The sequence below is a fragment of the Acanthopagrus latus genome, chromosome 22, assembly GCF_904848185.1.
Source record: "Acanthopagrus latus isolate v.2019 chromosome 22, fAcaLat1.1, whole genome shotgun sequence".
NCBI classification, from domain to species: Eukaryota; Metazoa; Chordata; class Actinopteri; order Spariformes; family Sparidae; genus Acanthopagrus; species Acanthopagrus latus.
In genome coordinates, this window is record NC_051060.1 from 16,930,518 (window position 1) to 17,071,992 (window position 141,475).

Genomic DNA, 141,475 nt, shown 5'->3' on the forward strand with positions numbered 1-141,475 from the left:
TGTTGTCCTTTTGATGTGGCAGGGTCAGACTACAGCTTACAGTCCCTAAGGATGACACCGGATCGATGAGCTCTACACATACTGTACTCCTCTCGGTGTGATTGCACTGACTCTTCATTAGCAGGCCGCTGGGCTTTAATGGCCCTACACACTTCTGTCGGCCGTAAATCTCCAGACTCCACCCAGGTTTGCTCCCCTGTCTCATCAAAGGGCTGTGAAGAATGAAGTCAGCGTGATGAAAAAAAGAACGAGATTTATCTCCTCCCTCCTCCTCTTCTATGCACTAAGACGAGCGCGTGAGCACAGAAAAATGACAAAGTGGGACCTCGCCAAAGGTACGCCCACAAATGTGATGATACTGCTGGATGTGTTTGAGATGCTGATGAGCCTTCTGGCCAAAGAGAGTGACATCAGTGAGTCTCTCTGTCACATCTCAGGGTGGTTCCTGGATGTTAAGTGAGAGGCAGAGTGAGAGAAGATAAAAGTGAGGTTTGTTTTGTGTTGCAGACAAGCACAAAAGGAACTAGGCAAACAGGCAGAGAAAGAGAAAGAGAATACGGCTGGAGTTCAATGAATTATGTTTTAAGATGTCATATGTATTGATTCGAAACAAGATTTTAGCTTGTGGCTCCGAGTGCTTTCTCAGTGATGAAACAGCCTCGAAAAATTTGTGCTTAAAGTCAAAATGTAGAGACTAAATTGACTGCCCCTTAAACTCATTAGCAATCAAACAATATGCTGATGACACCCTGACTAAAATCAAAGGTGATAACAATATCATTCAGACTAAAAAAGATTAAAAGCATTGCTATTTGACTTTTCAGGTCATGTAACAGATGTCTATGTACTGTGTTGTGTTGGCATGCATGCTAACTAGCTAGCACCGGCCCATCATGTCTCACTGACTCCCTCGCCTCCCAAGGTAGTTAGCTTGTAACTAAAATCTAACACCATTTCCTTACTGTATGATCAGCTTGATTTTTAATGCTCCACATCAAAGTGTTCTAACTGGTGGCTAGCAAAGCAGAACTGCGCTGCGAGTTAGCAACATTGGACAAGAAAGTCAATGATTCATGAAGTTGAAATCTGTTTGAATCCGACTGCTCACATGAATCATTATGATTTTCTGGTGTTTTGGGGAAACAGAGACCAGAATTGTATTTCTAAATCTTGCCCACTACGCTCTTTTCAGAGGGGCTAATTGTCAGAAAATGTTGTTTGACAGTTGGATGATGTCATGGTCTGACCAGCGAGTGTGGCGCAGCTGAGAGTGAAGACATGTTGCTGCGTCCCATTCATCCTGCAGTTCCAGGTCAAGAAATTTAGGTCAGAGAACAATACACTCTCTCTGTTAGACCGTAGCGGGGTGCCAAAACCCTTCTCATGCTCCCCACAGACCCTCATCCCAAGCCTTCACATCCAACCACTCAACGCAACGTTACACTTAGCACACACCAACACTACCAGTGGATGTAAGGATTTATGGTGGGAGAGCTACCTTTAAAAAAGGAGGGTAGGGAGTCATCTTGTGGTTAGATATCACAATTACACTTGATATATCTATACTCACACTGTCACTGTCCTATTTTGTTTGGGGGGTTTAGGGAGACTGGGAGGACAGTTACAAGTTATGAATAAAAAAACCTATATATATAACCTATATAACCTATATAACCTATATATCTAACCCTAACCTATATATATAATTTTAAAATGTTTAGGTTGCTACATAAGCAGATAAAGGATTTAAAACATTTCTTCTGACAAACTTTGGTTCCTGGCAGTGTGACGAAAGCTCGGAAACAACATTAATTTGGCCCATTTAAATCATATAAATCTTAGGCCAACAGGAAATGTAATTGTACAGTTAACTGTTGATGACCACAGCTGAATAGATCGAATATGACTTTTTCTATATAGGGGTGCCTACTTTGGTTACATTGTCAGCACACAGTTAATCTGCATTATTTAAAAATAAATAAATAAATAAAAAAAAAAATTAAAGATTTAATTGGGGCACTATGAAGTTTTTTTAAAAGAAGAAATTCAAGAGAATGTTTATATTTACAATATTAATGAGGTAATGATACAAACTCATGTGTATTTATTTTTTCCCACAACTGAATCAACAAGTTGTTATCAGAGGACAATAAGGTCCCCAGAACACTGTTTGAAGGGTGGCAGGGTCCAGCACAAATAAAAAAGTAAAAACAGTATGTGATTACGTTGTCCTTGTTTGTTTATTTAGTTGATTCAGTCATGACAACAATTGGCATGTCAATTTAATTTTATTATGCTTATTTATTGAACTAATTTAACTTATGATTTTGTTTTGTGTCCGAAATAAATTTGCATTCATCATTCAACAAAGAGAGTTTGTTCATTCAGGATGTTTAGGCATTAAAAAAACAGTAATTCAATGAAGATCTTTCCCTCATGATTAAAATGTCCTCAAACTCTAAACTGCACCTTTAAAGATCAACAAAAACAAATCTGATTAGTGATCAGATCACATATTTTGAAGTTTTAGCAGTGGGAGTAAACCAGGTCAGTCTTCATTTCCGCCGCTAGAGGTCACTGCTGGCTCTTAGTGATGACGTCAGGTTCGTCCAAGTCAAAAGTCCTATGAGCATCTCCGATGGTCGCCGGGTGCGGTGGCGCGCGCCTGTAATCCAAGCTACCGGGAGGCTGAGGCTGGCGGATCGTTTGAGCTCAGGAGATCTGAGCTGCAGCGGACTATGCCGATCGGGTGTCCGCACTAAGTTCGGTATCGATATGGTGCTCCTGGGGGAGCCCGGGACCACCAGGTCGTCTAAGGAGGGGTGCACCGGCCCAGGTCGGAAACGGAGCAGGCCAAAGCCCCCGTGCCGCTCAGTAGTGGGATCGCGCCTGTGAATAGACGCTGTAGTGCAGCCTGAGTAATACAGCGGGACCCAGTCTTTTTATACTGCCCGGGACACCGCTGTCACAACACACACACACTCACACATCACTTCTGTACAGCACACAGCGGATTCGTCATCTTCTTATCCCCGCTGAGACCTCCACTCACCTGCTGCTCCGAGGGTCCTACACCGCCTCCACCTGGAGGACACCTGCAACTACACCAGCCACACTCAACATATCTGTGCAAGGTGTTGGAGAAAAGTGACACATTTCTGAATGACTGTGATGTTCACATTAAAATATATCTGCATAGCTCTGCTCTACCAGTGTAATGTGACGCAGATGCAGTGACGTCAGGTTGTAGTTTTAGATGTCAAGAAGAGAGAAGCCATGTTAGCTGTTCAGGATATTTATGAATCATCTGGATGTGAAGCCTGTTAACTTTTTTGGCTCACTGCTGCTGTCTAGTGTCCCTCCTCCTGCCCAGAGTGTTTGACATCGTGCTGAAATTCACTGACCACTATGAACAAATAATTATACATTGTTGGGCATGAAGAACTGTTTAATTATAGTGCGCAACCTCTTTTATTTTACTAATGTGTGTAAGGTAAGTAGGTAATCATATTTGATGATGAACCACTGGTGCAAGTCATAGTGAGATAGAACATTACTTGGGGTCCCTTGATACACTGCTATTTTTTTTATTATCTTTATTGTTGTTATTATCACTGGATGTTACTGTTAAACCTGATACGAATTAAATGCTGGTCTCATTTAAATTAAAGCTTATTTTTACACTGCCTACTTTATATGAAGTAGAATGACACAACAGACTGAATGCAGTGGTGTAAACTGTATAGATGTATATTTGGATACAACTGCAGGTCAGTCAACTAGCAGCACCACCACATCCAGGACGCCACCTACCTCCAGCAAAATGCAGCCTGAAGCAGGTGAGTTCTGTTAATTGTAAGCACTGCCTGCAAATCAAAACATTACAGTCTCACAGCTGTATTAAGGTGTAGGGAACTTTCCCAGAAGAAGTACTAAGTACAACCAGCAATAAAAGACACTGCGTCAATCATTTATTTTTAATTTATTTGTTAATTACACTAGTTAAAGTTCATGGTCTTCTGGGTGGTAAAGTTCGCTCATCAGTCGGTAGATGTACGACGGTGCATGTCCTCCGATGTTAGAGATGAAAAGTGTGATGAGCTCAGGTGGGACATAGTCGAACACCGGACAGTGCACGTTCACCTTTGAGAGAATCTCACCTGAAATACAAATAATCAATGGTGAATCCAACAGATATTAAACTTTAAAGAGAAACGTTTACTTAAAAGCTGATGTTCAAAATGAAAATAAAGTTGACGGTCAGCTTGTCAGGAGTTTACCCTCAGTGAAAGGAAGAACCTCATGTGGAGAGACAAACTTATGGAACGTGTCTTCTTCATTTGGGAACTGAGGACATAAAAATATTTTCATTAGTTTGTTATCAGCAGAAACGATAGAAATCTGACAGCAAAGAGAGTCTTCTTACCTGAGGTGAGAGCTTGAACATAGGAGCACAAACGATCAGAGGAGTCGAGTGGTGTTTGGCTGCGAGGGCGAGAGTGTGTGTCCCATTGACGGCCCTCAGTCCTCCGTTTGCCAGAACCGTTTGCGTACCGATGATGACCTGAGCAGAGAGATCACCCCACAGTTTAAAAAACATACTTTGAAGTGACCGTGTCAAGGTCATCTGTGGTGCTGCATACCTTATTAACACGAGACATCACTGCAAATATGGCGGCGTCAGTGATCACGGTTGTTTCGATGCCGGCTTTTGACAGACTGGTTGCCATCTCATGTCCCTGGTGGAAGGAAGAAGATAAGTATTATAACTATATCTTATCTAGTAAGAGCACATTTTCTTGTTTTATCTCCATGAGCACAGAATTTCTCGTATATTGATGTGTTTGAGGTACCTGGCAAAAGGGGGCACACTCCGCCACGATGACATGGAACTTGCGTTTGCGCGCAGCATCTTTGAGGAAGGCCTCCACGGTGCGAGAGCGACCGATAGTCATGATGACTTCATTAGAGTGAATGTGTTCCAGGGCCTGCATCGCAATGTTATCAGTTGTTCCCTCTGAAAAAGGAAACAACAGGTGAACAAAACCAGAACAAAACAGAATACATACAGACTTTAATGAATATCTAATACCAGCTAATGAAAATGGGGAAAAAACTAAAACATACCCAGCTCTGTCAGCAACTCATTGATGGCCTCAATGACGTTGGGTTTGAGGGCGGCGAAAGGCTGTCTGAAGTTCTCATCACTGACTCCTCCAGATGTCAGAAGCTTGTGGAGGGATTCCTGCTGGTCGGCCTCTTCACTGCTACCTCGGGATCTGCAGAACACCACAAAGCAAACAAGCTCGTGAAAAAGAGGAACTGTGCGTTTTTGTTTTTTTTTGCAGAAATTCATCACCAAGTTTCATAAACGCAGCGTGAATAAGAAGGCATAACACAAGTAGAGCTCCATTTACAATTCAGATTTTGTCCACAAATAAAACAAGTAGCACTGCAACAATTACGCATGTACAAAACAGACACATAGAGGAAACAATAGGCAACAAGTGTTTAAAAGAATCATAAAAAGAAAAACTGAAGGTACCAAATTTGCAATTTTGAGAATGATTATATGCCTGGATTTAAAATTGTGCTGTTCAAAATTAGTAACAAAATACATAGTTCTCTCCAGGAAACCTTCTTGTAAATCATTAGGAAATTATGGAGCACAATTAGAAACAGAAAACTCCCCCAACACAGCTTTTCCAAGAGGCATTATTGTTGGCGCTGCTGTCACAAAGACAACCAGGTGGTTTCCTCGTTTTTATTCTGTCTAGTATCTGAGGCCTCCTCACCTTGCATACTCCTCTCTGATGATCTTCAGCACCCGTCTGATCATGTTGCCAACAGTGGTCTCTGACGGCTGGGCGGCAGTCATCCTCCTCCCTTCATTCCGGATTATTTCCATCAGATCGCCTGAGACAGAGAGCATTTAGGTGGAAGTAAGTATGTGTAAATGCTAAAACTAGTGAAAATGTATCACATATCTTACATACAGCTTGTATATAAATTGTATAAATGTAGTACACTGAGCATTATTTGTCGTCTTATTTGTGTGACATCACATATAAATTCTCATAAATAAAATCTCATCACACCTCATATTGAAAACAAGTGCACTGTTAATTAGAAACTCGTTCCCTTGAACAACACATCCCTCTGTAAGAGTCATTATTAGTTACCACAGCTCTGACAGCTGCTTCAGCAGCCACAACACTGATGTCCACACTGTTCAGCTACACTGACAGCTCTCATCCTACTCACCCGCAACCTTGTAAAGTCTAGGTTACACTGTTTTGTTTTTTTAAGTTATAAAGTGTCATGCGGTACCTGCGCTGCTCCACCGTGCCTGGGCTGTAATTCTGCGGAGCAGGGCTGTTGTTTCTCGGGCTGTCTCCGCCGAGCCCCGCAGCGGTCCCGCCCCGCTTCCCCCACGGTTCAGGTCGAACAGAAACGCCTCTATTCTCTCCGACAGATCTGTTTCCTTGTCTGGACCCGGCATAGCTCTTATAAAAATGTCTTAATGTCAAAGTACAAAACTAGGCAGCGCAGTGTTTCTACCATGAAACTGTTTTGACACGGAAGTACTTCAGGAGTACATCCGGGTGATTATGACGGTTCTTCCTTCTGATTGGTGGAACGTCTCACGAGCTATTGCATCAAGTTTGCAGTGTGTTAGCAAACACCTAACGCATAGACTTATATAGGACAGCTAACTGTTAGTTTCAAATCGTTTAACGAGCGCCTTGGACGAGCCACGCTTCTGTTAAATTACCGGGAAGGATGTCACTGCTGTGACTTTCATCTGTCGAGTATTTTTACAAAGACGTGCAACACAACCAGGCCATAACTGGAGACAGGTGTAGTGCCAGACCGTGTGTCCCCTTTAGATTCTGTTCCATTAGCTGGCCGGAAATTGCCTGAAAATCATCTTTTAATCACCTTAACCTATTTAAATGAACTGACAAAACATATTTCTGACCACAGTTACACATTTCTCGTACCGTTTTTTTGTTAATTTACTGTCTGAAATGTTCTATGGAAGTTTTAAGTGTTTGTGTGTGGTGGAGAGGGTTATCCGTCTTCCCCAGTTTCCAGTGATAGAAATTTGTCAGCCTGACTCTGTTTACTGGTGGGTCAACCACTTAGTCGAAGTAGTGAGTTATATTTATCCTGTGTTGAGGTTCGAGGTTTGGTGGATCACTTAATGTAAATGTTCGCTTCCTGGTCAATGATGAGAAAAGCTCATGATAGGATTCAGTAGAAGTTCTGAAATACTGATGTAACAAGTAAACGGATGGGATTCTACAGTAGCTGTAGACCCAGTTATATCTATTTTATATCTAACAAAACAATTATTTAAGTATTAACTTATTAACCTTCTGTTGAGTTTCTTTGATAACTTAGGAGGACTATATTGAGCTCCTGGATTATAACACAAGCACAGTAAATGCTTTTTGGTGTTTGGGAGGGATGTGTTCAATTTTTGATGACTGCTAGCTCTTGTTGCGATGGAGTTTAAATGCACTTACTGGAAGTTGCTTGGGAGGAAAGCCTCTGCCAAATGAATGTATGACTCCATCTGCTCTTCAAAGTACACCGAGGATGTAAACAGCTGAGGTCACGTGACCATTTACACCAAGCAGATGAAACTGCTGAAATATTTTTGTCAGACAAGCCGATTTTAAATTACACATGAACTTTGTACTTATATACGTCAGTGTTTCCTCTGTAATTGTTTTGTAGCAGTGGTCATTTCCTGTTGGTCTTACTTTTGGTTGTAGTTCCGTAAGGGATTGCACAATTGCTTATATTTAGTGATTTGTACATGGTTAAAGGTCAGTGGGCCTTATGCCTGTTTTTCTTAAGTAATCTAGATTATAATACTCAATTTCCAATTGTGTCTTGCCATGGTCATGTTCTTACTGTGGTAGTTCACTACTTCTGCCCACTGCATATAGTCAGATGACATTTTCATTGGTCACGATTGTGTCCAGCAGAGCATTCAATGCTTTACGTCAATTGAACATTAAAAATGTACAATTAATTTGAATACTTGTGAACCTTTACCCATAGTATTATACCATATACCATCATCTCAATAAAAGGGATATTAGAACTGCAAGTTGGAAATAAAATATTAGACTACAGTATAACTAATGTAAATCCATCCAATATTTTATTGAATAAAAGCCCAACACAAATTTACAAAATTTATCAGTCAACATAAAAATCATTGATTGCGCACAATGCGCATTTGTTAAAAATGTATCCATGACCGATGCCTCAATTAATCCCTGTCAAAAACAATCTGAATATTTGCAACCACCCACATTCTTATGTAACCCAAGACTCATAAGTATTTCTAACAAAAAGAAGCACGCTGGATGGATCCGCAAGTACTGTAATTGGGAAGTGATATTCTGAAAATTACAAAAAGGACAGCTGAATTAAACAGTAAGTGAAGAAAGAAGTTGTATGACTGAAAGGAAATTTCACAATGTTTGGATAGAATACTTTACATTTCCCCTGAAAACCTCTGTCCACTGCACTCCGACAAGAGAAACTTGCACAAGTATATATGAACCGTATCACAGAAGTCAGGTGGTTAAATTACTTAATAAACACGGTTTTTGGTTCTGGCTACCTTTGATTGGTGACAAACTAATATTCAGGTGTTTCAAAAACAAAAACGTGCAAGAGCTCATAGAAGTGACCTAATTTATAACTAGCAGAATATTACTCTGACAACTCACAACGCCCCACCCCAGAAAATATACCTGTTGAAGCAACTAAGTAGCATTTACAATATGAAAACAAACTAAAGACACGGTTAAATTTAGCTACCAAACATGTATGCAAATTAAGTGACATAACACAGAGGTTAAGTGGTTGCCAATTTTCTCGTCAAAGTAACAACAAACCACTTTTCAAATAGCCTTCACTTGATAAAAGGGAACCAAGGATCTAGTTTGCTTGGCATGGCAAATAATGTGTATATCAACAGAAGGGCAAAAGACATTCGCTCATGGCACATCCATTCAAACAGAGCTCAAAATCAAACATCACTGTTCAACTGATTGAAGGAACAAGTTCTTATTCAGTAAGCTGCAACATTCAAAACAGTGCAGACAGAAACGTGAAGGACCATGAGATGGACGTATCTCACTAATGCAGTGACATACGCCTCCCATGTCTCACAGTGCATTTCTCCCTACAGCGCTTTTCATGTTTTAAATCACTAAATAAGCAGGTGAATCACTTTTCAGAGGACAGCCCTGGTACTCTTTCTCTTACAGCTGTGAAAACTAGAATTTGAGCCCCTCGACCCCACTTGCTGTTGTTTGCTGAAGCTAGTCCAAAGAGGGTGGATGTTGGGATGTGGTGGCTGACTGGCAGGCAGCTTCCCCCGAGGTAAGGAGCTAGGCGATCGCTTTACTCGATCAGCTTCTTTGCCTTGAAGAAGCGCCGCAAGTAGAAGACCTGCCATGTGGCCAGGCCGATGAGACAGCACATGGAGAATATGCTGAAGTACAGCACACGTGTGTTGGTGGACTCTGGAGGGGGGGAAAGAAAGAAGGCCAGTTATGTTGTTGGTCAGTGACTTCTTCTCAATACTACAAACAAACCAACAAAATCTTTACTCTTATTTCCGTAGGCAGTGTTGTAACCAGTATTTCAGTAAACTGCGTTGTTTTCTTACCGTTGGTGTCCCGCATCTCCTCCTCTCTCTTCTTCATGTATGCAAAGTCATTGACGATGGATTCTGACAGGTCCTCCAGTCGCCTCAGCTCGACCTCAAGGGGCTTCAACTTCTCCACTTTGGCAATCTGGGAGGTACAAAACAGGTATTAATACTACAGCCATGTAAAAGTGATGCCTTCCTTTGAAGCCACAGTTAGGGTAGGGTAGACACAAGTACTCCTTCGGAAGTATATACTTTGTCCAGCAGGTGTCACTCTTAGGCTGTGCACAAACTGCTCCGTGTTTAAAACAAATTGTGTTTGGCCATTTCATCTTGTTAATTTCGGCTATTGAAACAGCTGCCATTTGAACTCTGGTGTGAAGTGTACAGGTGCACTGCCTGAGAAAGTGGTCTTTATCCTGAACAAACATCTGGTCCACCCACAGGTTGTTGTGAAATAAGTGACATGCAAATTTAACAGCCAAAGTGAACAAGTTAACGAGATTAATCTGATGATTGAGGCGTCTAGTTGACGCTATGGTGTTGTGTTGGTGTAATTGTGCTGTTGGTTCTAGAGCTGCAACAAATACTTGATCAAACAATTAGTCAATCAAACCTTTTCAGACCATCAACGCATGGTTTCTGTCATTTTTGTCAGTTTTTCATGTACAACAATGGCTGGTTTCAGCTTCTTACATGTGAGGACTGACATTTATGGACAGAAATGTAGTTATCTTTGGGTTTTGGACTGTTGGTCACACAAAAACGTAATTGATTCAACATTAAAATAACTGATTAATCAATAATGAAAATAATCATTTGATGCAGCCCTAATCGGTTCACTTGTCTTAAGTCAGTGTGACAACAAAATAGATATATATCTGACTCTCTCTTTAGTCTGGACCAAATAAGCCAACTACAGCCTTAAATAGTGCAGCAGCCCCTGTCGCAGAGATTTGCCCATTAGGGACTTGCACAGTAAAACCAGCCTGTGATAAAGTGTGCGTAATGGCATCAAATAAGCAGATAACAAAGAATCACTGAATAGAGCAGCTTGCATCTGCCAAGTACACATTTCTGAAACATTGTAAAAGCAAATAGGGACTCTTTCCAGCCTTTCTTACCAATTACTAATACATCATCTACTAAACAACATGCAAATTTGTTCTAAGAAACACACCCATCTATCTACGTAAGTGAATACATGTGTAAATTCAGCTCCACCCTCCTGCCAATAGACAGGCATGCCCACTCGAGCTCTCCCTGAACATCCACCTACACAATCGCTCTGCAGAACAGAACGTCATGTTCATGCAGCAGCATGTGTGGGAAGGAGGGTGATTCTCAGCTCACAGGGCTTTATCACTTCTGTACTTATTTTTAAGTGTTGCCGGAGGCAACCAAGTGCTATCCATTCACAGAAGGGCTAGTAAGTAATGGATGTGATGATGCACAATGATGTGTCCCTATATAGGAAGATATTAAATGTTGTGGAGGCAAAGAACCTCCCCCCTCGATTTCCCTGTTTTGTATAATAGGACATTGTGACGCAATTATCATGTTTTGTCAATGGACACTTGGCAATGTCACTGATGCAACACAAGGCATAGACGCAAGTACTTTAAGTATTTAAATGTTGCATAAATGTAAATGGTGTTCCACAGCTCAACTTAATTTATCCATCTTTATCCAACTGCAATATTGTGCAACTGTTACAGGGAGAGGACCACATGTCTCTTGCATCTCTTGAACCTGTATTTACTTCCTCTCTCACATAGTTTGATAAATGAGGGCCTGAGGAGTACAAAACCAGCTTCTAAAAGAGGAACCTTGACTTAAACTGTAGGTTATATTTAGGACATTTAGCCCCTTTTAACACATTTACCAGGCTCAGGCTGGCAATCAAATGACAAATGCATTTGATACCACTGATCATGATATGCACCTGCAGAGGCTACGTTATACTGGCTTTGATTCTGAATGTAAATGATCTCCAGGGTGACCTGTGTTAGACGCAGCCATGTGTGATTTGCGGAAATGATAATTACTGTTTTATTTAATTTAATTTTTTTTTTACACCACTTTTGAAAGGGGTCTGCTAGGTAAATTTATTTACCTCCTACATAACAAATTGAACACCCATCTTTATGAAGACATTACAATTCTGCACTGCTCTGCTAATACTGCACATTCTGCCACTGAAATCCTACAGCAAGCCATTGACAATTTGCAAGATGCATTTTCAAATTAGAAGTGAGTCCTGAATACAAAAAAGTCTAAATACAGGCAGTTCTCTAGAGCCAGACATATTGTTGGATTATATGTATCATAGTATCTGGTTGGGTGTCTGCAAGCTAGGACAAAAAATGCTTAGACTGAGCTAAGTAAGGAAGTAGATCATTGGGGACTGATATTTGTCTGTCTTGAATTATGGTAGTAACCGTTTTGTTGTTGCTTGTTTATCATTTTTGTCTACTGTCTTAAATGTACTTTCAACATAATTCAAAATGAGGGCGTGCCCTCAGTGATTCTAAAATATTTCTATACAGGCCGTATGAAACAATGAAAAATGAACCTGTGGGTTCAGAGTTTTTCAAACCATTTAATTTGAAAACCCTGCTAAAAAACAGAGACCCACAACCACTGACCTAGTCTGCAAATTGCAGACAGACTTTAATCTGCATCATTCTACAAAAGGAAGCAAACACTTTGGGGTCCAACACTTACCTCTTCATAGTTTTTGGCTTCCACACCATGCTTCATGTCCAGATTGACCAGCTGGTCAGGCACTCTTCCAGTCCCTGATCAAAAGGAGCACAGTTTTTAGTATTATATGCAATTACCTGTGTTATTTACTCACTGAGCTACATAAATCTCATCTAGTTTCAGAATCAAGAAACCTTCATTGACAACCCAAAAAACTTAACCATATTTCAACTCATCATTTATTTGTGTGAATCATTAGGAGTTTCCAGTCATTGCTTTATTTAACTAATCTACATACATTTGCATCCCTCATTAAATTTGTTAATATTAATATGCAAAATGTCCACTATCTTTGCTCGTGCAGATGGTTAACACACATTAATTGTCTTCAAATTAATCTGTCTAACAAAAAATTACACTGCATCTGGTGCGTGTCTGAAAAAAGGGGATTAACACACTTACCCATGGGTGATTTGCTCTCGAAGCACACCTCAAACATGTCATAGTCCTCAGTGGTGAAGGCAAACTTTCCTTTTGTTGCATCTTCCTTGGAGTAAAGAGTGTGGCTGGATGAATCTGTGATCTGCAGAATTAACAAAGCAAATATGTACATATTAACAATATTTCAATATTGGCTGGTCTCAGCATCTCAAATATGAAGACTTGCTACATAAAATAACCAATTAAAGAATTTCAGCTTCCTTGAACTCTGGTGGGATTTTGTCATGCCTGTTAATAATGTGTAATTTTCTAGATTACACTATTATTGACAACACTCAAACAGCTCAAATAATGTTATTCAACCAAAATTTGCATTCATCCCAAATAGACTGCATTAACATCTTAAATACCAGTATGCCATCAATATCAGCTTCAACTGAGCAGCTGTTAAAGCATGGAGACTGTTTTACAAAAAAATGTATAGAATATTTTTTATGAATATTCAAATACTTAACAAGTTGCGAGGGTACAGGTCCCTGTGAGATTAATTAAGACAACAAAATACCCTATTTATTGAAATAACACTGCATAAAGCTGACGTTGACATGTATCATCAGTGGCTAATATGCTAGTGTTGCTAGCTTGACGCTGCCAGTTGAATAGAAGGTAAGACTGACGTGTAACAGCAGCAGAGCCGAGCCGATGATACACACGCGTTTACTTGACACAATACAACACACAATACTTGTGAAATCAACACCAGCATTCGTTCGAACATGTTATGTACATTAGTGTCAGGCTAATGTGAGTTTATGTCAGAATACATAAATATGATGTTACCAAGCGCTGACGTTAGCCAGCTAGCCAATTAGCCAAAACCAGGAAGACGAGTCTTTCGGGGCCTAGGTTAGCTACAGTGCTAACAACAGTTGTCACAAATTTCAGCCACACTCCACTAATAGTTCAGGCTATATTTAATACAAGCTGTGAATTTCTCGCGTAGCAGCTAGTGTACGTCAACATAGATGTTACCGGCCACTTCGGCCTCAACACAAGCTTGGCTGCGTTAGCTTTGTAGCTAGCCGCAGGTCGGTGCTCACCTTCAGGTTAGTTTTGGTGTTCGCCTGTTCGCTTATTTCATACTCCCCCGTGACGAGGACGTCTTTGTGGATCTCCTCTCGTAAGCACTTTCTTGAGTTGACCGGTAAAAAGAAAGAAATGGAAAATACAGATTCAATGAGAACCGGCAACAGCAGTAGCGCAGCGAGTCGAGCCATGGCTACCCTCAACCGACCGACCAACCAGCCCGTGCCAGGCAGCCGACACCAGCTTAACACCGAGTTCCAACTCACACTGCCGGCTTGAGCGGAGCCTCCAGCGCCGCCCCCGACCTGGAGGTGGAACTACACTCCTTCTGCAACTTCATTCTGAGTTCAATGAGAATGAAAAATATAATGATAAGAGAAGTTTGGGGTTTTTTTTTCTTTCTTTCTTTCTTTTTTTCTTTTTCTTTCTTTCTTTTTTTTTTTTTTACCTTGGATTGGAACACCTTTCAACCATATCTCACTGTTTCCTCAGCAAATACACTTTGTACACAATAAGAGCTGCAACAATGATATCTCTATCTTCTTACATATAAATTCTTATATAGATATTTCCTGGTTTCATGACAGTAAATTGAACATTTTTTTTCTGACATTTTATACACCAAATAACTAATCAAAGGAAATGATCATCCATGCCACAAGTGGCACTCAATGCCCAAAGTTAATGGGAACACCACACGAATTAGTGTCTATAAGACCAGAACAGACACTGCTCACTCAACGGGGACCACCGGAGGCATCCAAGTGGGACTCCGATACCAGGCTGTTACAGATTTCTGCTGGTACACCCTGAAGCGTGGACCCGGGGGAAAACAGAAGTGGAGCACGCCACATACGTAACAGCTGTTGGGGACACTACACAAATGCATCAACAAGGACAACATTTAAATCCAACATCAGCAACCTTAACCAAACAAAGGAGTTACAATCCATCCATCCCCATGTATCCATATAACACATGACCAAAGCTGCACATGTGACGACACCTGACCTTGCTGAAAGCTCCTGTTCAGACCTTTGAGCTTACTTTATTACAAATAGTGACATTCTTTGTAGTCTTGAACTTTGCAGCTTGTTGTTGTATTAAGGTACCACACTGCAGTGTTTACACACTTAATGTGACTTATCAGACCATTAAATAGGCATTATCATCACCTATCTGCCCCAAATATATTGTCTGGTAATGACCTACTACAGATGAGATAACAACGCTGGCTCGCTGGTCTGATAGCAGCAAATCAGGTGGTTTACACCAGGTGTACTTCTAGACACAAGCAGATCATTTTACAAAACAACTGAACCAAAGACACAAGACCCCACTGAGACAACCAGAGATTCTGGTTTTGAGAATATCTGAGTGGGGCCATCACTGAGACTACACTACATTTATGACCTGGGGCCCCCTAGTGGGTCAAAAAGGCCATATTCCTAAGTTGCAGAGGATGAGTATTCATGTGCAACGTCCATGGCAGTGAAAACCGAAAAGGAAAGATCATGGTCTCTTGTTTATTAAAAAAAAAGACAAATACTTTGAAACCAGTTAAATCAAGTATAGTATAAAATACTGACATCATTTTGCTAGATTTTGTGAAATGTCATCTTACAAGAATTTTGTAAAAGCTTATTTATCTCTCAGTCAGAAATGTTCCTTCCCCATCAGTTTTAAACAGGGAAATCCTGACAGCCAGGCTACAAAAACTAAGTTGAAAAACTCAAAATTAAGACAAACAAGTCGTTTGGGTCATCCTATTGGGTCTCAAGTAATTTACTTTCTTCATCAAAATCAAATCTGTGACGTTACTCATTACAACTATTACAGTTCACATCTTTTCCACCAAACTGACTCCGGTCATTCATCTAGATCCGTTCAGGATTCTTTGAGACTTCATGCTAGCGAACCAGCTGCCAGTCTGGAACGTAACTACTGGAATCACTGATGTGTCATTAATGGAGGGAGATGTACCTGCAAACTTCTGTTCTTTTATTACAGATCTTTGTTTTTTATTCCAACAAACAAACAAACAAAAAAAAAAAACAAGCAAGTTTGATATCTTGCAAATCTCATAAAAAGCACTTCATAAATACTACAACTGTGTGACAAAACAAATATCACAGTATGTTTGACCAAATACCTGGATATCAGTATTTTAGGGATGGCTATTGGTGCTTAAAACAAAATAATAACACAACAAGATGTTTGATACATAATCATCAGTAATGTGGACAAAAATGACTAAGTGAGTAAAGATGAGTCTTAAAAGCAAGTACAAGTCTGGTAAGTTCAGAAAATGACATTGCTTTACAGTAAAGCAGCCTTATAAACAGGGAAAGATATCATCACATTGCCTATAGTTACTGTTTCATAGTCTAAAATCAGAGTTGGTCTCTGTAATGAAGATGGTTGTATGACCCAGTTTCACATCATACAGACTCTTGTGGTCACATGCTTTAGCTGACTGAACAATGATTGATAGACCTCTTTTGATAAACATGAAAGGAGAGGGATATTTGGACTACAGCTATAAGAATACACATCATCTCCTTTCTTCTTGCTACAGACCTACACTTAAAATGTCTTTAATATTACAGTATCTGCACAGTAATCCATCCTGTATGCGATTGGTGAATCGGGGTTACGAAACAGCCATATCACGCTCAGTGTTGGCTGGGGTATTTTGAAAAATCCCAAAAGCTATTATTTTTCTGTCAGCGGCTCAGGGATTACCCAATTACATATGATAGAGCTGTCCAGTTTCCAGGGAAACATCCTTGTTACTGATCCCACGAGACGAGACGAGGACACGCTGCTGTGTGGGGAGTCTGGCACTAAGTGAACAGTAATTATTGGATAGAGAAATCCCTGCAGTATTGTAGCTTAGTGCGTCAAATAACCTCTAAGAATAGCATGTCACACACTCCTCCGTGCTACACAGCTTTTTAGGGCAGAAATGAAATCCACAACTTTTAGCATTATATACCTGAGACTTATCTGCATTTTTTTTTTTACATGTTTTAGTAGCCATTTTCTGCCATTTCCTTTTTTCATCTTTGAACAGTATTCAGTGTGGACTGACATGAAAGGCTGCTGCGATAATCTCACTATTGGTTGACTAACTTTTGTATCACTTCTGGGCACTGGTTCAGCATTGTAAGTCACCACGAAAGCTCTACCTTTCACAGTAAGAGTACTTCCTTAAATGTGCATGCATGCTGACGCAAGTGTCTACACACCCTTCACCTAATTGCTGTCATTCTTTGAGTTGCGTTTGTTATCACCTCTAGACATGGAAAAATACAAAGGAAAGGCAGACACACGCAGATAAGAGCACAGAATCTCAAATTAAATTAGATTTGTCACACTCCTACAGATGAAACACACAGACTGTGTCATAGAAATGCCATTTTATGGAATATCTGCAGTGTGTCACACTCAAAGCACTACAACAAATATGTCAAGAAACAGGTCAAATGTGTGATTTGGTCTCGTATCACTCAGACACCTGTCTACAAAGGGTAAGACACTGAATGATTTCTGTATCCTCTCTCGACAGATGGAAGGTATCAGGGGAAGGATTCCTCTGAATGTGGAGCCGAGCCAAACTGAGCTCTTGCTGTCGTGGCACGGAGGCGAACTCGGCTGTTTCATCATCGCGGTGCTCACAATTACACCCAGGCAGGGATCTCTGTCTGCCTCCCTCGCTGCTGTCCTCATGCACTCATCATTTTCTCCTATCCTCTTCCTCCCCTCTCCTCGCTCTCACTTTCCTCCTCTTTTTCTAATCGGGCGTACGCTGCCTGGTTCCTCCCATGGGTTGCAGCACCGACGCAGGTTGGCGTCATAGTGGTCTAATTTTACTGCTGTTGATGCTGATGTTAAAAGAAGCAATAGGCACCTGCTATTTCTGCCGCTACCCCAGCTCCCTGGGGCCGACAAAGAGGTATTAATAGATGGAGTTATTAGGTGCTGCATGGTCGCACACGAAGGCTTTATTGAGGGAAAAGGAGGCTCATCTTAAGTGGAAAGGAAAACAGATAGGTACTCAGAATTCAGCTGTTATGCAACAGCACAGCGCTGACAAAACAAGAGGCTTTGTAGAAAAAAAAAGAAAAAAAAAGAAGCACACTTTCAATCCAAGAAATTTTCCTCAAGCAGGAAACTCAGAAAGAAGTGTTGTGCTTCTGCAACTTTCTCTGATTCTTTTGATTTGCTCCATACCGTGGAGGAGCAGGCCTGACAACTGCTCGTATATTGGCTGTGTTGAACAAAAGGGTGTGTCCACACTGGAAAGGACTCAAGCGTCAGGGCAAGTTGGTTATTGTGCGACGGTAGACTTCCACCCCGCACGTCCCTTACGCGCACACACCACGCACTTCCTGTGCAGAGCCGTTGAGCAATCCCGCTTCCGATGATTCTTGACGTGATGCAACATTGATAAAAGGGTCAAATGAGCAAGCGAGGTGAAAGAATGACAAGTAGAAGGGAGTGGTAGGGAAGGTTTGATGACCAACTGCGTGACAATAAGGTGTTGCACTAACAACAAAGGCTTCAGTGGAAATTAAATAGTAACACTGATGAATTTACTGTCTCCAGGTTTATATATTTGCCTTCTAAATTCGAATTTTCTGTTTTGAAAAATTGGGAGAGACAGAACTGATGGCCGTACGTCCCAGAATCCACATTTGATGCACCAGGACCACGAAGCTATTTGTGGCCAAATTAAAGAATGAATTCACCCAAAAAAATAAGGAAATTGAGTCGTTATCTACTTACCACCATGCTGATTTAAAGGCAAGTGAAGATTTTCAATCCACAAGACAATTCTGGAGCTTCACAACAAAACAGCGTGGCAGCATACTCTTAAAACAACTGAGGCAGATGGGGACTATTTCAGGGTTGTTCAAGTCTCCGCTGAGCCCTGAGACCCCTAATTGATTATAAAAGATGTTATTTACAGCATGTCCACCCACTTCAGACAGGGTGCTCACTAACGCTTTTAGATCAGCAGCTACAGCGACGATTTGGGCTTTAAAAGTTTGGGATCTCGGGGCTTTCAGAGACTTCACTTTTATATATATATATATATATATATATATATATATATATATATATATATATATATATATATATATATATATATATACACATATACATATATATATATATTTTTTTTAAAAACAAGTCCCCATCGACCTCAGTTGTTTAGGAGAAAGCTGTTTTGCTGTGGGTGGGCAACGACTGAAGTTTTTAAAATTTTAGGTGAACCTATTCTTTAAGTTTCAGTTTTGGTAAAAAAGGTCTATTTCTTGAAATCATGTTTTATGTCTCTGGAAAAAAACGTCACCTAAGGTTTATCAGTTATTCTTAAACGGAAAGAAAACCTACACTAGGTCTGTTTTGCCTGCAGCTCACCAGTTTTTAATCTTAACTGTATTCACTGATGGAAACAGATATTTTGTTAATCACCATGTTCCAGATTAGGTTTCTTACATGTGACCTACTTGTCATTCAAGACATTTTGATGTTTGATGCTGGCACACTGGTGTTAATCTTGGCCCTCGCTCCCAGAAAATGGGTTTCTGGTGTCTGTCTGGGAAAAGACTTGGCAGACAGCCACTTTACACCTATCTGTCTGCACGCCACGGTCCATTTGCATGACTACTTTCTGTGTCTTCATGAATTATTTCTGAGGACCCTTCTCCTGCATTGTGCTGTAACTCGCATGTGTCTGTCTCTGACTGTGGGAGGTGATATTTTGGCGACTTCAAAACCTGCCGAGAGAACAGAATAAATTAGAGACCGACGCAGTTCGCGGTCAAAACGTTGCTTTCGGATCCTCTTGCGAATTTCTGTTGTATAACCAAGCCCGCGTGCAGCGAGAGCAAACACGTCGGCTCGATTGGGGAAGCACTTTTTTCACGTCTGTTTCTATTCCGCTATATCAGCAGCGAGGTTGCACTGTTTTGTAAAAAGAACAACATAGCCTACAAAATCATTACATGTGTGTATTTTAACGCGAGAAATAAAGGGGGTCTGACCGAAGAGTCGACCTGTTTTCCTCCTGCTGAGAGACAGAAGCAGAGACGAGTCGTCGAAGCGTTGGGCACGGAAGTGCAACGTCATCGCGCTACGCTTGCAAATTGAAAAAAAAAATGGAAAGAACGCACTGACGTCAGAGCCCTGACGTATAGTTAACCTTGGCAACAGACGGAACAATAAATAGAGCCAGTGGAGGTGCAGGAAAAATACTGCTATCCCTTATGGAGGCTAATTTTAGACGTCATTATAATTGGATGCCACTGGAGTCGCCATGCCATCTCCCTGCTCGTTATAGGAAGTGTGAATATGTGCGCATGTGATAAGCACAAAAGCCACAGACGAGGGTAATTGAATTGAAATATCACTATCTTTTTTTTTTTTATTATTGTTTATACATCTTACAAACAACTTTCATCTTTTGCTCTCTCTGTAAAAAAATAAACATTTCATAAATTAAAACCACTGGTGTTTTCACAGAAAACTTTTCATACCGAAGATAAGGACCACTCAGACCATGGTTAGGACAAAGCACATCAGTTTTTTTTGTTTGTTTTGTTTTTGTAAGTTTCACAAAAAAAAAGAAGTTCACAATTACTCTCACTTTCCATCAACCAGAAAACAAACTGGATCAATAATAACTATTGCTCTGAAACACACATCAACACTACGACAAGTTTTTTTTTGTTATCTAGCACCATTAAAATCATATATTATGAACTCATACAACGACTAGGTGGTATTAGTTAAAACATGCTTTTTAACTTGCTACATTGGTGTAATAGGCAAGTATAGATAAAGGCAAATAAAATCATAAATAATTTGCTTCCTGGTACAAGTCCGCTCCATAGCCCTGTGGTCTGCACATCTCATATGTCAAGAAAATGTGCTAATAGGAAGTGTTTTTGCTTTTTTTTTTTTAATGGAAGAGTCTTTAAAGGGCCAGCAGGGTGGGCGAGCTGAGCGAATCAGAGGACTGGTCATTGCTGTTGCTTCCTCTCCTGTGGGCGACGCCACAGGTGGGGAAGGTCTCCGCCTCTGGGAAGGTAAACACGAAAGAAGACGTGAAGGTGGTGCAGGCCGGTGTGCAGGTCACCACGGGCGTGCACAGGGGCTCGAAGTCGGCGGCGGTGGCCGTGGTGTGAAGGGCCTCCCAGTCCTGAGTTGTGTAGAGGGAGTTGGACAGGTCAACCTCCGGCACTGACCGCGCTGTCTCCATCTCAGTCTTTGTGAGCAGATCCAGAGACTCCTCCAGAACGGAGGAGTCCAGGTCTGTCATCTTGACTGTGCTGTTGGAGATGGTGGCGGTGGAGAAGATGGAGTTGGAGGTGGAGGTGGAAGTGGAGGTGAAGGTTGGCTGGCTGGAAGTGATAGTGGATGCCTGGGGGATGGTGGCCTGTGGCTGGGTGGACACACCGGTTGTGAGACAGGCTGGAGACATTGAGATGACAGAGAAGTCTGAGTCCAGCTCGGAGGGGATTTTGCAGATGGGTTGGTGGGCAGCAAGAATGAACTCGAGCCTCTCCTTTTCCTTCAGAAGATTAGCAATATCATTCTGCAGGCTGGACTTTTCATCCTCAAGCTGGTCAGTTTCCTGCGAGGGAGAGAGAAATGGAGAAAGGGGCATTAACTCGGCTGTTGGGTAACACTATTAGCTGTGGCGAGAAATGCTCTGATTAATGATGGTAAATCTGTGGGATACTTACAGCTTGCAGAGTGTCTGTGAGCTCTCGCCTCCTGTTGCGGCATTTTGCTGCTGCCTGCTTGTTCCTCTCTCTGCGAACTCTCTTCTTCTCTTCCTCCTCAGGTGTCACCTGCACATGATAAATGATTAAAAAAAAGTTAAGCCTCCAGCTCTACACTGTACCATGAAAGTTACCACTTGTTATGCAACACTTGAATTATTATTTAGGTCAGATGGTAATTACCTGCTCCACTCTGCCCCTCTTGCCGTGAGCCTTGGATGCTGCAGACCTCATGGCCGGTCTGGAGTAGGCGGGGCTGGGGCTGTAGGGGTGAGCTCTGTGAGATGGGGCCACCGAGGAGATCAAAGGCTGTACCATCCACTGCAGATCCGGGCTTGTCGAAATGGCTGTGACAGTGGGGATGAAGGAGGCACTTGATGCTGTCAGGTCAGTGAAATCCTGTGGGGAATGAGGCAAAAAGGATCATCAGTACATTTACTTTCAGGAGTGTGTGGGGGGGGGGGCAGCAGTGCAGGATGTCTATGAATGAAGAAGGGGGTCTATAAAAAGCTGGATGGTTTAAAAATACCCTCATGATGTCAGCTATGACGTTACACTCCCTCTGAGGGGTTTCCAGGTGAATGAATGAAGCTCGCCTTGCACTTTGTGCAGTACGGGTCAATGGGTTTTTACTATTTCTAAGCCAGACTATATTTATTATTTAGAAACTTAAAAGCTTTTTAAGAAATAATGTAGTTTTTCATTGCAAGCAAACAAACACATTTTTAAAAATCATATAGCCTACAGTTGTAATCAAAGTGTAATAATATTTGACAGGACATACCTGAGACTGTGGTGATTCTATGCTGGAGTAAGATCCGGCTGGGGAAGGATAGTAGCCCAGCTGCTCCCCGGACGGGGAAGCGGTGCTGCAGCGGGAGGAAGAGTCGCACTCCGTGTTGAAACCGGTAAACATCATGATTACCCGAAAAAAAGCAAGTAGAAGGATCCAAACAAAGTCTTCCGAGAAGGAATGTAACCTTGAGTTGAGGAAATCCTTTGGAGTAGGTTGGTGAGAAACTCTAGTGCTGCTCCCGATGTCTTTCCTCTGCTCGTCGCTCTGAAAGTTTGACTGCCAACTCTGTCCGCTCGGAGCCTTTTAAAAGCCTGGTTGGTGACGTAGGCAGAGGAGCGCTCCGTCTCCGACAGCGCGAGGGAAAAAAAAACACTAAAACACGGACGTAGCAACGCGGCAATAACGCCACAAACCGCTTCTCCGTCGTTTAATTCGCTTATTGTGCACCATAAAATGCCTGATGAGATGCCTGTGATATTTAAAGCTAAAAAAGTAGCGTTTAGACATTTTCTTTTACGCTCACCCTCCATAAATGGAATATTCCTGACCGGGATCCCCAGTACGTCATTTTCCATATATGGTGCATCCTGTAAAACGGGGCGGCGCCTGATGGGAAATACACCATTCGAGATTGGACGACAGCGACATGACGTTATGCAAGTCAACAAACACAGAGGCTGTTGTGAAAACTAAAGAACTGGGATAATGGTCAGTAAAAGTACACCCCACACGGCAAAGTACACAAAAGGTAAATTTGAACATGCAGATGTGTCTGTTCTGTTCTGAGTGGGTCAAACAAACACATCAAAACACATTGCTGGTATAATTTAACATGGTGCCTTTACTTCATCAATAATACAATATAATTATTGTATATTGTACAAGAGCTTTTTTTAATTTATTTTTTTACCTTTCATATTAAGATAGCCTTCACTGCTTTTTTTCATTTTCATAATTTAAATCAGGTATGGTGCTCCAGTTTGAGACACTCTCTATAGACAGGCTTTTGAGTGTTTTAACAGGGGGAACCAACCTGAAATGGCTCAAACGGATCTTTGAGGCAATCATTTTATTGAAATAATTGACCCATAACACTATACAGCATGGAGGCAAAACAAAAACCAGACTATGTTCCAAGTAGCTAATTCAACAAATGTCCAAAATGTGTCCACCAGGTGAGGTCCTCCATGAGTAGATGGTCAACTTCAACAGCACAGACAAGTTAAGGTGTGACTGGCCCTGAAGAACTTGGTTATAATTAGAATCTCCTATTGTGGTCTCTTTCATCCATCAGGGTTAACACAAGGCAACATTTCAATCCTTTCTCATGTTGGCATGACAACTGATACTACAAATAACTAAAACAAGTTTCCTCACAGAATAATGTTGTTTTTTCAAGCAGTGTTTAATCCCACATCAGTTTATTTTAAAACTCCCACAGAGAAACATGTCCAAACATGCAAACTATATTGTACAGTATGATTTAAAGAGACAGCTTCAAAGCACTGCGTTGAGTGTCTGCAAAGCAAGTTTAAAGGGTTTCAAGACAAACATTAGTAACAGGGAGGTCCTTGTTTCATGCATTCAAATCCTATTTGCTATAGTTCAAACTTTCCTACTTACTTTCTTATAACCTTTACCGTAATCTAAACCCGTAGGTGCCATGCATTTTAGATCTATATGCAAAAAACAATAGTAGTGTTAAAGTGGCAGAAGTGGATGAAAAACATGATGTGTGCAAATATATCTGTGTTTGTTGGCTATCTGCAAAAAGCTGAAACTGGTCCTCTAAGCTGAGATGCAAAGAACTTTGTGTCTAAAGCCTGTAGCCTATAATTTACGTGGAATCAAAATTAACTGTAAACACTGAAAAGGGAACACGTCAGGGCAGGAGCAGTTACATGTGTAGTACGCCCTCAGGCAGTGCTTGTACCGTTTGTTTGAAATCCAGGCTAGGGTGTGTTTAGTTGCACGGTAAGCAGATAACCGGTTTGTCATGTGTACTTTTCCACGAGAGCAGTTTGCTCTTCTCATGGGTGTCAAGCTTGATAATACAGGTCTTCCCCTGCGTCTGCGAGAGGGAATCCTTTGCGATTTACATAAGGAGCTATCAGTCACTCAAACAAAGGTTTGACATTGCACCAATGGCCATTATCTGTAATATATGAGGATTTCTATATTACCTTACAACATATTTCTTTCACATGAGCACCCTATTTAAGGCTATCTAACACCCGTGTCCTGTAAATTTGCCCATAATTTAGAAGTAGGCCTAAAGAATTGGTTAAAAACAAAACAAAACAAAAAACCACAAATACTCTACCATAATCATATAAAAAGAAAGAGCATGAGGCAAAAACTCAGATTATAATAGTCATTCTTACATTCACAATAATTATGTTAGGATTTCCTATTTTTCTTTGTATTCCTAGAGGTCTTCTAGGAAATGCCCCTCTTAACTGCCTGTCTTCAAACAATGCCCAAGGTTCAGACTAGGCTGTTGTTAAAAAAAAACAAAAAACAAAAATACATTTAAAAGCGTTGGAATTCCATTAAAACCATGTATAAATATATTATAATAGCGTTAGTGTGTAAAAGTGCAGCAATTCAGGCTAAAGGAGTTGTGTTTTGCTTCCCGCGCTTGTGTTTTGTTGAACATTCCTGGTTGGCATGGCAACACTCCACCCCTTCGCGTCAGTGACGTCCTCGTTTTGCATAGCAACAACGATCGTTTGTGCTGTGACGACAGCTCACTCCGGGAAGAAAAAAAAAAGCCGACTCTTCCTCGTCGCTCTGTTGAGAGGCAGCACGGTTTGTTTGTTTTCATAGGAGCCGGAATATCTGGTTCCAGGAAACGGTGTCGGAGTGTGAGCTCTGTCTGTGTCGCGGCTCTCAGACAGTGGTGTCTTGCGGAGCAGCGGAATGAAACGGGACACCAAACAACCCGTTTATCTTGTGGATTGTTTGAGTGGCCTGTTTGTTTGACTTGTTGGCAAGAACCGCATCCAGATCAAAGAGTGCTGACCCAGACATTTTTGTTCCGGACAAGGTTTTGCACTTCTTTTGTGATAAGAGTAGGCAAGATGTGATCGTAGAAATAATGCTAATTATAACGTGAGTTGCCTTTTCATAATAATATAGTTGGTATCCATAATAATAGTCTTGTGCACAAGTTATAAAAAGTAAATAAATGAGTCTGCAGCTACACAAAGGAGATGATGATTAAACGATGAATGACATCATCTTCAAACAACCTTAACTTTCAGAAAAGTGTTTTTTGCAACATACTAATGTAATAGCCTATTCGTTTATTACGTTTTATAAATAATCGCTGGATATATAATTTATTAATAAGTCTCGTCGCTTAACAGCAGTGGTGTTAGTCACATGAACTAAGTAAACTTAAATGATGTATTCACCTAATTTACATGAACTCTAACAGCTGATGTCACGGAGTCTAAAAATAAACTTCTACACTCACGCACATTCACGCTCCACCTGCTCTGATGAAAACAAGCCTGTGAGCTGTAGTGAGAGGTGTCTGTAGTTATGTCCGACCTTTGAACCCGTCTAGTCTTGAGCCGCCACCGGCTGAATAGGCTCAAGCCGACCACCTAATGATATGCCGGTAAATAAGCCCGGAGGGGGGCTGGCTCTGCCGGGAAGCAGCCGGGAGCGCAGCCCCATCAGAGAAGGGGAGAGGCCCCCCTCTCTATTCACCATCTATCGCTCTCACTTGAGGGGTGAGGCCATGGGAAACCTAAATATAGCCTATATACAATCCCTTTTCATACAGGAGCTTGATGAGCGGGAATGACGCTTACATAATTGGTGCCAATAAACTGCATCAGCAGAGCTCATTAGTATGTGTGAAAGTGGGAGAACAAAAGCAGGAAATCAGCCACCAAATCAATACATTTCTCCTGGAAAAGAGGATGATTAAACATGTTTAAGTGTCTGCGGTAACTCATCAGTGTGATGTCAGAATGTATGATGCACTCACAAGGTTTAAATCTACGCACAGAAAAAAAAGCTGTCTGCAGTCTATTCTTGTGGTTCAAGTGCAGGGGTCTACCCTCCTCTGCGTGTCCTGAAAGCAGCCCAGCGCCTCTGCGGTCAGTCAAGTCGCAGCTAATGACGCTGTTATCGGGTAGCCCACAATTCATGACGGCCGAGCCTTTTAGCGCATGTTTCACTTTTTGTTTTGTGTCTCTGAGTGAGTGGGCCACACACACACACACACACACACACACACGGGTCCGTCTGCATGCGCGCTCTCCGTGCGCCACACAGGCGCGCCCCCTGCTCGCCGGAAGCGCCATATATGGCTCGCCCGGTTCACTCCGCGATTGGCTGCTGTACTCCAGCGACAATTTCTGTTGCTGGAGCTCTATTCATATGCAGAGACAGGTGAAAGGCACTGTGATGTATGGTCGACACTTGATTTAGCAGCTCATAAATAATGAGGCAGTGTGCTGGAAGCCGCGCGCGTTAATGAAATCATGCCGGTTTTCACAATATTGGTGATAAATAAATGAACTGTGATTTGGGGCAGTTTGTTGCCGCTCCATCAGCATTGTTCTGATCTAAGCGATTCTGAGGGGACACACAGTAGTGAAACATCACAAAATTATCATTGATATTCTTCACCAACTCCATTCTTTCTACGTTTGTGTTGATATAAGTGGAATTAAAACCAGTACATATGTAGACATAAAGGGAACATGATGTATATCATGCAGATGCTGCATACGTGAACTGACGTAGTTCATTCATGGCGATGGGCACCTCTTGCAGACGGGGGTCGTCACTTCGCACATACCGGTTATTTTATATTTTGAGTATCTGAGTGGATAAGATAAATGAAAATGAAAACGCCTCTCGCGTTTCTGTTCGGACATTTGCAGGATTTCATTGTTACATTGGAAAACATCTGCTCGCTTTTTTCCCCCTCACTCACCTCTCCCTCTGTCAGATGGTTCGGTCTCACCACACAGATTTCATTCATAAAATTCCAGCTCACTATAAAAGGCGGGCCTCTCCACTATCTGCACAGTTACCATTTATGAACCCGGCAAATGGAATATAGAAAGACGTTAAGGCGTCAGTTTTCTACATAGACTTAGATAGACTCTTCTATCTTTTTTTAAATTTTGTTATTTTTTTTTGTATGCAGTAATTGTTAGACGAGAACATGCATCCAGACTCCAGCTCTGAGTTCGACTCATCGTCCAGCTGTAGCACAGCATCGCCTGGCGGGGACACCCCTGGGTGCAGCCAGCATCCTCCTGACTCGCTTTCATCATCAGTGGACGGCGCCAAGGTAGAAGATCATCAAAAAAATACGATTCACATTTAATGAAATCTTGCAAGATCATTCATGCATACGGCTAAAACTGGGTTGCAAAAGGCTCTCATGTGGACAACAGGGACAAAATGTTCACACGTATCCAAGTAGACAGACTGTCCCGGGCTTTACATTGATTCTATACAAACACATAGGCGATCTATGCAGTCTCAGTGCATGTGAGGGAAGTGTCGTTTCAGGGGAAAAAGGTTTGTAATGTACCTCACACAGACATGTCTTGGTCGTGACCTTTCATTCCAGAGTGATGGTGATGATGAAAATGCGTGATAAGGATGTGATGACAGAGCATGCAGATGATTTTGATGGATACGTAGACAATATTGATTCAGCCTTTATTTATTTATTTTTTAATTTTTTTTTCTGACATTCCTCATCCCAAATGATTGATGTACCATTTTAGTACACCCAAAGGTTAGATTCCTCCCTCATCAGATAAGCTAAATTAATCTTTGACTGCACATGCATAATACGTCTCTATCATGTTTTTTTTTTTTTTTTCTTCCAGCAGGATATTGAGACCAGTGTAGCAGACTCCTTTGTTCCGACTGTGACTGCAATCTCAACCTCGCCGGGTCTGAGGTGGATGGTGCAGCCGGTGCAGACAGTCATCACATCTGGCTCACCGTCGTCCGGACGCGCCAAGAGCAAAACTCACGGCGGGAGCCAGTCGTCTTCCCCGGCAGCCGCGAGCAAGGCGAAGCCCTCCAACAGGAAGGGGCTGAAAGACAAGGTATGCAGGGGAGCAAGGTGGGGCGGGGGGTAGGGTAATGAAATGTCACTTTAATTAGGTACGTCTATCAATCAAACAATCATGGAGTCCATATTGTCTTATCCCTTCCCACGACTCTTTTCCACTGATTCCCGTCAATAAGAAAATTGACTTATCGCGATATTTTCAACAGGACGTGAAAGTAGATTTATTTCTTTATTTTGTTTTATTTTTTTTTACTGTTTAAGTAAAATTAACATACCGAGCTGTGCATATGAATGACCGCAGGGACACAGTAGATTGGATTATATCTAATTGGTGTTGCGCGTAATTACTCCTGGAGTAACGGGAGCGCACCACTGTTTATGAATGGAATGGCAAATTGCATTTAAAAAAAAAAAAAGAAAGAAAAAGTGCGCGTTCACGTGCTCGACCAGACCGTGCCAGTGGTGCAGCATTTTAACGCCTGAACTGAAAAGAGAGTCTGCACCGCCACCGAGCAGATCAGTATTCCCAGCATACACTGCAAGGAAGAATTTTTTTTTTTGTCGCCCCCCCCATCTTTCTGTCTCTCCCTTTTGGCAAGAGGAATGGTGCTGAAGAGCCAACTGCTGATATGGCAAAAGTTAGCAGGATGCGCATTTAAAATTGGCTTTTTTTTCTGATTGATTTTCAGCCCTCCAAAGAGGAAGAAGAGAGGAGGAGGATCAGGAGGGAGAGGAACAAGATTGCTGCAGCCAAGTGTCGTAACAGACGGAGGGAGCTGATAGACACACTGCAAGCTGTAAGTATGAGAACAGACAGCACATGCACTGTATGTTCCTGGATGACATGTACAGATAACAGGAGCCCAGCGGGGATGACTGCAGAGCACCACAGTGCAGCAGTGTTTTCATACTCCCCATCTCACGCCGAGTCTTCTATTTTTTCTGATTCTGTCCCTCCTCACCTCAGGAAACCGACCAGCTCGAAGACGAGAAGTCTGCCCTCCAGACAGAGATAAAGGACCTGCTGAAAGAGAAGGAGAGACTGGAACAGGTCTTAGCCTCCCACAAACCATCCTGCAAGCTCGACGGCCACGATGAGAAAGAGGAGGAGGAGGAGGAGGAGGATAATGGTGATGATGTTAACACAATGCTGCAGGATCCTCCGGCCTCCCCAGAGCTGCTGTCCATCTTGGAGAATGGAAAGACCCCAGAGAGCGCCACAGAAGCTCCTATATGTCAAGAGATGGACAGTGAACCCTGCATCCCTGCTGCAGCCATCTTGGGGAACTCCAACATCCTCCTGTGTTCGAGCGCAGAGGAGGAGGCTCTGGAGGACTTAAAAGGAGATGACCTGGACGACTTGGTGCCCAGCCTTGAGATGACAGTGTCTCCTGAGATGGCCGCGTCGGTCCCAGACATAGACCTGAGCGGCCCCTTCTGCCTCTCAGACTGGGAGACCCTGTACAAGTCTGTGGCGAACGACCTTGAATCTCTGAGCACACCAGTCATGTCTTCCAGCCCCACTTGTAGCAACTACCGCACAGTGTTCTCCTTTAATTACTCTGAGATTGATTCCTTGGCTGAGGGCTTGGAGAGCCTCAAAGGCAGCCTTGGTGCATCTGAGCTAATGAAAGATAGTCTTAACTCTCCGACACTTCTGGCTTTGTGAATGCAAAGAAGATTATGCAATGCAATGATACTGTAATTGTATTCCAACCAGCCAGCAAGCAAGCTATGATCCCTCTCTCAAATAATCTTTTGTAGTGTGAGTTTTGATGTTGTGTAAACCCTAAACATCAAAGGTTGTGTTGACGACATGTTCTTGTGGCTGTGCAAGGGTTGACTTCTTCCATACAGCTGGTGCAATCCTGCGAGATAAGACTTTGTGCTGGTAACAAAAATGCATGCAAATACGAGTCATCCGTAATCAAAGAAGAGGTGGTATCTTGTGTTTCTTAAAAAAAAAAATCCCTAAATGTGATGTGAAGTTAGATCATGCTCAGTAGCCTAATGTGTGTGTAATACTGTTGACAAAGTTGTGTTGTAACAAGTGAAACTAACAGGGTTACTAACGTGTAGTGTGTAGGTGTAACATCTTGCTGTAAGGTGTCCCCTAACTTGACATTTTGCTCTCGAGTGTTTCCATGAAAATAAAAGATCACGTCATGTATTTTATCAAGATGTATTTTATGACATAGTTTATTTTTTTACTTTCGAAAAACGATCAGATGCAAAAAGTTGTATAACGCTGGAAATAAAATAAGACAAGCGCAAAAGATTTCTTGCCTTTGTCGTCATTCATTCGGGGATATTAATTTGTAGCATTCACACCAGAGGGTTCATTGCTCCGCAGATTACAATTAGCTATGGATCGGCCAATGTTATTAGCCGATATTGGCGTATTACAAATATATTGGCATGCTGTCTTTGTCTTTTACATAGAATGTAATGTACAAAAAGGTGCACATGAAGTTTCAGACTGATGTCATTATGGACATTAACAGTATATAAAATTATAAAATATCCTGCCAGCATTATATGTTCATATATTTGTCGCAAGTGTTTGATAACAACATTTTTAGGGATCATTGCAAAATATGTGAGATGATGTATATAATGTGGTTGTGCATAAGAATATTGGCCGATATAGCAAATATCTATATTTACCAACTCCACCCATGTTGTGTGGACTGCAGATGTTCAAATGACATTTTTCTTCAATCAAAGGTCTATACAGCTTCTCAACTGCTCTTTGTCTGCTGAGGAAGATCATGTAATATGTTTGAAAGCTCCAAAACAGTTACTTAATGGACCTTGTAGTCAGAGATTTCCTCAACTGTGTTTTTTCAAGGTGGGAACCTCAACTTTTAAGCCAACATGCAACAGAGGACGTAAAGTGTCCACGAAGAAAAAGAAACTTGATAATCTACATTTTCGAGCATCTTTTAAAGAGGATCATGAGATTTGATCAAAAGCTCCTGCATAGCAACATAATGGATGTCGTGATGAGATGTTAAATTTTTCCTGACCATTTCTCATCTTCTCTGAGTCTCTTCATCTGGTTTATGGGCATCATCTGATGTGAGTGAAAGCTCCTGAACAGCTGGACCCCCCAAGAATGAGCATTGACCCCCAGGTTTTAAAGGGGCTCTATGAAATTTTTGTATTGGGGGGGGGGGGGGGGGGGGGGTAAATTTTTAGTTTTATTAGTGGACTCCACCTCCACTTCTAAGCTAACGTTAGCTACTGCTGCTGTCTGTTAGCGGAGCAGGAAGAGGCAGTCGAGAATGTGAATGAGGTCACATCCTTTGGACCATTGAGGAAAAGCTGACCCAAGTCTTTCATAAAAATTTAAAATAAATCAACTAAGACACAGCTCACTGCACCTTACAATCTGTTCACACATCAAATAGTGATTAATACATCAAAATTTTTATACATTGTTACACAGGGGCTCTTTCAGCAAAACATAGATGAGAAGGGTGAAAAAAATGACTAAAACTCACCTTGAAACCTTCAATGCCAAGAGAACAGTTTAAAATACAGCTGCAGATAAAGTTAACCCTGTCCTGTGCTAACGTAGCTGTAGCAAACATGCTAAATTGAACCCAAAAAGAGGGTCAAAAAAATGACCCTTGAACCTATTTTCAGCTCTCCCTCTGTCTGTAAAGATGTCAGTGTGCCTATTTTTGGACCCTGTATTACATAAAGCTGCGCCACCGGGGAGTGAGTCGTGTTAAAAACGAGCGCGAACAGCAGAAAGCAGCAGGTTAATTATTTATTCACAGCCCGTTCTCGGCTCCACTGTTGTCACGGTCAAGGGAATCCGATTCTACAGCAGCAGAGAAAAGTACGTGCTGTGCGTGACGTCAACACGCGATCGCCGTGTCGTCACACTTCCCCCTTGACCATGTTTGGGTAATTGCAGTTGTTTTGTTTCCATGGCTACGGGTGTCATGTTTCGGGGCCGGGTTGGGATGTTACCGGAAAAAGTCGAAGCAGGAGCGAGCACAAGCGCTGCTGAGCGTAAACAGACGAGACTATCAAATCTATTATTAACGAGCGAGCATCACGTGCACGACGATAATTGGTCTAATAAGTAATTTAACGGTGCCAAGGCCTTTTTCTCGGAAGAGGGAACGCGGATTTAATGACCTACAGGCTGTTTGGTTTCGGTCATCAACGAGCAAATGTTTCACGACAGCGATAACACCGCAGTGGATGCACTTAATGTAACCACGTCAAGCCCGGACGATTATATTCATACAGCTGTGCCAAAAAAAAGCATTTGTTGAACGTTTTACAACATCTGCCGTGTCTCCTCTGTCTCTGTGCAGTGCTTCTTTACGTCAGTAGGGGGAGCTAAACCAAACTATATGAGCTTCTCCATAATGTTACTGTGTGTTTGTACCTGGCTATTTTAAAGTGATGATGGACAGACCTGTCAGCAGCTCTGATGTCTTCTGACTCACTCTCTGTCCACTTGTTCCATCCAAACTACGTGTGTCCATCAGTGTGATGCTTCTCAACCTGTCCTCAACCTCAGTTGTAAAAAGTCACATAGCTGAAGTTCATCACAGCAAACCATCAAACCACAGCCTCAGCCCGCTGTATGGGGAGAGGTTAAGAAGTGATTTTTGTTTGCTGTTTTTTTTTCCTTTTTTTTTTTTTTTCTTTCTAATTTTCAGGTTGGGATTGAGGCCATTACCCCCTTATACTCAATAAAATATCATTACCAATTAGTTGAAATCATTTCCCAAAAGTACAAGTCATGCATTCAAGATTTTACGCAACTTAAAAGTTAAATGTTATAAGTATTAGCATCAAAATACTCTTGAGCAAAGGGTCTGCCGAAACAAAAGGTAAAGTAAAACAGTATGAAATTGTGTTGTCCTTTAAGATTAGTTTGTTTAAGCACAAAATAGTTCAGTCAGTGAAGATCTTTCTCTTCTGATTGCAATTTCTTCCCCAAAAACTACACAGTGCACCTTTAATTAGAACCATGATCCATTTCTGAATCACGTATATATAATATTGGATGATAATTAAAATTGGATACATCACTTTAATGTTGCAGCTAGCAAATGTGGAGCGGATTTCAACTACTTTATACAGCCTAATCTTTAATAATACATCACAAATGATTATATTTTGAATCAATAATGTGAATTTAGTAACAAATAGTAGGTAACTAAAGCTTTAGAATAAATATAGTAAAAAGTACAATATTTCTTGTTGTTTTGCCTCTGGGACCATTTGCATACCATTGTTCCCTGTCTCTCAGTGGTGGAGGAAGCATTTATTCCTCTTACTTTGACCAAAATGATGTAACTTTCATGAAAAGTACAACCCTCAAAATGCTGAGGTCATGGGTATTATCAGCATTGTGGGCTATCAAACAGGAATGAAAACAAAAATGACTGCATGCAGCAGGATGCCCCCTGTCAGCATTATGTTATTGTTTTATGAATTATTTCATTGTGTATGATATGTTCTGATGTATAAGCAGCTTTCAAATATTGTCTCCTTCAGCTGATTTCTGCATGTAAAGCCTTAGCTTGCAAACTAACCGCTAACTATAGCTGTCAAAATAAGGAAGTCAAATAAAAAGTCCATTATTTCGCCAAGTTTCAAATATCTCTTGTTATTGTGCCAAAGACAGTTATAGTTCCAGTGCATTGTTATGTGAGTGGTCATTGATTATTTTATGTACATTGATGGATATAAAGTATTGAATAAAAATAGATCAAATAAAAATCAACAAAGACACAATACACTAAGTAAAAGAGAAATGTAATCACTCTTTATTTAACATAAGGAATATAACTGATGTGAGGGCACTTGAGCAACTTTGATTTCTGCCTTTATATTCTTTCCAACTTCCAATATTTCACTGTCAAGTGCAATAAAGAAGAAGTTTAAAGTTTTATTAAAAGCTCAAGTAAAGTTCGAGCGCCTCAGTATTGTACTTACAGGCCTTACACACCCATCTCACAAGCACAATTGCTTTTAATTATTTCATGATTATTTCATGGGACAACTTTCACCTTCACGTTTATCACTCATTCTTTAAAATTTGGTGACCTTGCATAACCCCTAACCATAACCTCAGAGGTCTAATTAGCCACATGGTTGAAAACACATGGGTGTGGGTGTGCCGGCCCTTTAAGTAGGCCGACATTTTAAACTTGTCATGGCAGGAGAAGCTCAGGTGAGACTGATAATATTAAGGATGGCTTTGTTGTGTTCAGGCGTCTCAGTCAGTCATGACAGTGTGACAGTGAGTGACACGTACAATACCAGGAACCTAGGCTTTATTTGTGAATGTATATCAAACCTTCATGTAAAAGCATAATAATAATGAGAAAGGCACTTTTAAGATTTACCGTAGTTTTATTTTTGGGCAAGTTAGTAGTATGTAGCTGGTAGTAGTATCACCAGGGTCTCTACACATGAACACGAGCATTGCGAATATTGTGTACACAGAGTTTACTAAAAAGAAGGTTTTTGAACAACTCACATTAGCAGCTGTGTCTTCGATGCGCCACATGGCAGACAAAAAGTGTCGATCCCCGAGTGCAACCTAACAGGAAGGATTTAGGAGCAGTCCACCATTACTCTCCTTCCTGTTAGGATAACAGGAAGGAGAGGGACACTTTTTGTCTGCCATGACGGCGGTGCGCCGAAGATACAGCTACTACCGTGAGTACGAGCGTAGCGTACAAGTGCCCCAGCACTCCATTGAAAATTAGCTTGCCCGAAAACAAAACTATGGTAAATCTTAAAAGTGCCTCTTTGCATTTACACAAAGGTTTGACTCATATACATTCACAAATAAAGCCTCGGTTGCTTTTTGGCGAGAGTTTCACTTCAATGGAACAAGATGGAATTCAGCCATCATCCATTTTCCAATGGTAGGTGGTGCTTGTATATATTGAGGTGTAAACCGCTTTTGAAATGAGGAAATAGCCTTTTAAGGTTTACTTATTTAGTGATATGATGATGATATGCTTGTTAGATGTGTCCATTTGCCAGTGCTTTTGTCTTTTGAAATGGGTTTGTGCAGATTTATGTACTGGCATTCTGTGTACATCTGGCTTATAAGTGTCTGTATGTATCTAATACAAACTGTACAATGTAAAGTATTAACCTGACTTATTTATAATATACACAACTTGGTGCCATTTGCTTCCTGCAGTAGTATTTCAGGATGAGCTTACTCCCAGAAGCACCAGCACTCTGCACGATGTCTCACATCGCCTGCTTACGGATCTCTATCTTTCTATTATCTGTTGTGTACTCACTGTTTCCACCCCTTGTTATCTCACCCTCATACACCTCCTGACCGCTCCGTTTCCTGCTTACTGTGAATATTCCCAGGGAAGTGCTATATTTACAGGGATAAATCAATGTCATACGGGTTTGGGAAGACTTCGTCACCTGACATGAGTAACGCCATGAGCGAGCAATGCTATTGCAGAACCAAAGATGTACATGAGCTCCAACAACACCACAAGTTTCCAACCGGAGATCTTCAATGATACAATAGGAAAGAAAAACACCTCGTGCTGATTTATCTTGAGATGACTGGCCTTGTTTTAATGACTAATTGACTGTTAAACTAGCCCTGGCATGTGTAAAACTGCAAAAGGTTTCATTTGTTTGTGCTTGAATGTGCTTTTTATGGGCTCGGGGTACAACATGATACAGTGGATAAACATCAATCCACGTCTCACTTCACTAATAACACTGGGAGCTTTTACTCAAATGGAAACAGGATCAGTGGGGGTGGAGGGGAGGAGGAGGAGGAGTGCTGCTGGCATGACGGCTGACAGCCTGCGGTTGTGAGAGGGAGATGAAGATGAAGAGGGGGTTTAAATTCAGCGTCGGCACGCAAACTGGCGTTCTAAGTGATTGGTCTGATTTCTGTGAATGGAGACGATGCGAGTCTGCTACAGCATCACAATTCATTCCAATAAGAAGGACATGCAGCGTCTCTGTGTTGGCTCCATGCTGTCATGTTCATGTATATGATTAGAAAGGAGGATGTTTCAGTTGGGACACTATGGAAGCTTTTTCTTTGCTAGTTAGGACAAAAACAAATGGATGAAAAGCTTTTGTCATAAATCTCCTAATTTCACATTTTTATTTAATAAAGTTGACTTTGTCTCATAATTCTGACTTATCATCTTGTAATTTTGACTTCTCTTTTTATAATTATGACTTTCTATTTCATAATTCCCACTTTAATCTTCTAAATATGATTTTCTGTTTTTGACTTTTAACTTATGAGATAAAGTCAAAATAATTGTTCTCATAAATATAGCAATTTATCTCATTTCACCCTATTCAAAAGAGCAGTATTCATGTAGTGTATGAATGCATTACAGTAGTGCAAGCAGAATTTTGGCATTCATTCAGAATCATAGTTTCCGTTCACTCCTAAACCATTGTTGTCTGAAGAAGGAACTATCGTTCTTGAGTAATACAGCACTTCCAGATTTGACTCTCAAAATGTTACATACAGTTTTAGATAACTGAATGAACATTCTGCATCTTTACGAGTTGCCAGACATGATTTGACGTGGACTACAACTGTCTGAGATTATTTTGAAAGAGAAAAAGGAAGGAAGGAAGGATATTAAATGGAGCATTGATAAAAATAAAGTTTGTCTGCAGTGCGGTGCATGATGAGTCAGGATTATGTCTAGAGGTGTCTGGTTTGCTGGGTATTTCCCAAAGATGTGGAGCTGGATAATATTACGACAAAACATTTCAACTTAATCTACAGATTTGAATCAGGTTGATCCTTTTTTAAAGAACATGAGAAAAATATGACTGACTTCTTTACATTTTGTTCCACCAGGGATGCATGCTGTTTTGGAATCAAATGTTAGTTAAGATATGTGTAATTGTCTAAGAATTAATAAATAAATAGTCAGAAAAACAGAAGTTGTGTGGGCGTCAGGAGTTTTTTAACCTCCTGGCGCCCACACAACCAGCGCTCTGCACATGGAGCTCTGCACAACTCCAAACTGAACCCCCTCTCCATTCATCACAGGGCAGCTGTTGGAAAGTGCACCCAAGATTATTTTTTAATGCGGAGACCCTCTGGAAGGTTGGAACAGACAAGAATAAAGATATGGTTGCACTTCTGTCATGATCATATCCTGACCTGAACCTTGATTTTTCTATGACGGCAGCGTCTCTCCAGCTTCTGTTTTATTCTTACATGTTCACAACTTGACTTGAAAGAAAAAAAAAACAAAAAATGAATTTCATCATAAACAAATTAGCATGCTTTGCATACTAGCTCTGCGTATTCCTACTGGTATAGTGTTTCAGAGTGTCATTATCAAGGCTTATTGTTCTCGGCCCAGGACAATGGCCTCTTAAAGGCTTAAAGTGCCAAATGGGCCTGCACCATGTGTGTTCGTGCACTGAGTGACATCTCTGGCTGCCTTCCTGCAGCTCGGCTGAAAGTCTGCACCTGTGAAGGGAAAACCCCTTGAAATGCCTTTAACTAAAGACGTCCAGGACCCTCCTGTTTTATGAAATCTGCAAATGCTCGGTTCAGTTCTGCTTTATTAACCCCAAATGCCTCCCTTGAAATTTGTCATCCATGTCAAGAGCGACTGTGACGCACAGTCCCCCCCCCCCCCCGAACCCCCTCCCCGACCTCTACTCAGATGCGAGACATAAATCACAGCAGAACCAAATTAGAATCTAAAAAAAGGAACAGAGTGGGGTATTTTGGTGAGCCTCTAATAACTCAGCTGCTTGTTCTGGGGGGGAACAGTTGAGGTGGCATTGTGTAAAACCCTAGTGAGCCACGGATAATTGTAATGATGGAAGCTGAGATGTAATTAAAGGTGCACAGGAGAATGGGTTGTTCTTGAATAAGATGATGCTAAAACACTATGTCATTGCAATTTAAGGATACAGCTTTAACTGTCTCGATATTATACTGCCTCTCATTTGTGATATGATCTAAAATCTGCAGAATAACCCTTTAAGATTTTAGCATTATTTATATAGTTATATCAGAGCAAACCTTGCGTTCCAGACAACTTCAGACATTAAAATGAAAAGGCAAAGGTTGTTTTACTACTTTTATAACTTCATGTTTTTATAATGTGCATCAATAAATTGGCAATTTTCAGTTTTTCAAGACCAGTCCACTGGGATGTAGTTACAACTGTCCACACTAGGGGGAAGCAGCAGGAAGAGGCATTTAAATGTAGCTGTATCCTTTTTCTGGAACTTTCTGGAACCTCCATCAGGAATAAGACACGATTTTTAGCATGTGTGTTTTTTTATGTGTCATGAATCAAGTCACATTTTTATTAAGGAGAGGAAATAAAGTTAGATTTTTGTGGCAGCTAACGTTACACGTGGAAAGACCCTGCAAGATTTACTGCTTTACTTAGGCATCAAACTTCCTCTGCCACCTGTAATAATAGAGTTAAGCTCTCTGTGAATTTTTGTCTGAGAAAAGCAACGCCGGGTGTCACGTTCAACTGCTCAGACAGGTGTGACGGTCACATTGGGAGTACATCTCAATGCAACCTTGTGAGTCAAATGACTTTTAGGTGAAGGATGAAAAACTTTGCAATAAAGGCAACGAAAGTGTGTCATTAACTGCTGTCATAAGATTTAATAATCAAAGAAGCAATCTGTCTTTCTACTCAAATGGTAGATAGCCATTTAAACAGGAAGTGATGACTCCCCCTCGTCACTGGAAAATGAGACCACAACGTGCTGTTGCATAAACATGTTTGATTTGGAACTGAACACTAAGTGTTAAATTAGTTTATTTTTGTCACTTGTAGGCTGCGAGTTTTATGTCAGTACTTGAAATAGTCGTTTGATGTCAGGAACTGTCGTGGGCTGTTGACAAGCTCCTTGTAAAACTTCCTTGTAAGAGCTTGAACGGCTAATTGACTTATTTCCAAGGTTTCACTGAAACACATTTAACTGAAAGTAATCATTGGCTGTTTTAGAAGGGATTTACATGTTATTAACTCTCACAGAGGAGAAAAATAAAAGCATGTGCTGCAGGCTGATGTGTCCCAAATGTTCCCAGCATGGGGATCAGGACCCCTTTAACAATGATGGAACGTAAATAACTACGTACATTTACTCCACTACTTGGGTAGTTTGATGGCAAATGCTAAACTTTTTCCTCACTACATTGATTTGATAACTTTAGTTACTATTTACTTTGCAGTTTGCATGCTGCATCAGAGCCAAAGCACATTTCAAAATTAATAGATTATATCAGTTGTTTGACAAAATGATCCAGATTCCTATAACCTGAAAAATGTGGACTATCTTGATCCGATCGCCCAGGGTGATAATCAGTCAACCTGTAGTATATGGGTATATTTGTATTATTTACTTTTACATGTAATTTTGATAGTTGAGTACATTTATTGCACGAAAATTACTTTTGATATTTAAGTACATTTAATATCACATACTTCATGTACAGTTTGTGATAATCTAAAGAAGAACTGGCCTCCTGTCATGTTCAGACAAAGAGAGTAGCATGTCTACCTAGCTAAGTGCTTTGGCTACTGTTAATCATGCAGCTCAGTTGGCCATGCAGTTAGCAGGCATAGTGCTGGTGTTGTCCACACCACAAGCATGGGAGCTTTTGATTGTCAGTAGGAGGGATTGACCACAGGGTTATGTAAGACCTCCCTAAGAGATCATGAAATAAGAAAATAATAACAAACATGGTTTTTCATTTTTTGCTTCTTGCTTGTGAAATAGGATACATTCGGGTAATCTTGGACATTCTATAGCAATTTTGACTTCTGTGACTCATCACATTATCTAGCCACTCTACACACACACGTTAAGAAACCCCCAAGATGTTTTCAAACTACTCCAGAAGAAGGAATGTAGATTTCATACCCTGAGGACACATGCCACACCTATCAATGCTCTTTGTGCAAAAAATAAAATTCCGCCAAAATTTTGATCTGTGACACTTGTAATTAGGCTTATTTCGTACATGCCAAACTCAGTGTCACTGTCCTGAATTTCTAACCTTAAAATTGAGGAAGTTAAAATCCCTTCTGGGTCGAACTACCCCCCAAATGTTCTCTCATTTCTCACACCTAGTTTTTGGAGAAGACATTGAAACTTAGTTTTAATATTTACAATGTTAAACTCGGAAACATTTAGTTTTTACCATAATTGAATTAACAGGCTGTTCTCAGAGGGAAAATAAGGTCCCCAGAACACTGTTTGAAGCTTGGAAAAAGGGGGCAGTATCCGCCTCACACAAACAACGTAAAGTATAGTAGTAGAATGAAATTGTGTGGCCTCTTTGTTTTTATTTTTAAATCTTATATGGTCAGTTTGTTTTATTCAGTCATGAAAACAGTTTATTTAGTTTGAGGGATGATACAAAAAAAAGTAAATGGGTTAGGATTAATGTCAATGGCTTTCTCATCTGAATAAAATGTTGTCCCATAAACTACACAATGCACATTTTTAATGCTGGTAACGTTTATTAATGTACGTTTTATAAATAAGTTGTATTTTTATTGGTGGTTAGAACTCCATTATCTCACCCCTACCTTTTGTCATGTAATAAAACACCTGCAGCTAAGACTGTGTGTGTGTGTTTACAGCAGTAACTGTATTCCTTGACGCGTTCACGGCCCTGAGGCGTGTGTTTCACATGTCTATCTGTCTATCAGCTGAAACTTTCCTCTCCTCCTGCCTGTGTGTATTGTGTTTTTGTGGTTGCTAGGGGTGGAGCAAACAAACCTCTGTGTCTCCGGCCGTCCTCTTACATTATTTTCATCCGTGCTTACGTATGGGGAGGGCAGTTCCGCATTCCGGAGCCCTCACGGAGAAGAGCAGTATTTAAACGGGCTGATGCAACGACTCCACTTAGTCCCCAAACCTACATCCGACTCGTAACTCCCGCACTGGCCCATCATTACTGCGGATTTTGGACGCACAACAGGTAGGACTGCGTGTGAGCCGTCGAGCTGTGCTGCTGTCTTCTGATTTCCTCCTCTCTTTTTGTATTTGTGCTAGATGTTAGCTAAATGTCCCCGCACGCTTTACGTTGTGTGTGTGTTTTTTATTTTTTTGCATCTTCTTAACACTTTTCGCACCACGTTGTAGACGTTGTAGCTCAACACACCGATATCTGTTCGCTAACTTGTATGAGTTTTTTTTTAATGTGGCGTTTGTTTCAGTTAATGCCAGCGCGCGAGGATTTGTTTTTAGCGAACTACTGCATTTTAGGTTTTAATAGTTGTAAAGTTTTCCGTGCTCTCGCCGCAGAAGTCGATTTGTTGCTGCCACAGCCGTTAACTACGTTGTTGTTACAACTGTTGTAGCAACTGTCGCTTTACAGCTCGTTATTTACAGACCCGCTTGCTAAATTACACACCACCCTGTGTCCCAGTGAAGGTATTTTCATCTCGGCAGTCTTAATTTCAGTGTTGCTAAACAGGAGAAGTGTCGGTTGGCCCTGTGAAGACAGTTATGTAACGCTATACGCGCCACACGCTGTGGGGTTTTGAGTAACTGCTAGCTAAGCTAGTCTAGTGCACCGAACTACGCGGAGCCGGCAAAGGATTTAAAATTTCACATCGCAGGAACATGTGAATTAAACTTTGTCACTGCTGCATTGTCATGCCATGTGTTCATCCGGTTGTAAAATTTAAATCGGCTGGTACTTCAAGTTCAAACTCTCAAACTACTTTCACTATCACTACTTGAAAGTTACGCCTGGCATGCAGCTGTAAGATAGGTAAGCTAAGAATAACGTTACCAGATTTGCAAAATGACTGATAACTGTGTGTCTTCTGGTATTGGTTGAGACACCATTATAAGGGCTGCATCTTATTTTAAATTTATTATCAATTAATGTATCGTTTAATGGTTGAGTCCCATTTCTCGAGCCCAAGGTAATAATAGTAATTATTAAAGTGTATTTAGCACAGTTCATGCATAAAATGCAACACAAAGTGCTTTACAGTTAAGCAGATTGCATTAGTTATGACATGAAACAGTAAAGATAACAGCAAGCTGGGACTAGATTAAACAGCCATTATCTTAATTATTATCATTAAAACACTTGAAATGAAACCAATTAAAGAGAGAAAGTCTTTGAATAGTTTGATTTGACAGACCCTCTTCAAATATATTCAGTTTACCTGAAATGAAACAAAAAAAGGATCCAGTATGATATTCACTCTCACCTAACCCATTTTCAAAATAGTTTTCAGTTAGTTTTCGGATTATCAGTCTGGGGCTTCGACTAATGATTATTTTCATCCCCCAATAATTTGTGGACTATTTTCTCTATTAATTGAATAGTCGATGGTCTCAAAAATCATGGCCTCAATTTTCTTTTTTTTGAGATATTTGATTTACTGTCATAGAGTAAAGAAACTGGAATCAGAATTGAATTAAATTACTTATCTCTTAATCCCTTAATCGATTTATCAAAATAGTTGATTATAAATTTTACAGTTGATAACTAATGGATTAATCATTCCAGCTCTAGACTGATCAGTCAGCCATACCTTTCAGCTCTCAAAATGAAACATCTAATTTGAATACTAATCCATACCTTGTTCTCTTTTCTACAGCGTCCAAACACAGTTGCATCATTGACAGAAGACGACTGACAAGTTTTCTCTGAGTAAGTATTGTGCATTTGAAACTGTTGTAGATTGAATCAATGAGGGATGCTCTCTTGAGTATCACCTCCTGCTGCACAAAAAACAACCTATTCTTGGCTTAGCCACTTCACCTTGAAACATAAGTGATGTAAATGAAGTGTGAAGTGTATTTGGCAGCATGTGAGTACAGCCAAGAATGTGTGTGCTCAGTTTGGCTCATATTTCTAATCTTTGCTTTGGCCCATCATAGTGCACATGCTCTGTATGTTTAACTGTACGTTTTCTGCATTGGATAAGAGAAGTTGTACGTGTGTTTGGTGTGCAGGCTTCACATTGGAATTTTCATACTGCATGTTAAATATGACGCTTCCCCTTGATCACCACACCAACTCCTTGTTTTCCCTGTGCTGTTAGGACGAGTCCACTGAATGTCTTCCTCTTATCCACATCAGGCTTGTTGAAGAGATTTACACTTTACTGTGTAAAAGTAACTCTATCTAGACCAGAGGTAGCTTTAGTTATTTGCCCCTGCTGGTCTGAAGGTTAAAGGCCAATCATAGAATGGGAAATGTCGTGGAGAGCGGTGCCTCATGTGCATGTGTCGGTTTGTGACTTGCAAGTTCATAGGTTCAGCATTTTCCTATATAGTGAATGCTGCATGCACCTAAGCTGGTGCAGTGCTGGCTCAGACAACTACATGCCATGCAGGGGAAACTATTTGTGTGTCTTTTATTTATATACATATATACGTTGTGTGTGTGTGTTTCCTTTGTGTCTTTATCTTTGTTTGCGTGTGTCTAAGTGACAGAGCGTGTGTTGCAGGGGGTTTAAATGCCCCAGTGCCTGCCCGGGCACATCCGTAGGATGGTTTCTGCATAAATGGAACGCTGCAGTGGATTAATGGGGAAGGGCTGGCGAGCCGACAAGCAGCGCAGGGCCGACAGGGCTGAGAGGCTGGACGTGGGCGCACAGGGTTTATTTTAAGTAGAAATGCCTTCCAGTGCGTCTCTGGAGAGCTGGAATTGCCAAGCTGCACCCCAGTATGCTGAATAGACAGCAGACGCATTGCAGGCTAGTGAGCCAACTATGCAACAGCTAGGCTCAATGATACTAATACTAATGCTGGGGGAGCAGCTATTCACTGCTGTACGTATCACATTATCAGTATCACATTGTAGTCCCCATAAGCCTTTCCACATGGTTTGTAAAAACAGTGTGTCAGGACTGACTAGACGTGCTCAATGGAAGAAAACACCCAAATGTCCAAAGGTGTAACCGCGAGAAGAGACATTTACAGCCAGTGTTTTTTCTTTTTCTTTTTTTTTCCCTCAGAAAAGAGCACAGTAAAAGGCTCTTTTTAACAAAGTTATGATTTCCAGATTTCCTGAATGTATCCCAGACTGGAAGCTAGTTTTCTGTTTGCATAAAAACTAGTTTTGTCACTAAATGTCAGCCTAAACATTGACCTTAAGCCTTTGAGAGCAACAAAAGGATTGAACACACAGTGCACAGCAGACACTGGGGCTTGTTTAATCAGAGCAAGCATCTGCTTGACGTGAGGCAGATGAGGAAATCAGAGGACAAAGTATGAACTGGCATTAAAGTGACAACCACATGTTACACAACAAGGGTGATTGCCTCAACAGGCAGCATTAAATCTGATTTTCTGGACATGGTTGGCCAACATCTCGCTGTCAGGGATTGTGCACAACTTGCCTTGGATTTGTCATAGACGTGAACTCCATATATTTGAAATGGCTTTTGTCTGCATTTTGTATTTTGATTCGTTTAATCCATGTCTGAGCCCAGCCAAAGCACAGTGCCATGCGAAGTCTAATCCTGACTTACAATGGGGGGAGAAATAGTAACATTCTAATAATTCAACCAGGACCACCCAGATGCAGAATATAAATGTGTGACTGTATGAATGGCACGAAGCGGGCCAAGCAGGAATCCAGCCAATGATCACATTGTAATGTTTGAATGAAGGCAGCCACAGTGCTCATGACTTGTGCATATCTGCAGGTGCTTTGTCTTTCCATTTGCTTGGGAAACTTTTCATTCTTCAGCTGAAGTCTACAATAAAATGCAACAGTTAAACTTCCTGCTCTCTTGTGTAATTTCATTGTGAACAAAAGATAGCCCCTGCATGCACTCACTGCTTAGGCATCCAAACTGTGATTGTGAGAGGAAATGTAAGACTGCTCATTACTGCTGCAGCCCAGGGTCTCATCGTCACTGACAGTGTTGCAATGTTTAAATGTTCATAATTGCATTGAATTGCTTTGGGAAGGTTTATTCAACTTCACAAGAGGTATTTTGAAAGGTTTCCACAAGCTGCGGCAGCTTTTAAGCCCAAGCGAGAAATGAAAGCTGAAATGAAAGGAGATGATCTTTTCTGTTGTGATAATCACTTCCACTCCCACACACTATCACCCTTGAGTTTAATGGCCAGAGATGAGTGCGGCGTGATCAGAACAACAGCCATTACTATGGCGTCTCCCTCCCCTCCTCGTTTCTTGTCCCTCCAATGAAAATAATGAGGGGCTGAAGGAATGCTGATAATGTATACTTGGACTGTCCTGTCCTGGAGGAAAGTCTGTCCAAATTCCCTGGTTTCCTCAGAGGATTGCGAAAGGCTGTAACTCAACACACAGACTGACTGAGTGCAGACGGTAATGATGATCGCTCAGACCTTGGCCCTGGACGATGAGAGTGTGCGTTGGCCTGAACCTTTTGCGCTCATTGTTCATTTTCAGAGCTTGTGTAGAGCTGTAGAAGCGGTTTGCAAGAGTTTTGCAAGTTGCTGGCACGTGGGCCTTGCAGTCCCTTATTAGTCCAGAAGTAGACTTAAAAAAGTAAGATGGTCAGACTTTAGTACCTTGATTAGTGCACGTCTGCAATCCAGTGATTTAAAATTGAGTCATCTGGCAGCAAAAAGAGTCTCAGGCAAAGATTAATTAGCAAGCAACTACTTTTGACTCCTGCTGTCAGTCCACAAAAAATGCTGCGCTCCTAGAGGTTAGCTGTTTTTTAAAAGTATGTGAAGGTAATGAGTCGCCTTTTGAAAAGCCCCTCTAACCCCCCCACACCCCTCTCCTTCAGCGTCTCTATAGGGGACGAGGATAATAGGGCCTCCAGTTGTGCTGCTAGCTATTGGTAAGGGGCTGAATTCCTCAGTGCTGCTAATTGCTCTCAGGAATGACTCAGGAAATGGACACATTTGGTCGAGCTGAAGACTGTGTGTGTGTGTATGTGTGTGTGCGCGCGCGCAGAAAACCAGCGGATTGTAAATGTATATGGGGCACACTTCACATATAGCAACCCTCACTGTCTTCACACACACCTCCAGCTATCTATGGCTCACATGCATTCAGATTAGTCTTGGGCCGAAGCCAGAACCAGCGTTGGGTCCGCTCCTATATTTCATAACTAATACATGACATTTCCTCTCCCCGCCCTTGGCTTCGGCTCGTCTCCTCTCAGTGAAGCCTGAGAGGCAGCGGTGCTGGTGCTGTGTAGGTGTCTTTGTTTGAGGCGAGTGTGGGCCTTAAAGCTGTGGCACTGGCTGTTCTGCTCCACTGCAAAAGCACAGCGACGGCGTTGCATCATCAAACACTGACCACTAATCCTCGGCTGCAGGCTGCTGCCGACAGAAAAAAAAGAGAAATACCCTCGCTTTAAGAAAAAAATTAAAATCACTTTGAGTCATGCTTTTGGGTGAATTTACGCCCTTTGAGACACGTATCAGCAAACTTTCCCTGTGTTGTACAGATGAGTCTTCTTCAGAGTTTCATGTCTCAGGGCTTGATGGGGTGTCGGATTTGCGAGGGGGATTTTCTTGTGTGGCATGTTGAAAGAGACGGAACAGATACTCAACTTAAAAGTTATGTTTAAGTCAGAAGCGATCCGTGTCAGGAGTCTGTTATGTGTTTTGAGTTCACAAAAGCACAATAAATCGTCTGGAATGGCGTGTAACTCACTTTTATGTCTCAATTGATAGGCATCTCACTTCAGACATCATTTCACCCTTCAAGGGAACTGGCAAAAATAACTTTTGATTCGTTCGTACTGATGTCATGCAGACAAATATGAGTTTTACGGGTTGATTGTGTATCTCTGCATGTGTGGCTGGTGGGGTCTGCATGTTTCGACAAGCCCTAGTGAGGAATGGGGGCTTTCCTTGCAATATGTCTGACTGAGCAGTGTTTCATTACAGTCTACTTTTATACAAACCAGTCTAATAGATATAAAATGGTTATTCATGAACTAACTTCAGAGTCAATTGCAACTGAAAAATTGTGCATGTCGGACAGATCCTAATCGGAGTCTGTACACCGGTCCTGAGTGTCTGGCCAACTTGGATATCGGACTCCATTTTGGCTCTACAAGTGATTTGCTCAGTCATTCCTAATGGGCGCTTCAGTTCCTGTGGCTGTTCTCTTGGCGCAGGGGTTAGTTTGGATTGCATCTTTTGAATTCCTGCACAGTTATTGGTCGCCGATGAGCATTGTAAGAAAAACATGACATACTCGTTAGTCACATGTTGGGGGATTTCTGCATGGTGTTAGTAAAACACACAGATGTGCAGATGCAGGCAGGGCGACTTCACAGATCTGATGTCTAACACGACTCGACTGAATCATCTCCCTATCCAAGACTGTAAAGTAAATGCAGCGGTTGAGTCAATCCAGCCCGACAATTTGTACAATTGTCTGGCTTGTTTAAAGAGCTCGCTCTCTCATTCATCCCTGGATTAGCTGCCATATGGTTTACCTTGTTCTTAGACAGCCTCTCTGCAGAAAAAGAAGGCCTTGGCACCTTCCATTCCTCTGCCTCTCCCGGGACGGAGAGAGAGAGAGAGAGAGGGAGAATTTTGTCTGAGTGAGATTTTTTACCAGGGCCGTCTTGTTCTTTTCCTCTCCAGCAAAAACAACAGGCGGCTGCCAAGTGCAGCGTAAATGGGAGTATACATACAGTGGGAGAGAGAGAAGGAGGAAGGGAGGGGGCAGTCGGGATTTAAATAATAAAATGCCTCATTGGACACTGGCTCCACACACCAACTTGTCCTTGGAGCGAATAAATCACACAGAGTGAAAGCGGTAAAGAACAGGTCAGAAGAAGTGTGGAGATTAGCTGAAAAACTGACTAAATAGGTATTGGTATTTTTTTTTCTCATAATGCAGACAAGAAGGTAGAAAAAATGCATTTGAAGCTATGAGTCATTCATTCTGGCAGATGAGCAAACTGATTTGTTCTTCAAAGTGAGCAGATTTGGTTTCCCCCACGTTCGACTGTAAACTCCGCTCTAACTGTAAAAACACTTTGAGACCAGCCCATAAGCAGGGTGGAGTGCATTAGAATAGAGTTACATAACCTTGTTTTTTTTCATTACCTTCTCCACAGCCTTTGTAATAGAGCAAGTCTTTCAGCTTTGCAAAAAAAAAAAAAAAAAGTAGCAAAGAAAGAAAAACTTGGTTTAACTTGCAATACAGTCAGCCTGTCAGCTAGTCACCCACCAGCAAAGTCAGCTGTTTCCGCAGCACCTCACAATACATGTCTTTGTTGGTTCCATATGAGAGGGGCTTTGTTCTGTCTGTGCCCAACCTGTAGAGGTTCAGCTTCAGCTGAATATCCAGTGAGTTGAGTTCTCAGTGTCGGAGTCAAACTGATTTCATCAAACCCCTCGTAGCTGAGATTTTGTCTGCGTGTCATATTGAAGTATCAGTTGTTCAGCTGCATCAGTCAGGCACAGGTTTTGTTTTTTTTCTTCATTCATGCAGTGATTCTGTTTCTATTTTGTGTTACATTTCATCAGCATTGTTTTCCTTTTTACCTACCAGACTTCTTGTGTTTTTAAGTATTTATTTTTTTGCATAAATACTGAGCAGTAAGAGGAACAATTTCTGGTCAGACTTTCCTCAAATCCACTGCTTTCGCTCTGCCTCTCCTCAGAGATTGCAGGGATGGGCAGGGTACAGTCGGCTCATGTTACACTGTTCCCATCTGTAACATTTGTTTTTTATTTGGCCATCAGAAGTTTTCCAACTCTCAGTCTTACAGTAATTAGAGAGACGTCTTAATTCTCCAGCCACTTCCTTTAGTCCTGCGCAAGTTCTCCTTCTTTTCCCATTCCTCCCTGATTACATTAAAAAAGTGCTGCGGTCAAACCCTCGCAACTACCCCGAAATGTCGAAAGAGGGGTGGTGGCGGAACGCACGAGTGTTAGCTGCTGTTTTGACATGAAAGCTTTTGATATTCTTTGAATCCTCTTAATGAAAACCTAACGAACATTCAAGTTAAAAAAAGAAAAACACAAAATTAGTGGATGAGTGCAGGAGATAGCCCTCAGTCACTTGATCAGGGTTTCAGGTCTTCCTTCTGCATGTGAAACTACAGAGATGAGTGTTTAGCCGCTGACAGTGTGAAGTTTGTTTTTTTGTCGGCTGCTGACTAAGAAGATAACACAGCTGTCAAAGCTGTCAACGTTTGAATGCATTCTTGGAAATAGCAACCGGCTTTTAGAAAGAGGATTGATGACAACGACAGAAGACAGTCAATTTATCATCTGTGGATAGAATGCCACTAGTACCAGATCATAATAAAAGATGCAAGACACTGTCAGCTGGCTGCAATATGATAGTGGAGGAAGGCTGTGAATGTATGGCTGACATTACCGCCAGACAGAGGGATGAAGACAAAATGATAACATTTAAGTTTCAGCACAAAATGCATGAACCAGAAAGTCTATTCTTTCTTTCGGTTTTCGGACTTCAGGAACCAGGCTGTCACACATTTGTTTTTACCATGTTTTGCGGTAGAAAATGATTTTAGTCACAGTCAAAAAGTTTTCATTCTCTCGTCTTAATTGTTTCTTCTCTTCCTTGTCTGTCTCTCCCCACAGCGGCGGTGGTGGCCGGGTCGGACATGATGCCGGGACAGATCCCTGACCCTTCGCTGGCGGCGGGCTCCCTGCCCAGTCTGGGCCCGCTGGCGGGCATCTCGGCCACCACACTCACTGATCAACTCAAGCTGGCTGACTTCCGCCAGCTGGGCACCATGTTGTCCCCGCTGCATTTCCTGGGGAGGCTGGGGAAGAGGCCGCTTGCCATCAAGACAGAGGTGAGGACGAAAGAGGAAATGGTGCAGAAGTAGGGTGTGGGAAAGATGTACAAGTTGGACAGTAAAAAACAAGGAAGAGAGGGTGTTAGATTTAGGATGTGTTACAGCCCTTCGCTAAGGCAGGTTTTTTACATTTTCTTTAAAAAAAGTGACATCACTTTTGTCAGCAAAGAACCAAGATGTTCATTTAAGTGTCACATACAAGCCATTCTTATTAATATTTGTTATCTGAAGTGATATACAGCATAAAAAGAGGTGCTGTTAAAATTGCTCCCCTGATCTGGTTCTGGGACACTGTAGTTTTACATTTTAGGGCAGTTGTGATAAGTATTCATACTTTATATACAGCACGTTGGCATGATGAGTTGATTCATTTTGAAAGTGGAATTTTGCCCCCTCTAGTGCCTACAACAAGAACTTAGAGGTTGCACAACACTGTTTTTCAGCCTAGGTGATCACTTCTGTTGGTTGTAGGTTTTATGTAATTTAGTCAGCCATTATTCAATTTTCGCACAAAGAACCGTCATATAAATCCTTTTTATCGTACTTTTTTCTCAGATGGATGAAGACGAAGAAAGGAGGAAACGGAGACGAGAGAAAAATAAGGTAGCGGCAGCACGATGCCGAAACAAAAAGAAGGAACGGACTGACTTCCTTCAAAGGGTGAGTTCATGACACAGCACTGCATACTGATTAGCAGCGCAGGGTGGTGTCCAAGAATAACCTGACTTCAGTTAACCTGAACAGCTGCTTCATGTTTAAGCCTCCAGCCCAAGTCATAGCTAACGTGATCGGGCTAATACTTATTGCTTTAAGTTGTGAGGTCATTCTTTGAAAGTGATAAAAACTGAAAACTCTGAAGTGATTTTGTCCAGTGGAGTCTAATAATTCAACATCGGTTTCCAGGAATCGGAGCGTCTGGAGATGGTGAACTCAGACCTGAAGGCCCAGATCGAGGAGCTCCGTCTGGAGAGGCAGCAGCTAATGGTGATGCTCAATCTCCACCGGCCCACCTGCATCGTGAGGACCGACAGTGTCAAAACACCGGAGAGCGAGGCCAACCCCTTGCTGGAGCAGCTGTCCACCGACGCCAAGTGAAAACCAGGAAACCAGGGACGCGGAGTCCCTAAAGCCCAGACTAGCACCACCGTGGCAGCCATTAAAATGAAAACATTACTGGCAATACATTTCTAACCAAGCACTTGAGCTCCAAGCCGATGACTTTTGGAGACTCTGCCCAAAGACCTGAGGTTGTACGGCTTCCTTAGTACTGCTACATGAGCTGGCTCTGTCCATTGGAAGACTGGAAATACCCAGTTTCATCTCTGCATTAAGTGTTGTTGTTGACACCCACTGTGCCTAGTTGTTACTTCAACCATCTCTACGTAAAGGGACCAATGGAAACCATAGAGTACGACTGGAAACAACGCATGAGGAAACACACTAATATCAATATGGTGCTCTGTTACAAAAGCCCTGAGTAGATTGTGTGGCATTGATTCAATGCAGAGGCCCACAAAGGCTTAATGTTCTGCAGTTTTCCTTTGTATTCTAGCCGAAATATACAGGTGTAGAGTTTTTAGTATACAGTACTCAATACATATACACCAGATGGAGTAGAGTTTCTTTTGTTTTTGTTTTTTTAATGTTGATTTCTATACCCTGCCTCGACGATGGCAGTCAACCGGTTGATCCGATTTGTGGTGACGCTGGCGTCATGAAAAGCACATATACACAAAATGTTTACACCCTTGTTTTTTGGACTTGTCCATTATTGTACTTGTTTTATACTGCTTTGTATACATAAACATATATGAAATGCTTGTTAATCACTTGATGTGATTTTGTCTTTTCGATCTTTCCAGTCCTTGTCTCGTCATGTTGCGCTGTCAAACAGCTGTGAAAACAAGCAGAAATCTTTTCAGCTGAGCAGTATTTCAATGTCTGTTCTGGACCTGTATCTGCTATGTATGACTCTGGTACCCTGAATAGATTAAATTTTATTTTCTAACTACAAGAAAGTGCATGACTCTTTTTTATTTAACTCCATGAGACGTGCAACATATCTTGTATGTTTCAGTGAAATGAATCCCGGTCCTTGTGCTTTTATTCTCCTTGTCATGACACCAGAACTGTTAAGTGACAGAAGTTGTGTAATCGCATTACGGTAACCTGCACAGAAAAGGTCATTCATGCTCGATTATTGCAGCTCCCCTTGTGCTGGGCTCAGCAGGAGAAATATCTGTTATCTGCAGGCTGAACAGGAAGCTGCTGAACATGTGACACTTCAGCTCTTGCCGCTCTTGTTGCAAAACTTGGAAGAGCTCTTATGATTTGTATTTATTCACTTTATAGCTGCCATTTAAAGAAAGACCCCCTAATTGTTGCAATAATAACTGCGTTTGTTTCACCTTATTAACCCCCTATCAGTCTTCATCTTGGATATTAGCCTTGCTGGATTTCTCACATGCACACCTACTGGTTGGATGTAGAGGGAACAAAATCACTCTTGCTGGATCCCGATATTAGTCTTGTAATGAATACATTCAGTTAATATTATGACAACATGATGAATACATTGACTTTCAGACACGGGGTTCCTCCCTAAACTCACTTACATGAGTGATAAGGTAAGTGAATGAGCCCTCTGAGGTTGAGGCGAGTGCCTGGACTTCCACTGCGGTCAACAGCCCCACCTAGTGGCGTTTTTGTGAACCGACAACTGCAGTGGACCCAATAAATCGAACCAGCTTCACGTTATGTTGAAATTAAATACTGCTCGATGTATAAAGCCGGGCATCAGAAATGTTTTTTTTTCCGCCCAAATATATTTTTCTTTTCCATTCTTCCATTTTATTTTTGTCGACCTCCATCAACCTCATTTGTACTCCCTAGCAACAACAATTGTCGTCCTGCGGTTCAACATAAATATTTACGATAATATTTTTTTTTACAGACTTTCTCATAAAGTGACAGAGCTTACTCAGGTAGGCAGTTTTTCATGTGACATTTAACATAAAGCGATAGACAGGAAATAAAATAATGCTTTCTGTTGTTGTTTAAATAATTAACCAAATTCGTCTTATTCTGGTCGTCCAGTCCAGTTTCAAGGACAAAACCTTGAAACTGGACGTTGGTCCGCTGTAATTGACGCCATTTTAATGAAAACGGCAAGAAAAAAAAAATCAAGCTAGCAAATATAACTTTTTGAAATTGTCGTTGATACTTGTGAGAAATGGAAGTTTGTTATAGCCTTAACTGTCACATAACTAACTTGGGCTTCAATAACACATTAACTAGCCACAGTGTGTAAATAAATTGGTCTACATTTTGGTAGAAGATAACATAGCTAAGCTAACGGTAAGTGTCAAAAACCTGCTCCATGCTGCATGTAGTGCCAAAACCATTGTTTAGAAATACTCTTACAAGTAACAATCATGCATTAAAATAATATGAATGTGATTTTGCAGAACCCTCCACTTCAAACTACTGTATTGTATTATTGTAATATAGTTATTGATTAATTAATGTGTACATCACTTAAGCTAGCTAAATGTTGACACCAGCTAAAGGTTGTGGTTAAACTTAACTCCTTTATTTACTCTCTCTGCTGGGTAGTTTGAGAATTTCTTCAGGGATCAATACAATGTGATCCTAATATGTAATATTACATCATTAAGTATTTGTTGAATATATAAGATTATTATTTAAATGAATCTGCAAACTAATATGTAATATTACATCTTTAAGTATTTGTTGAATATATAAGATTATTATTCATCTGAATCTGCAAAGTAACTACCACCTCAAGTTATCCAATAAAGATAGGGGAGTAAAAGAAAATGAATTAAAAGCAAGTCTTAGCTCTTCTGGTTATTCTTTCCACAATTAAGAGACATGAAACAGTGTCACATTTTAGTTTCTAACCCTGAGATCAACTAGTAATCCAGAACCAGCCGACCTCAGAGGTCTGTAAGGTTCGTACTGTGTCAAAAGGTCTGACAACTATCCAGGACGCGTTCAGTGATGTATGGACAAGTTATAATATTTTGAAGTTGATTCAGATAAACCAGTAGCCAATGCTGGAGCTGGGGTTTTATGCGGAGCATTTAATGTTCATGTTACAACCCCCTCGATCTGCTGGAGCTGTCTGATAGCGGATAAGGCTGGTGTGGTATGATGGATCAGTGCGAGGAGGACCGTGTAGTTCTCCAGTCGGTACAACCCACGGAAAGCATGGATCAGGCAGAGGACAAGGAGCAGCCAACTCAAAGCCAGAAGGGCGATGGTGGTGATGAATGGGATACTGATCTTGAAACAGACAGTAAGTTGCAGGGACCAGTTCAGTGATAATACATACATAGTATGTCAACTCCCTCAACTCTCTCCCTTCTGTTTCCCTTATTTGTCCCATTCAATTTCAGATGCCACCAATCGGATACAGTCTCGTGCAGAGCAGTACCTGAAGGCCTGTCGAAAGATCGGGGTCACTCCCATTTCTTCCTTCCTCCGCAACTCAAGTGAAGCGAATCTCAACCTGAACCACTACGGTGTGGGACCTCTGGGGGCCAAAGCTCTGGCCATAGCTCTGCAAGTAGGGACCTTAAATCCCATCATCTAGATACTTAATTTCGAGAAAAACACTAGCACCAAAAAAGTATTCATTTCTGTATTCTGTTTTTTTTTTTCATGTTTTAGAATGACAATGTCGTCACCAACCTTGAACTGGAGGACAACGCACTTCAGGCAGAGGGGACCCGCTATCTGACAGAGATGCTTCAGACAAACATCAACATTCAAAGCCTAGTAATTATTCATCAACTATCATGTTGAATACATCAGCTTGGAAAAATCCGCCTGGTGTTTACAAGTGGTACAACACGTATTTTCAGCAATTTAGAATAGGCCAATGCTTTTTTGTTTAAAAAACGATTAAACTTCATGATGGTTTTACAAACTGAAAAGATCTTTGCCTTCTCTAAACCGAGGTGCTTTTGTTGCCTAAACTTAACCACAAACTCGATGTTCCGTACTATGTTTTTATTTCAGAATCTCTCCAACAACCAGCTGCACCTTGAAGGAGCAGACGTCATCTACAAAATGATGCTAGACAATTGCTACGTCAAATCCATCAAACTCTCAGGTGATCAACTCACCTCTCAAGATATTTCTCATATGCACCTCTGTATAACTATAATACAGTGGAAATTATAGGACAAGTGAGCTCTTCTGGATTTGTAACTAATTTGATACAACCTTCCTCTCCTAGGAAATGGTTTTGATGACACTGCTGCTAAATACTTTGCAGAGGCTTTAAAGGTAAGTATTGACTCTTATAATCCATGTGACAAGAAAGTGTAACATCTAGCTGCATTGAGCATCAATCCAACATTTTGTTTTTCCTCAGGATGACTGTGTGGTCACAGAGCTTGACCTCAGTCACAACAATTTCTGTGAATCAGGAGGAGAACTCCTGGGTGATATGTTAGGTACGGATGTTCTTCTCTGACAGTACTCATTGTGGGTTAAAGTTTCAAACATATTGCAAACTATTAAATCTGTCTCCTCTCTCTCAAAGCCAAAAATCTGGGTATTGAAGTCCTGAATCTGAGCTGGAATTCTCTTTGTATGCGTGGTGTGGCAGCTTTGTGTGCTGGGCTGAAGGTGACTGAGATAACACAGTCAAGCACATACCTGCAGTGTAGAGTACACGGCCCACAGTCTGTTTCCACTTGCAGCAGTTTGTCACTCATATTCTTTTCCTCAGTTAAACTCGACTCTGAAGCAGCTCCAGCTGTCGTGGAACCGTTTGGGCCACATCGAGGCAGAGTCGCTGGGTCAGGTCCTGAAACAAAACAACAAACTGAAGGTGCTGGATCTCAGCAGTAACCTTATAAACGATAGGGCTGTGACACTGCTCTGCCAGGGCCTGGCCACCAACAGCAGCCTCAGGGTCCTCAAGGTAAGCGGACAAAAGAGTGAAACCTGGAGCACTGACATTTTATGTGCTGTTTAATCCTTTTCATGGTGATTTGAAACACTAACTGTAGATTAACTGATGTTTAATGTGAAGCATGGTGTGTGATTGTTTTTCTCAGCTCTCCCATAACCCCCTAACAAATAACGGAGCTCTGACACTGCTCAAAACAGTAGTAAACAATAATAAATCAGCAGTAGAGGAGCTTGATATTTCTGTAAGTACAGCACTAACAATTATCACCTACTTAGGTGTAAATATGGGATGATTATATATGACTACTTTGACTTCTATCATACATATGTGAGTGCAGACAGTGTTTGTGAACGAGGCCTTTATGGAGTTGTTGGAAGAAACCCGTCAGAGGCGTCCTGCTCTGGATGTTCAGTACAGCTTCATGAGCTACACTGCAAGGAACGTAAATGCTCTCAGCATCTTAAATGTCAGTGGTAACACATTAACAAAATATTTAATGTTTATGCTCACCCTTACAAAAAAATTCTCCCTAGCATCTAAAGAAATATTTACCATTTCCAAAACTGATTGAACATGATTTGACACTCCCACAGAAATTTCTTGATGAGCGAAATGAGAGCATCATGGACTTCTTCAAGGCTTTGGACAAAGACGGAACCATGACAGTCTCCACAGCTGACTTCAGGAAGGCTGTTAAGGTCAGACTAGCAACTTGTACCCAAAACAGCATATATCAATACATGTTATAAATAGGTACAAAAAATCTATCAGAAAGTGACCTGGAGGGAATGTCTTTTGGGGTATTTAAATATTTTAAATTCTGGTGTGTGAATGACTTATGATACAAAAAGTTTTGGAATTGGTTCTAGTAGTAGCCTGCAGATGTGACACGGGCTGCAGTGGCTGCAATGTGATCCTTAAGGGCAACTTCGGCCGTCAAATTTTGTCCACTTAAAGGACTTAAAATAACAACCTCAGCCTGTCAGTGACAAAAAGAGTTTGGATACATTGTGAAAAAGATCCCTACAAAGATAGATGTTTTTGTTAAAGAGGAAAATAATTTTTCTCTACCCTGTCACAGCCACTATGTTGCTTCCGCCAAATTCATTCACTCCATTTACAAAAACAGAAATTTTTCATCGTAAAAAACACACTTAAGTCAGACTCAACAGAGAGAAAATGAAGCTCACCAAAACCCTTAAACTCATTATCTCTGAAATCATTAACTCTGATTTGGTCCAAATAAAACTATATTAATAATTTATGCCACAAAAATATGTTAAGAAAAGGTAGAAAAATGCCAGAATCCACTTCACTCACTGTTACATCGGCGATAACAATGTTGTCTACTTCAGGAAGCTAACGTACCTCTGAATCAGGGACAGCTTGAGTGCCTGATCAAGAAGTTTGACAAGGACTGCACAGCTACCATAATCTACAGGTTAGTCTGTGAGCTGGTGTGTGTTGAACAGAAATAATTTTTCAGACAGCTCCAGCAGAAACAGCGGAACATTCATGAAGAAAATTTGTGGGAAGTTTTGGCATAGCATATAGATCAATTTTACTGAAATCAGCTATTTAAACAGTTTAAGAAAAGTGTGTTAAACATGTAATATCCAACTTTCTGTTTGTTGCAGTGACTTTGAGAGCTGAGGTAGATACAGAGAACAACAGCACCACTAAGATAAGAAGAGAAAACAGAGAGGACATCTTCAAATAAATGTTAATGCAGACTATTTGATTTTATTCTTTATTCGGAGGCATTGTGACTTTGTAAATCGAGTATGTCCCCAATTTTTACCATACAAATCTCACAACGGCACAACTTAAAATTTTTGAAAAACACAGTTTCTTATAAGGAGGAAGTGACATCACGAACCCAACTGTACTGTGCATCACTGACAGGTGTACCTAAATGACCTCAGCTACTCCCCCTCCCTGTCCTTCCGCTGTAGTTCTTCGTTCAACCCCATTCTGTCCAGCGTGAATACTTGAACCTCTGACACCAACCAGCTGCACCCACCTGAGCGCTGCCAGCTGTGTCCGCCGCTGGGCCACGGGGTCCTCCGCCTCATTCTGTCCATCCAAAAATAATCTTCTGGTATGACAACAGAACAAGAGGAGGAAGAAAAAGACAGCTGGCATCCATATCAAAGGACCGAGAGGAGGGAAAGAATAGGGCCAGATGCAAGCTAGTTGTTTGGCCACATTCGTTAGCGTTGAATGAAATGGCCTGTAAAGGAAACGGCACACTTATGAATATGCATGTGCCGCATTACTTATTCAGGCCCCGCAGGGTAGGATTATTAAGGCTGATGAATTGTCTCAAGGTGATCCGTTTCTGTCAGGTGGCTCCAGAGGTAACCACAGGGGAGACAATGACATGACGCACCTTTATATCCAATCATGTGGAAACTACTTGACACCATAATATCCTGGGTCATCATCAGAACACAGTACAACCCTTTCTTTACTCACATCCCATTTCATTTAAATGCATTTATTTCCTTCTTCCTGGATCAGACAGACAAATTGTCTTCTTCTTCTTCAACATGCTGGTTGACATCCACATCAGCTCCAGCATCACTGGTGTCATTAAAGCCCCCTCTGTTAGCATCTCTTTCTGAAGAGTTGTCGTAGCTGTCACATTTGTGAAATGCAAACTCTTTCATCTCTCCTCTTCTTCATGACAGCTCTGGATCATCTCAGGCATCAGTGCATTGTAGTCAAAGCAATGTGATTCTTCTGCATTCCTCAAAATATTTTGGAGCCTGCCTCATTTCAATAAATGATGAAGTTTTAGTTTTTTTTTTCAACTTAACAAGGTGAGAAATGTACTACAAGGAACTAGTTATAAAACACTCTCAGTTTAATACAGATGCCTCTGTATGACCTACAGCAGCAAACAAGGTGAACAGCAAGAAGACTGGCTTCATGATGTCTGTCACCGGTTCTTATTCAGACTTACCTGGGTTGGACAAATAATAAAATTAAAACTTTTTTTTAATTGCAGAGTGTTGAGGATGAATTTAGGAGTCTCGTAACATGAGGAAGGACGCTCCATTGTTGTCTGTTTGTAAGGCACTAAAACAAAGTTTACTTTGTTTCCGCCCTTGTCATCTTTCCACAATCAACAAAAGAGTAAGTTTCTTTTTATAGCTTTAAAGCTAGGGTCTTACAATCCTGGAGAGCTAGTGAGCGAGCTAGCAAGATTTGAAAGTGGCACCTCCTCCACCATCCCGTCAGTGCTCCGTCCAAAGCCACGCCCCTACAAACTTGAACGTGCATCTGGCAGTGGGACTCAGCAGGGAGAAGGAGATGCCGGAGCACGACGCAGCAATTCAGCTGAATTTAGCACGGAGCAGACAGGAAGTAAATTGCTGAAATAACACATGACATCGGGTTACTTTTCAAAATAAAACACCACCACACGTCGAGTCCAGCTGTCTACCATACTGCACTGTGGCGGACTCAAACGCAGCCAGCAGGGACTGCCGGAGGAGCAAAACCGGATCGGAGCCGCAAGGCAGCGGACCCTATTCGGTGGAAACTGGGCCGAGTCATTAGCCATTCTCATGGCTAAAAACAACACACAAAGAGGCTAACGTTAGCATTGGGCTAATACAAGCTACGAACATAGCCAAGTTGGCAAACCTTACATATTTCATGAAAATAACAAATCCCCCCGAAACAAAACAAATAATTACCTGTCCAACAGAAAGAGAGCGTCCTCTGCATCACTTCTCAGGCCCTTCTCATGCCCCAGTTGTCTCCACGCTAAAACGCCACACCAATGTTGACTCCGGTCTGACTTCTTTCTTTATCCAGAGTCTATTTCATCGCAGCCTTTTCAGCCCCAGGCTTTCTTTCCTTGCCTTTTTATCAGTTTGAGCTGTTACAAGTAACGCTGGCTGCATTTTCACTGCCATTGTAACCAAATCAACGTCTTCTCCTGCAGCTCCATATTTCTGCAGAGGTGTGTGCTGAATATTTCCGGCATCAGTGAAACGTAAAGTGCACGCGCTGAGGAGGGAGGGACAGAGGACGAGACATGAAGGCATCTGACCAATCCGAGCTATTCAGGACGAAAAGCATGGATTGGTCAGCTTTTTCCCAGTCCTGCAGCTGCCACAGAGGTCTGATTATTTTCCTTCTTTTTTCTGAATACATAATATATTGACTACTCTCAGGACAGCAGGACCATTTCACCCAGTATTACAAAATGTGTTTCTGAACAACATTACAGAGCCTAGCTTTAACTAGCACTGACTGCTGGTTCTGAATCAGTTCGTCTCTTTTCATCCACTGTCTTGAATCATTTGGCACCTTCTTTACTTCCGCCTAGTTTTGCTTCCTGAGTTTCCTCTTTTTCAAAAATCTCAAACTTGCAGTGTTAATTGTAGTACTCATACACAAACAAGTTAAAGGGTAATTCCAGTATTTGGAAACCTGGTCCTTATTTTCACATATTAAGATGTGTAAATATCACAAACAGTTAAAATACATTTTGGAACTGATCCAGTAGTTAATCTGAGCTGGCAGCTACCAAACTGGCCACGATGTAATCCCTGCGGAGAGCTACACCTGTCAAAGTACGTCCTCTAGAAGTGCTTGATTTTGCCGCTGATGAATTCAAGTTGTTTATTCCAAGTGTCTGACAGAGAGAGAGACCTTTTAGTTAAAGAGTAAGATCCTTTTTGGTTTAACCAGAAGCGGTCTCTTTATAACACTCTTCAAAGCCAGCAGACTGCATCAACAGAACAGGAGCTGCTGTTCTACGGCTGCCTTAATCGATTAGTTTATATTGTGTGATTTTGCTGTTTGTATTTTGGTTTAGTACAGTACAGTGTGTTGATATTACTGTCACTTTAAACTCAAAACACATTTTCAACGGGACCAAAATAAAATTCTTTATGTAATGACGTTGATATAATTGGCTATTTAAAAGATAGAAAAAAAAAATAACAGAATAATTTAGGTAAATTATCTCTCTGATGTGGCTTAATGAAAACAAACAGCTAGCTGCCAATTTCTAATGGGCCATCTTTCATCTGAATGGACACAAAGACTTTAAACCCACATCTTATTGAGCAGTCCAATTGAAAATTCACAGATTTGGCCAAATTTTGAAGACGAGACAAAAACCTGCCAACAAACCCTTCAGATATCTATGCACCCACTGGCACACGCTGCCAATTAGCATGATCTCGAAAGCGCTAATGGAATCTTGAGCAGTAATGAAAGTAAATAATTAAATTAAAGGAACCCTTGTATCATTGTTTGCTGTATTCAGGCCCATTAGGACCTCCAGTATTCTCATGGTAATCTAATGTTTGGGTTTTTTGTGTTCTCATAATGAATTCTGTGTTTTTCCTCCAAACAGTGTTGTTCAGACATTTGTGTAGGTGCTGGCAGAGAAACAAAGACGTACATTAGGACCCATTGTCCCCTGTGATTATTAAAGTAAACAGAAATACTGAAGGGGTATCATACACAGCTGCACACACTTGAGCCTGTGTTTGTGAAGTGGGAGAAAGGGCCGATCAACCCTCAAGACTTTGTCAGAGATGATCCCATTATTTGGGGCTTCTCAAGAGCCGAGCGAACGCTAGGCTGGCTAATGAGGCTTTGAAGATCCGTCTTTGGCACAGAATTCAACTGCAGCAGGGAAGTCCGGAGCGAAATAGATTTGGCACAAGATAAAATGCTTCAGCCAAGATCGATCATGAAGATCCCTGCCTCGCTCGGCCTTGTGCTTGTATTTTGCCTTCATCTTTGTTTTCAAAGTGTGTTTTTAGAAGATGAAAGTTGAGGTGTGATGTGTAGTCGACAGGTGCTCTGGTACAGTTCACGCTTAGGTTTACACAAACCATCACAGGGCTGTAGCTGACTTACTAGGTTATGTTTGTCAACAAATACAGTTATGTTCATAATTGTTAATGGTGAATTTGGTCTGAACAACTTCAGAAAATAGTTAAAAATGTCCGTCACAAGTTCCCAGATTCCAATATGACATCTTCAAATGTCTTGTCTCTACGACAATCCAAGGGCTGCACGATAATGATTTTTTAGTCTTTAAATGTCAGTTGTATTTCCCACAGCTTAAGATGCTTCAAATGTCTTGTTTTGTTCACAACCCAAAGATTGTCAGTTTACTGTCAAAGTCAAGTAAAGAAACCAGGAAATAGTCACATTTAAAGCTGGAATCAGATTTTTGACTTTTCTTGAAAAACAAATTATCAAAATTGTTGCCTATTAATTAGTTGACAGCCAACCAATTAATCGTTGCAACTCAAACGATTAGGAAGGAAATCTTTACATTTTGAAGCTTGAAACTTTAGTCAATTGATAATTAACCAATCAATTCAGATCATTGTTTAACTAAAAGTAATAGATAGAAGATATATAAAGTAAAATAAAGATGCAAGACAAAGGTTTTAGTACATAAAATTCTTGAGATGTTTAATGTTTAAAATTGTTTCTTTAAATAGATACAATTATTTTATGTATAGGATAGTACAACGAAAATCCAACAGTGGAGCTCAACATATATTCCAGATGTGCGTTTTGAACATGACTCCAAACATTCTGCTCCAAAAGTACCAATATACTGCACGTATATTTAAAAAAACAAAAACAAATAGTGTCTGCTCTGTGTTTTGTATAGTCTCTGTGAATGAACAGTGCATTCATGTGTGACTGTTTTACTACAAGCTCCTAACAGTTCGATCAACATTTTCAGATTGTGATAGTCAAAGTATCTGCCTGGCAACAGCAAGGTAGGTCCAACACAAATTAAAATAAAAAGACAGGACGTACATGACTGTGCGAAGCAGGGATATGACTGAACAGAATAACCTCACAACATGTCGACAATCCCAGACATTTGCTCACAGCAATGACTATCAGCAAACAGAGGTATCGGTCAATCCTGTGTCAACGTTCAACACATCTTGAACTAATCTGATTGAGCTCTGTTTGGCCCCGCTGTGGAAAATCTGGCTGAGGAGCATCAGCTAATGAGCAGGGGGGAATATCATGCAGCCAACTGTTGCCTGGAGAAGCCATTTTGTTTCATGGTTACACAACTGTGATAAGCGAGTGTTTATCTACTGCAGGGGGACATGGGTATCATAACACACCCATGAATGAGTTATCCTTAACATTTTAGGCCTGTGTTTGCCAACTTTACTTTTTAAGCATCATGTAATGTCTACAGATAATCCCACATTTCGAGCTCCATAAAGAGTTTGGAACACAACCTCAGTGACCCGCTGCAGTCTGACTGAACTGTTAAAACAGTATTTGTGGTTGTGTTTGGCGATTTTGTGCGACTTGTGCGTTATTTTATGCAGCCGAGCTATCCTTAAATGAGAGTAATGTTTTGGTAGAGACATCACATGTCCAGCAACAGCACTCGAGGATCTTCCACCACCGCTTTGATCTTGCGTAGGAAAGTGACCGCCTCTCTACCATCAACCAGTCGGTGGTCGTATGTCAGCGCCACATACATCATGGGCCGGATCTCAACCTGTCAGAGCAGAAATAAGTTTTATTGATTTCTCAAGTTTGGAAATCTATTTTTTTTCTAAATCATGTGTTAGATAGACAATTTGTTTCTGTATCTGTGGACACACAATTCTCACCTGGCCATTGATGGCCACAGGTCGGTCGAAGATGCCGTGCATGCCCAGGATGGCAGACTGTGGGGGGTTGATGATGGGTGTACCAAACATGGAGCCAAACACGCCGCCATTGCTGATGGTAAAGGTGCCTCCGTCCATATCCTCAACAGCAAGCTCATTTTTACGAGCCTGAGGGCACACAGCAGGGATTTTCATATTTTTGTGATCAAAGTAAATCGATTTCAACTTATTGAGAAATCTAGGACAGATTGCTCATCATAGTTTTGAAAACAGTACAATTGTATCGCACAAAGCTTCTTACCTTTTCTCCCAGTGCATTAATGGTTTTCTCAATGTCAGCGAAGTTCATGGTCTCAACATTACGGATCACTGGCACAACAAGTCCCTAAACAAATGCATGATATTCAAGAGTATTAAATATTATTGAGCATATTTCAGCAATAGTTTTTATACATAAATCTTTACAGAGCTCAAAGTCCTACCTTGGGTGTTGCCACAGCAACACTGATGTCTACGTAATCCCTGTAGACAATCTCTTTGGTTGTGTCATCGATAACTGTAGTTGAAAACAATTTGGGATTCAATTTGGGGATGTTAAAAGTATTATATTTGGCTTACATTTACATTTCAAGCAAAAATAATACATGGGGGTCATGTGCATGTTGTCTTACCGCCATTGACAGCAGGTTGGTCAGTCAGAGCCTGCGCTGCAGCCTTCACAAACGCAGACATAAAACCCAGTTTGATGTTGTGCTTCTTTAAGAAAGCATCCTTGTGGATTTTCCTCATCTCCTGAATGTTGCTGCAGCAGCAAAATTGACAATTTATTAGCGCATTTGTTTGATGAAGAAACATCTTTAAAAAGAGAAGTCTCTTGAGTCAGATAAATATGACGATCACAGTGTGACACAGAGGTGCAAATTACACACTTGTGCCATGAAACGAGAGTCAGGTTCGTTTGTAGTGAGGCTTGCAATTCTTACTGGCTAGATCAATGCAAATACCATGAAGAGAGGGAATAATCTTTTCGAGAGCAGCGGTGGCTCACCTCATGTCCACCTCGTTGAAGGTGGTCAACATGGCGCAGGTGTTCTGAGCCTCCTTTAACCTCTGAGCGATCCTCAACCTCATACGGTTCATCTTCACCTGAAGGAAAACAAATTATCTGTGAACCACTGCCTTGAATGTTTTTTTTAATTAATGTGATTAAAGAAACAAACAAAAAACTAATGAAACACAATGTGTTTTACCCTGTTTTCTCCTCTGGCTCCTGCTGGTGGAGGAGCTGGTGCTGCAGCAGTGGGCTGCACAGCAGAAACTTGATGAAGAGGGAAATACAGAGTGTGACATTAAGATCCAAAAGCAGATCTGACCACACAATAATAATAATAATAATAATAATAATAATAATAATAATAATAATAATAATAATATGAACAAAAAGTAAACATACCAGGTTTGACTTGGACAGGCTGTGGTGGCACTGGGGGCACTGGAGGCATAGCAGTGGGGGCTGAAGCTGCTGGTGGAGGTGGTGGAGGTGGAGGGGCTGCAGCCGGTGCTTCTGCTGCTGGGGAGGGAGCAGCTTTGGCAGCAGCAGCTGGGGGAACGGAGGTAACAAATGTAGTTTGGGATTAAGGATTCACAAAATACACACACATACACACATGCTGAGCATCCACAATAAAAAAAGCCTTTCTATTGAACAAAGTCAAATATCAAAACTGTGCTGAAATGACACCAGCATGTAACTTGCACATATGATTAATACAGTAATAAAGCAATAACTGTTCACCTCCTTTCCGGAGTTTGAAAAGGGGCGTTCCTCCTTCCACCTTCCCTCCATCAGGCACCAGCAGCTCCTCAATGACTCCAGCAGCTGGAGAGGGGACTTGTACTGATGTCTGGAACAACAAAATACAAACATTTAGAGAATTTTCTCTTTTTTCTGTTCATGGAAAACAGGATTTTCAGGCTGTTGGTCCTGCTCGTTCATACCTTGTCAGTTTCAATTTCACACACCACTTCATCTTCTGTCACCGAGTCGCCCACGGCTAAAACAATGAAAAAACACGCATTTCAACGTTTGGCTCGTTGGTAATAGAACATGGGGCGCTAGCACCTTTGAAAAACTGACATTATTTAACTTATAATATGTTGATTCATACCAACCTTTCTCCCACCTCACATCGCCCTCTGAAACTGATTCGGCGAATGCAGGAGTTTTGACTGTGACTACCTCATCTCCTGCACGAAAAACAAAACAACAGCTGCTGTGAGTTAAACGCTGAGCAGAGTTAAGGTCAGCACGTAATGCTGAGGATTGTTGCAACACATACTGTGAACAGCAGACGTCTTGAAGTATCTGATGTGGAAGACGTTCGATGATGACGGAAATTCACATCTAATAGACGGAAAAACTGCATTGTTAGACAAATCTTACACTGACAAAGCATCATTGTGTTGATAAGTTTCTCTACATAAAGCGGTTACTGATTGCCATTCAAAGACTGACAAAACAATGGGAGAAAGCACTTACGGCTGAGAATTCCTGTAACTGAGCCGGCTGCAGACAGACAGGCCTGAAGATTAAAAAAAAAGAAGAGATAGAGAGAAGAAAGAAAATCAACCAAAGCTTTACTGCTTCTCCTGAGGCTCCAACATGAAACACAAGTGGAGCTCAAAGCTGCAGTTAACCACTTGCTTTATCCTGAGGCATCTCAGCCATTCATGGAGCATTACCAATTCTGTTTTGGATGATCCACTCTTAGAGCTTGTTTATTTACGCGCAACCAAATAAAGACTGCAGTCTTAGATGCAGCTTTATGGATGCGGTCCTCAAATTAAAATCTAAAGGTCTAATCCACTTAGACGCACACTTACCTGATACACTTTGTCGGACAAGCACATTATTGGCCTGAAAAGATAAAGGAAAAAAAAAAATCATCTTTAACATGTTTCTAATTATATCTTGTGTCGGCAGCTTTTGTAATCACATCAGTGTAACCTGAGATTAAAAACACATGTCTAACGTTGAAAGAGCGCATCGAAGTTAAATCTTTGGGGCCTACTTAATCTGCTCTTGTAACCTTTAAATCCTTTATATTGTCAGATTAATCTCGCTTTTAAAAACTTGCTTTGCAGTTCATCTCGCCTCACATGAAGCAACCTCATTTGGGTTGCAACCACTGATTACTTTCATTATCAATTAATGTACAGACCTTTTTTTGCATAAATGCCAATAAAATTGTGATAAACGCCCAACACAGTTTCCCAGAGCCAACGTGGACCTCTTCAAAGGTCATGTTTTGTTTGACCAGCTGTCCAAAAAAACTCAAAAGATGTTCAGTTTTCAATGATATAAAACAGAAAATCTGAGACATTAGAACGCTGATAAAGAGAAATTTCGCTCAAACCATTGTCCTATATTAAAAAACTATAATAACTGTATTAGCACAGAGAAAATGTATACTTTCAGGAATTAATGTGAAAACAGCTTTTTAGTGTGAAACTCTGCAAATGCAACATTCGTCACAAATTGACTAAATTTACCGCAAGAAAAAAAGCGACAAGATCTGGGTAGCTTATACCGAAGGGGACCTTAATTGATTGTTGTGAATCAAAGAGAACATTGTTAATGTGACTGATCTCAATAAGTACATCTTAATGACTCACACAACTACTAACCCATCATATAATAATAGCTTTAACCTTTCACTCTACCCAAGGGATTTTCCAATGCTGACAAAACCAGGCTGCTGTAAAGTGAACCACGCTGCATGGCTGTATGTTGTGAGTCACTTGTGTGGGTACTTTGAAGGCAGCGGCTCTCGTGAACAAGCCCTCGAGCTCTGGATGTTTGTCTGGTGGTGTCGGTTATGATTCTAACACAGCATGTGGGAAGCCAGAGGAGGGTGGAGTTGTCCGAAATTGTCCAAATCATCTACAGTGAGTGAACGCATGTGCAAGCAATTCCAAGTTCTTGTTCTCACTCTTATAAGTACAACGCATGATGGTCATGGGGCGGCGAGTACAACAACACACTGGCTGATGAATCGCTCGGACTTGGATCTTCTTGCATTGACTTTTTTCTGCTGTATTCAAAACTCCAGAGGGATTCTTTCAAAAGATCTTTGAAAAGCCCTCTGTGCCTTTACAGAGGGTTATTAGGTGAAAGTGTTGCAGCATAATTCAACCACTGCACAATAAATCATACCCTCATAAAAGGTTGCAGTGTTCAGGTTGTATAGGCGTCAATTACCCTCTTTATGGTGGCTGTGGTTTGTGTTGTTCCTGGACAGAGAGAGGCGTCTGTTATTAAGCCAACCCTTATTGCTAGAGAAGCGGTGGACACAATAATAGAAACACCAGTCGGGACAGTTCAACAGCACCGGAAACTGCAGCCACCAAACTGACTTAAGTTATATAAGCACCCCTCCAGGACTCTATAAACAACAACTTTATATCATTATAACTTTCATGAATGTAGACTTTACTGCAGGGCTGTTGTTTTAGACCGTATTACTTTCAGTCAAGTGTGCCCAATAAACTAGCAACTGTGTGCATAATACATTAGCAGCACTGTAGTTTCTCTTAAGCAGGGAGTCGTAAAACTCATATCAACTCTGACGAGACACACAAGTTGGTGCCCTCATGGCTCTGCTTCAGCTTTATTACTGCTCAGCGCTCTGACAAGACATCTGAACCTGTGAGGGCAAAGTCACGTTATCCCCCCTCAAGGCACATACATGTCCAACATAACACAGGCTATTTCTGTCAGGTCAGCTGCACACACCTACCTACAACTTAAGCATACGAGGCACCATAACATGCAAACACCAGCCTGTAAAGACCGCTTTGTGAAGTGTCAAGTCAGTTGTAGATATTATTGATGATTAGACAATGAGGTAGCTTGAAGGGGACAGATATTTTGGTTTCTTAGTTTGTTAGCTAGTCATATTATCACTTCCAGGCTAAAGCTAACAGTAAGTGTAACTCTTGTCTTCAATTAAAACCTCTTTTCAACAATCATACAGTCATCGTCAAACTGTTCTCAGTTCATTCTCAAACTTGGGCTCACCATGAGACTCTGAAGCTGTCAGGGTCTGTCTGCCCTTGGTAAGTGAGGCCCTGCTAACACAAGCTAACGTCTGTTGGAAGCTAGCTAACACAGCTAGCTTGTTCTTAATCCGTCCAGCCCGCTTTAGAGTTAGCACACAGGCTCAGTACACTGATTTTTTTTTTTTAACCAACCTACCTGGCTCACCGCTGACAGAGAACGGCCTACCGTCCGGGACAGACATCTGGATCGTGATAACATTGCGCTAGCTGGCAGTTGTGTCCCTTCCTTGGCAGGGGTTAAAGGAGCGGTACGGAAGCTCGCTGTGCCCAGGAGGCGGGGCGGTGCGAGTGGGAGGAACCACTGCGGCTGGCCGAGAGAGGAGGGGGGGACGGGTGTCTGAAAGTGGAAGCTGAGAGCGGAACTGACTAAACATCATGCTGAACACCATAAACTAGAGCCTAACATTTAATACAGGGCGAATTTAAAGGGATTTCTTTATGCGATGAAAGAAAAACATTAATTGAACGGGAACAGGACTGTACCATTATCTGAATTAAGCATACTTTTAAACATCACATACACTTTCACAAGAAGGAGATCAGCAATGCTCTGAAACCAAGGGGGGATTATAAATTGATAGAATTCAAAGTGAAAACTGAACATGCATACCTCTCAGTTAATTAACAGTGGGCCAGCCTGGGCCAAATAGAATACTGAATGGTTATTATGTGCAGGTAGGGGTGGGATAGGTCAGAATATTAGACCACACCTCCTGGTTTGTGGAGGACCTCTTAAATGGACCAGTACAAATACTCCAGACTCTTCTCCTCCTGCAGGCTCCAGACCTGCAGCCTCCTCTGGGTGCTTCGTCAACAGGCAACAGGTGGGTTGTGATTGTATGATACTGTATGATTCTTATTATCAAAGCTGCAGGTTTTAGTCTTCCCTCTGTCGCATCAGATAGAGACAGCAAGATGGTTTTCTCTCTCTACGCTGATTTAATTTGATTATTTCAGATTTATTTTAATAAAATAAGTAGCAGGGGAAAAGCATTTTATTTGTGTTAGTATTTATCTGGAAGGTGCTTTAGATCTGAATTGGTGCAAAAACCAAAAGTTTCCATTGTTACTAATTTTGTTTAAGTTTTTCATTTCTTACAACACCTGCATTGCATAATTAATACTTGTGTTTTTCTTTTTTTTCTTCAACCCAACAGGTATGAATCCAAGTATTTGGGGCAAAGCTATGTATTCTTCCAGCAACATCTGCCCTGACAGCCGCACTGCCGAGCACCTCTCCTCTTTCCGACCTGATCCCATGCAGTCCAATTCAGATGTGTCAGGTCCTCCTGTTACCCTGCAGGCAGACATGGAGAACATAAAAATGCTACCAGAGAGTGCTTATTACAGTACCAATGCTGCTGGTTCAGGTTACATCTTTTCCAGCCAGATGGAGCTCAATGCATCCAGAGACACTGGACATTTATCCACAAGAAGGCATCCATCTCCCGCATCCAGTTCTTGTGGTCACCATGACTGCGGCCATCAAGCAAAGCGAGCGAGAGTAGAAAATATCATTAAAGGCATGACCGGCTCTCCTGGTATGCACGGCTCAGATGTGACGATAACTCAGCGTGAGGAGTCAGACGGCATGCAGGGAAACGAGAGGATTCAAGAACTTCCCTTAAATCAGGAAAGAAGCGGCTCTGGCAACGCGAGCCACGGCCAGACGACAAGAAGGCTGCTTCAGAGTCAGCATCAGCACCTCAGACAGCTCAGGACAAGATTCAACCATGTGGATGGAGCAACCGACACTACGGACAGCAGCAACGAAGAGAAATATCCCACCTGGAACAGTTCTCCGGAAATATCTCCAAGGGACGCACGCACAGATTCACACAGAGAGTTTGAGAGCCGCTCAAGTAGAAAATATCAAGGATGGAATAAGATGAAGCTGATGAACTACTTCCAATCCAAACCTGAGAGAATAAAGCTGATGGCAGATGTTTTAAAGTACGAATTGTCCCGAGCTGTAAGTCTGAGTGTCGACTCTATTTTCAAAAGCATGCCGCTTCTCCAGACCTCGGCGAACGATGAGGGGAAATTGAGGACTGATGTGCCTCTTCAGTCATCAGTTTGCAAAGATACAAAAGTAACACATTCATGCTGTGACGATGCAGAGGTGCAACTTCCAGATGTTCAAACCGAAGCCCTGTCCCTGGTCGTGCAAAAGCCCCAACTGAAGAAGGCGGATAAATTCATCCTCAAATCCAGATTAAAAGCTCACCAGTGTCCCAAACCTCCAATCGCCCTCAGTTATGATTCTGCTCTGCATGAAGAAGAGCCGCCAGAGAACAATCAAGACACCGCCTGCCAACATGCCCTCAGATGCTTGCAGGATGGATGCTCTGAAGTCAGTCAAGCGAAGTTTGAGGCGTTCGACGCACATTGGAATTCGGTCAAAGTGCGATCCAAGGTCAACTCTCAATCTGTGAGAAGCCCACAGACTCGTGCTGTGTCGATGGATCCCGTGCTGCTGCAAGGCATGTGTCTGCCTCATGTCAAGATCGAGTCCGACAGCCTGGTGAAGAACAACCTGTACATTCTGAATGTATCCTTTACAAGTGTCTATACTGATGAAGTCTAATATTTCATCTTTAATTTAGTTTTTTGTGCAACGGCAATCAGCAGTGACTGAAAATGTTTGACATCTCCTTTGTTATCGTTGCCTCTTGAAGCAGCCACCTTTAGACATCACTGAGTGCCATCCTTTCTGTTGGCTCACCAACAATTTTCAACCAAATACAACAAATACTCTCTTTGATCTTCCAAACTTTGAACAAAATTGCAGTCTCTCTCAATTTGTTCTGCCTTGTAATCATTTCTCAGAGCAAAAATGCTTTCCTGCCTCAATTATAAAGAAAACTCATTGTGTCTCATATGTCCAGGACATGTGTTTCTATTCTTTTTTTTTTATCCTTAACACTGGTGCATGTAGGAGGGTCTGACCACAAATCATCTGAAGAAAGCAAAGCTCATGTTCTTCTACACCCGCTACCCGAGCTCTCTGGTACTGAAGATGTGTTTCCACGATGTGCAGGTGAGAAAACACTCGCAATAACGAGCACTAGCACATTATTGTGACATTTGAGTGAATTATATTTATAAAACATGATCAAATTTCATCATTCAAGAGCATATTTAATGCTTTTTCTGAGGAAAAGTTTTTATTTTTCTAAATTTTAAAGCCAGTTGTATGTGTTTGAAATGCATCCCCTGTCACTACATAATAAAGAATCAGCTCCAAACAAGTTCTTACTTTTAGATTTTTATTTATCAACAGCATCACATTCAAGCAATCAGATCAGAATCATTATGGTACTGTTGCATTTCTGTAAAACAACATTTGCAAAAGGGAAACACAGATGTGATAAAATACAGTTTATTCATGTTTCATACTTTCAAATTAACTTGAAAACAGCTTCTCTCGACAAATACTTTACAGTTCATCAGATGCGGGGACATCGTGCACTCACTCACCTGTTCGTCTGTTTCGTCCTCAGTTCACGCGGTGCATCACCTCTCAGCTCATCAAGTGGTTCAGCAACTTCAGGGAGTTTTACTACATCCAGATGGAGAAGTTCGCCCGGCATGCTCTGATTGACGGAGTGGCCGACGTGAGGGGTCTGACTGTGGGGAGAGAATCAGAACTCTTCAGAGCTCTCAACATGCACTACAACAAAGCCAATGACTTCCAGGTAACTGATACTGCACGCTACAATTCATGTTCCTGATCTGCTGCAAGATTTTATCACTCAGCTAATGTTGATGGACTTCTATTTTAGGTCATTTTATTCTCAGTTTGATCATGTGCATGAATTACTTTTGTTGTATATTTTATATTTCTTGATATAAATACCAAAGCTTAAAAAATATTTTCAGTCTGTTCACGTCACTGCATTTGCACATTATCACTTGTAGTTGGTATAAATTTCAAGATAACTCAATAACAGACAGTTAAAAAGATTCATTTAATAAGTTTAATATTTTCTAGGTTATATAAATCACATCTGGATTGCTTTTGTAATATATATTATTTACCGTAAGTATTAAGTATTCATTTAAAGGCATGCTTCAGTAACACCAGTGGTCCTGCAGGTATCAACACCTTCTATTTGATATGTCAGCACATACAGACAATAACAAGATATTACAGAAACCTAAAAAAAAATTATTTGTGCTTAGTGGGTAATATCTAAAATGTGTCAATTCATTTATTTTTTTTTTTACATTTAAAACTCTTTTAAAAACTTGTCCAACATGTGAATGAATCACATTGTAACATTCAAAGCATTGTGAGCAGCGTGAGCGAGTCATTGTGATCAGCATTTCTTCCTTATTGATAATGCAGATAAATCATGCTCATGTTTGCCTGTTTGTACGCACTTACATGTACTCTTCCACACAGACTGATACATTTTTGACATTGTAATAGTACAGCTACTGTAACACAACATGATAATACAGCAGTAACAAGTATCACAAGACAGTGAGACTGAAGATAAGAAAACTGTCAGATGGAGAACTTTATATGATCTTAAATTAGGACTTTGCAGCAAAAACACAAATAAATATTTATTAATTGAATTACTTATATAAGTAAATGTCATCATAATGAACACAGCTAAATAAATACATGTAATAAGGCTGTTTGATTTTAACATGTGACTTAAAATAGAGTATTATGAAGTTCATGCCACAATGAGTATGTTGTGTATTTGGTTCTTCTCAGCTGTAAAGTGTGAATATTTACCATTATTAGTTACAATTTTTCAGAAAGTCGCCTTGATGTGTTTTTATTTTCAGTCATGGTTTGTAAAGAATTTTTGTCCAACATTTTATTTACAGTATAAAAACTAGAGGTGGACCTAATTATTTAGACCATGTTTTAGTGACAGTTTTGATATGAAAATGGCAACTCTCAGCATCACTAAAATACTTTGTTTTAAACCTTTAATTGAGTATAGGGAAATTTAAAATAATACAGGCTAAAAATCTAAATTTGATCTGGAGGAGAATGTCAATTCAAATTAATGAATATCTTAACAATATTTTTATGCCATGTATTTTTTGCGAAATGTGCAGGAAGTCAAAACCTTGCTGCACATTTAGAGGGTACTCACTTTAACAACAAGTCATTTAATGTTTGAACATGGTGTCTGAAGGATTAACTACGTTAAATGTCTTTTTATTCTAACATAGACTCATTTTAATACACGTCACGATCATACTTCATACATTTTGATGATACCATTAATTAATTATGCATCATTTAATTGCAGCCTGATGATCAGCAAAAATGGATGGATAGATTCAATTGAAACTGATGAATAATTCTAATTTCATTTCATTTGTTGGTAAAATCAACACTTGTTCATCAGGAGTCACTGATCTTAAGAAATCCTCAAGTATTTTTGACGATTTTCTCTCAAGTGAAAATTGAGATTTTGTGATAACACTCAGCATGAAATGTGAAAGATGTCAGGTGGGAAACAATTACACAAGAACAGTACAGAGACGTAAAATCAATGAACCGATACAAATGGGTAAGCTGTTGTAGTATCACCATCTGTTATGGTTTGGTTTTACTGTTTTTTGATTAGTTGTAGGGACATTAAACCTTCAACTGTGCTTCAAGGGACAGGAGTCAAACACAGCAGGTCCGGAGTAATAAAGAGCACAAAGACGATCTACAGACTGTCTGTGTCACTTTTGGCAGTATTCTTAACTGAAGGTGCTGAAAAAAACTAATCAGCACTACTATGAAAATAATTTGAGGTTTTGACTACAATATCACTTTTTTAAAAATGCTTTTGCTTGTCACTCCTGTTTTTTGCCAACTGGGATCAAATTTGAACACATCGAATTGAACATGACTCTACGTGAAACCTTAACAGCTAATTACGAGAAAAAATCTTGGGGAATTGGCGACTCCCCCTGGTGGCAGAATACCTCCAGACAGCACAGTTTGGTTTGGCGTTAGCATCCAAACACGTGCACCGTGTGTGGTTCCAATGGCTTAAGCCACCTGTGATTTATGAGCATAAAGGATACGTCATGGTTAGTGTATGAATTGTCGGATTATGGCCAAAAATTGGGTCTTGTGAGGTCACACTGACCTCCACCCATGACCAGCACATTTTAATCATCATCCTTTTAGTGAAAGTGGGCATCTGTGCCAAATTGGAAGCAATACCCTTAAGGCATCCCCTAAACCAGGCATATCACAAGACAGAAATGTAGTTACATACATGTTCCATTCTTTAAAGCTTTTACCGACAATGTCAAAACAAACCGTTGACCACAGCTGTCACATGTAATGACGCGTGAACAGGAAAAAAATAAGTTGGTGTATATAAGTTACTGTAAATCATAAACAAGTCAGCTAATAGGGTGGGAATGGAGAATTTACAATTTCTAAGACCATTAAAAACCATTTCAGGCTATTTTACTCTGCCTTGTGAAATGTTCTTGTCTGAGAGTGTGTGACCCCAACTCTCACTTATTAAAGTGAAACTCTTGCCAAAATGCAACCTAGGCTTTTTTTTGGTTAATGTATATGAGTGAAACCTTCGTGTAGAATCATAATTACGTCAAACGAGGCACTTTTAAGATATAGACCATATTTTTGTTTTCGGCTCAAACTCATTTCCAATGGAAGTGCATGGGGCACTTTTACGCTAGCATCAAAATTGCTGTTTTTAAAACACTAAGAAGGCTCGACACAACATGAAACTGTGCTCGTAGTATCACCAGGGTCTCTATGCATGAACATGAGCATTGAGAACAGTGTGTACACAGAGTTTACTAAAAAGAGAGTTTTTGAACAACTCATGTTAGCAGTAGCTTCTTCCTCTAGCAGTCGTCATAGCAGCCCAGACGTACTCGGGGATCGACACGTCTGGGTAGAGTGTATGTGGTTCAGTTGAGCAATGTGTAGAGACCCTGGGGATACTATGACCAAAGTTTCATGTTGTGTTGAGCCTTCTTAGTGTTTTAAAAACAGCGATTTTAATGCTAGCATAAAAGTGCCCCATGCACTCCCATTGAAAATGAGTTTGAGCTGAAAACAAAAAATACGGTCAACCTAAAAAGTGCCTCTTTTGTCATAATTATTATCTTACACAAAGGTTTGACTCATATACATTCACAAAAAAAAGCCTAGGTTGCATTTTGGCGAGAGTTTCACTTTAAGTTTCCAGACCCATGACTCCAGGTGGGTATTACCATATTGGAAAAGTTACGTTTGCAAGTTGAGAATCACACATTACAACTAAACAGCACATGTGCAGTGTCTCCTCATGTACTGAGAGGTCTTTGACAGTGGACTGAACTCATTTTACCTATTACTTACCTTGATTTGCTCAGTTCGTTTCTACTCATCTTATAAATAATGCCAATCTACAATAGTTCCCATAATGTCTTTAATCTTCTGTGCACTCACAGGTACCTGACAGATTCCTGGAAGTCGCTGAGATTACACTGAGAGAATTTTACGTTGCCATTTCAGTGGGCAAGGATCGTGATCCATCATGGAAGAAAGCGATCTACAAGGTGATCTGTAAACTGGACAGTGACGTGCCTGCTGAATTCAAAAATCATCATTCTGGATGATCATCCAATCAGAAGACCACGTGTGCCACAGTGGTTAATGTCACAATGTGGACTTACTCGCGCCTCGAATAGAAAACTGTTTTGTTTAATGAAGAACATGCTATATTGTATAAAAGGTAAGACCAGCTGGGTATATCAAAGGCATCCCGTGGTAGTTTTAGATATGTATTTTGCTACATCAGTAATGTGATGCAGCAATGATACATATTTTGTATGACTGTGAAACAGACGTGTTCCAAGTCACCAAGTACAACACAACACATTCTCCGTGTTAGACCGGCATTTCTTAAATAAGCACAAAACAAGGTCCACACCAGTTAATAAAAAAGTTTAATTTTCAGCAGTACAGGATATGTAATATGGAAAGTACATACATTCTTTAATTAGTGAATGAGTAATTAACTATGTTTTATCTTTAATTTTGCTTGAAGTAAAACAGTGTTTGTGTCTCTCTTCCATACTTACCATGAACATCCATCCATCCATCCATCTAAATGACATACTGTGGCCAGCAGTCCAAATCAAACATGCTCTTCATCAGTGGTTCTGTCTTCGATCATAACCGATGATCTTTGCTTCGTCTGCAGTTGTTGATAGTCCAGATTAAAATCTCCATGTGTCAAAATTCGGAACCCACAAGTGCAAAGTTGGAACATAAAATATGTATTTCTGAAAGTAAATATACATCTGCTCACATTGCCATATATTAACCATGATAATCGTACTCAGTGTGACCGAATTTGGTTCTTTGGTATAAATGTGCACCTGAACCGTTTGTAATGCAATTTCTTAGAAAACTGCAGCAATGGATAATAACTCCTTTAGTGTGTTTCGTTTAACTGATGAGTCAGAACAAGGGTCAAATTCTAGTGCATATGTGTGCCACTGTATATTTAAAAATATATTGCTCTCAGCAGGAGCATATATTTTTTATAAAACATCTTTTTGACTTGAAGATTTTCCACAAATATGCTTGCAGCCAATTCTCAGCTTGTATTAAAGTTTGACAGACTTGTCAAACCTTTAATTCTAACTATTGAACCCCAAAGGTCCCTCCCGACTTTACTTTCCCACCTTTAAATGTAACAAATTTGGTATTGTTGGAAACTGAGAGTTCTTCAAAATTTCTTGCACAATAGGACAGTCTCGCTGTTATACCCCCTGGTTATGAACAGAGTGACGTCCGTCCTGCAAACATGCACTTCAATAAAGACCATCTTCTGACAAGCGCACTCATTTAAGCCACAAGTTGAACCAAAGAAAATTCTGCAACATGCACATCCTTATTTCACTTAGGACTTAAAATTGGCACCTTCTTATAAAGTGCAATTACTTGGTATTATAATTTAGTTTAAAAGAAAATATATTAAAATAAGATACACAAATAAGTCAAGAGTAAAGAAAACCAACCATAGAGGAATGTGATAAATTAGCATATTCAATTCTAAACTGAAATTTCTGAGCTAACAGAAAAAAAGCAGACATTTCACACGTACATGAAAACACATTGTCATGATACCGTTTATTTCCTGTCTTACATTCTACAAATGTAACCATATACAGAGTTAAACCTAAAGTCTATATTGTTTTGTCTGCATTTATGCTTCTATACTGAACTGAAAACAAATGCACTTGATCTTTCTCGTTGCTGAAGCCTAAATGACTACTCCCCATGGAGACAGTTTTGTGAAATTTTATTTTTGCATGGATCAAGAAACAGAGCTACATGGATAGAGTACAGAAAGCATGAAGAGTATCAAATAGCAAGAAACAGTAGAAAATACAGGATACATGCAGCACGCAATCATAGACTACAAATGTATTGATGTAACCAGTGTTTAAAATAAGAAAAAAATATACTGTATCCTTATCAATAAAATAACTAAGAATCTGATAACTATAGATGATGTCAGCTCGATGACTCAAGTAAGCTTCAGTCTTTTCACATTCTGGACACCTGCAGAAAGAAAAATAAACTGGTCAGATTTGTTTGTGGTATCAATTAAAGTCCCGATAAATAAAAGTAATGCAAAATCAGGTATATTCAGACATTCTGACAACGATAGATAGATAGATACTTTATTCATCCCAAGGGAAATTCAATAATTTCGATTCCTTCACACATAGTAAAAAAAGTGTGTTCATATCATTATAGAGGACATTACTGTTGTTTTTCATGTGTACAAATATATTCCCTTAAGTGAAGTGACATTTGAATTATTCACAAAATTTTATTCTTTTTTATCTACTGTGCAAAAACAAATCTTTCTGAAGAAATGGCTTGCTAAAAATTGGGATAAAACTGGATTAAAACAAAAAATCTGCAGAGTGGTTTCATAATTTCAATAGAGGCCTTGTAATAAGAAAAGGCCATCCAGTCATTTAAAGTGCATGACTAAAAACATGTTTAAATTACTCTTCTTAACATCTACAGCCATGCTAAAAATATACAAAAGAAAAATGCATACCTTTTAACAAAGGGGAAAAAAGAGGGATAAGATTATCTTCTTAGAAATACTTGGTGCGGTTGAGAGCTCTTTGTGCCAGCTGTCCGCTCTCGTCCGTTATTCTCTCCCAGTCCGTTTGACCCACCACGAAGCCGATAGCGCGCTTTCTATCTGCATCTTTCTGCTCTTCAAGATCAGCCCATCGCACCTGAACAAAAAAGGGGAGCACCCGGGGTGTCATGTTATTACCAGGGAACGGAGCAAGGTGCATCATTAGAGATAAATCTGTTACACTGTGTAACATTTGATGTTGTATACAACATTGTATTTCCAAAGTGGAGTACCTGGATTTTTACACTTTGTTTTTTCTTGTTGCTTCACTGGCAAACTGAGATATTTCAAGGCGACCAAAAGAAACAACTCTGTAGTGCAGTGTGTCAATTTACCCTTTTCTTTCCTGGTTCGGATGTGCGCGTGGCATAGTCGTCTGGCAGCTGAAGGTAGTCGTCCAATCCTGCCATGTCTCCATGTTTCCTTTTCCCACTGCCCCTCAGACCGTCCAATTTGTCTGCATAAATAGATTGTTATTGTTCAAGTCAGCTTGGCCCTCCAGATAAAACTTTAAACTAAACACCCTAACATCACACTTCCAATCTTGTGGCCTCATATGCAGAACCTGATCTTTTCAGTCTCTCATTTCAATCAATTACAGATGTTTTCTTCAAATACAAAGGCAAGCTGGCTGTATTCAAGTGTTAAATGTAAAGCACCTTTCAATTCAAACACTATTATCTTAGACTTTAGTCATGCTGTGTGCACTGAGACAGGTCATGATTCACAGACGGGATCATTTCCTCTCATGGACTTGACATAGATGATTAAAAAACTAAGCTATACAGCTATAAGACGTCACAAACATCACAAATTAAACTGGGGTAGTCGTTCATAAAATAAAGCTCAATAAAAAAAACAAACAAACAAAAAAAAACCTACCGAGTTTTGCCTCAGATGTGTCCATCTCCCATTTGCTTTTAGGAATGTAGCCCTATATTACATAAAGAAACACTGCAATAGTTAAACATCTGGTCGATAGGGGGATCAGAGAGGGAGAGAAATCAGGGGTGGGCTAAAAAGAGAGGAGACTGGTTTGTTAGTAGTTTACACACAACAAAGACAACTGAGCGATGAGACAGCATGAGGACGTTTTGTGGTTACAGGCATAATAAGCAGGACTTTCCTTAAATAAATCTGTTTGACCGAGGGCAGGGTGAGCAACACGCGCACACACAGGCAGAGCAGAGAGACTAACATCACACAATATAAAGCATGTAATTTGGCTGTAGTAACACAAAATTCAGAAGAGCTGTGGTTGTGCTTATATATAGAACGTAACCGGTGGGAAGCACTTTGAAACAACATTTCATTTCTGTGATTAACTGCCATGTTTCTGCTGACGCTGCTCACTCTTCTTTTACACTTTTGATTATTTACAAACAGAAACCAACAAATCCTGCATATTATGCCCATAAGACATACAATTAAGTATGTAACAGTGGCATGCAAATATTTTGACAGAAACTCTTCATACTAAGCCTTTTGGTTTTGGCTACATGCAAGGAAATAGTAGACAAGAGCTGTGCTCTGTTTTGGAGGACAAATTCAGCGCCAAAGTGTTTTCCTTAAAAAAATAATCGTGAAGCAATCATAAAAAATAAATAATAATAAATCAGAAAAACTTCTTCAGTAACGTAGTATGCCTGTGTTAGTTAATAATCATGAAAACACATTTACATCAGCAATAAACAAATATCCCTGTGGTAGTCTCAGTGCTGTGCTCAGACTTTTAAACAAACAATAGTGTTGACTAAACATGAAATTGCTCCGTATATAATTTTTGTTTAAATGTAATAATTTAACACCATGTTTGCTGGTTTCATGAGTACAACCACACTTTTAGCTCACTTTCTTTTTGTTCAGATTTGTTTTGATTTTTCATTCTCTTGACCTCTTATTGTTTTTTAAGCCACTGCGGTGGAAACCTAAATCTTTACACAAATCTTACACAAAAAGATGCTGATTGAGGATTTGATTTCTCAGTGGTCCACTTCTTCTGTTCAGAACAGGTGTTTTACTACAACATTAATCTGCTCCTGGCTAAAGAGACATGAGCAGATTAATGCATTTATTATTATTTATCATTTAGTTCTCACATTCATTTATTGTTGTGCTGTTTATTTGAGTTTGTTTTAATTTTGATGGATATTTTATTGTTACCTATTTTTTGTGCAAAATAAAAGAAAAAAATTCACACAGGTTTTTTCTATTATTTTTCCTGATTAGACCTCTTCTCAGGTTTAAGATGGGCGGAGCTTTACCTGTATATTCATAGTTACAGAGATGTAATTCAAGCGCAGTCTATTTATTTCCACTATGTCCTGACAGAAAGTCTAATCAGACATAGTAAGTGAAAATACCTGTGTGGGTGAATGCACGGTGTGTCGTAGCTTTAATGATACTTTCAGTCTGGATATTTAAAGTGCATAATGTAATGTTTTTCTTTTGGTAACAATGTTCAGAGTTTGTAGAATTATGCTGGATACACCAGTCTTGCTCCATTAGATGTGAGGACAAAAAAGCAAAACATGACTGCTAAAGATACACTGCTGAGAATTCAAATTCCAGCAGCTTCTGGACAAATTTAAAACAAACTGATGCTTTAATGGTCAAAGCTGAAGAAAGGAAGCAACCTGTTGCTTTGTAAGACTATTTGAATCATTCATTACTAGATTACACACACTGAAGACACATGGTCTCTCCATAAACTTTCACAGAAAAATACTCTGATTTTAGAAAAAAAGAATTAAGTACATTCAGATAAAATGTCCAGCTTCTGCCACCAGGTAGAAGAGGCTTTGTGCTCTGTCCACACATGCATGCAGTGAAGTGCTACACAGTGCACTCCTGCTCAAAACAACATCATTGTTAGATGTGGTCACAGCTGCAACAGACAACTGTGATACGAGGTGTATTTTCAACATTTCAGTTTGGAAACAGTTTTTCTTTCACAAACCAGAAGTAACTTCTTACTTTTAGTTTCTAATTAAGACTTCTTAAAACTGAACAGCATTTCAAGTTTTTATGTTTCATGTCCACTGTAATAAAGTGCTGGATAGGCAAGCATTGTGTGTAATGTGGAGAAAGCATTCCTAAAGCATTCCCTTTGCAGTTGGATTTGAAGAACATCAAACTAGGATACCATGATTATGAGTGCTTGGATAACCCTTGTGCTTACTGCATAGAAATGCCAGTGAAAAACTTTTACGGAAGTAGATATCTTAAAAGGGACACAAGAAAAAAATGTGATGCTGTCAGAGTGAACCAGGACAGTAAAGCTGAATCCTGATTTCAAGCTCTAAAATTTAAGGAAAGCTGTAGATTCAGGCGATAATTGTCTGTAGGTTCCTCGCTACCTGCGGCCCTTTCTACTGTCACATTGTCATTTGATACATTGATAGAAAATGGTAGAAATATTGATGATAAGCACTTTAAGCTGAAGCATATTTGTTTTTAGTTATTCATAGGTGACCAAGGCCAGTGGCCTTTTGTTTCAGCTGGGGTTTACGCTTCCCTTTCACGTCTTATGAAAATGACTTTTTCATGATCACAAATTCACGTAAAAAAAAGAAAACAGTCCAGTTTTGTATACTTCATATGCGGACACCCAAAGGTAATACCATGTCATTTACAGTTTTATACACCCTTAGAGGTTTCATCAACATGTCGAAGCAGGAGGAGAATCTCTCACTTCAAGTTTGGAGATACTACAAAGTTCACCCCTCTGAATGACAACAGTATAGGTTTTTCCATTTTTTTCTCTATAGTTTGTTTACATTTCAGTAAATAATAATTTTTCTTGATTTAAAAGGTGTACCAAAGTCAGAGTTCAAAACACTTAAGTGATTATAAATGTTTCTGTAAGTTATACTACTAGCAAAAGCAATATGTACCTCATCTTTGTAAAATTCATCAGGCAGAAAAAACAAATGTCATTCAATCATTTGTTCTGAATTTGCTTTGGAGTCTTCAGTATTTTGAATTTTCTGGTATTTTCATTTTAAAAATAACTGAGCAGCTGATGCACTAAGATTTAAGGTTTTTTTCTTTTGTGACAGATTAGACATGTTTTCAACAATTCACTATCTGAGTTTTTCTTTCTTATTTTCTCAGTCATGATTTTTAAATTAAAAACTTTACTTGGTTTAAAAAAAATATCAGCACTAGAAACAGTCCAGCTGTATGCACAATGACACAGCCTACAGTTTGGGATCACTCTGATGGTGGTACTTTAACAACAGTATGTAGTTTATAAGGAAATGAAAAATATTTAAACTTTACCTATAGAACAAATAGATTCTTAAAAAAAGAAAGGAAAAAACAGGAACTCATTCAGTTGGTTCTTAATTAAATGGACTGTTACAGCTATAGCTTCATTTAGGCAATTATTCACAAGAGTATTTTGATTGTCTCAGTGTCGCTGCTATATATGTTATAATGCTGCATTTTCTGCTCTGGTCTTTCCTTGTAAACCTACGTAATCATTTAACTTATGTATCATTTAAAAATAGGTGAGAAGAAATTAAGCGATGACATTCAATGAATTTCACCCATTGTAGTTTGAATCTCGCCTGGTCATTAAAACATCAGAATTAAAGACTAATGGGTAATTTACTGGATAACCTTATGGGTTAGATGGGAATGCAAATAAGTGGAAATGTTGCTGAAATATAAATAAATCTGTCTTTGTCCTACCCGATCACCTTCTTCTTCCTCCTCAGCCTTAGGTTCCTTGGGTTCATCGTCGGGATTGAAGTCTTCCATTTCAACCTAATAACGGCCATACGTGTTAGCTTAACCGAGTTACTGATAAAAGGACTATAATTTCATGAGGACCACGTCTTGAAGACCACACCTCTTCTATAGCAGCATCCTGAAGCAGGGACCGGACATCTAAGCGCACCATGTGACGTGGCGAAGACTCCCAGTTGTTGGACATCTGTACACAGAGACCTCCATTAAGAATTGTATGTTGTATGGACATAGACTGTGTAAAACACGCGGACGTAGCCACCATGGCTTCCCCCATTGGGATTTCGAACTAATGTTTTGAAGCCTCCAGTCCAGCATTTTGTGCCAAAATGCAGGTGTAATGCACTTCCACTTTGCCTTCATTTTTCAGACAAGGAGGTTACGTCCACTTAATTTATACAATCTACATGTATGTAGGTTTTTTTTTAAATTGAAATCATTATATTCTTAAGAGAGCTAACTGATCAAACAGACCTTTGTTATATCCTTAAGTGTTCGCCCATGGACATTTCTTTTTGCACAAGTCTGAGTGTCTGCAGTGATTTCAGCCAGGTACACCTTAATATAAAAAAAAACAAAACAGGGCAAACAGACCTTAGCAGAGGGCCAATTGGAGAAACAATTTTTCCGAGTCATTCATGAATACAACTCACCTCAAAGCCTTTTGTTTTGGCTGCGCTCCAGAACTGATCAAAATGTTTCACCCTGTCATTAATAGTGTCTAAAATGATAAAGGGGAAAAAGCCGTCGTCCAGAGTTTTCTTAAATGTTTTAAGCATGCTGCTGCGGTAGGTATCCTCCATCTCTGGCTCATACTCGTACTCAAGAACCTGTAAAACAGATTTTTTGTGTTTAAGTTTACAACAACTGTCATGTATCTGTCACTTGATGTTGCTCGCTGATGCCGACTTAATTTCCAAGTGTTTAATATAGTACTACTTTGTTATTGGAGCATGTCAGTCTCACCTTCGTTTTGACCCTTCTCCCTGTGTCTGGGTCTTTCTCAACTTTCTCAACCTCTGTCATGTAGTAGTCGTCCAAAACAAGAACTCTTGGAGGTGTACCACCACAATCGACTTCCTTATCCTTGAAAATGCAAGATAAAAGACAAACCTTCATATTTTTGATTTGCTTTGATTGAAAAGGTTATGATAATTAATTATGTAAAAAACATGTTTTGTGGAAGGACATCTAAAACACACTATACACATTGTTGTTGCATATTGTTTAAGTTTATTATATTACATTATGATTTGCTGGTAGGACTCACTCACCCGTATGAGCTTTGCAACATGGCTTTTTCCACTTCCTGGAAGCCCTCTCATTATGATGACAATCTGTTTAAAAACAACACTTAAATTAGTACTCAGTATTACACAACTAACAATGTGATGTTGTTACACCAAACGTTATGGCATCAATAAGTACCCTTTCAGGCCGAGACGATCTGCCAGGTAGTTTGAGAAGATCGTCGATATTCTTGATCTCTGGCTTTTTCTCGACTCTGGGAGGTGGCTGAGGTGGAGGTGGAAGGGGTGGTGCAGAGGGAGGTCCTCGGTCATCTGGGTAACTTCTTCTGTCCGCTGTGTGACAGCATTTGCAATTAAATTTTTTTCTCTGAATGGCATTGTTTTTTCACATTATACATTTAAACTCAATGCAGATTAGAGTTTCAGTGAAATTCTACCATTGTGTGAGAGCAGAATTACTGAACAGACATTTCTGACAAATGTGAGATTGAAATACCGTAAGGTGAGGAGCTATGGCCATATCGCTCAGATCCACTGCGGTCGAGTCCAGTGCGCTCATATGACGGTCTATTGTAGCCAGGTCTTCCATAATGTTCATCTCGATCACGGCTGCCACTTTGGTCCTTCTCTCGAAGATCCCGATCTCTCTCCCTGTATCCTGAGCGTAAAGAAGCTGCCTGTGGAGATCTACACAGAGAAGGAGTAATATTAACTTTCACTTTCACAATTGATTAAAACTGGCGCACTGCTGACTAATCACAATGTATAACACAAAGTGATAATGTACCTTTCTTCAACCATGGACTGTATGCTTGAATCAAAAACAGACAAATAGAAAAGAATATTACATATGTTCTAAAGCACCGTGCTTTCCTATGGTTTGGAGAGAACAGGGTGTCAGAGCCACTGAGGAAACATGTTACCTTTCATCCCTCTCTCTTGGGGGATAGCGCTGTCTCTCAAATCTTTCTCTGTCATATTCGGGTGGAAGCTTCTCCCTGTATAATTCCCTCTCTCTACTGTAGTCCCGGCGGTCCATATAAGGGTCTGATCGTCTGTCATAATATGGGTCTCTGCTGTAGGGATCTCTGGGACCAAGATGTTCTAGGAGAATTAAATCATCCATCAATAAAGAAATGTTAGAAAAAAATGCTACATTTCCTTTAACAGTTATAGAAAGATAGGCTTTACAGAACTTGAACTCACCTTTTTCATATCCCCTGTCTGAAGGCACTGGGTCAGGCCTCAACACAATTCTCTCACCGTAAGATATCCGCTCAACTGTGGCTCCAGGCTCTGAAATATTCAGTGTTAATGTTACCAACATCCTGAGGCTTAACCAATTTCATATAATATTTCAAATGTGTTTATATTTGCTGCTTATACCATGCCCATGTCCATAATCCACAGTCTTTGGAATCACCGTAGGTGTGGGTGCAGAAGAGAGAGGCTGCTGGTAATCTCTGGAAGTAAGCTTGGCATCCCAAGACACAGACTCATTTGAAACAGTCTTTGCAGCTGCAGTCATGCCCTAAGGATGACAGATTTGATATCATATAGTTCCAAAAGTAATATACAAAATGGCTAAACAAAAATATGATTAATACTGAAATTGTAAGGCTGTATAGAATTCTGAAGTGGCCAGCATGGTTTCGCCTAGGGCCCCTTAAATCATTTCCATGTCTTTCTGTTCTTGCTTTGTCATAGTAGATGGTAGCAAAGCACCTTAACACTGGTTGCCACCAGCCATAAAATGGAAGAAAGAAGAAGACATAATAACTAGCTAGCCAGCCACTGCTATCACTTATTATTGCTGGAAGACATGACAAACACTACAAGACACTCTACTAGCAGTGCAAGTAGATATCATGATAACATTGTTATCATGAATTATTTTGGCCACAGTAATTGTGCAGAGAAAATGTGACATTGTGACAGCCCTAGTCTGAACCATCACGTATGACCAATGCCCTTGCCTTTTATACAGAAATGCAATTTTTCAGTTGGGTGTTGAAAAAAACCACATGTATTAATAACTATACAATACCTTCAGGACATTCCTGACATCTGGTGGGATCTCCAAACCAAGAAGACCAGCAGGGAGATCAGGCAAGACATCAGTTGGTGGTTGAGGTTCAGTACCAGGTGTTTTACCCTCCTTCAATTCCCTGTTGACCACCCCCCCAAATAACATAGTCAAGTGCCAATGCTGTGATGAAAAAAACAGAGATCTGCTTAAATAACTGAAATGTCCAGAATTGCCAAATAAACTTAGTAAAATATTCTGATGATTTGAGCACCACTCCTCTTTCTAATTGGTCATGGTAGAAATCTCAGAGGAAGACATTTCTAAGGTTTGGCAAAAAAAAGACAACACTTCAATCCGCATTGCCAGATTCCACTCAAGCCAAGCCAGAATCTTAATTTGGGTGACCCTATCATACAATTTATTAATCAGTAATTAAAGAATAGAAATTACCTTATAAGCTTCAGCTCTTGAGCAGCTTTCAAGATGATCTCATGTTGATGTTGAGAGAGAGCAAGTACATTTGCTCCACTCATTCCGTCAACTGAGCTCTCAGTGACAGGTGCACCTGAAGGTTTATCCAGAGGAGGTCCTTCCCTGTGATCTTCATAGCGAGCTCTGCGATCCTCATAGTCAGCAGGGTACCCTCTCTCTGGTGGTGGAGGAAGTCTTGAGGGCCTATCCCTTTCTGAAAGTGATGGTGGGTATGGTGGCTCTTCCTGTCGGTACGGGGGCTCATCTCCATATTCACGGATTCTAAGTTCTCCTCTTCCCCTGTCACGCTCATCAAATGGATATGGAGGACCTCTTTCTCTTTCTCTTTCCTCTGGCCAATGGCCATCTCTGTGGGGTTCTGGTGGTGGCATGCGGGGTGGATAGTCTCTCTCAGGAGGAGGACGCTCTCTGTCCCATTCAGACTCATAGTGCTTGGCCTCAAGCCGATGGTCATCAGGGGGATAGTCCTGTGGTGGCCGCCAGCGATACCCACCTTCCCCATGACCATAATCCTCAACAATACCCTCTTTATATCCCTCTTCATATTTCTCATGCATTTGACCAGGCCGCCACATGTCTCTTCCCATCCCTCGACCCATAGGTCTCCTCCTCACTCCTCCAGAATCCATCATCTCATGTGGAGGCAGAGGAGGAACTCTGCCATGTGGTGCTTGCCACCCCGATTCTCTCTCCATTTCTTCATCATACAATGGCTGCTCCTCTGTAGGATCCATCATTTCATGAGATGGTGGTGGCATATGACGCCTGCCTCTTCCCACATCAGGATGCATTGAATGGCTATGAGGGTCATGTCCATGATACATGGAGTGCCCTGATGGATCCATTTCGGTATTATCAGTGTCCATTTCATAGCCTAATGCCTCATGATCCATTGGGCCATGTACTTGGTGAGGAGGGTGTCCATGTCCTTGGTGCATGAAATCGGGATGACCTCGTGGAGGACGACCCCGGCCAGGTGGAAACAGAGGTCTCATACCTCTCATTGGAGGTCTCCTTTCTTCCCAATAAGGGTCCCCTTCTTCTGAGTACTCCACTGACTCAGGGTCTTCCCAGTGCCTGTCCATTGGCTCTCCTCTACCCATGGGGGGTGGTCCTCCTCTACCCATGGGAGGACCTCCTCTACCCATGGGGGGACCTCCTCTACCCATGGGGGGACCTCCTCTACCCATGGGGGGACCTCCTCTACCCATAGGTGGTCCACCTCTACCCATAGGCGGACCCCCTCTACCCATAGGCGGCCCTCCTCTACCCATAGGGGGCCCTCCTCTACCCATCGGCGGACCTCCTCTACCCATAGGGGGACCTCCTCTTCCCATTGGCGGACCTCCTCTTCCCATTGGCGGACCTCCTCTTCCCATTGGCGGACCTCCTCTGCCCATAGGCGGACCTCCTCTGCCCATAGGTGGACCTCCTCTGCCCATAGGTGGACCTCCTCTACCCATAGGTGGACCTCCTCTACCCATAGGTGGACCTCCTCTGCTCATAGGAGGACCTCCTCTGCCCATAGGTGGGCCCCCTCTACCTGGAACGGGTCTCCCTCTCATCATTGAGGGCCCCCCTCTCCCCATAGGGGGTCCAGCAATTGGCTCTTCATAATATTCTTCCTCTGTTGGGAAGTATTGTTCCTCTGGCATCCACATTTCTTCAGGAGGCACCTCAGACTCCCCACCACCATACTCCTCATATGGATCTTGCCAGTAATATTCTCCCTCCTCTTCTTGCATTCCCAAGTCCCCTTCAGGTGGCATGTAGTCATAAGAGTCATCTTCTTCTATCGTCCCACCAAGTGGTACAGTGTTTGGTCCCCTGAAATCTCCAGAGCCCATCTGCCCACGTCCTCTCCCGTGTGCTTGAACAGGTACTGGGGGCTGGCCTCTTCCCCTACCAAGAGGAGGCCTTGGAGGATCTGATCTTGACTGCATTTGGCCAGACGCTTGTGGATCATTTTGGATTCCGGGGGGCTTTGGAACAAGTGGGGCGATCTTGCCTGTTGGGGGCCCATCGGGTTTGACTTGATTTTGTGCAGCAGTATTCTTGGATCCCACAGTAGTGGGAGAAGTAACAGAAGGCTTATTGTTTACAGGTTTGGGTTTTTCACTATTGTTAGAGGCATTATTGCCATCAATTTCATCAGTCTTTGTGTTTGTTTGTAATGTCTGAGGAATGGGGTCATCTTGGACAAAAAAGCCCTCAGTTCCAAACAAATTGTCATCTGTCAAGTCGTCAGATTTAATTTTCTTCTCTGGTGGAGACTCATTTTTTTCTATTTCAGACTGTGGCTCCACGACTGATTTTCCAGGTGTCTTAGCATCCATACTGGCAGATGGTTTTGTAGCTTGTTCTGCTTTTGGTTGGGGAGCTTGCTGTTGTACTTGCAGTGGCACAGGTGGGCGTTCAAATCGAGGCTGCGCAGCAGGGTGCCTTAGGGTTTGTTCAAATCTGGGCTGCTGCCCAAATCGAGGTTTATCAAATCTGGGGGGACCATCAAAGCGTTGCCGTGGATGGTCAAATCTGGGAGGACCATCAAAACGGTGCCTTGGTTGGTCAAATTGAGGGGGGGCATCAAAGCGCGGTGGTGGTTGGTCGAACCTTGGGGGACCATCAAAGCGCTGCTGTGGTGGGTTGAACCTCGGGGGACCATCAAAGCGTGGTGGTGGCTGGTCGAACCTTGGGGGACCATCAAACCGCTGCTGCGGCTGGTCAAATTTTGGAGGACGATCAAAACCTTGCTGGGGCTGGCCAAATCTTGGAGGACCATCAAAACCTTGCTGGGGCTGGTCAAATCTAGGGTTGTTTCCACTTGGACCAGTAGGACTACAAAAATGACAAGAAAACATTATTATTAAAGTAATATTTCTATTAAAAGAAAAAAGAATGCCAATCACAGTAATATGAAACAATCTCTACTGACCGTGGACCTCTAATGCTGTTGAAGCCTGGTGGCTGAATGGTTGCAGGGCCTGGGGGTCTGACTAAGCCTGCAGGGCCACCTCCTCTTATAGGGGGTCCAGCAGGTGATTCTGAATTTGGCACAAAGCCAGTGGGCCTTAGACCTTGGGATCCAGGACCAACAGCACCAGGAGAATGCTGCATAACCGGTGTTACTGACTGCTGTTGGCTTTGTATGTTTTGTTCAGGATACTGGCCATACTGTCCCATCATGCCACTACTATACTGGCTTGAGGCGAATGGCACCATGGCGGTGAGAGTGGACACTCTTTCTTGAAGGTGAGCACTGGTGGCAGTCATCTGCTCTTGCCACTGCTTCCATTGATTTGCATAGTCCTGCAGTTGGTCTTTGTGGTGATAGGTTTGAAACTGCTCATGCCAAAGCACGAAGGAGTGATTCCAGTCTCGGAATAAGGGCGTGAACTGTTGTTGTTGCATTTCATAGTGCCTCAGCTGCATTTCTGTGGTCATTGACTATAAAAAAGACATTAAAGAAAATATGCTTTTTATTTTTGGTTCAAATATAGTGCAAGTTCCCGGTGGTGGGGGCACAAAAGATAATATGGTTTCTTTTGACCTTACATGTCATTTTAGCAAGATCCTAACTTCAGTAAGAATGTCTTCAAAAAACACTACCATATACTGTACCTACCTGTATGTTTGCAGGTTGCTGAAGCAGCTGTTGGTATTGTTCCAAGACATGCTGAAGCTTTTCGTGCTGTGTCATCAAAGCCTGGTACTGTACACTGGCTCTCTGCTGCTGCACCTGTTGCCACTGCGCTGCTGCAGCCTGTAGCTGGTTGAGGCGCGCAGCCTCATCTGGGTCCCGTGGGACGTCAGGCTATGAACATAAACACGGCAAGATTGGAGCACAGTATAGATTTGCAGCTTACAAAGAATATGTGAGAGTGGTTTGTAATGCAAGACATAATAACTTGCATAGCTGGAGGAAAGGCACTACTGAAAACCATTTCTAACTGTTACAAATGTTCAATCACACATCATCATCCTGCTTAAAAAAGCACAGAAAAAGCTGTACTTCCTACAGAAACTTAGGAAGGTCCAATTCCGGAGCAAGATCCTGGTCAATTTGTACAGAGGAGCAATAGAAAGGCCAACTGGAAACATCACAAAGGCATAGTTCATTCACAGCCAAGGACGGGAAGTGTTAATAACCGAAGAGAAGCGTTTAATGTAACTCATCCACACCACAGCATTTTGATGACCATCAAAATTGTGCCTGGACATTATTTTAGTGGCTGTTGGAGGAAAAATCTAATTTCCAACACTGATAACACCGGCTCAAGTCTCAGTCTGTTCACCCTGATGCCATCTGCAAAAGTATCTGCTGCCGCACCACCATACTGCTTATTTCCGAAGGCTGTGAGGCTCCTGAACTCATCCACAACACTCCAATGCCGGAGTACACAAGGAAGTTACATTTTATTATTTAAACACTGTCACGGGTATTCCATAGAGATTCACTCCAGATCCTGGGACATGTTCTTGCTCAGTTTCACCAAATGTTGGCAGTAAAAGGACTGTTAGTCACTCTGAACAACAATGATTCACATACACACCTCTATATAACTTTAGAAATAATTACTTACCTCTTGAGGAGGTGGAGGGGGTGCTGGGGGCTCCTCTTTTGGAGGGGGTGGAGGAGGTAAGCCTTTTGTTGATTCTGATGGAGGAGGAGGGGGAACTGCTTGCTCTGGGGGTGGCGGCACTGGACCATTACCGTCTTTCTGATTCTGTTTGCCGCGCTCATTTTTCAACTTCTGAAGATTTTGAAGATGTTGTTTGTACCAAAGTTGCTGTTTGTCCTGGATAAAACAATCACAATTGTCAGACAATGCACACTTTTTCACTTTTTCTTTTCTACTGTGTTTGTACACTTACTGTAGTTCGGTAACTTGCAGAAGTGAGAAGCTCTCTTTGTAAAACACAAGCATCTCATGGCCTTTATAACCCATACACAGGACACATGCTCAAACCTGTTATTTGCACTAACACATATCTGTCCAGTGTTAGTGGAATCTTGCTCTGCTTGTTCATGCTGAATTCTTGCTCAATGTGACATGTTAATGTGACATAATAACTATCTTCAAATTTGTTTTAATCTCTCTCTCTCTTTTTTTTTTTTTTTAGATTAAATGCTCTTTTACCTGCTCATATTTCACTTTTATAAGAACTGGGACTAGTAGTGAATCAACTTAGCGCAAATTCACTTCAAGAATAAATACTGATTTAAATATTGATCGTTCCATTTAATCATCACAACCCTTAGGCTGTATATATGCTTGACATCCCAAAATTAAATTAGTTTACACAAGTAGGAAATAAAGTGTGGCCAAGATCAGACAGAGATGAGCATTTACATTTGCTGACAGGCAGCTTACAAATGTAGGTAATTTTTTTTTGTATCACTAAAAAACAAATGGTGTCTAGGATGTACTTTAGCCTTATGTTCTAGCTTCAGGTTGAGCAAAACAAAACAAAAAAACAAAAAAAACAACAACAAATTATTTATCAAGGTAATGAGATTTAGCATTAAAGCATTTCAACACAAAGATACAAGACCTTACCTGCAAAGGTAAGGGTTTGTCGTCTGTGCCGGGTGTATGTTTCTTGTCTTCTTTGGGTGCCAACTTGTTCTCAGGTGGCTTTACTGACGGGGGCTCTGGAGGGGGAGGACCCGGCTGGGGCTCGTTGACTTGCGGTGGAGGCGGGGGAGGCTGTGTGTGTGCCTGCTGAGGGGCAGTGAGGTCTCTGGTGGGCTGACCAGGAGGCTCGACTTGTTGACTGTACGACTGAGCTCCAAACCCACTGTCTGAATGTCCTACTCCGTCTGGGTGCCACGATGTCCCCGAGTAACCACTTAAGTGTCCAGCACCGTACGAGTTAGCACTGCTGCCGTGGTGTAACACAGACTGGAGCTGTTTCTGGTGCAGCATCTGGAGCTGCTGCATCTGCTGGCGGTGCTGCTCCTGCAGACTGGAGAACGTCGAGCCGGTGGATGGAGGCTCGAAGCCGCCGAACCCCGCCGACTGACCGGCAGGCCCGCCACCAGGCTGCTTACGGGGTCCAGGACCTCCAAAGTTTTGTGGCTGGGGTCCGCCAAAATTTCCATAGGAGGGGTACATTGTTAAAAGGCCAGGGCAGCGTACCCGGCCTTTGTGCTCACAGACAACCTGGGTGGCTATAAAAGCTAACAGCTAACACGGACCTAGCTACTTTGTATCATTGATGGCTAACGTTACATGTTTATCTATCGACCGGGTCAAGTCGCATTAATCAAAAACGATATATCCCACTCTGTAGAAAGAGTTGTGAGGACGGTTGTCCATATGTGAGAGAAATGTTCAAGTTATGCCCTGAGAGAATCTCTTACACAAACACTCGGATAGTGGTATCCTTTAGCTGCAGAGGCTACAGTACCAGTCGGTAAAATGGATGTGGCGCACACTGATGACGAAACACCGACCGCTTCCGCCTCTGGGAAAAGTCACGAAATATAATATTTTATGCATGTTGACTTGCTCCCGTGTTATGGTTTGTTAACAAATACACAATGAATAAATAAAAGTAAATGTTTTGATTAGTTATTTTATTCAGGAAAGCCTCTGTTTTAAAGTAATGCCAATGTTTGTTTTCTCCTTCCTTTAATAACCCTCTAAATATTACATAATACAAAATGAACTGTATTTATATCACTGACCTTACTGACCACTTATTCGCACACACATTCATATTTCACTGGTGGAAGTCTACCACACAAGGTGATGCGCACACACACTCACACAGACGTGGAACAGCCAATTTGGGGTCCGGTGTCTTGCTTAAGGACACTTCAGCATGTAGTCTGAGAAGGCATCCATCACCAGCATCCACTTCTTGTATTCACTATGGCTGGAACTTGAACAGTGGCCATCAGGTAAAGCGTGTAAGAGCAGAGAATATCATCAAAGCAAAGACTTGACCAGCTCTCCTTGTTTGCACTGCTCTGATGTGACAACAAATCAGCATGAAGCACACAGGAAAATGAAAGGATTCAAGAACTTCCTTCACATCATGAAAGATGTGGTGCAAAAAGTGCCACTGACCGAAAATGTTTGATTTTTTTTTTCTCCTTATTGTAAGTTCTGAAGCAGCTGGCTTTAGATATCAGAAATAATTCTTCCTCTGCTTATTTGAGATCCAAATAACAGCCAGTAGTGTCACAAACCCTGTGACACCCCAAGTCATCAACCTTACACAATCTAATAAATACCCCCTTTGATCTTCCAAACCTTGAACCTCTCCATTTGTCCATGAGTTGTAAACATTTCTTTGAGAGAATATTTTTTCAGCCCAAATAACAAAGAAAAGTGATCATGTTTCTTATTTCCAGGATGTCTGTGTGTCCATCCTTGACACTGGTGCATTAAGTAGAGTCTGACCACAAAGAAAGCAAAGCTTCTGGGCTCGCTACCCGAGTTCGCTGCTACTGAAGATTTGTTTCTCGTCTGAAAATGTCAGTGGTTCCTGAGGTGAATCAAAGTTTTTTCATACAAGTTTTATGCCCTAAAAATGCATCTCTGTCACTACATAATAAACAATCTGTTTCAGATTAGTTCACTTATCAACAGCGTCATAAGCAAGAAATCAGATCTGGATTTACAACTTAACATCACTTTAGGAACACAAAATGTGTAAAAATGACAACACAGAGATGTGATTTAATATATTTATTCATATTTGATTCTTTGTATTTTTTAAATATACACTGTAAAACAGCTTAAGCAGCTTCTCTCTCACATAAAGATACATTAATCAGTTATTAATACAGGCACAAATGATACAGGGACTTTAATGATCTTACTTACCTGTTTGTCTCTTTCACCTCTCAACTCATCAAGTGGTTCAGTACCTTCAGGGAGTTTTGCTTCATCCAGATGGAGAAGTGCGCCTGACATGCTCTGATTGACGGTGTGGCCGACGTGAGGGGTCTGACTGTGGGGAGAGAATCAGAGCTCTTTAGAGCTTTCAGCATGCACTACAACAAAGCCAATGACTTCCAGGTAACTGATACTGCACGCTAGAATTACATCTTAATGACAGACGTATCACTCAGTTAATTCTGGCATGTCTTTAGCTGTCAGTGAAGTCATTTTATTTTCTCATTTTGTTCATGTGCAGTCCAGTACATGACTACTTTTGTTTGATGTGTGTTGCACTTTATATTCTTTCAACACTGTCAAAGCCTGCAATGATTTTCTAATGTGTCCATTTCACTTCACTGCATCTTCTCATTTTTAATTGGTTCAATATTTCCAAGTAATCATTGAGGTACTAATACTAATAAATATTATATTGAATTGCTTCAGTAATGTATTTACTGTAAGTACAGAGGTAAACAATAATTACAAATTCACATTATATGACAAATGTCACAGTATTCAATAGCATAACTACTATAAATAAAATATAACATAGATACTGAAACAAACCTATGATAGAAGTAATTAAATGGGTAGAAACTGTGCTCTGAAGAGAGGGAAGGTAGCTTTGGGAAGGTTTGAGTGTGTTTGTTCAATGCAAGAAAGAAAAGGCTTCAATACAAAATGTAATGTTCATATCTTATGTACATATACGCAAAGTGTATATATGCATATACACAAATAAATACTTTTAAGTACTGTATACATACATACATTGTATACATGTATGTATACTGTATAGACATACACACACACATACACAGCTGTCAATAGTAATAAAGGTTAGAGAGTGAATGGGAGGGTGTGAATGGATATTAATATTGGCACTAAAGGCTATTTCCTCTGATGCAGTGTCTCTTAACCAGAGTAAGGCATAGCCTCTACCTGACTCTGCTGTTTATTACTTTTTTTGTATATGTAATCATAATCATTTTGCAGTTTTGACTTGTTACTTACCTTCATCCTTCAGGTTTGATTGTGATTATCCTAAATATAAAGCCAAATCTACAGTCCCCCCCCCTTCATGTCAAACACACACCAAACATTGGAGTGTGAAGAATACGTGTTAAAACTCTCAACGTAAAGTTACTCAGTTTCTCCTGTGTGATTCCCAGGTACCTGAAAGATTCCTGGAAGTTGCTGACATTACATTTTTAGACTTTTGCATCGTGATGCACCATAAAAAGAAAATGCAATCTACAAGGTCATCTGTAACCTGGACAGTGACAAACCAGCCTAATGAAAAAATCCTCAGTCCAGATAAGAACCAAGCAGAATACATAACATGCCACAGTGGTTGCTCTAACAATGTGGACTTACTCGTGCCTTGATTTACAAAAAAATGGTTTAATGACAGAGCAAAACTAATTGTACAGTAAGTTTGTGTTGTACATGCTTGCATCTTTCCAGTCATACAGCCACATACAGTTTAGTTGGGTTTATCAAAGTCATCACTAGGTTGTTTGAAGTAATATGTATTTTGCTATATCAGCCATATAATATAGTTGAATACATATTTTGTATGATGTCTTCAGGTCACAAACTGCAACACATAATACATTTGCAACATTTTTCTTTAATAAGCACAAAACAGTCCACACCACACAAGTGAAAATATTTATTCATCCAACTTCAATTTTGCTGTTCTGTATGTAATTACAAGACATATGAAGTGTAAATTACATGAATTCTAAATTGACTGAATCAGTAAAATATGTGCGTTAGCTCACTAATCAAAATCCTGTCTCCGTCTCTTCCATACTCACCAAGAAGATCCATCCATCCAAATGACAATCAGTACTGTGGGGTGGCTGTCCAAATCACTCACGCTCTTCATCAGTGGTTCTCTGTGTGCAGTCTGAATTGATGATCCTTTGTTCGTCTCCAGTTGTTGATAATCCAGATGTAAAATTTTTCAGGTGTGAAAATTCTGACCCTTGACAAGTGCACAAGTTTGCAGATGTAAAATAAATTCAGAAAAGAGAAAACCCTGGCTAACTTGGCCTTTTTTATTTTTTTTTTTTTACTCTTGATAATCACACTCTGTGTTACTCAATTTGGCTGATTCAAACACTGACATTAAATATGCACATGGGCCTTAATTTAAAAATTTTTTTAATAACATTTCTCAGAAAACTCAACTGCTGTAATAAAACTACACTTCAATTAGGGATATTTCCTTTTGAATTATGAGTCAGACTGAGAGCCAAACAAGTGGAATTCAAATGAGTTATGAATAATTAAATATTTGAACTTGAACCCCAACATTTCCAGAACTCCTACCTTTGACAAATTTGTGATCCATGGAAATGGAAAGCTCTTGACAACCTTGTGCTCTTTGGGACTGTGTAGCATCTTTTTTGCATTTACTGTAATACTAGTTGCTCTATTATACTAACAGGTTATAACAACCTGCAATCACATTCTTACATTACACCCTAACTTGCAACAAACACAATCTTCTTGACTTAAAATTAGCAGCTTCTTCTCTATTGTAATTACTATATATTGGAGTTAGGTGGTAGACAGGTTTCATCAATGGTGTCAGGTCTACCACAACATGGATTTTGAAACACCATCATGACTGTGATGGATGTTTAAGCATATTAAAAATAACATTCTTTACTGTGGCTACGATAACTAACAGGTAGAACTGGAGTTATAACAAGTAACTACTACTTTCTTAATTTTGGTAATACAGCCGTGTTGTAGGTATGAGCAAAGCAAACCAATGTCTCGTTTGTTGTTTGCACGAAAACTTCATTTGGATGGTAATATCCCCACAACAACTACAGGAAAACCATTTTACTCCGGACTGCTTTTTATGAAAAGGCCAGCATTAAGCTAGATTCAAGGATCAATGCCAATGTCAAACCTGAAACCTGTAGGTTAGCCTGTTGAACTTGGCATAGGCACATTTTGCGCTAACTGTAGATACCCAAGTAGAGTTGCCCTTTGGAATACTGAGGGACAGTCAAGAGAAACTGCCTGAACGTTAACACTTATTTTAATTTAAATAGTTATTAAATTAAATAACCAGAGTTGTCGACTGAATATAGTAAACTCTTTTTAATCAGGGTTTTTTTTTTGGTGGAACTTCATACAGCATTAAGTTCAGATGGCTGTTGTTACAGCTCCCTCTGCCCTGTGATCTGCACCAAACATGTCACATGTCAACATGTGGTTTACAGGCTACTGTATTCATCCAACATACTTTGGGTTTCTGCTGAACAAGGGCTGTTGACATGCCTCTAAGAATGAATAACCTTACACTGACTATATTATGTAGTTTGTGCAAGCAGAGCAGCATTGCCCCCCCAACAGATAATGCTAGGGGTTGGCATTTGAAAACTGAAATTGGGCAGATGTAATCAATTACTCTTCAGCCCAACTCGATGACATCACAGCATATTCGGTTTCTGCAGTTCTGTTAACAAATACACAACTCAACGACAACTCAAGAAGGACTCCCCAAGTAGATTATTTTGTGAAACTTTTATTGTCTTTTTTCAAGTGTGCAAGGATCAAGTGACAGTGCTACAGGTTTACAGTACAGAAAGCATGAAGAGTATAAAACAGCAGGAATACAGGATATATGACCAGAAGAAGAGGAACACAATCATAAACTGCAAATCTAATAAACAGAGTGCCTTTTTAAGAAATAAATTGCACTGTATCCCTAATTTATTCTGTATGAATTTACTGTTGTACTACTGAGTAACTGTTGAACTACTGTTGATGTCACCTTGACAAATCTCATGTAAGCTTCAGTGTTTTCACATTCTGGTCACCTGCAGGAAGAAAAAGAAATTATTGATGATTTGATCAGATTTGTTATTGTAAAGTTACATTTAAAGTCAAAAGTTACATAAATTCAGGTATATTCAAACATGGCATTCCCTTTATACAAAGGGAAATGCTGTAACAACTGTATTTGTATCATCATAGACGTCAATATTGTTGTTTTTCATCAATAAAGATATATGCACCCCAATAAAACGTAGTGAGGTCACTTTTGAAAATCATAGCATTTATTCATTATCATTTACTAAGGTTAAGCTTGGAAATTGAAACAAATGGCTTGCTGTACAATGCTGAGATCAGACTGTGATTGCGCAAAATATTTTTATCACTACATTTTCAATGGAGGTTGTGTTATAAGACCTAAAATGTCCTCATCATACAATTTGGGTAGTAATCCCCAATACAGAAAGTTTTTAACAATAACATCTAATGCCATCCTGACAATGCTGTACAAAAGAGGAACTTGCATACCTTTCAATGAAGGGATAAAAGAGGGATAAGATTATCTTCTTAGAAATACTTGGTGCGGTTGAGAGCTCTTTGTGCCAGCTGTCCGCTCTCGTCCGTTATTCTCTCCCAGTCCGTTTGACCCACCACGAAGCCGATAGCGCGCTTTCTATCTGCATCTTTCTGCTCTTCAAGATCAGCCCATCGCACCTGAACAAAAAAGGAGAGCAAACAGATTGTTGTGTTATGATGAGGAAATTGATTAATATAGTAAATACAACAGCTACATAATGTAATATCTGATATCGACACCATTTCTTTCACATGGAAACTCTGGTCAATTTACCCTTTTCTTTCCTGGTTCAGACGTGCGCGTAGCATAGTCGTCTGGCAGCTGAAGGTAGTCGTCCAGTCCTGCCATGTCTTCACGTTTCCTCTTCCCACTGCCCCTCAGACCGTCCAATTTGTCTGCACAAATGGATGATTACTGTTCAGGTGTGCCCTCCAATGAAAAGTTTGCACAAGCTGATTCCTTTCATTTTATCAGTACAATCAACCATATATGAATACACGCTTTCTTAAGATTAAGATATGAACGGTTTAGTTTTTTGTCATGCTACCTGCACAGACAGTCATAATTCTATGATAGCACTTTTTCTCCTCATGGACTTAATGGCTGAATAAGAACAATTAGAGCACATCATAAACATCATGAATCAAACTGCGGTGGTCACTAATAAAAAAGAATACTTACCAAGTTTTGCCTCAGATGTGTCCATCTCCCATTTGCTTTTAGGAATGTAGCCCTGTATTTCATAAAGAAACACTGCAATGGTTAAGCATCAGGGTGATACAGGGATGAGAGGGGGAGAGAAATCAGATGAGGACTGGTTTATCAGCAGACAACAAAGACAAGTCAATGTTGAGACAGCATGACAACTTTTCAAGTTGAGACAAACTGTATAATTTAACAATGGCAAGCAAACATTTTGATCCTGCAGGTTTAGAGAAACTTCTACAACTCAGCCTTTGTTCTCCAAAGAAAGGTAGTTTGACAGGGTGATCTAATAATTTGCCCCAGTGTCAGTCTGTAGTAACGCTGCTCAAACTTTTACAGAAAAGAAAAGCACGCTGTGTGCAACTGTCAAATCTGCTATTTGGCTGACGGCACAATTCTCACAGTCCACTATCAACATCAGCCAGCTCCTATTTAAAAATGCACTATTGTATTTTTTGACACATTTATTATCTTTCTCTGAAGACCATCTAGTGGGAGCTGAATGGAACATTTAAAAGATAAAGTGTCAACTACACCAAATGTCTTTTATTTAGGAACTTACAATATATTCAAAATAAGCAAAAAGCCATTTACTATTGGGTAATAGCTGTTATACTTGGAGGAAGTTTTCTTGAAACCTTTATTATTCCAGATCAAACTGGTAAATCATTACTTTATCAAAGACAGGCTCAACTATGAATGAAACCCTGCCGTAACCTGGAAACACAACTTTGACTCTGGATATGTGATAGTAAAGAGCCTTGTGAATAAATGATGAAATAAAATTACAGTTGTAATCTCTGTCAAAATGTGATGATTTAACAGTTTGTTTGCTTGTTTCATTTGTGCAATGACGACATGTTGCGGTAAATTTATCTCTTTTCGTTAAATTTGTTTAGATGTTTTTTATTGTTATTGTGTTTCTACATATCTCATATTTTTCCTCTTAACTCCTTTTACTTTGTTGAAGGATACTTGTTAAACTTGTTGAACCAGACTGTTGACTAAAACAGTCATTTTAACTGACAGCAACACGGGAGTGTCTTTTCTTTGAACTTAAGCTGTTTAAGGGGTTAGTTTGCTTTCATAATAATGTATTAAAACACTAACAGCACATAATGACACAAAAAAAATACCAATCGAGGCAGCAGTAGACCGTCTGTGTTTTGTGAGGACAATATAATGGTGGAGTTTTAACTAGCTTTTAATAACTGAGTAATCCAGATAATCTAGACCTCGGCTCAGGTTTAACAGACTCAGACCTTGTCCATACATACACGGGTATTTCTTAAAACAACACTTTTCTTAAAACAACACTTTGTTGTTGCCTTTTGGCCTTCCTTACATGTGTAAATGCCATTTCAGGTCACTGAAAATGGAGATTTGAAAAACTCCTGCCAGGGTGGAGATATTCAGAAACATTATTTTGTATATATAGACAAGAACAACAGGTGTTTTTAGCTTTAAAGCTTTAAAGGTGTGTAGAAGCTTTGAATAGCTTTATTCCATATATTCATAGGCGCATATTGTTATCTTTTACTTTGCAACAATGTTCAAAGTGTGTAGAATTATGCTGGAAATACCAGTCTTGCTCCATTTGTTGTATGTACAATTGGAAAAAAACAAAACATGAATAAATGATAACGATACACTGCTGGAAATTCAACTTACAGCTGCATGTGCATCAATTTGAGGCCAGAGTTCAATGTGCAAACTGAAGTTTGTTGATCAAAGCAGCTTTCCAAGAGAATAGACTTCAGTGTTCATTTGGACAATTCATAAATAGATCATATACATAGAAGACAAACAGAAGAAAAATATTCAGCTCTTTAAAAAAGTTCAGACAAGATACTGCAACACAAAAATATTGGACCACATCAGCTGTGGTGACGGGTGTGGTATATTAAAACAGATGTTGTGCTGAAAATTTGTCTCCTTCATTCCAATGGGGACGTGTGTATGAGTAACATATCCATTATTAAGCTACAGCTGATGCTAATATATCCTGACGTAAGATTATATCTGCAGCTTCCTTTTGTTGTAAATGTTTCTTGATTTCATTAACAATAGTTTATCTAAGACAGATTTAGAACAAAGAAGAAATCAAAACCTTTTATATTCAAACCTGGCAAGTCTCAACAGTGCGGGGCCACATTACAGCAGGTTGAGACCTGAATTTCAGACACTGAAAGGTTTCATTTTAAAGACAGAGTAGATGTTATTTCAGCCTCTGACTACTACTACAATCAAAATGAAAAACAGAATGTTTGGAGAAGACTTATATGCACATATGTGCACTTATATACGAACAAGTCCTAACTGGCTGATTGTAACGAGATCATAAGGGCTATACAAAAAAATGTTTAGACGAATAACCAATAATAAACTGATAATGTTTCACTGCCTGTTCCTCTCAAACACTGAAAAATTTCACAGCGTTCATCGAGGATATCTACAAGAGTGCACTAAGTTGTATCTCATAGGGTACTACGAATAAAAAAAAAACTTTACAGTGTTCAAATCGTCATTCACATCTTCATCTAAAGTTCAAAGTGGACTGTTATTATGTTTTGTATACACACGCTGCAGTCTTGTCAAAGTCAGCTTATGAATTCTAGTCCAGTTTAAAGAAAGAGTTCTTCAATAATAAGATGCATAATAAACATGGTGGACATGAAATTGCCCATTCAGTACCGAGCTTGAACTTGTATGTGATTTTCATGCGGGTCTACAAAGCAAAGCAATCTCTCATGTTATTAGATATCTTCTACTGGATATTATGCTGGCGTTATACCATGTGAACAGCTTTAGGGTGCCAGGAGGCATTTTTAATGGGATAACTCTCTTGCATTTCATATTTCTCAACACTAATGTGAGCTAATAAAGGAAAAGAAAAAAGAAAGCGTTTAAAAAATATAATGTAAAAGAATATCAACTTTAATACAAGAAGCTTATTCAGGTTAATAAAGCACATCAATAAATGATTATGAAATTTACCATACAGTTATGAAATCAATTTACCAAAAACACTTTTTTAGGAAACTGTGGAAAAAATGTTTCAAATTTTTGATTTTTTATTCTACAGCACAGATAAAACTACGGATATCCTGATTTTTTTTTTTTTTACCCTGATCCCAATCCGAGTACTTTAATATTTAATAAATGCCGACACTGAGTCCTGAATACCTGCATCCAAGCTGTTCCCTAATAGTTTTTTTTTATTTTGTTGAAACAAAGTATATACTTTCATATGGCTCTTTCTTATTCTGCATATGCTATCACAACATTGGCCTACCACCTTCCTTGCATTAGAAGGTGAGTCTGTGACGCTGCGCTGTGACACCAGACCCTTGTGTACAGCCAGCTGAAGTGTGGAAGTGTGTGTGGTACGCTCTCTTTTGTTACTCCATCACGAAATGGCCATATTGCAGATGTTACATATCGATGTTGGACTGCTTTCACTTTCTAATTTAAAATATTTCCACACTGCAGACAATTTATCCACAGATATGCCAGAGTAACGTTAGGCGCGTGTCTGCATTCTGCCAAAAATTGTGCTCTCACAAAAAAATAAATAAATAAAAAAATTGGGCTTGGGTCCACGTTCAAAACTGCTGATCCCAATCAGTGGAAAAATACCCATATCAGCCCCGATCCCAATCCTAAAACCCATAAAACTTAGGTATTATAAAAAAATGTTTTAGAGGAACAGTTTCTTTTAAAGTATTTTTTAGACTTTGCAAGGCTTTATTGATCATGCAGCTGAAGACTTGACAGGAAACAGGATGAAGAGAGGGGGAGTGACATGCAGCAAAGAGCCCCAGGCCGGGATTGGAAGCCGGGGGCCACTGCAGCGAAGACAAGGCCTCTGCACATGGGACACCTGCTCCACCAACTGAGCTAAATGGCGCCCCAGAGAAACGGTTTCTTTTTCTATCCAGAGTAAACTAAACCTAACTCCTACCCATTCCTACCCATCGTTCATTAGCTCTGATGTAAATCTGGAGGTGATTGTGTTCTCAGTCATATATGTGTGTTTGTGCATCTATCTGTCCACAGCTAATCTAAAATAAAACTGCATACCCATCAGTCTATTATTTTTGATGCACATGTATGACCTATCTTGAGGACCTCTAGTGGTCACTATGATGTACAATTTTTAAAAAGCTATTTTGTTGACTTAGCCACATTTTTATAGTGCTATTAGAGGTTAACTTCCATTTTGAAACATACAAACATTGTTGGTGTTTAGAAACCTGCATATTGTTTCAGCTACATTTCAACACCACATTCATACGTGCTGAACACCCTGCATTACCTTTTCCCCACTCGCATGGCTGAACTCTACTGGCTGCACTCTTCTACTATACATACGGTAGCTAGTTCGCAAAAGCATGCAGCAAGGTTTTACTGATTTTAGATAATCAGACTATAATCAAGTGCTGGATAGTGTTATCCAATGAAAAGTATTATGAATATGTCAATTAAATTTGCTCTTATGTTTAAAGGACATTAAACTAAGATATCAATGATCATTTCATCTCATTTCATGAAACTTGGTGGTGATTTTGTAAAAATTAAGAGATAATAATGGTCGGCCGATTTTGATTATGCATTGGAACATTTTCCACAAGTTTTGCTCACAGATGTAACAGACATGTTTTCAAGGCTGTCATATGAGGTTGTTTTGCTTTTGCCTCTTTTTTTAAAATCCAGATTTTAAAAATGTAAATCTTTATGAATTAAATCATTTCATAAGAATGTATCTCAAAGTGACAGAGATTCTGAATAAATATAAGATTAGAAAAACAGATTGGAAATTAAGCCACGACTTTCCATGATTTCCACCTATTTTGTTTAAAAACTCACCTGGTCAAGAAAACAAAATATGATTAAAACGCTAATGTAAATAATAACTTCTGGTTAAACCTCATGTGGTAGATGGAAATACACTGCTCCAAAAAAATAAGGGAACACTTATAAGATCAGATCTTGTTGAACAAATTCTTCAAGGTGAAAATCTACAGATGTACATTGTGTAATTTTTTTGGAACAAAATGACACAACAACAAGCAATGGAATCCAAAATCATCAGCATACATAAAAACCCTTAAAACTTGTCATGGGCCCACTACACCAGTGTATTGCTCTGAGGATGAGGATTTCATCATCAGTACCAGGTAGCAATCAGTGAACCATTGGCTATGACATGGAGGTCTGTGCGACCCTCCGAAGATATGCCTCCCCAGACCATCACTGACCCACTGCCAAACCAGTCATTCTGGATGATGTTATAGACAGCATAACGTTCACCTCTCCAGACTATTTCACGTCTGTCACATGTACTTGGTGTGAATCTGCTATCATCTTGCGAAAAGAACGGTAGCCAATGGCTACCTACCAATTCTGGTGTTCTCTTGCAAATGCTCGTCGAGCTGCATGGTGCTGGGCTGTGAGCACATGTCCCAGTAAGAAGAGTATTTTTCTGAGAGTTTGGTCTGAACATGCACACCAGTAGCCTGCTGGAGGTCAATTTGTAGGGCTCTGGCAGTGCCTCTCCTGTTCCTCCTAACACAAAGGAGCAGATACTTATCCCCATGCTACCAGTAGTGACAAGGACACTAACAGAACACAAAACTAGAGAACAATCAGTTATCAAGGGTAAGGAGAGAGCAATTGTCTGTGGCCACCACATGCAAAACCAACTATCTTTATAGGGGTTGTCTTGCTTAAGCCTCTCCACTGCACCAGTTGACACTTTCATGTGCACCAAAGCAGGTGAAATTGATCTTTTATGCTTCCTATATGGACAGATTGATATCCTTGAAGTTTAATTGACTTGGTGTTATACTGTGATGATTAAGTGTTCCCTTGATTTTTATGAGCAGTATTCAAATATAGTATGTGGAAATGATGCTAAAATCTACTTGGCTATAAACTATGTTTTTCCTACCAGATCACCCTCTTCTTCTTCCTCTCGCTTGGGATCCTTGGGCTCATCATCAGGATTGAAGTCTTCCATTTCAACCTAAAAACAGATGCACATGTTAGCTCAACTCAGTTACTGATAGAGGACTATAAAATCATGAAACCTGTCACGTATTGAAGACCACACCTCTTCTATAGCCGCATCCTGTAGTAGGGACCGGACATCCAGGCGCACCATATGAGGTGGTGAAGACTCCCAGTTGCTCAACATCTATGTACAGAAAAATCCAATAAAAAAGTGTGTGTTTTCATAAACATACTGTATGTATCTGGGAGAGCTATCTCTCTCTTACAGACCTTTGTTATATCTTTATGGGTTCGTCCATGGACATTTCTCTTGGCACAAGTCTGAGTATCTGCAGTAATTTCAGCCAGGTACACCTTGAAATTAGCAAAAAACAAACAAAAAAACCTTAACCAAGGGCCGTTTGGAGAAATATCTTTCCTGACTCATTCATGGACACAACTCACCTCAAAGCCTTTTGTTTTGGCTGCACTCCAGAACTGGTCAAAATGTTTTACCCTGTCATTAATAGTGTCTAAAATGATGAAGGGGAAAAAGCCATCGTCCAGAGTTTTCTTAAATGTTTTAAGCATGCTGCTCCGATAGGTATCCTCCATCTCTGGCTCATACTCATACTCAAGAACCTGAAAGACATATATCTTGTATTACCATATCCAACCTCAGCCAACATCCATCTAAATGTCAAGTGTATTTGAAACAACCTTTTTATTTTTGTTAGCTACCTCAGAACTTGTTTCTAGCAACCTTTTCTAATGGGGTACTTCAACATGCACATGAAAATATGAAGGAAAAACAGTATTTCTACTACTATTACTATTTTTTGTTCATGCTGTACCATACCAACAGCCTACAGAGAAACGTCTTTCTCTGTTATTCTCTGTTTCTCTGTTATTAAGAATAACAATAATAACTATACAGAAAAAGCCAATCTTCTCACTGATGCTCATCTTTGCATATGCAGGTCATACAGAGGCATCAGTATTAAACCATTTAAATTTCTTGTACTACAACTTAACGCCACTTTATTACTGCAGGTCAGACTCACCTTGGTTTTAACCCCTCTCCCTGTGTCTGGGTCTTTTTCGACTTTCTCTACTTCCGTCATGAAATAGTCATCCAAAACAAGAACTCTTGGGGGCGCACCGCCACAATCGACTTCTTTGTCCTTAAAAAAATCAACAAGATTTAGTTGTAGAAAAAACATATATTTATTTATTGCTGTCAAAAACATGTTTTGGGGAATGACAGATAAACATGTGCAATGAGTACTGTGGTTGCATATTGTTATTGTTTATTACATTACGTTATGATTATATTACGCAATGATTTACTGTTAGGAGTCCACTCACCCTAATTAGTTTTGCGACATGGCTTTTTCCACTTCCTGGAAGCCCTCTCATTATGATAACAATCTGTTCATATAATACAGCACTTAAATGAGTATTTAACATAACACAACTAACATTGTGATGTTGGTACATCAAGATATCTTACAACATTAACTGGTACCCTTTCAGGTCGAGATGATCTGCCAGGTGGTTTTAGAAGATCATCGATATTCTTGATTTCTGGCTTCTTTTCAACTCTTAGAGGTGGCTGAGGTGGAGGTGGGAGGGGTGGTGCAGAGGGAGGTCCTCGGTCCTCTGGATAACTCCTTCTGTCCGCTGTATGATATTATTTGAAATTCAACTGCATTTCTCTAAAAGGCATTATTTTTCACATTAAAAATGTACCTGAGATGTTGTAGACTGCTTTCAACCATATCCTACATCATAAAACATCATTTATTTTAGTAACTCAGAGAAACTTTGTGATTCAAGTTTAAACAGTTTCAGTGAAGTTTTACTACATACAGCTTAAGAATATCAGGGTTTCCACCAGTGCATTACAATCCCAGTGACAGTGAGGAAAAGCTGCAGCTAGAAATTCTACATTGGGCACACTAGAGTCAACTTGCAAATTTTCTCTGTAAAGGCAAACAGTTGCAAACATTTTCATGAACATTAACTGTGTTGTGAACTATCTATGTTGTTACTGAGATACTTAGACTAGATAGTGTTCAACAGTAACAAGTGAGACTAGCTGGCGGACACACACTGCAGAACTTAAAACAACTTAAATCAACTCTCAGGTAAAGAACCTAGTTCTGTGGTCCGTCAGTTTCATCTAAAAAACTCTGCACTCTTTCAGCATCTTTGACAATAACGGCTTTCACTGGAGCTAACAATGCAGCAACTTACTAAAATAAGGGTGACCATTCATCCTTTCTGCCTGTTATGTTTCAATTTTTTTGCAGTGGACTACAGACACCAGTAAATGACTGTCTTACAAGACACAACTGTTAGGCAAGCACGAACCAAGCTGCGTATTAAAAGAGAATATAGTTGGTCAGATATGCAGCGAATTGCTGTGCCGACCTCAATCAATGGATACCTGCCACCAGTCCTAACAACTAATCTGGGTGAAACCCTGGAGGTGAAGACACATTCAGTAAACAATTTGGGACTCAACATACCATAAGGTGAGGAGCTATGGCTGTAACGTTCAGGCCCACTACGGTCGGTTCCAGTGCGCTCATATGGTGGTCTGTCGTAGCTAGACCTTCCATAATGTTCATCTCGATCACGACTGATACTTCGATCCTTCTCTCGAAGATCCCGATCTCTCTCCCTGTATCCTGAGCGTAAATGAGGTGCCAGTGGAGATCTACACAGAGGACAAGCAGTATTAAATTTCACTTCATCGACAGAATTCATTGTTTCAAACTGGCACGCACTTTTGACTATCACAATGTATAATACAATGTGATTTTCACCTTTCTTCAACCATGGACTGTGTGCTTGAATCAAAAACAGACAAATAGAAAAGAATATTACATATGTTTGGAAGCACCACAATTCCCCATAGGTTGGAGAGAACAGGGTGTCAGAGCCACTGAGAAAATTTGGTACCTTTCATCCCTCTCTTGTGGGGGATAGCGCTCCCTCTCATATCTTTCTCTTTCATATTCAGGTGGAAGCTTCTCTCTGTATAATTCCCTCTCTCTACTGTACTCCCGGTGAGCCATATAGGGGTCAGATCGTCTGTCATAATATGGGTCTCGGCTGTAAGGATCTCTGGGACCAAGAGGTTCTAGAAGAATGAAATCATTCATCAATGAACAATGGTTAGAAAAGTGCAAAGGATTATTTTGGAATAGCGAAAGATAAGCTTTAAAAAACTGCATATCACCTTTTTCATATCCCCTGTCTGAAGCCACTGGGTCAGGCCTCAACACGATTCTTTCACCATAAGAGATCCGCTCAACAGTGGTACCAGGTTCTGAAAGAGTGACTGCAAATGTAACCAATAACGTCCTGAACCTTAGCCAGTTTCATACAATACTGTTTATTTCTAATACTCATACCATGCCCATGTCCATAATCCACAGTCTTTGGAATCACCGTAGTTGTAGATGCAGAAGAGAGAGATGGATGATTATCTGTGGTAGCAGACTGCGTGTCCCAAGACACACACTCATTTGAAGCAGTCTTTGCAGCAGTCATGCCCTAAGAATGACAGATTTTATATGATGTAGATCTTAAAGTTAAATACAGGAATGCTTTCTTATGCATGGGGTTAAAATAATTGTTAATAAATATAATTTCAATTACCTTCAGAACATTCCTGACTTCTGGTGGGATCTCCAAACCAAGAAGACCAGCGGGAAGCTCAGGCACGACATCAGTTGGTGGAAGCTGAGGTTCAATACCGGTTGTTTTACCCTCCTTCAGTTCCCTGTGGACCAGAAAGAACAGAGGTCAAGTTCTCCTGAAGTTCTCCAAAATCCACTTTAACATAACAGTAGGTAAGGTACTATTAAAATTCTAGAGCTGCAATAAAATAAAACAGCCAACTGCTTTCATCACTGCAGTGTTCAAAGCCACATCTGCTGAACCTGTTGACATTTTTGGATGATTTGAGTGCCATAATAAACATTCCATTCAACTCCCCCATTCTTTGGTGGTGGGAAAAGTCTCAATGCCTTGGCAAATATTAACAGCACTGCAATCTGCATTGCAAGATTCCACTCGAGTTAAGCCAGAATCTAATTTGTGTGACCTGATGCAATTTATGAAATAATAGAAATTACCTCATAAGTTTCAGTTCTTGAGCAGCTTTCAAGATGATCTCATGCTGATATTGGGAAAGAGCAAGTACATTTGCTCCACTCGTTCCCTGTGCTGCTGGATCAACTGAGCTCTCTGGCAAGTTTGTGATAGGTGTAACAGAAGGTAAAGGTTTATCCAGAGAATGTTCTTCCCTGTGGTCTTCATAGCGAGCCCTTTGATCATCATAGTTAGCAGGGTACCCTCTCTCTGGGGGTGGAGGAAATCTTGAAGGCCTATCCCTTTCTGAAGGCGGTGGTGGGTATGGTGGCTCTTCCTGTCGGTACGGGGGCTCATCTCCATATTCATGGATTATAAATTCTCCTCTTCCCCTGTCACGCTCATCAAATGGATATGGAGGACCTCTTTCTCTTTCCTCTGGCCAATTTCCATCTCTGTAGGGTTCTGATGGTGGCATGCGGGGTGGATAGTCTCTCTCAGGAGGAGGGCGCTCTCTGTCCCATTCTGCCTCATGGTGCTTGGCCTCATGCTGATAGTCATCAGGGGGATAGTCCTGTGGTGGCCGCCAGCGAAACCCACCTTCCCCATGACCATAATCCTGAACAATACCCTCTTTATATCCCTCCGCATATTCTTCATGTGTTGGACCTGGCCACCACATGCCTCGGGCCATTCCTCGACCCATAGGTCTCCTCCTTATTCCGCCTGAATCTACTGTCTCATGTGGAGGCAGAGGAGGACCTCTCCCATGTGGTGTTTGCCAGCCAAAATCTCCCTCCATTCCTTCATCATAGAATGGCTCCTGCTCCATAGGATCCATCATTTGGTGTGGTGGTGGTGGCGGCATATGACGCCGGCCTCTTCCGACATCAGGATGCATCAAATGGCTATGAGGGTCATGCCCATGGTATATGGGCTGCACTGATGGATCCATTTCAGTATCATCAGTGTCCATTTCATAGCCTAATGCCTTGTGATCCATTGGGCCATGTGCTGGGTGAGGAGGGCGTCCTCGTCCTTGGTGCATGAAACCAGGATGACCACGTGGGGGACGACCCCGGCCAGGTGGAAACAGAGGTCTCATGCCTCTCATTGGAGGTCTCCTTTCTTCCCAGTAAAGGTCCCCTTCCTCTGAGTAATCCACTGATTCAGCTTCCTCCCAGTGCCTGTCCATTGACCCACCTCTTCCAATAGATGGACCTCCTCTTCCCATTGGGGGTGGTCCTCCTCTTCCCATTGGTGGTCCTCCTCTTCCCATAGGGGGACCTCCCCTTCCCATGGGTGGACCTCCCATTCCCATGGGAGGACCTCCTCTTCCCATTGGGTGTGGTCCTCCTCTACTCAGAGGTGGTCCTCCTCTACCCATAGGCGGTCCTCCTCTACCCATAGGCGGTCCTCCTCTACCCATAGGTGGTCCTCCTCTACCCATATGTCCCCCTCTACCCATAGGAATACCTCCTCTTCCCATAGGAGGACCACCTCTGCCTATTGGTGGGACTCCTCTTCCCATAGGTGGCCCTCCTCTCATCATTGGGGGCCCTCCTCTCCCCATAGGGGGTCCACCTATTGGCTCCTCATAATATTCTTCCTCTGTTGGGAAGTAATTTTCCTCTGGCATCCACATTTCTTCATGAGGTACCTCCGATTCCTCACCACCATACTCCTCATATGAAGGATCTTGCCAGTGATATTCTTCCTGCTCTTCTGGCAGGTCCAAGTCCTCTTCATGTGGCATGCAATCATAGGACCCATCATCTCCTATTGTTTCCCCAAGCGGTAAAGTGACTGATCCCTTGAACTCACCAGAGCCCGTCTGCCCAAGTCCTCTTCCATGTGCTTTAACAGGCCCTTGGGTATGGCCTCGTCCCCTACCAAGAGGAGGCCTTGGAGGATCGGGTCCTGACCGCATTTCTTCAGCAGCTTGTGGCTCCTGTTTGATTCCAGAGGGGTTTGGAACTAGAAGAGGTTTCTTGCTAGGCGGTGGTCCATCTGGTTTGAGGGGATTTTGAGCAGCACTATTTATGGATCCCACAGAAGAAGGCGCAGACACAGAAGGCTTGCTGTTCACTGTTTTGGTATTTTCACAACTGTTAGAAGCATTTTCACCATCAGTTTTTGTGTTTGTTTGTAATGTCTGAGGAATGGGGTCATCTTGGACAAAAAAGCCCTCAGTTCCAAGCAAGTTGTCATCTGTCAGATCCTCAACTTTTACCTTTTTATCTGGTTCCAATTTACCTTCATCTTTGTCAGACTGTGACTGCCCGGCTGATTTTCTTGGAGTCTTAGTTTCCATACTGGCAAATTGCTTAGTGGTTGGTTCTGCCTTTGGAAGGGGGCCTTGCTGTTGTATTTTCTGTGGCACAGGTGGCCGCTCAAAACAAGGTGGGGGGACAGGGTGCCTTGGGGTCTGTTCAACCCTAGGCTGTTGTCCAAATCGAGGTTGGTCAATTCTGGAGGGGCAATCAAATTGTTGCTGTGGTTGGTCAAATCTAGAAGGACCATCAAAGCGGTGCCGTGGTTGGTCAAATCTGGGTGGACAATCAAAGCGGTGCCTTGGTTGTTCAAACGGAGGGGGGCCATCCAAACGTGGCTGTGGCTGGTCGAACCTTGGGGGACCATCAAAGCTTGGCGGTAGTTGGTCAAACCTTGGTGGACCATCAAAGCGCTGCTGTGGCTGGTCAAATCTTGGAGGACCATCAAAACCTTGCTGTGGCTGGTCAAATCTTGGATTGTTTCCACTGGGCCCAGTAGGACAACACAAATTTAGAGAAAATTATCATTAACATAAGCTTTCTTTAATAGAAAGTCAGCGATATCCTAACTATATAAGACAATGCATATTCATGGCAAACATGAGGTACTGTTGTTCGTTATCTCAACCACCTCATTCATATACCCTCTGGTTTTAAGAATAATATTTCTTTTGGAAACATCGTTTAAAATGTGACAAAAAAAAAAAAGCCAATAACAAGCATGACAGTAGGATGAAACAATCCCCGCTTACCGTGGATCTTGAATGCTGTTAAAGCCTTGTGGCTGAATGGTTGTGGGGCCTGGGGGTCTGACTAAGCCCACAGAGCCACCTCCTCTTACAGGGGGTCCTGTAGGTGATTCTGAATGTTGCCCAAAGCCAGTGGGCCGCGGACCTTGGCATCTAGGACCAATGGGAGCAGAGGAATGCTGCATACCTGGTGTTCCTGACTGCTGCTGCATTTGCACATCTTGTCCAGGGTATTGGCCATATTGTCCCATCATCTCACTACTATACTGGTTTGAGGCAAATGGCACCATGGCCGTGAGAGTGGCCATCCTTTCTTGAAGGTGGGCATTGGTGGCGTGCATCTGCTCCTGCCATTGCTTCCATTGGTGTTCATAGTCATGCAGTTGGTCTTTGTGGGGATAGGTCTTGAACTGTTCATGCCACAGGACGAAGGAGTGATTCCAGTCTTGGAATAAGGGTGTGAACTGCTGCTGTTGAACTTCATAGTGCCTCAACTGCATTTCAGCAGACATTGCCTGCAAATTAAGGAAAAGATGTAATTCATTTTGAGTTTTTCAGGCTCCCATAGACTCTTATATTCTTTTGGTTTCACTTGACTTAATAAGCTTTCTTTAAACCTTTCACATTAACAAGCAATACCTTAACTGTCAAAATAAACCACACTTTACCTGTAGGTTTGCAGGCTGCTGAATCAGCTGTTGGTATTTTTCCAGGATGTTCTGAAGCTTTTCGTGCTGTTGCATCAGAGCCTGGTATTGTAAACTGGCTCTCTGCTGCTGAACCTGTTGCCACTGTGCTGCTGCAGCCTGTAACTGCTGGAGCCGTGCAGCCTCCTCTGGGTCTTTTGGGACCTCAGGCTTTGAAAATGGACAAGACAAGATTGGAGCAACACGTAGCTTTGTAACTCACAAAGAATATTTTGAAGTGAGGGTAGGTTATGATGGAAGAGATGACAATTTATTTTGATGGAAGCAAGGCACTACTGATAATCATCTCTAACTAATCAAAATGCTACCAATCTTATCAATCTTCCACCAAAATATCCAAAACGGTCCAACACAGAAAGCTTGCACAAAATTATGGTATTCATATATTGTCATAAGACACTGATGGATTTAAACAATTCAGCATATTTTGTTTAAAAAAAAAAGACTGTTGTATTATGAGGTAATCAGTAAAGCAAGATGTCCTTACAAATTGTTGCACATTACAAAGCTCAAATTGCAAAATTTCATTAGATTTTCATTAGATTCCCAGTCCCAGTCCCAGGAAGAAGAGAGGGGTAAAAAGATGAGTACAAGTGCATTTCTTTTGCTTCTGTAACTTCTGTAAGAAGGACATTTATGATAAATAAAATCAATGGGGGTGGTCATTATTACAATCATTATCACCACTACAAGGAGGAAAATGAATGAATGTGCTTGCATCCTATTAACTTAAAGGTCCCATATTATGAAAAACACTTTTTCTCTGGTCTCTATGTAATCTGGTCCTCCCTGAGCCTGCCAGAATGAGGAAAACAAGCGATTCCTGCATGGTCTCGGCAGCCCACCCACTGGTAGACCAGCGCTCCTACAGGCTGTTCAGATTCAACTCTTTTCATTACGTAACGAAAGGAGGCATGCCTCTTCTGTGCGGTGATAGGAGATACCCGAGAGGGGGGCGTCCATCCCCGAGGTGAAGTTCAGTGTGTCCAGCGGTAAGATATCAGTGTTTCGCAATGTTGTTGCTCAGAGTTAGGCATGTAAATTGCTCTGTTGTTGGTTGTATAAATCAACATAAGTGCGTATATTCTGTCCCAGCTACAGAACAACAAAAGAGACAGTGGTTGGGTTTCATTTTTTTAACAACGTGCCGACTGCGGTTCGTGTAAGTTTGTGTGTATGTGCTAACTACTTCACATCAGACTGCTTCAGTAATGAGGGTCAGCACAAAGCTGGCTTTGCCTCGACACTGACCCTCAAAAAAGGATCAGTCCCAACCATATGGGACCCAGCAAATGCACCTAAGTCACAGTTAAGTGTCACCACTGTTTGATAGTATTTACAGTTGCCTACTCGTATGGTGAAGTCAGTTGGAAATTGGCTAACTAGTTAGCTCCACTTTGGTCTGCTATGCAATGGTGTTTGAAGCAAGTTTAATGTTGAATTTACAATGGAGCTTGGTTGTCACAGGCAAAAGTCTGGAAACATGTGCAGACTGGAGACAGAGACGATGTAAAAAGTGTCCAAGATTATAGAGACTGTTGGAGACAAAAACAGCTTTCGCTAGCTGTTAGCCATGGTTAGACATGGGAGTAACTGTAACAACACATACAAACAAACTTAACATTATTCAGACACACTAATAATTCTGATATGTCCTGCTGCTGCCGCAGAGTCTGTATTTCTTCAGGAGCCTCTCCTTCTGGGTCCGATTCTGGGTCAAACTGGTATGGTTGAACAAAAGTATCTCCGCGAGACGTGATACATATATATACACACACATCCACCCTAACATTAGCGCATGTTACTGCTAGTATAAGAGGCATCGTCTTCCTGAGAGTGATGTAGCAGGCAAGTAGGCATTGACCGACAGCGCTCATTAGCATTTAAAGGTGCAGGCCCAGAAACAGCCTGCTCTCAGTAGAGCTCACTTGAGCAACTTTCAGACAGCTGAAATTGAGGACCACAGATGGGTTTGGGGCAATGCATATCGAATACTGTGTTGTTGGACCTCTGACAGCTGTGTGAAATTGCTGAAAACCGGATAATATGGGACCTTTAATAAATTCATGACCCAGCAGGTATCACAAGATTTGGGCTTAAATATTTTTGGACAAGATGTTGATGGGAGAGTGGGCAACGGGACTTACTGTGTCTGTAACTGTAGGCGATTTTCCTACATTTTCTCTCTGTAAATTCATGCAAACAATGAAAATAATGTTTAGAACCACTATTTATCTAATATCACTGGCATACTCTCTATACAACTGGATTTGGTGTGTTCTTAAAATCTGTTGACTACAGCACAACAAATACCAAGAAAATACAAAAAAATACAAAAAAACCCCATGCATTGTATTTAACTAAGCAATGGAACAGAAACAAAAGTAACAAAACAGTCAAATCTGGGGATAGCAGTCAAATCTGGGGTTAGGTTACTGTCAATCCAAAAATGTAATGAAAGTCATTTTCACCAATCAGGGATACATGACATGTTCAAAAGCACAAGTACCGATCAGATGCTTTTTGTCATTGCTGCCCAACTCCTCAAGTGGCAGTAGAGGTAACGGCATGATAAATCAAACCAATAAATGTAAGAATAATTCTCCTTTATTGTTTTAAAAGTACTTATGTAGCACTGTTTGTTTTATAGTATATAAAGGAGAAACATCAATGAGTGGATCTAAATATTGATTATAACATACATATCAAAGCATCTCAAAAAATTATTAAATTAAAAAAATTATCAAATTTAAAAAATCTGACTTAATCATAATTACTCACCACATCGGTCGAAGTGCAATGCAGATGAGCAGTATACTGATATTTACAGAGTGTACATTTTTGTACACCACATGTAAGAAAGCAGGTTATACATTTCCCTCCTTGATACAATAAAGGGCTCAGGTTTAATACCTTGCTATGCAATATTATACTATCGAGCAATGCTAGATTTGCTTTCATTCCACCTGTATCAGTTTTTAGTTAATGATAACTTACTTTAATCATGATAAAAATCAATGCAGAGGAAGCAGAGATACAATCTGTTATTCCATGCATTCTTCTTATTTGTCAAAAGTGCTACACACATCACTGACAGAGCAACTCGTCTCCCATCAGTTCAGTCAGAGATGTGGATGTGTTCTGCTAGTAGTAGCTTTGAGCTGCGCACCTCAAAGTGAAGATAAGGAGCAGGATGTCTGAGAATGTTCTCTGTTCTCAATGTCTGAGAAATTGGCTTGTTTTTAACACAACCCCCAATATTATTGTGGTATCAATACCCAACAAGGCTGATTTACACGGATCCTCCTGGAGCCACAAAAGGTTTTATACAACGTTTGAGTTCAAATTGCATAAACATCTGTAACACTTTAGGGACCCTTACCCTTAACTCCTCAGGAGGTGGAGGTGGTACTGGGGGGTCCTCTTTTGGAGGGGGTGGAGGTGGTAAGCCTTTCAGTGGTTCTGATGGAGGAGGAGGAGGAACTGCTGAGGGGGATGGTGGCACTGGACCATCGCCATCTTTCTGATTCTTTCTGGCTCTCTCTTGTTTTAACTTTTGCAGATTCTGAAGATGTTGTTTGTACCAAAGTTGCTGTTGATCCTGGGTGAAACAATCATGAAGACATCTGTCAGAAAATGAACACAAGGAACCTTGTTCTTTTCATTTACTTTACTCCACTACTTAAAGAGGTGAAAACATTATCATTAGTCACAGCTGACTACAGTCAGACATTCCCGAAAGAGACATGGTAACATTACACATGTCCGAGTGTCGGTGCGTAGCCTCTGCCCTTCACACCCAGAGGTGGACTGAGTAGCTCAGTAAGAGTGTAGTAGCTGCTTTTTGCTTTATTAAGTCCCATACTTAATGGTTAATACTAGACTGGATAGATGCCGTTAAAAGTGGTTGACCGATATGATATTATCAGGGGTGATAAGAATATAGATTATTAGTAATCAAGGAGACCAATAACCAATAATTGGAAAGATATTATCTTAACTCAAAGTCAAGAATAACCTGTGATGGAATAAAACCAACTAGAATTTAATGAATAGCTGTACTTATGTACCAAGGGAGGTATTTCCAATTTTCTTCTGATACTTTCACTTCACTTCATTTATTTGACAACTTAAGCATCAAATTCAGATTTTTCAGTGATGATAGGCCATTACTTGTGACATCAGAAAGTGTTGTGGAAACTGGGAGAGAGAGAGAATGCTGCATAGAGTAAAAAAAAAAAAAGTACTGCATTTGTAATAAATATATATATTTTTTATTTCATTGGCAACAAAAAACATCGAAACAGATCGAGACATTACCTGTAAAGGTAAGGATTTGTCTACTTCTGTTGTGGATGACTGTTTCTTCTTGTCTTTTTTGTGAGCTCCGCTGTTCTCAGGTGGCTTTACTGACGGGGGCTCTGGAGGGGGAGGACCCGGCTGGGGCTCGCTGACTTGCGGTGGAGGCGGGGGAGGCTGTGTGTGTGCCTGCTGAGGGGCAGTGAGGTCTCTGGTGGGCTGACCAGGAGGCTCGACTTGTTGACTGTACGACTGAGCTCCAAACCCGCTGTCTGAATGTCCTACTCCTTCTGGGTGCCATGATGTCCCTGAATACCCAACTGAGTGTCCAGCACCGTACGAGTTAGCACTGCTGCCGTGGTGTAACACAGACTGGAGCTGTTTCTGGTGCAGCATCTGGAGCTGCTGCATCTGCTGGAGGTGCTGCTCCTGCAGGTTGGAGAACATCGAGCCGGTGGATGGAGGCTCGAAGCCGCCGAACCCCGCGGACTGACCGCTGCCAGGTTGTTTGCGGGGCCCAGACCCTCCATAGTTTTGTGACTGGGTTCCACCAAAATTACCCCAGGACGGGTACATTGTTATTAAGTAGGTGTAGCGGTACACACGGCCTCTGCGCTCACATGCAACCTGAGTGACATTAAAAGCTAGCTAAAGCAGACATAGCGTTACCTGGCTCGGTAGCTAACATTACATTTTAATTCCCCGATCAGGCTTGGCCATATAAAACAAATATTATAAATACCACATCGGTAGTAATGAACACGTATCGGTTAGGGAAACAAATATGCAAGTTAGGCCTGTCAAAACATGTTATGAAACCTTTCGAAACTGGGATATCGATGAGCAGTTGATGCTCCTGTGAGAGCAGGGCTCACATGATGACGGAAACACGTCACACGTCATTCTTGACTTCCGGTAGCACGTCAGAAATACAAAATACATGTTTTAATTTCACAGATTGCGTTTTTCTTTTCTTCTTTTTTTCTTTTTTTGCTACCAGAATATACGTGTTTACCCTTTTCTTTACCGTTGTACGCATTTGATAAACTCTGAAATTGTATCAATGTCTTTTTGGAAACACTTTCTTTTGCCTTCTTTCCTTATTTTATTCCCTAGCATTACATTTGTGTTACCATAATGAAATGGATTTGTTTTATGAGTATTTGTTCTGATAACTAATAATAATGATGATGATAACAATAGTAGCAGTCTTGGTAGGACTTCTTCCTTGTAGAAGTAGTAGTATCAGTTTTTTGTTTTTTGTAATTTTTGTTATTTTTGTACACTAAATATGTTCATAGATATATAGGAGTTTATTCATTCTATTTCTTAACTCTTTTAATTATACTGTTTATTTTGCTCTTTTGTTAATGTTTTTAAAACGACTTTTGCTGCTGTAACAAAAAAATGTCCCCATCTGTGGAACAATAAATGTAGACTAATTCTGATTTTGATTTCTCTATAGTATCCAGCCTTTCTACATGATGCCAAAGGTCAGCTGTTGTCCTGTGAAGCATTATAAAAGAAAAGTCTGAGGTCAGATGTTTACTGTGCCAGTGAATGTGTGATGACATTTATTCAAGAACACGTTTGCATTAAACTCACCAAAATACATGCACACCAGGAAACAGAAATGTGTTTAAATGTATGATATGAAATGCAACCCACAAAAAAGGCAACTAAATTAAATTAAATTTGAAATGTTTGGCAGAAGAGGATTTTTGAGCAAGACTCACAGCAAATCCAGTACATGACACCGAGCAGCTGGCCCTGGATCTGTGCTCTTACCACAAGAGGGAGACATTTACAAAGACATATCAACTCAACCAGGCACCATTGGCTGCTTTAAACAAAAGTAACAGTCTGTTCCACATATGATAGAACAACAACAGAAATAATATTAATCATGATGATAGTAAAATAGATACTTCCATCTCATAATTCCAAAAGATTTCAGCTCTAATAACGTTTCATGGTTGCAGAACTGTGTTTGGCTGCTAATTAAACTTCTATACATTATTTAAATCAACAACATTTATGCACATAACTTTGATTACAAGAGAGTCTATATTAAAACCAATCAAAATAATCTCAGAGGAGAGACCTACAGCGTGTGTGTCCATACAGTCTACAGTAGTTTGTTGTCAGAGACTCAGGGACCAACTGTGTGAGTTCAGACTGTGTTTAACAACAGCGAGGGTGGGGTGGGAGGGAGAGCAGTGGGAGGTAAAAGACCAGTGACTTTAGGTTGCCCTTGAGGTCTGATACACATAAGAGTATTTTTTTCTTAAGATCACCAGTAAATCTGTATTAATTTTGACCAGAACCACTTAAAAAGAATCGTTAAAGCGGATTAATCAAGCCCGTCCTGTTTAATGTCTCCCGTTAATTAGTTTGTCAGCAGTGTTTTAATATCGCCTAATGACTTCATATTTCACTGATGACATTAAAGGGGTGTTAAAAGAGGGGAAATGGCCCATTCAGGATTCAGTTCTTTCGCTTAAGACGCCCTCGATGAATAAGACAAGGTCACGGAGGCCTAGCCTTTAGGGAGAGATACATTATCAGGGGATGGGGCTGGGAGAAATCCCATAGAGGAAGCTCTCTCCCCTCTAAAACAGCATGACGGGCACAATGTGATACAGTTCTGTCTTAGAACAATACACTGCACAGGGAATTCATGATACAGCTTAGGGCAGCCACGCTGTATAGGATGGCAGGATAGCCCCACAGTGTACAATAACACTGATACTGGGGACTAATGCATGATGCTTTTCGGATGAAAGTGGACTGTTCACGTTAATAAGAAAACCACTTGAAGTCTTTCTTGAACACGAAAGTATGAGATAAAACAACAGCCTAATATGTTTCTAATGCAGTGGAAGTTATCCCCTTTTCAATCTCCATCAGCACTTTCTAAAGCTTCCTAAGCAAGAACAAAGAAATCAGAAATCGTAAAGTTGTAGCTCACAGTATTGAGGACACTGCATTTTCTCTGTGATGAAAATCCTATGTTAAACAAAATGCTCAATGGAGGCTAATGGATCCCGAACAAGTCCATGCGCTGCTTCCAAAATGCTTTGTTTGACAAATCAATTTTCCCATAACCCGGTGAGGAGAAAAGTGATGCGGATTGATCGCCCCCCCTGACTTTGTTTCCAGAATATTGTTTGATGGCTGGATAGATTAATTGGTATGACATTTGAAAGCCTTCTCTTGACTGTCAGCATCCAGGCCTCTATACGCCAATCGAACCCCGGTCTAATTGTCTCCTCTATAATACCTCACTTCACAAATTAGAGACAGTGCCTCTCTAAACTATTCCCAATGTAAGGCCCACACAACATCACACTGCTCAATCAGACGCTGGTTTGAATAGGGGTGATGCCGGCCTGATAAGATAGAGCGCATTAAAGGGCATCACCCAAAGTGCTGCGCCAGCACATCTCCCTCTCAGCACCGTGGATCTGAAATATACAAATAAAACCCCAGCAGCTGCTCCAAGTAAATACGCTCCACACTCGTTAATCTGCAGCACTTCATATTGTCTGAATCTTAGTTAGGAGCCTAATTTGAATTAGGGAGACTACAGTGAGGAGGTCAGAGGGAAGGATCATTTAAATAAATGACCTTGAGAACTAATGTTGTTGTCAGATTTGGTATTCAAATGTGTTTATTTTTATGAATGTTATGACATGATCAACATTTCTCATTATAAAAGGTGTTTTTCACAGCAGACATATCTCAGCAGGAAGAACACAGGTTTAAATAATGAAGTGGATGATGGCTGAATTCCATTTAGCTGCTTCAGTTTCAGTGGTCCTGGTGTTGTTCACGACGGCACACTTTCACACGGCTTACTGAGACGTTTGAATATTATTTTGTCCCCTTTTGTGTAAAAAAAAAAAAAGAAAGAAAGTTAAAGCTGCTGTACACGTTCTTTTCATTTAAGATAACTTCCTGTCCTTTTTGCAGTAAGTTAGTGTCTCCTTTATCTGCCCTACGTCACCATGCTTGCACAACTTTTTTCTAGGCAGCTCTCTTCGTCTCTTTCTTTTCATAAAGGGTTTTTATATTACTCGGCCTGTTTGACAGTCCAAACCATCATCATGAGAGCTGAAATTGGTAACTTTACCTTTTCCACCATTGCTGATGTAGGTTCCAGAACAGGAGGATCCTTCTCTCTGCGTGATGCCCAAACAGATGTGATTGTGGCTTTATGGGGATCTCTGTCCTGATTGGATAAAGTGGGCAGGGATACTGGAATTTTTATTTTCTCTTATACTACATGTGTCGGGGGGAGGAGAAAAATTGACCGAACACTCTATAACAGTGATTACTGTTCTGTTGGAATACAGAGCAGCTTTTAATAAATCAATGAATAAAACAGAGCCAATGGGGTATCCAACACCTACAGTACAATAACATGGCAGAATGCTGCGAGAACGGCCTTTTCAATATAAAAGCAGGGTTGGGTTTTGTGACAGTTTTCTATATAGCGTGAGACAATATACATTTATGTAAGATTTTTCTATACTGCTTATGTTGTGGTATCTATATATAGTTTTCTCTGGTTGCATTTATAGTGGGGCAAGGACTACTTTTCTGAAAAACTGAACTTTTTATATGATTTTTGCATGAATGGGAAGAAGTATCTTTATTTATTTGTCAGGAATTGAATTTACTGGATTATATACTTGTTGTTTTATTGTTATTTTGACAATTTTAAGACAATATTACATTGTAAAGACATATATCATATCACAAATTACATTAAATATACTGTGATAGAAAATATTTTGTTTAAGCTTTAAACATTCTGTTAAATTGATAAAATATGGAAACACATGAATTGGCATTGATGGTTTGTGTTTGTTTTCGATTATTTACATTACCTCTATTTGGACTCCATGGAAATACAAAATACATTATAGCAGTTATTCCCACTTGTTATGAAGAGGAACGAAAAATGTGAATATATGCTTACGAATATAACATGACAACACTGTTTGGAGTTCATTTCTTACAGTTCACTGTAAATAATGAGGTCTGTGGAGAAGTCCATGGCTCACTCCAGAGGGAATACAGCAGACAAATGTAGAAAATGAATCTGTGCATGAAGGGAAAAAGACACTTCTGCAGTAAATCATATCTAAAAACAAAACTATTTGGTCCCAGTACTGAATCTAGATCTGTTTTGGGTTAAAAGAAGAAAAAAATCAAATCCAATAAATCATCTGTGTCTTTATTTTTCTACACATGAAAGACAAAATGTCACTGAATCAAATAAGACTGGAGTTGGTAGGGGTATCTGCCCTCCACAATTCATCACCATTTATTTATCATCCACGATGACTAATTACCTGACTTCACTTCAATTTTGTGGGCTGGGTTCCTCACAGAGCAAGCTGCTCGGCTGCCCACCTCCCTTCACTCGCCGCGCCTCCCTATCACCCCAACACACCCACTTGCCTTTGAAAAACTGTAATTGAATGAGTTTATGTCGTCAAATTGATTAATCATATTAATTTGTACTTATTAGTGGGATGGTTGAAAGCGATGACAATTAGATTAATGAAATTAGTTAATTCTTCCTACCCACACTATACTCCCAACTATAACGAACAAAAAAAAAGCATAGAAAGGGAGACTGTTATGACAAAATTGGCAATCAAGATTTGCCTGCTAATTGAATGTCTGCTTTTATTAATGATGAGGTTTATAAAAAGACCTTGAGAAAGGAATATTAATTGATTAATCAAAGAGCTCCAAATTAGAGGGGGGAGTATACAAAGCAGAGGTCTGAAAACCCCCCCTCATATTTGATTATGAAGAATGCTGCAGTGTCTTTCACCCATTTGATAAACAATGAAGTGTTTACTGACACCTGACTATGACGCTGTTGTTTGAATGTCCTTGTTCTGGAGGTTTTTGCTGTGAATATTGAAATTTTCACCAAATTGTCTTTCAGTATATTGTGATTGAAAGATTCCACTTGCTGGCAGCATTGGTTCAATAGCATCATCCTTACACTGCTCTGACGAAAAAGTCTTTATTTGTCAGAATGTTGAAATGATTAAGAGGCTCCTCTGTGCTACAACGCTGCACCAACTGAGGCTCTCCAAGACTTTACAGTAAAGCTGGAAGTTGCCTGACCACAGATCAGTTCTTCAGGGAGCCACATGTCCCTGTGGGACAGCAGCCATACATTCATCATGCCTGGTCGCCTGTTGTAGAAAAACAAAATCCACATAAATATATGTAAATATAAGTAAACAGAGAGTGAGATCCCCAGAGCCGATAGACTGCTTTGAATTTCATTACGCAACAAGCTGTCCGGTGGTTATAAACGATGCTCATGAGAGAGAAGTGATTGTTCGATGTGATAAAGATGAAATGTAATAGTTTATGCCACCATGAATCTGATTGTAACATCCACACTATTAGAATGGCTGATAAGAGCATTTATGACTATTTGCTTTGTGTCATAAAGGGAAGTGGGCTGCGTGATTAATATGAGCAGCTGGCCGGCTACAGGTCCAACAGATTGTGTTGTTGCGTATAACTTACACAGGCAGTAATGGGCTGGTTTATATACTAAAATGTGAGCTGTCACACAGGTGAGATAAGCAGAATTATGACCAGCACGTTCTGCATTTTACAAAGTCTAATGCTGGATATGCACACTGTGTAAATGTAGGTGAGTAATGTTTCTGTTTCCACTGAAGAAATATTAGTTTGGATAGCGAGATGCTATCTGCTCATGTGGTCCATACAAAAGTGTAAAATAGGCTGTTTTCCACATTCAAAAAACATATAAATCTTGCTCATAGTTACGCTGCAGGAATGGATTACACCAACGACATCGCCCATTCAATCAACGTATTGGGTCAGCATTTTTTGAATACACTCATGTAGCTTGAATTATTTTTTGTCTATTTCTTCATATGTAGGGAATTCTTGCCAGGGAAACAAAAGGGGCGTTTCATTGATGTTACCTATCTTTTGGGGGGAAGAAGCGAAAAGAGTACGTGTGAAGCCTTTAGTTGGCCCTGCTTCAAATTTGTTATGATGATGTGATTTTACTTGATTTAATTGCGACTTGAGCTGAAGAATGTTAGCAAACTTTAATGCAAACAAAAATTGGGAGTGTTGCATTATGGGCAATGTCAGTGCCATTTCTTTGACAAGGAAGAAGACAATTGAAAAATAAAGAGTTGCTATCTCTTGTTTTTCTGTATCCATTTTGATGCCAGTTTCTTTAAAACTGGCCATTACAAGTTCAATAATGTTATTTGAGCATGAAGGTAAATCATCGGAGTGCTCTTTCAAGTTAATTTAAAGGTACAATGTGAAGGATTTAGTGTAGTGGAACACCAGATAACAAGAACTGTTGTGTTTGTGTTACTTTAGAATGAGCCAGGGAGTCCATGGAGTCTGCCATGGACGAACCCAACACTGACTCTAGAGAGGGCCTTTCACATGTATGTGTTTTAAGTGGCCAGTGTAGTTAATCCTATATGTTTAGTGAGATGAGATGTATTCCGTTGTATGTAACAAGATGAGAACTCCACACATCACATTAGTTGTAATCATAAAGTTGTTTTTGTAAAATGAGCCTGATGAATTTCTTGTCATTTAGCACTCAGGGGGACAGTTTGAAAGTCCAGTTTGGCCCTTCTGAGTGCCAGATTATAAATGCAAATTCTTTCTGCAGGGGTTAGAGGTTGTTTGCCAAGGGGTGGGCCCATAAATGTTATGACATCTGAGGATCCTTAAACTATATAAATAATCATACACATGGTCCATTAAAACTGCTGCAAAGAGGAATATTGCATAAAAAAAGCTGATGCCTGAGATATGGTAATACAAGTCTTCAAAGATGCAGAAGAAATGTTTTATTTATAATAAATCACTTTTGAAAATGCATGCCATCTGGGTTTCATTTGGGGAATTCCAACCTGATGCATAATATTGTTGTGGGAAACAGAAACAGTTAATTTAGCCTCCATGAAGAACCACGTGCACATATTACAGATCAGCCAATTCTCATCACGCTTGAACATGAAAACATCTGTAATCAAAACATAATGGAGACAAAGTCCAAACAAGATACTGATTTTTGCATCCATTAAAGCTCATAATCTGTATCTTTAATAGTCTTTATGCTATATTATGTCTTATTCTTTGATCAGATGTTTCCCTATTCCCTTAGTTTGCCTGTAAATAACTGGTATTTTAAACAGAAAGTCCTAATCAGGGCTAACAATTATTCTACAAATTATTTTCTTGCTTTATAAAATATCAAATGTCAAAAAAAGTGCCCACCACTTCAAACAAAGGAATACATCTTTAATGTCGACAACTCAAAGATTTCCAATTCTAAATGATATAAAACAAAATAAAAGTAAAGCAGAGAATCCTGACGATTGAGAAACTAAAACTGTGGAATACTTAACATTTTTATAAATGACTCAAATGACTGATCAATAATCAAAGTAGCTGCTTGGCTGTTTATCAACTAATTGATTCATTCACCAAAGTGTTACAGCTCTAGTCTCAATGTCAGCTTTTTTTTTTTAAATTAAAAGAGCACATAACTAGGATGAATGTTTGCTTCAGACGCTCTGAACTGAACAAGGTGAATCTGCACCCCCGGGATGCTGTTATTGGATGTCCATTTGCCAATACCTGCCAGCATCTCCAGATCCATAATGGCTCCAGTTCATCCTCGATTGTAACACTCAAACAGAAAACTATCCAAAAATTGACCACTCATCTTTGGACCCAACCTCCATCTGTTTCACGATCCTGATGCTCCACTGTCAGGGTCCAAGCCGCTCTGTGCCAAACGTATTGACAGCCGTCAATGTTCGACTTGATCAAATGCTACCACAACAGTCAGAGGCCATCAGTGGTCAAGGCATCCTCATCGGCAGGATCCATCGTCTCTATTTACACAGTCCATCCTCTTTAAACTGTGCTATTGATCTTGGCCTAGGTCATGGAGGTTTGGCATCAAGGTAGGGGAGAGGTGGAGGGGTGGTGGATGGGAGAGTGAGGACAGAGGAGGGAGGGAATAAGGACACAGAGGAAGAGGTTTCCCCTGGGTGTCTCTAGTGCCAGTTTCTTCTTATTTAGCATTTGACCCTGGTCTTGGCTTTACTGCTCAATGCAGCTGCCTTACGTTCAGCATATAGTCAATGGCTGCCAATATTTTGAATGAAGACTTGTCACTGCTCTTCAACGAAAGCTTAAACATACACTACACAAACAGGCTTGATCTATCTGAGGTCAAAGGTTCCATTTTTCCTTTCTTTTCCTACGAACTCCTTTTCTATATTTCCGTCGGGCAAATATTTGAGTAAAAGACAATGTCCAACAACAGCCCAGATTCCTTCTCTCCAGATTATGTGTCGCTCTGCACCTCCGCACTCGCAGTTCAATTACGGGCATTTCTCGCGGACGCCTGTTGCTGTCGTTATTTTACTGCTCCGCGCTTCACTCCATTAGCGACACCACTGCCAGAGCGGAGCCGATAAACCATCTGGCCAGGCTCCTGAAACAGATAGCAGCCTCTTAATGGAGTGAAAAAGTAAAAGCAATTAATGTCACATTAGCACATCACTAATAAGGCCTGCCCTCCAGTATGCTGCGGCGAGAATAATCGGTTGGTTCAGACTGAGATGCATCCCAACAACCCTTCACTGGTGGCACAGATGAGTCCTGAACGAGGCCGTGTTAGGAGAATCAATTTACACAAATGAACGCTTTCGGGCCACCTGGTCATTCACTTGGAATGTAACGTCAATGTCAAGTTCTTTTTACAATATTATTCAAGCTAGAAATGATGGATTTTCTGGCCTTTTAATGGGCGGCACAACAAGCTGTCATAACACTGACGTCACCCCATAAAGCTGATGCGGTGAATGCGTTAGCAACATCAACATTCATTTGCAGTTGTGTGTCTGAAAAATGTCATGTTGATGTGACGTTCACTCTGTCTTTTTGTGTATTTGCTTAGTTTTTGGTCTCCACCACCTGCTGAGAAGAATGCCTTGCTCTTTAGCTGCTAAATGCCCCACTATGTTCACCAGCTGGTTGCTAACATTGTCTATCTGCTGTTTTGTGCATGGCAGGCCCAGTTGTTTCACTATGATTAGTATTTTCAACGTTAGCTTAACTTTTGCTAATTAGCACCGAGCACAAAGATCAGATGTCGGGAATGTCATGAGTTTTGTCTACATTTAGTTTTGATTTAGCTTTGATATATTACATCATCTGTGAATATTTCTGCCTGTGTCACATCCATACATTCATAATAGAGCTAGATAGTAGATGCAAGATGGCGCCCCTACAGTCTGATGCATAAATCAAAATAGACTTTACACTGTGATGTCATAGCTTTTTAAAATTGCTTTTTTGGCGGGAGGGAAGTTTCACAAATACAAAACCATCATAGATCAAACATTCATAACAGAAAGAGTCATAAGAGAGCTTGTTTGCAGTTTGAGGTGGGCTGTCAACCTCTTCACAGACTTCTTGCAAGTTGCCACTTGGCAAAGTTGAAAGAAAAGCAAAGCAGCACCGGTGTGTCCAGATATATAGTACATACTTGGTCCCATGATTCACGCTACATCACAGTGTCATCAGACTACACCTGTACTCCATATTGGCGGCTATTACACAGTCTGTGTTTAAAATGAATGAACAGAAATATGAAATGTGGACAGTCAGTCCCACGTTGTTGAATATACATGCTCTCCTCACCAGCAAAACATATCTTTTCATATCATATATAAAAATAGATGCTATATCTGTGTTCGTATTTTGCTACCGTGGCAGCAAGATGCGGCCATATGGACTTCTAATCTGTGCGGAAATTCGTTCCAAGTGAAACCATAAGATCCAACCCCTCTTGTTTCCTCTCTAGCACCACAGGCAGAAATCCTTTTATGAAACGTACAATAGATGTCATTCAGCTCTCGATAACAAACATGGCAGCTCCTGTACAGTAGCTGTGTGTGTGATTCTTACGGCCTCGCTGAACCCCCCACATTGTTGTCGTGACCTCCCTCACTTTCAGCTCTTGTCTTTGAACTGTAATTCAAACTTCACACAATGGCAGCTCCGTCTCAGGAGCCTTCCCCGAGACAATGCACGTCCTTTCTGGCTTGAATGAGACTCGGGTTTTAAGATCTGGCTTAATTGTTGTCTTTTCCCTGTGTTTAATTATAAAAACACCAAAGCCACTGTCATCGCCGCCGTTCTAATTCCACCATGTTCCGCTAATTATGTTGTGTTAATAGAGGTTTTTCTGTTGTGGCGTCACACTCATTAACTCAGCGGTGACACTGCCCTTAATTGGATAAGAGGCCATTAAGTCACTTTTCTTTGATTAGAATTATTGCTTCTTTATAAACATCAACCCTGACACTAACTGGTTCAAAGCACATGAAACCACAGTAGACAAAGCTCTCACCATGGTGTGTGTTGCCTTTTGTACCTGTTTTACACTGTAAAAAAAGTCTGTGCATTTTTTTGTTGTTGTTGTTTTTAATTTGGTGGGTGCTACATTTCTAGAGTCGAGCTGTAAATCAGGAATGTGATAATTGGGTTATTGCCTGCTGTGTTAAAAGTCACTGAAAGGTTGAGACAGCTTAAAATTACTATTAGTAATAGCAGTAGCACTGATACTGATGGATCCACAACAGATCAATGTTCTCCAAGAACTTGCTTGGGTACCAGCATATTGTTGTGATTATAAACCTGGCAGTTTTAGAACAGTATTTTGACTATTATAAAATAAAAAATACAAATAGATAATGAAAACAACCAATAACTGCAGTCTTTGCAATTTTAGGCCTGTGTATTTGTAAGAAAGCATTGTTTGGACAAATTCAAGGTCACTTCATTGTATTTGCACAAATCAATATCATTCCATTTCCCTAAACAACCCCCCCCGAAAATACACAAGACCTTATGTAAAACTAGAATTGCAGTCGATAGAGTGCATACCTCCGCAATGGCCCAACCAGCCACCTAAATATACCATTTCTTTCATCAACATTCATGCATCCTTCCCTTAGAAATGAATGAACGTCTTCCATTGTTAAAGGAAGTAAGAAAAAAATCCTAGATCCATCCCTTTATCTGAATCCACACCAAAAGTTAATGGTGTCGATTCTGAGACTCGTCCTCCATCTAAATTTTATTGACAAACCAACCAACCAACCAACCAACCAACAAATGGACATGGTGAGAACATAACCTCTTTGGTGAAGGGGATTAAAGCTGAAGACTATATTTTAAGTATTCAAAATCACTGAATTATTATGAGGTTTAATCCCCAAGCAGCCAGAATATTACCATTACTTTAACAGACATATTTTTTTTACAGTGTAGCTCTATAAAGGCCATAACCGAAATGTAAAAAAAAAAAAGTTGCTTCAAATCTTCAGACGTATTATCACACATTAGAAATCACCTCATCACAGCTGCACACAAAGAAAAACCTGTGCACAATGACTTCTTCTGTATCATGGGGAGATGTGTCGCTGACTGCTGCATGCTCTTGTTGCAGATACAGCTCAGCTCTGTAGGTTTAATAAGGATCAGTCTGGAAAGAGAAGCTCTACAAACCTCCAAAATGTCAGACACTGCAGTATCATCACTCACAGTAAATGGGCTTCTTTTCCCAGCGTCTCCCTTTGTCTTTTCTTTTTTCTTCTTTTTTTTTGTGATCCTCCTGGGTCCGGAGCACAGCGGTGATGCCGTGAGCTGATATGCAATTATTTAAAGCAGCTTGTAGAAATACAAACTCTCAGGTCAGCTGATGGAGCAACAGACTGATGTGTATCTGCTGAATTGAATTCACCTTATCTTATTTAAGAGGAAGGCAAAAACCCCACTACGGGTTGACCGTGTTGTCGAATCAATAGCACCGCCTGCCACCATGTTTAAACATCTCAACGTTAATATCAAGCAGACCTCCACTTAACATGCGGCCCAGCAGAGACAGAAAGCAGACTGACACCACCACTGCTTTCCAATCCCCAGTACCCCTGTTCCCATACCCACACATGCCCTCAATTACCCTATGAGCACCGCATGTGCAACATCATTAATAAGATCCACTAATAATGGTGGCGAGCTCCATTGGCCGTGAGTGAGATTTGACTAATTACTGTAATTGTATTGGAGTCATGCTCATTAAATATGAAAATTGTGTTCTGTGAAATGAATGGGGTTTCATGATCACTCTTGTACAGGACAGGCAAGAAATAAATTAGAGAACAGTTTCTCGTTGCACAATTAACTACAGCACACACACAGCTACCTGCCACACCCCGCGGTCTGGTAATATGGTGTGTGTGTGTGTGTGTGTGTGAGTGCATGTGTGTTTTTGTGGATGTTTGCCAGTTTGCCATTACTTGTTGCTTATGATTCTCTACACACGCTGAATGCATGACCCGCTTGCTCGTGAAACGTGGAAATGTTAATACTGCACGGAGCATATAATTGCAATTGTAATTTTTTTTTCTATACAGAAGTTTTTTCAGCTACATTTAATTCATTTTTTCATTTGATTTGATATTAGTTTTACATTATAGCAAGTGTTTTGCTTTTTTTTCTGGCACAGTTCAACATATGAATGAACAAGACTGTGCCAAAATATTTACATGGACAAAAATCCCTTTATTTATCACACTTTTTAAAAAAATCTTTGTTCATCATTCATTTATTCAGTTAACTGAAAAAACAAAAAGTCATACTCAGAATACTAATTTCTAGTAAAAATACCTCATTATACAATCACCCAGAATGTTGAATTCATTGAGATATACGATGCTCGTTTTTAGACTGTTTTGCTCCATTTGCATTTTTTCTGAACTTATTGCAAGCAAGAATTAATACATGAATTAAATTATGATCCTATAAATACACACATGTGCTATCTTTGGCATAATTGTAGCAGAAAAGAACCAAATGCAAGTTCTGGGCAAGCCTCACTGAAAAGGTAATATCTGGAGACAGGCTGAAGGAAAAACCAAGAGCCAAGGAAATGCAAAACATTCAAAAACTAAACCAAGTACAATAAGAATAAAGTACAGAGAACACAGGCAGGACCACAGATGAAACATGCAGAACAAACACAGAGCAAACAACGAGCTGACAGCCTGAGAGAGAGAAAACACATAAATACACAGGAGACTAATCAGAGACAGGTAAAACTAATCAGGGCCACGACAAGGGAGGGGAAACAAGACAAAGATAGGAAGTAACAACACTCAACCTTAAAGAAATAAAAGCGGTAACATTAAAATGAATCCCAACATCATGTCAATCTTTGGAAATTATCCAGATGCTCATTACAATTCATATTAGTACAGTAGTCATAACAGAACTTGTTATAAAAGTACTAATAAATCATAGTATTCATCAGGGACTATGCAGCCAAGTATTGAGTTGATCGCAGACTATTCTGGTACTTGATCAATCGGCTTGAAAAAAATGAATATATTCAATCTAAAGCTCATCAATACTTTGCATGTTTTTTTTTCAAAGAATATGAGGTATAGGACAAATTTTCCACTACGCGTGATGAGCAGCTTCCAATCCAAACCGTCTCCGTATGTGCCCGTGACTCTTTACTGTAACTTTTGCTCATAATTCTTTCTATCATCTCTGGGGATTTGAAGCAGCTGTCAGGACTCCAGAGCCTAGACGACAGAGTCTGGGAGTGGCTACGTCCCCGAGGAGCAGAGCACCCCCCCGCCCCCACCTCCACCACCCCCGCCACCAGCAGCAGCACCTCCCCTCCCCTCTTGTTTCTGCATGCTCAAGTTGTTTGAGAAATCTTGCAATGCAAATGCGGTACTTACCTTTTACCGCCCAGTAACAAAACTGTGTCACACTCGGTGCCTTCCTGCGAGAAGCCCTGATTTTGTCGGAGGAGATATAGAAGGTGAGGAGAGGCAGGTAAACAAAGCATAATGTGGAGGTCAAATGCTAATGAGCGCTCCATTTGTTACGTCTGGCTCCCTGCAAAGGCAACAACGTCAGAGGGGCCCAGACATAATAAATCATCCAAATAAATAATAAGCTTTAAGATTCCGAGAAGACTTTGCCGTATTTCCTCATGCCGGTGAATTTACAGACAAGTCCTGATTCCTCCCATGTGGCCTTAATTTGAATCGTCCCACTTTAAGGCTTGAGACAGCAAGATGCTTGCAAGTCCATTTTCAGGCCTAACACCCTCCCATATAATTTCCATCTGCTCGCTGGTTAATAGGGTAAGACCAGAGAGAACCCCTCGCTATGTAACTTGCTTTAGCTGAGATACAGGCCATAATGCTGCAAGACTTGAACAGATGCAATGCCATGCGGGGTTTGCAGCTGTTGCGAGGCCTTAGAAAAACCCACAGCTGCCCCCTCTCCGTCTCAGTCCCCGAGTGAGAAGGAGACTGAAAGACGGACGTGACTGATGAGGTGGTGAAACACGCGAAGAGGCAGGTGGATGAGGGGTATCACAGGTAGCAGAGTGCACCATTTTAATGCATATGTGATCGTTTGTTTCCACGCCACCGTCACTCAGCCACTAAAGCCGGCCTATAGATGGCGCTCAATTCATTTTGAAAGCACGCCGGCCCTTTCTAAGGGCTGTCCATCACAAAGTGCCACGGACTGCATTGGTGGCGGGGATGAGCTGCGGAGAAAGGCACCCTTACCTGTCCTTGAGCCAGGCGACAGAGGGAAAAAAAAAAGAAAAAAAAAAAAGAGTAGATTCAGCATGTATGTGCGCTGTAGCCGGGAGCCATAAATCATGACCTTCTTCAATTTACACAGGGAGCATATTGATGGTTTCCTATCTCCTTCACTCACTTTCACCTAGTTACATTGTCTAAGACAACACCACTCCGGGTAACCATGACTGACACTTTACAGCCTATTCTCAGTGGACTCTCACCTCAGCCGCTGAATAATCCTCACATGAGTCAAAGGAAGGAGTGCGAGCGCATGGCGGTGGAGCTGGGGCCGGTGGTGACAGTACAAGGTTGCACTAACACTGTGATCATAGATTTTCTGAAAGGGGTAGGCAACAAGGTTGGCTGATTAACAGGCCGCAGTGTGACAGTGTCAATGCCCCTTCTGAAGCACAGACAGGCCTGATGACTGGCGACAATTTAAGGAGAATAAAACACGGTTTACAAGACGGGAAGTCACGCTGAGGACAGTGGGCCATGCCCTAATTCCCTTCGACAAGAGTGAAAACAGAGGGAAAAAAAAAATACTCGCTATCCTGTGAGAGTTGTGCTGCAATGATGAGAAGTTCACAAGTCGGGAGATTGTGAGTTTTTTCTTTTGTTTCTGAGCCACTGTGCAGATTTTTCTTCCTTTAAGATGCACTATGTAGCTTTGGAAAACTCAGAAAAGTCACATTTAAAACATAAATTAGGTAATAATAAAAACTCATAACATCATTCATAACTGTCCTCATTTGGGAATAAGGTCCCTAGACAGTTTGAAGCTAGATAGGTGGCTGCTTGGTAAGGTCCTGCAAATATAAACAAAAACAAAAACAAAAAAAAAAAAAAAAACCTGTATGAACTGATCATGTCCTTGAAAAATCAATCAATGTCAGATTTTCTCTTTTGATTAAAATGTCATCCCTAGAACTACGTAGTGCACCTTTATTAGCGTCAGTTATTTCCCATCTATGGAAGCTTATCTCCGCCACACAAGAAGGAAAGTAGATCAGATCAACACAACATATTTTTCTTATAACTGCATGTTTTAACAATATACCATGATATTTTTCAACCCAATCGCCAAAATCAACGTTGCCACAGATCTGTTAAAACTCAATGTGTCTTTATGTTGCAACTTTACTTTCCTTTAGGTTGAATTGCACATTTTTCACTTGTCACAATGCTGCGTTTATGATCTGGTTAATCAATATGATCTGGTTACAAATAAGACTTGGTTAGGGTTAGAAAAACATCACATTTTAGCTTAAAACACCAGTTTTGGTCGCCACAGACACACCTACACGTGGCCCAACTTTCATAAGATATTTTTTTGTTTTTTTGCCACAAACACGGGTGGAAAAGGTCTCCTGAAAAATATCCAGTCATGTTGGAATGCCATGGTCCCGCCCCCCCCTCCAAAAAATATATCCAGTGGTGTATTACATACAAATGTTGAAACGCAGACTTGAACTGTGGTCACTGGCTTAGCAGCCTTGTCACCTGAAAACTCCACCAACGTCCCAACAACCTCTGACACAAAAGTCAAGTAATAAACATGTAATCTTAGCATGACATGGCATGTTTTGTGGAAATGTTAGTACAGTACGTGGCCAATGACGTGCAAATTTGAAGATATCTGTGGTTTGCAGAAACGTTAACTGCTAACATTTAATCTTGTGACTGTGCTGTTATTTTCACATTGTTACAAAACACAAAATGTTGTTAACATTATGTGCAACAACATGTGTATATAATGTGTTTATGATTAAATTATATATTTTTGGAATACTTAAAAATGTAACATCATAATTGTTATAACATCAAATGTTTCATGTTATAACAGGATATTTTCTCTTCATAACAAGATACTTTGTTATATTATTATGTTACAATGAGAAATATTTTATGCTATCACAATAACCTATCGAGTTATAATAACATTCAAAGTAAAATGTTTTAAAAAGAAAGCTCACTGTACAATAATATCAGTTATTAAATTATAAAGTTTCACTTCATGACAAGATGAATGCAAAATTGCTGAAAAGGAGTTTGTGTATTGTATTCACATGAAATTGAAATTGTTATAACAATCAACTTTATATGTTATAATGAGATACTGATTAGTTTTTCTTCTTCCAGCGTGGCACCACTACACTGCCATACTCAGCACTCTTTAGGTGTCAAAGGATAACACCTTTACATTCACCACACTGACATACTGGTAATGCTGACACACTGTGCAGAACAATCCACAAGTTAATAAACATCTGTTATTTCCAGCAATAATACGGAGTGGCGAGCGTAGCCGTGCCAAGAGAATAAATAAAAAATGAAAAAGTGACAAGCCCATTTATATGTTTAATTCAATCTTCTGTTGAGAGATCTCTTCGCCGGACATCATAGTTGATTTTGTTTAGAGGAATGGTTTGTGGCAGGCTGATTAAACACAGACTTGCTCCCCCCCCTCCAAACCCCCCATACTGGCTGAAGTTGAAAGCCCAGTAAATGAAATGACTTCCACAGGATTGCACCACAAAGGAAGGGAGTGTGTCAGATGTGCATTCAGCCAGTGTTGTAGCCAACACAAGGTCAAACGGGACGTTGTGTAGACAGCTAACCAACTGACAGTCGGGGGCAGGAGGATGCCGTTACACCCCGAGGCACTGTCTTGCTAAATGTACAAGTGCACACGGACACACACATGCTATATACATGATTGGTCATGCCAGGCACTGTTTGACTGTACAATCCTTATCCTGAGATCAGGACCTGGCTGCACTGTAACACTGAATATAGATGCCTCCACGGAGAGCATGAAATTACTTTTACTGTTATATTATTTTGTGGATATCCACTGAATAAAAAAATCTGATTGTTCACCAACGTATCCAGATGATTTAGACGCAACAGCACACTGCAGAAAAATAATTAAAAAGTTATTTTATTTGCTTGCCTGCTTATGGAAATAAGGCAGAGTGCATCATTAGCATCTTTTAGATCTTCTCTCAAAGTCTTTTTTATGGGACGGAATTTACAATTTCTTTAATAAGTTTTGGGTTTCATTGTTTTACTTTACATTGTTTTATCCAGTGATGTTTTGTAATTTTTCAGTTGTTTAATTTTCATTCATGTTGTTTTTATCTTCTGTTGACTCCTTAAAATGTGTTTATCATGATATTAGTATAGTATATTACATTCATACCTTAAAAAAAGCAACAACATCACAACTATTCTTTAAAATGTACATTTAGTCTACCTACCTTAGTAAGGCTGTTCAAATGTTATTTATGTTGGGGAAAAATGTATATTAAAATCAACATTAATTAAAATATTTGACATTGTATTACAGTATCATTACTGTGGGATGAATATAGTGTCTTAAAATATCTTAAAATCTACTTGTTAAAAACTAAAATGATGTTTCTTCAAATATATAAAGAGCCTCTCCAGTCAAAAAAGTGTTTTTATTTGTTCCTACTTGTTTGAGTCTCACTGTGTGGAATGATGTACATGAAGACTTTGACACGAGAAGGCTGCATTCACATTCACCCACTGAAAGTGTGAACTTCCTCTGTGCTCATTGAAAATCCGACCTTAAGAGGCGGGTCTATGAGCATGATTTGTGACATCATGAATAGTTTGGATCCAATCCTGGTCCAGTCATCAGCAGACACAAGTGTGATATGGAAACTTGAAGGCTCCAGTGCAAATACACACTATTGTCATCTATTCTGGGATTTTTTAAAGAGCAGGAAGAAAAAGGTTCCTTAGTAAGTATTTATAATGTGGTGATTATACATTTCATCCTGCAAAAACCACCATGTCAAACACACATTTGAAAGTGTTTGTGTTTGCCTTAATGCCTGTGTGGAGGAGATGTTTAAGAGTTTAACAAACTGGTGTTAAAATAAACCCACTGAAAAATTATTATCAAGGCATCCATACTCTTACACTGATTACCTCAAACTCCACCAAGTAAAAGTCAACTAATAATTCATATTCTTAATTTTTAGACAACTTAAATATTAATTTATTTGATAATTCCTTTTCGGCAATTTCCAAGTTGGAAAGATGAGATTATTTTTTCCCTCTGCACTTCCTCTATTTTGCGAATCACACTGTAATCAAACATCAGGTTCATGTAGAATAAACCAGGGTGAGGGTGCTTTTTTTGTAAAAAAAAAACCCTTGTCTATCCCGTAAAAAAGTTAAAAGTTAAGGTTAAATACGCTACAAACTTTTTTGGATGATATTCGTTGGCGTAAAGATATTTAAAGAAATAATTTGCAGTGTTTACATAAACCATGTGATTTTATTGTCACTGTACATTCAGTGCACTGTTAGATCTGACTCACTCCAAAAAAAAAAAAAAAAAAAAGCATATATTTACACATGGGTACATTAGGCATGAACACAACAAACAAAACACAAGAAAGAAATGCCACACAATAACTGTCTAGTGAAACCCAGCCAACATTTTCACATTTTTCCCCCCTTTTGTCTCACCAGGACCGTGAACGTGTGTGTGCATAGTCACCCTGTCCTTTTTTCTTTTTTTTTAATCTGAGCATTGGGTAAGTTTATAATTGAAAATGAACCAAAGCTCCCTTTTAACTTGATTCATATATCACAAATTGCTAACGTGTTGCTTTTGAGGGGAGTAAACCTCTCGGGTAAATCACATGTCTACGGTACATACACCTAGCAGAAGTCCTTTATACACCGCGGACCAGAACGGCCAGGGAGGTTCCTCCGTGTTTTATGTAAATCTCGTCATCTCAGAGTGCACAGAGATAAGATAAGTCCGCAAATGGAACAGCGAATAAGCAGCTTTCTCCTCCGAGGAATGTGCTCCCCAATTGCAGTAGGTTCATCTACATTTTTTTTTTTTTTTTTTAATACCCAGTCAGTGATGTCACTTTATTTCTGTGCCACTGATCCCCAGGAGGGAGCCATGGCCCGTTTCCAAACCCTGTGTAATTTTCAAAATAAGAATTGAGGTATAGGGTTCTACGCTACTTCACTCTCGCTATACGTCCTGCTGTGCTGATAACCAAAAATCGATGAGCAGTGAAGGGGACACGAAGACATCGAAAAGAGGAAGAAGAAGAAGAAGAAGAAGAAGAAGAAAATAAAGTATGTCCCACCTTAGACCCAACGTGACTCAATACAGTGATTTATATTATACAGCTGTTCGGGTGGGAGAAATTCATTCAACTTAAACAGGTGATCATAGTTATATCAATGCACAGCAGCTACGGTATAGTACGGTGAAATATGCACAATACATTTGCAGTGTACAGCACTGTACAGGATGTCCACGTTGTAAACAAAGCACAACTAAATGTCGGTCTGATGCTCCACAACACAAGGAACATAGGTGGCCATATTTGCCTTGCATAGCCCAGTGATCGCTCCGTTATGAAACTATTACAGACAACCATGAAATCGCCTTTGTAAAGATTTAGACAAAAAAAAAAAAAAACCCTCCCCAACCGACGCCAACCGAAATAAAACGTCTCTTGTCCCCAAGGTAGAGCCAAAGCAGAAATTTAATTGCTCCATTTCTATTGAGAATTTCAGCTTAGGAGACAATTAGAATTAATTGGATGCAGCGGAACCGTTTTAGAAGTCTGAGAGTAAATTAAGCATTTTTCTTTTATTTTTCTTATATTAGTTTGAGAAGAAGGGGGAAAGTTGGGAAACAATTATCCTGCTATCTAGTCGTCAAAGTGCACAGAGGAGGTGAAGTGAAGGAAGAGAGGAGAGAAGGTCAGGTGTTGTGGGCACAACTGATGAGCTGATTGAAACACTCTCCTTTAGCTATGGCCGATCTGAAAAACGTCACATTTTCTTAATAGCGAGACGTCACACTTTGTCTCATAATCGACAGAGACCGCGTTTAATCAATGCAGGTATTGACCGAACAAAAAAGATCAAATGTTTTCATCTCGTTCGGCCGCTATCGCCACTGTCGTAGAAGGATTGCTCAAACTGAATAGCTGAATTAGCAGAATAAAGATCAAATTATTAATAATGTAATGTCAGGAACATCCAGTTTTATCAGTGTTTGAAGACTCTACACGCTTTGGTTTTGCTACCATACAGAGGTGAAACACCCCTCACTTTCAGCTGGGGATGGGTTTAGCTGGTTACACATTTAGAAGAGTGCATCATGGGAGTTGTATTCTCTACTGTACTGGGTTATAATTATCTATGCATTACATTAGGAGTGAATCAGTAGCGCCTGCTCCTGTGGGGATGTCTTCAAGTGTAGTAACTGGTCGCTTGGCGTTATGTTTTATTCTTGTTTGGGCAGAAAGCTAATGGCACTTGACACTTTAAAAATGCTTTAAAGTGTTCGTTAGGGACAGTATCTGTCTCACTACAGTCCTAAGAGCAGCTCATTAACCTACTGTTGTATTATTTTGATCTTACAATAACATGTCGATAACTGCATCACATTAATCTGATTGCTTGCTTTGAATATTTTGGCAACTGGTTTACAATTGATAGATATTACGCTATAAAAGTCGACTATCACTTCTGGAATATACAGATTTACTAACTTAGTTTTGTGCACCTCAGAGTGTCAGAGTTTGTAGAAACGTACATACAGTGCTAGTCTGAATTATCAGCACCTTGATAATGATGAGCAGGAAATAAACATAACGTCAGAGAGACATCTGTAGTTACCATGTTTCTAAATTTCAGTTTGGATGTCAGTTCAAGTTTGTCTCGGAAACACAAGTGTCATTATATTGTTACACATCAATATCTAAATCTCTAGGAATCTGCTGTATATCTGTATTGCTAAATTCAAGCGTTTTTTC

The 141,475-nt window shown here is 40.5% G+C and overlaps 10 protein-coding genes and 1 long non-coding RNA gene across 18 annotated transcripts; 5 read left to right on the forward strand and 6 right to left on the reverse strand.

Annotated features, from left to right (window-relative positions):
• Positions 1-3,958: 3,958 nt before the first annotated feature.
• On the reverse strand, positions 3,959-6,502 carry eif2b2 (eukaryotic translation initiation factor 2B, subunit 2 beta). The gene is made up of 8 exons (XM_037087545.1): positions 6,331-6,502; positions 5,796-5,916; positions 5,128-5,279; positions 4,854-5,017; positions 4,644-4,739; positions 4,427-4,564; positions 4,281-4,347; positions 3,959-4,160 (listed from the first exon to the last, which is right to left on the reverse strand). Exons 1-8 carry the CDS (start codon positions 6,500-6,502, stop codon positions 4,003-4,005), a joined length of 1,068 nt encoding a protein of 355 aa, XP_036943440.1. The 3' UTR covers positions 3,959-4,002.
• Positions 6,503-8,157: 1,655 nt separating this feature from the next.
• tmed10 (transmembrane p24 trafficking protein 10) lies at positions 8,158-14,171 on the reverse strand. The gene is made up of 5 exons (XM_037085536.1): positions 13,933-14,171; positions 12,854-12,974; positions 12,413-12,486; positions 9,704-9,830; positions 8,158-9,557 (listed from the first exon to the last, which is right to left on the reverse strand). The coding sequence occupies exons 1-5, from the start codon at positions 14,107-14,109 to the stop codon at positions 9,436-9,438; spliced, it is 621 nt and encodes a 206-aa protein (XP_036941431.1). The 5' UTR covers positions 14,110-14,171; the 3' UTR covers positions 8,158-9,435.
• Positions 14,172-20,323: 6,152 nt separating this feature from the next.
• On the reverse strand, positions 20,324-22,798 carry LOC119012067 (proto-oncogene c-Fos-like). Its single transcript, XM_037085535.1, has 4 exons — positions 22,502-22,798; positions 21,901-22,116; positions 21,679-21,786; positions 20,324-21,566 (listed from the first exon to the last, which is right to left on the reverse strand). Exons 1-4 carry the CDS (start codon positions 22,634-22,636, stop codon positions 20,907-20,909), a joined length of 1,119 nt encoding a protein of 372 aa, XP_036941430.1. The 5' UTR covers positions 22,637-22,798; the 3' UTR covers positions 20,324-20,906.
• Positions 22,799-27,529: 4,731 nt separating this feature from the next.
• On the forward strand, positions 27,530-31,634 carry LOC119012066 (proto-oncogene c-Fos-like). 2 transcript variants are annotated; one of them, XM_037085534.1, is made up of 4 exons: positions 27,530-27,836; positions 28,390-28,611; positions 29,267-29,374; positions 29,545-31,634. In XM_037085534.1, exons 1-4 carry the CDS (start codon positions 27,708-27,710, stop codon positions 30,244-30,246), a joined length of 1,161 nt encoding a protein of 386 aa, XP_036941429.1. In that variant the 5' UTR covers positions 27,530-27,707; the 3' UTR covers positions 30,247-31,634. The 2 variants fall into 2 exon arrangements, with proteins under 2 accessions (XP_036941429.1, XP_036941428.1); XM_037085533.1 differs by having other exon boundaries at positions 27,531-27,836; positions 28,387-28,611.
• Positions 31,635-41,351: 9,717 nt separating this feature from the next.
• Positions 41,352-52,383, forward strand: jdp2b (Jun dimerization protein 2b). 2 transcript variants are annotated; one of them, XM_037085537.1, is made up of 5 exons: positions 41,352-41,565; positions 43,208-43,260; positions 50,145-50,362; positions 50,921-51,025; positions 51,269-52,383. In XM_037085537.1, exons 3-5 carry the CDS (start codon positions 50,168-50,170, stop codon positions 51,458-51,460), a joined length of 492 nt encoding a protein of 163 aa, XP_036941432.1. In that variant the 5' UTR covers positions 41,352-41,565; positions 43,208-43,260; positions 50,145-50,167; the 3' UTR covers positions 51,461-52,383. The 2 variants fall into 2 exon arrangements, with proteins under 2 accessions (XP_036941432.1, XP_036941433.1); XM_037085538.1 differs by lacking the exon at positions 41,352-41,565 and adding an exon at positions 41,860-42,363.
• A 737-nt stretch (positions 52,384-53,120) lies between these two features.
• On the forward strand, positions 53,121-58,051 carry LOC119012064 (leucine-rich repeat-containing protein 74A-like). Of its 2 annotated transcripts, none has more exons than XM_037085530.1 (14): positions 53,121-53,349; positions 54,509-54,686; positions 54,787-54,956; positions 55,061-55,168; positions 55,412-55,505; positions 55,632-55,681; positions 55,770-55,851; positions 55,941-56,026; positions 56,130-56,324; positions 56,461-56,556; positions 56,653-56,781; positions 56,909-57,013; positions 57,671-57,756; positions 57,953-58,051. In XM_037085530.1, exons 2-14 carry the CDS (start codon positions 54,539-54,541, stop codon positions 57,966-57,968), a joined length of 1,365 nt encoding a protein of 454 aa, XP_036941425.1. In that variant the 5' UTR covers positions 53,121-53,349; positions 54,509-54,538; the 3' UTR covers positions 57,969-58,051. The 2 variants fall into 2 exon arrangements, with proteins under 2 accessions (XP_036941425.1, XP_036941426.1); XM_037085531.1 differs by lacking the exon at positions 53,121-53,349 and adding an exon at positions 53,393-53,722.
• Positions 58,052-60,285: 2,234 nt separating this feature from the next.
• On the forward strand, positions 60,286-63,368 carry LOC119012071. Its single transcript, XR_005072357.1, has 2 exons — positions 60,286-60,451; positions 61,699-63,368. It is a non-coding gene; the product is annotated as an uncharacterized LOC119012071 (long non-coding RNA).
• On the reverse strand, positions 62,751-69,361 carry LOC119012065 (dihydrolipoyllysine-residue succinyltransferase component of 2-oxoglutarate dehydrogenase complex, mitochondrial-like). Its single transcript, XM_037085532.1, has 15 exons — positions 69,219-69,361; positions 66,845-66,878; positions 66,501-66,543; positions 66,301-66,365; positions 66,134-66,208; positions 65,960-66,015; positions 65,757-65,865; positions 65,415-65,561; positions 65,212-65,279; positions 65,010-65,107; positions 64,633-64,763; positions 64,444-64,517; positions 64,263-64,346; positions 63,962-64,129; positions 62,751-63,846 (listed from the first exon to the last, which is right to left on the reverse strand). The coding sequence occupies exons 1-15, from the start codon at positions 69,279-69,281 to the stop codon at positions 63,712-63,714; spliced, it is 1,350 nt and encodes a 449-aa protein (XP_036941427.1). The 5' UTR covers positions 69,282-69,361; the 3' UTR covers positions 62,751-63,711.
• Positions 69,362-70,386: 1,025 nt separating this feature from the next.
• On the forward strand, positions 70,387-78,052 carry LOC119012062 (prospero homeobox protein 1-like). Its single transcript, XM_037085529.1, has 4 exons — positions 70,387-71,633; positions 72,021-72,122; positions 72,586-72,780; positions 76,529-78,052. Exons 1-4 carry the CDS (start codon positions 70,392-70,394, stop codon positions 76,694-76,696), a joined length of 1,707 nt encoding a protein of 568 aa, XP_036941424.1. The 5' UTR covers positions 70,387-70,391; the 3' UTR covers positions 76,697-78,052.
• A 321-nt stretch (positions 78,053-78,373) lies between these two features.
• Positions 78,374-94,192, reverse strand: LOC119012060 (YLP motif-containing protein 1-like). 2 transcript variants are annotated; one of them, XM_037085523.1, is made up of 22 exons: positions 93,339-94,192; positions 92,361-92,576; positions 91,403-91,591; positions 90,713-91,224; positions 87,739-90,615; positions 87,307-87,427; positions 86,646-86,790; positions 86,466-86,555; positions 86,183-86,363; positions 86,047-86,070; positions 85,756-85,946; positions 85,438-85,592; positions 85,284-85,346; positions 84,976-85,095; positions 84,663-84,839; positions 84,484-84,567; positions 84,113-84,196; positions 83,953-84,027; positions 80,137-80,188; positions 79,590-79,711; positions 79,165-79,351; positions 78,374-78,653 (listed from the first exon to the last, which is right to left on the reverse strand). In XM_037085523.1, exons 1-21 carry the CDS (start codon positions 93,894-93,896, stop codon positions 79,205-79,207), a joined length of 6,183 nt encoding a protein of 2,060 aa, XP_036941418.1. In that variant the 5' UTR covers positions 93,897-94,192; the 3' UTR covers positions 78,374-78,653; positions 79,165-79,204. The 2 variants fall into 2 exon arrangements, with proteins under 2 accessions (XP_036941418.1, XP_036941419.1); XM_037085524.1 differs by lacking the exon at positions 86,047-86,070 and having other exon boundaries at positions 93,339-94,191.
• A 1,273-nt stretch (positions 94,193-95,465) lies between these two features.
• Positions 95,466-120,288, reverse strand: LOC119012061 (YLP motif-containing protein 1-like). 4 transcript variants are annotated; one of them, XM_037085525.1, is made up of 22 exons: positions 118,912-120,284; positions 117,974-118,192; positions 116,739-116,777; positions 114,553-114,741; positions 113,888-114,399; positions 110,907-113,621; positions 110,428-110,551; positions 110,181-110,322; positions 110,006-110,095; positions 109,726-109,906; positions 109,290-109,480; positions 108,269-108,438; positions 108,124-108,186; positions 107,820-107,939; positions 107,221-107,397; positions 107,047-107,130; positions 106,877-106,960; positions 106,715-106,789; positions 100,738-100,789; positions 100,330-100,451; positions 100,008-100,193; positions 99,209-99,523 (listed from the first exon to the last, which is right to left on the reverse strand). In XM_037085525.1, exons 1-21 carry the CDS (start codon positions 119,464-119,466, stop codon positions 100,047-100,049), a joined length of 6,051 nt encoding a protein of 2,016 aa, XP_036941420.1. In that variant the 5' UTR covers positions 119,467-120,284; the 3' UTR covers positions 99,209-99,523; positions 100,008-100,046. The 4 variants fall into 4 exon arrangements, with proteins under 4 accessions (XP_036941423.1, XP_036941420.1, XP_036941421.1 ...); XM_037085526.1 differs by having other exon boundaries at positions 108,284-108,438; positions 118,912-120,283; XM_037085527.1 differs by lacking the exon at positions 116,739-116,777.
• Positions 120,289-141,475: the final 21,187 nt, after the last annotated feature.

Excerpts from the sequence above, each read along its gene's own strand:
- eif2b2 (XM_037087545.1), bottom strand. The coding sequence starts at position 6,502 with ATGCCGGGTCCAGACAAGGAAACAGATCTGTCGGAGAGAATAGAGGCG. Across the intron at positions 5,917-6,330 it reads GGCACGGTGGAGCAGCGCAG|GCGATCTGATGGAAATAATC; the intron begins GTACCGCATGAC and ends TCTCTGTCTCAG. Across the intron at positions 4,740-4,853 it reads AGTGTGCCCCCTTTTGCCAG|GGACATGAGATGGCAACCAG; the intron begins GTACCTCAAACA and ends TCCTTCCACCAG.
- tmed10 (XM_037085536.1), bottom strand. The coding sequence starts at position 14,109 with ATGGCTCGACTCGCTGCGCTACTGCTGTTGCCGGTTCTCATTGAATCT. Across the intron at positions 12,975-13,932 it reads ACACCAAAACTAACCTGAAG|ATCACAGATTCATCCAGCCA; the intron begins GTGAGCACCGAC and ends TTAATTCTGCAG. Across the intron at positions 12,487-12,853 it reads CGAGAGCAAATCACCCATGG|GGACTGGAAGAGTGCCTGAC; the intron begins GTAAGTGTGTTA and ends CCTTTTGATCAG.
- LOC119012067 (XM_037085535.1), bottom strand. The coding sequence starts at position 22,636 with ATGATGTTTACCGGTTTCAACACGGAGTGCGACTCTTCCTCCCGCTGC. Across the intron at positions 21,787-21,900 it reads AGAGGGGCAGAGTGGAGCAG|GTGACACCTGAGGAGGAAGA; the intron begins GTAATTACCATC and ends TATCATGTGCAG. Across the intron at positions 21,567-21,678 it reads TCACAGACACTCTGCAAGCT|GAAACTGACCAGCTTGAGGA; the intron begins GTAAGTATCCCA and ends TCTCCCTCGCAG.
- LOC119012066 (XM_037085533.1), top strand. The coding sequence starts at position 27,708 with ATGCATCCAGACTCCAGCTCTGAGTTCGACTCATCGTCCAGCTGTAGC. Across the intron at positions 27,837-28,386 it reads CATCAGTGGACGGCGCCAAG|CAGGATATTGAGACCAGTGT; the intron begins GTAGAAGATCAT and ends TTTTTCTTCCAG. Across the intron at positions 29,375-29,544 it reads TGATAGACACACTGCAAGCT|GAAACCGACCAGCTCGAAGA; the intron begins GTAAGTATGAGA and ends TCCTCACCTCAG.
- jdp2b (XM_037085537.1), top strand. The coding sequence starts at position 50,168 with ATGATGCCGGGACAGATCCCTGACCCTTCGCTGGCGGCGGGCTCCCTG. Across the intron at positions 50,363-50,920 it reads CGCTTGCCATCAAGACAGAG|ATGGATGAAGACGAAGAAAG; the intron begins GTGAGGACGAAA and ends CTTTTTTCTCAG. Across the intron at positions 51,026-51,268 it reads GGACTGACTTCCTTCAAAGG|GAATCGGAGCGTCTGGAGAT; the intron begins GTGAGTTCATGA and ends ATCGGTTTCCAG.
- LOC119012064 (XM_037085530.1), top strand. The coding sequence starts at position 54,539 with ATGATGGATCAGTGCGAGGAGGACCGTGTAGTTCTCCAGTCGGTACAA. Across the intron at positions 55,506-55,631 it reads CAAATCCATCAAACTCTCAG|GAAATGGTTTTGATGACACT; the intron begins GTGATCAACTCA and ends TTCCTCTCCTAG. Across the intron at positions 56,325-56,460 it reads GCAGCCTCAGGGTCCTCAAG|CTCTCCCATAACCCCCTAAC; the intron begins GTAAGCGGACAA and ends TGTTTTTCTCAG.
- LOC119012065 (XM_037085532.1), bottom strand. The coding sequence starts at position 69,281 with ATGTTATCACGATCCAGATGTCTGTCCCGGACGGTAGGCCGTTCTCTG. Across the intron at positions 65,108-65,211 it reads GAGCCAGAGGAGAAAACAGG|GTGAAGATGAACCGTATGAG; the intron begins GTAAAACACATT and ends GTTTTCCTTCAG. Across the intron at positions 64,518-64,632 it reads CCAACCTGCTGTCAATGGCG|TTATCGATGACACAACCAAA; the intron begins GTAAGACAACAT and ends TTTCAACTACAG.
- LOC119012062 (XM_037085529.1), top strand. The coding sequence starts at position 70,392 with ATGGAGAACATAAAAATGCTACCAGAGAGTGCTTATTACAGTACCAAT. Across the intron at positions 71,634-72,020 it reads ACAACCTGTACATTCTGAAT|GAGGGTCTGACCACAAATCA; the intron begins GTATCCTTTACA and ends TGGTGCATGTAG. Across the intron at positions 72,781-76,528 it reads ACAAAGCCAATGACTTCCAG|GTACCTGACAGATTCCTGGA; the intron begins GTAACTGATACT and ends GTGCACTCACAG.
- LOC119012060 (XM_037085523.1), bottom strand. The coding sequence starts at position 93,896 with ATGTACCCCTCCTATGGAAATTTTGGCGGACCCCAGCCACAAAACTTT. Across the intron at positions 91,225-91,402 it reads AGCAACCTGCAAACATACAG|TCAATGACCACAGAAATGCA; the intron begins GTAGGTACAGTA and ends TCTTTTTTATAG. Across the intron at positions 86,556-86,645 it reads GGATTATGGACATGGGCATG|AGCCTGGAGCCACAGTTGAG; the intron begins GTATAAGCAGCA and ends TGAATATTTCAG.
- LOC119012061 (XM_037085525.1), bottom strand. The coding sequence starts at position 119,466 with ATGTACCCGTCCTGGGGTAATTTTGGTGGAACCCAGTCACAAAACTAT. Across the intron at positions 107,940-108,123 it reads ATGTCGCAAAACTAATTAGG|GACAAAGAAGTCGATTGTGG; the intron begins GTGAGTGGACTC and ends GATTTTTTTAAG. Across the intron at positions 106,790-106,876 it reads AGGATGCGGCTATAGAAGAG|GTTGAAATGGAAGACTTCAA; the intron begins GTGTGGTCTTCA and ends ATCTGTTTTTAG.